Source organism: Salvelinus fontinalis, chromosome 2 (assembly GCF_029448725.1).
Source record: "Salvelinus fontinalis isolate EN_2023a chromosome 2, ASM2944872v1, whole genome shotgun sequence".
NCBI lineage: Eukaryota > Metazoa > Chordata > Actinopteri > Salmoniformes > Salmonidae > Salvelinus > Salvelinus fontinalis.
The window spans coordinates 46,222,350-46,341,990 of record NC_074666.1 but is presented as its reverse complement, the minus strand read 5'-3'; the positions used below and the strand labels follow the sequence as shown (position 1 = coordinate 46,341,990).

The window sequence follows — 119,641 nt, the reverse complement described above, 5'->3', positions numbered from 1 at the left end:
GCCCTGCAAGTGTATACTCGTCAGACGTGTCCAGTTAATTTGAGGGCTGAGGGGATAGGGTGTATTTTAAGTGTTTGGACCGCAACTCTATTTCAATGAGACCACACATGCTAAGCACGCTTATACTCTCACGCCCAAATAGGAGAGGTAGGCTACTGAAGTTGAAGCAGCGAATTGTGTGTATAAATGTGAAAAATGTGCTTTTAATACAATAGGGAGGAAACCAACTATTTTCATTCCACAGTTGTCTGTCTGACCGCCCGCTCCAACATGCAGCATGAAAAATGCAGACCGCCGTAATGATGTCTGTTGGTCCCTCAGGCATCTCTATTCTAGTGCAGTCAGTACACAACACTATGCTCATCATGTCTTAGCAGGGTGATGGTGACAGGGGTCCCAGCAGGATCAGACAGCCAGGGAAGACCAGTCTACGGAGCTAAGGTGAATTTTGCAGTATATTAACAATATCAGTGAATGGTACAAAGTTCCATCTTGAACTTGATGGGTAGAACTACAGTAGCTACAGGACAGCAGCTGAAGCTATAGTCTGGGATCTGAGAGTAATGGTCAATTCAATTATTGAACCATTGAGTAAATTCTTGGATAATATAATACACCAAGATAATTCTTTGTCATGCCTCATTTTAGAAGGATCAGATGGTGACAGGGGTCTCAGCAGGGTCAGGCAGCCAGGGAAGACCAGCCTGTGATGGAGGTGAGATTAATTTTTGCAGATACAACACTATATTCCCTCTGTGCAGTGAAACACTGGACAAGCCAGATGTTATTTTAAGGCAGTCTGACAAACCTCCAATGTTGATTTCCAAAATTTGGTTGATAGAGGCTTTTCCAGATGACACAAAACATGTCAAACAAAAATGTGAGGAAGACCTGGTAGAAGCTATTGATGATGATGAATGGATACAGATATATTTGAATGCCCAGTCATGTTCATATCATCTCAGACATAAAGTACTGCAGTTTAAGACCATCAGTAGAATGTACTATTTGCCAGTGAAACTGAATATCATGCACTCAGAAATGTAATCCCTCTGCTGGCGGTGTAAAACACAAAAGGGATATATTTGCATATGTTATTGTCTTGTGAAGGCTGGCCGAATTCTAGCAAAGAGTATGTTCTTTTATCTCAGTATGTCTAAGGATTCTCCCTTCTCCTGTTTTTGTTTGCTTGGAAAATGTTGATACTGGAGACTTATCTGAAGAAACTGTATAACCAAGCATTTATAGCGGCTAAGTAATGCATGCCATTAATTGGAAGGTTGGTTATCCTCTCACAATGTCACGTTATATATCACTAGAATTGATGTATTACCAGATTAAGGGTATACTGGGAAACTTTCATAAGGTCTGGATGCCTAATTTGAATAAAGTACGACTAAAGGAGTCTATTGAAAACATGCCCAGGGGAGATACCTATTTAGTGCAGGACCTTGAGAATATCTTGTCCACTGGATAGGGCTGAGTGACTGAATGGTCCTGTGTGTGTGTAATATCAGACTGGCTCTGTATCATTGATCATCAGTCCCTCCCCCCCAGACAAGGGGTATACATTACAAGAAGTAGGCCATTTGTAGTGAGCAGGTAGAATGTTTGTGAAGTATACCCATAGCAATAAAAAGGCACATTTTAACTTACTGTATTGGCTGATGTCACTACATGAAGTTCATGATGATCTGCTCAGATGCCATACTGTGCCCTTCTCCTGCTGTAACATTCAGGACACATTTTTTACATTTTACATTTTAGTCATTTAGCAGACGCTCTTATCCAGAGCGACTTACAGTAGAGTGCATACATTTTATTACATTTTACATACCGAGACGAGGATATCCCTACCGGCCTAACCCGGACGACGCTATGCCAATTGTGCGTCGCCCCACGGACCTCCCGGTTGCGGCCGGCTGCGACAGAGCCTGGGCGCGAACCCAGAGACTCTGGTGGCGCAGCTAGCACTGCGATGCAATGCCCTAGACCACTGCGCCACCCGGGAGTTTTTACACACACACCAACTGCTACTCTCTGTTATTATCTATGCATAGCCACTTTAATAACTCTACCTACATTTACGTATTACCTCGACTGTCCGGTACACCCTGTATATAGTCTCGCTACTGTTATTTTACTGCTGCTCTTTAACTACTTGTTACTTTTATTATTCATGTTTTTTTAACTGCATTGTTGGTTATGGGCTTGTAAGTAAGCATTTCACTGTAAGGTCTACACCTGTTGTATTTGGCGCATGTGGCTAATAAAATTTGATATATAGCTTCCCTGGATATTGTTGCATGTGTAAGCAATAGCAAAGTTAGCGTTGCAAAGTGCCAGATAGTAAATATCTGTCACTTTTAACTAAGTAATAATGAACAGCAGTTACTAAGCACAGCCAGAAGGTCTAGCTAAATTAGCTACAGAAAGCAATGGAGAAATCTCACCTTCTTCAGCAGGTAGCTCTGGCCGGGCAGCTTCATCTTGTAGCATGTTGAGAGGCTAACTTACTTCCACTTGCTACTACTAGTTAGCATGACTATAGCCAGTGGTCATGTAGGGCTAGCTAGCCAGCCTGTTAGCTAGTCAGTAGCCAGCCAGTGCTAGCTAGCCAGCTACTGCAAACCAACTCTGTGCAGATGTAGAGATTGTTCTATTGGCAAGCTAACTTCATGAGAAGTTCTGCATCTTAGCTAACATGAGCATTTTTATCTTCCTGTCACACAATAAATCATTTGTGCTGTAAACATCCCCCCAAACAAACAAAACGAAAACGAAAATAGGAATAAAGTGTTATTTGTTTTCTGTTATTCCATGTCCATTTTTTGACCCAATAAAGGATAAAAGCCATTTTCCGATTTTCGTTTTTCAAATTCAGAAACGAAACGTTTTCGTTTTTTTCACGTCGTCTTTTGAATCAATTAACCAATGAATGGAAGATACACAGACCAAACCAGCCTGCCACAATTCTGGTTGTCTGGTTGTTACCACAGCCATAAAGTCACAAACCATGACTATTTCTACAATTTATCTTTTTAAAAAGTTTTATACCTAACCTTAAACAAAAAATCGAATTGTTTTAATGAATATTTTATGATCAAATCAAATAAAATGTTATGGTCACATACGTGTTTAGCAGATGCTATTGCGGGTGTAGCGAAATGCTTGTGCTTCTAGTTCCGACAGTGCAGCAATATCTAACAGTTTCACAACAAATACCTAATACACAAATCTAAGTAAAGGAATGTAATTAAGAATATATAAATACATGGACGAGCAATGTGATAGCGACAGACTAAGATACAGTAGATAATATAGAATACAGTATACATATGTAAACATTAAAGTGACATTAATTGACTAGTGTTCCATTTAAAGTGGCCAATGATTTTAAGTCTGTATGTTGGCAGCAGCCTCTCTGTGCTAGTGATAGCTATTTAGCAGTCTGATGACCTTGAGATAGAAGCTGTTTTTCAGTCTCTCAGTCCCAGCTTTGATGCCCCTGTACTGACCTCGCCTTCTAGATGAAAGCGGGGTGAACAGGCAGTGGCTCGGGTGGTTGTCCTTGATGATCTTTTTGTCTTTCCTGTGACATCGGGTGTTGTAGGTGTCCTGGAGGGCAGGTAGTTTGCCCCCGGTGATGCATTGTGCCGAACGCACCACCCTCTGGAGAGCCCTGCGGTTGTGGGCGGTGCAGTTGCCGTACCAGGCGGTGATACAGCCCGACAGGATGCTCTCAATTGCGCATCTATAAAAGTTTGAGGGTTTTAAGAGACAAGCCAAATTTCTTCAGCCTCCTGAGGTTGAAAAGGCACTATTGCGCCTTCTTCCCCACACTGTCTGTGTGAATGGACCATTTCAGTTTGTACGCTGATGGAACTTAACTTGCCACCTTCTCCACTGCTGTCCCGTTGATGTGGATAGCGGGGTGCTCCCTCTGTTGTTTCCTGAAGTCCACGATCATCTCCTTTGTTTTGTTTACGTTGAGTGAAAGTTTATAGCCAATGTTGACTTCGTGTCTGTGGCATCTAATGGAAACCCACGATTATTTTGTGAAATGTTGATTAAAACAGAACAAAGTGATGTGATTTCAGCAAATTTTATTCCATATTTATTTTAACAAAACAAAATTTTAATGAATGAAATAATTTAGATTTGCTGCAGATGCTACATCAGAATGGGCCGTTTGTTTCTACCGTATCTCTGAAGATACTGAAAATAAATCAGGAACATAATGACAAAAAACTACTTCATGGTTGTGTCAAAGTATTTCACAACCACATGTACTTTTTCAATATAACAGGGTAAACTTCAAAATAAGTTTGACATTCAAATCTCAAGGAGATCAACGAGAACACAGCAACGTGGCTGACAGATTCCTGATTTCCTATGATAAACAATTTATACGTTTCCGTATGTTTTAATCCTTAATGTAAAATTTCTGCACAGCTATCCATCTCAAAGCTCTGTAAACTATTAATATTTAAATGATACAATTAAAAGGCATACTTCAAATAAAATCAATCATACCTCCCAACGTAAACAAATATATATTTTTTGGCGACATAAATCAAATGCATTTCTCAAGGAGAACAATACTCATACCGATATAGATGGAGCAAAAAAAATTAAGTAGACAAACAATGCAGCAACCACGAGAGAGACCAAGCAGCAATACTGAAAAGGGCTTTAACAGAATATCAAAAAAGTGCTTCAGTATTTCAGTCAGTTCACATTTCCTGTAGGTAATTAGGAACTATGGTGATTCTCCTCCGGGAACTTTAAGGCACGTCTGACTCATGGTCTGACCCAGGGATGCACCGCGCAACTGCAAATCACCTTGCGATGCTTTCCATCTTGAACTGCGACCCAGTCTGCATTCCTGACTGAAAAAACTATTCTCACCAGCAACCATTATTGGCTAGTTTACGCCTAGATTAGTATTGATGACAACATAGTTAGATCCTTGTTTTTACAACAAAAAGTAGCACAAAATAAGTCTACATTTACTCATACATACACTACAGACTGCCCCTGGCAATCTTGAAATGTCCCAAGATTTAACACAAGGAAGTTGTACAAATACACTTAGAAGAGTAGTAGATTTACGTGTCAGGGGCAGTTTTGTTCTAGTTTCACAGTGTGACCCAGATTTTGCCCTCAATGGGGCTATTCCTATCTTAAAACAATTACACCCCCCCAAAATTGCCACTTTTCCCTTGTTTATGAAATGTTGGAAACACTTTTTAAAGAAGTATTTCAGGTACAGGAGTGAAACCCGCCTCTACCGTGTTGTCAATTTCCCTGAAATGTGCGGAGACAACAATAACACAATAACACAATCTACCAAGAACCAAACAGAGATCTGCCTTGGACTTTAGCTGTGTTTTTTTTAAAACATTGTGAGAGATGTACAATCCTCTCACAAAATTAGCAACACTTTGTTGTATAGTAATCCAATGGCGATATCTTGCTCGGAAAACAAGCCAAGACCCCCCCATTGCTCAATTCCCAGTTATGAAGGCGAGGGAGCTAGCCAGAGAGAGAAAAAGAGAAAGAGCAAGAAAACACAGTGTTAAAATACAGCACAGAGAAAAAGAGGTATAGACCAAGGAAAAAGATGGGTAACAGAGAAAAATAATAAAGAGAACTAGAAAATGGGATGTGGGATTGGAATTTGGAAACGGTGTAAATTGCACAATTATTTGGGTTCTCCGCACCGCACAACGTTTCAGCCCTACTGGCTCTGGACTGTGTGGAGGGAGACAAACCAAATGTTGGGCCACCTCATGGAGCCTCTCCGGTGGGGAGTGGGGATACCCCCTGGTTGGTTCAGGGGCCTTGGACCTTGTTGTCTCTCCCTGGAGGAGGGGGAGGGGGGGGGGGGGGGCTCAGTCGGTCAGGGACCTGGATCCACCAGGTCTGATCTGGTTGTGGGTGGCAGCCACGGCGGCGTCGTTACACCAGTGTGATCTCCACTTCCTCCCTCTTCTTCACCTGGCCACGAGGCTGCTGTGGCTTGGGGGGCGGCGGAGCAGCGCGGACCTGTCCATAACATACAAACAAGCTAGGTTATTCCTTTGAGCTCCAAGTGGAACCTCAACGAGTCTTTTCAAACCGGACAAGGGTCAGTATCCATACAGTGTGTGTGGTGACTTACAGGTCGAATGGTGCCCCCCGCACCACCATCTGTTGGGTACCTGGGGGGCTGGGTGGAGTTCTGGGCAGGACCTGAAGGTGAGGGGGGCACACAGAGTCATCATCACCACATCTTGGCATCAAAATCACTACAGGGTAGTGACATTGTGCCTTAATGAACACAACCCAGATGTGTCAAATCTCAGAATGAGGACTCTTAAAATCCATGCTGTTGTTTATTACTTGTCCATGTCCCTACTTTTTACATGGTCTATTTTGTGTGCATTTATTATGATAAATAACATAGCCTGGTCCCAGATCTGGTTGTTCCATCTTACCAACTTCTATGTTTGTTGTCATGCCATGGACTATAATACAGCACAAAACAGATCTGGGACCAGGCAATGAATGATATGCATTGCGATAACATTTGAAGTGCAAAATAATAAATAGTCAGCCTTTGAGGAGTGGTTCTTACTTTGCAAGTGGCCTTTGAGTGGTGCGGGCGGTGGCCTATGGTGGCTGTTGATGGAGGGGGGGCGGGGTGTGGGGGAAGCGCTGGCACTGGAGGGGCTGGACTGGGGCGAGGGCAGAGTGGGGGTCAGGAGAGGGCTGCTCTGACAAGGGCTGCTGTGGAACGGGCCCAGAGGGAAGGGACTCTGTGGAGAGTACTCGGAAAGAGGAACGGGGCACGCCTGGAAGACAGAGCACACCACAGAATTAAATAAAACAGTAAAATATTGATTACTGTTATACAATATCTTTATGACGTATACTGTATGGATGAGAATGTGAGCCGTGAGAACCTTTTTCCCCCCCATTCATTCATTCATGGATTCATGAGTGTAAACAGCATAGAGATAGTTAGAGGACACATTGCATCTGTCCCATTATGGCGTCAAACAAACTGAAAGGATGTAGTGTGTTGTTTGAACAGCTATAAAGCAACGGTTGGCTCCTGATAAGGAAGGATCACATAATTCCATCCAGGTTAACCCATAGGAAGTCCCACCCAGTTGACTAGTTCAACAAAATGGTGAAAATCCTCAGTGGTGCTGCCCATGCTAAAATGGGATTTTGGGCACTAGTCCACTATCCATCTGTATGGTAAACAACTCCTATGGTGATTGCATACATGTGTGTACCTGCGGATTGCTGCTGGCTTCTCCTGAGACGTCGCCATTCTCGCTGTCTCCACCGGCACCACCCACTGCCAGAAGGTCCTCCACAAGCACAGCAGGGAAGACACCCACGGTGCCATTGAACTCGCCCTCCCAGAAACCGTCATCCTCGTAGGTCTCGCGGCTCAGCACACGGATGATGGCGCCCTCAGGAAACGAGAGCTCCTCACCTGTCTGGCCCGCATAGTCGTACAGGGCCTTGGCGAAGCACACTGAGGGTGGCAGAGGGGGAGAGAGCGGAGGTGAAAATGGGAGGTGGAATAGGGAAGGAGATAGAGGGGAAAGAGAGAGTAAGAGAGCAAGGAAGAGATCAAAATGAAGAGAACATTTAAAAAAAGAAATGGTCACAACATCTCAAAGACATTGTTTATTCAATGTGGGGCGAATCCTAACTTTTACTTAAATCCAATTTCCTTTCATCTCCCACTGACATCAATGCATGACTAAGTGAAAATCGGACTTAAGAGAATGTTGAGTCATGCTGCTCCAAACGTTTCGGCCAAATTCACTAATCTCTCACCACCGCTGGAGTCTCCGTTGACGATAGGTGTGCCCGGCGTGTGCAGCTCTGACTCGTCTAGCTCGGGCTCGGTAGAGTTACTGGAGGAGTGGGAGCGAGCGTCCAGGGCAGCCAGAGACTGGAGCATGCTCATTAGGCTGTTGGACGAGGGCAGCTGCAGGTACTTCTCCGGGACGTAGCCCACCTGGCCCGTCTGGTTCCTGGCCTAGAGACAATGTTGGAACACAAACACACACACGGTTATCGTCAATGATAGTAGGGCACACCGTAGCAACATGTTTTGTAATGGAAAACAGAACAAAGTTCTTATTGAACAAGTTGAAGTAGTACCTCCCTATTTCACTCGGTTTCAAAAAGTTCTCTCCCCACTGGACACAACCCCTGGTGTGTACAGTAGGCGTATGATATGACTTCAGAGTACCTCTTGCTTTATTCTAGTCAAAACACAAACTGTGAGGTAGTGCCACTCTAGAAAAGCGCTCTGTACCTTGACCCAGTCCTCCATGTCCCCATCATCGATAACCTCCAGCACCTCCTGTTCCTCGATGGTCAGCTCGTCTGGCTGAGACGCCTGGGAGAGAAGGGAGAGGAAAGAGGTACATTCCGTTAATATATTATAGGTTGGAGCTGCGTGCTGCTCACAGGACCTATATGGTATGAGGCGCGGTACCATACTGCACCGCATCCAAGGCGCTGAGTTAATTGCCAGCTTAAAGATGATAATAGGAAAGCACTCTGTGTGTGTGTGTGTGTGTGTACCTTGTATGAGTAGAGCACTTTGCAGGTGAGAGGGTAGTTCCTGAGGGTACTGGAGGGGCTGGAGCTGCTGTCGTCCAACACCTCTCCACTATCTTCATCCTCCTCCCTCTCTAGGTCACCTGTACCCTAAAAACACACACACAGCATGTTGTAGAGGATCCCTTTGAGCAAGGGAAGCCGCAGAATCGATACTTTCGATCACCTAGTGCAGGAGTGTCAAACTCATTCCATGGAGGCCCTAGTGTCTGCTGGTTTTAAGTTTCTCCTTTCAATTACGACTTAGACAACCAAGAGAGGGGAGTCCCTTGCTAATTAATGACCTTAATTCATCAATCAAGTAATTAATGACCTTAATTCATGGTTTCACAAGGCTAGTCAATCTCAAAACACAAACGCAGCACAGGCTAAGCTAGCACCTTAAGGTTGAGAAATAGTGTCTTAAAGATGCACCTCAGCTCCCTTATGGGATTTAACTGAGACCGGCAAATTCCAGTAGGCAGGTATAAAGGGGACAAAATGACAAATTGAGATGCATTTGTGTGTATGAAATTTTGTCTCGTATTTGATTATATGTGTGTTTTGTGACTCACGGAGAGTGAAAGATCATGGGCATTTAGGTTGGCCCACCGCTCGTTCTCCAGCTCCTCCATCACCTGGTTCATGGCGCTCTTCAGCCACGTCTCCACAGTGATGCCTGCCTCTCTCAGTAGAGCCAGACGAGCATCCGCCTTCAGCTTCACGGTCTGGAGTTAGTGACATATTATGAATTTCATGCTTATTTTGTCATATTATGAATTTCATGCTTATTCCCTCCTAATTCCAGGAATCTACGAACTGGGATTTCTGAAAAACCTGGGATTTTGCAACCCTAGTAATGGCTCATGCTATAATAAAAAGCTCCATTAGAACTATGTTGGATGTATTCTGCCTTATCCACCAACAGGGGGCATCAGAAGCAAGAGAGACTAAGGTGAGACAACCTGCTGGCCCACTACTGATAAACAAACCTCAGTAAGGGATCACACACACACACACGTGAGCACTGGTGGAATCGTAACCATGGTCTCCTGCTCAGGAAACCAACATCTCCTTCTTGGGCCAAGACTGACAGATTTTAAGCCGCAGGCAGGCCTACCTCATTGCTCCCGAGTGGCGCAGCGGTCTAAGGCACTGCATCTCAGTGCTAGAGGCGTCACTAGACACCCTGGTTCAAATCCAGGCTATATCACGGCCTGCCGTGATTGGGAGTCCCGTAGGGCGGCACACAATTGGCCCAGCGTTGCCCGGTGTAGGCCGTCATTGTAAATAAGAATTTGTTCTTAACGGACTTGCCTAGTTAAATAAAGGTTAATTAAAAAAACACAACAATCCTACTAAACTTCACTACAGACACACAAGTTTACCTCTGCTCTCCGCAGGTTCTCCCTGGCCTCCTCCATCTTGAGCTCTAGCTCGCTGCGGTTCTGCTCCGACAGCCCCTGTTGGGTCCCATAGTCCTCCAGGGTCTGAAAGGTCACAGGTAACATGTAGAGAACAAAGCAATCTTAATGGCTGCGTCTGAAATGGCGCCCTATTCCCTGCATAGTGCACTTTGTACAGTAGTGAATAGGGTTACATTTCAGACACAACCTATGACAAATCTTTTAAAAAACTACACACCACCACACAATGAAAAGGAGGAACCAAATGACAATCAAAAGCAGGAAATGCTAAAACAATAGGGCCATGAAAATGAGAAACACTGAAATAATCAAGCAATAAATGGTAGACAACATTACAGTGAATAGAAGAAATTGTAAAACTCTCACAGATAAAACATGACTCATTTAATATCATTTCAAGTAATGGGGTTGTTAAAGGGCCATGTTACATCCTGGTTTACTGGAAAACACTTGTCAGAGTTTATCCAAGAACTGCCTACATCCGTTATCTTATCACCAAGTTTTAACAACAAACCATCAGGCCAGTAGGGCGATGGTCGAACGTTTCCTAAACGTTATCACTTCCCTTCCCTCTGACACAGTGCAAGCATCATAAAACTGATTAATTATTAGTATTTTATATTGGGTTAATGATATCTCCGTGTTGAGTCAGTTGGAAGTGTACTGAGGATGAACAAATCTGAGCCCGTATTCATAAAGTCTATGAGTCCATGTAATCTTATCTAAAAGGCAGAACACTTTTCCTAGATCAGCACTCCTACTCTGAGACACTTTGTGAAAATAGACTATCCCTCGCTCTCACTTAAAAAAAAAAAAAATCTATCCCTTTCTCTTTTCCTCACTCTCTCTCACCCTCTGACTGTGGATGATGCTCTTGTGTTCTCGTGCCACTCGGGTCGCCCACTTCCGTGCCTCCTTATCCAGACTGTGCTCCTCCACTGTGCCACTCTCCTTCTGCAACTGCCCCACCTAGTGACCAGGGATGATGTATAGGGGAGGGAGAGAGTTTAATAATAATTGATCATATTCAGCTAAACATATTCAGCGTCCGTATATCTGTCCGTGCATCTATTAAAATAAGTCAAAAAGACATATATAATATATGGTACATATAAAACAGACATATTAAGACATAAAACAGACACATTCACCTAAATATTTAATGGTTGGATATTAGAGCTGATATTCGTTTGAGGTGAATGTTGGCAAATATTATGAAATTAGATTTTTGAGAAATGAACTCAAGGCGGCGTAGTAAAAACATTATTCCACTATTGAGGCAGACGGCGAAACAGTGTGTGTTTGTGTCGAAAGGAAAACAACCTAGAGGAAAACACTTCCTCTATGGATGACCTCACAAGAGGAACACAGCCAATCCACGCATCCCAATGGGATGAGAGGCAATGTCTCTAAATCAGGGATGTAATCAGTACAACATGTGAAATGTCTGATATTTGCTCGGGGGTAGGTTGATTCCAATAATATAGGATTAGAAGGCGATCAGAAAAACATACATTTCAGATTAAAATGGAATAATCTTGTGCTTATTTCTCTCCACAACTCATCTACAAGGCCTGAAGTCTCGGTCCAGGCCTATCTGATGTGTAATGTGATATGTTCTGAACATTGCAAAATATAAACGAATAGAGCTGACACGGTTCTCTAGTCTACATGACCGACAATCATATTTGTTCTACACAATAGACTTATATCAGAACGTTCTGTAACACTAAGTGTTCATTATCCACCAAACAGAAGAAAACGTACTGAAACGGGGAGGGACGTCCCTGGACTTGTCTAATAATCAAACGCTCATTCTTGTTTCCTAATACAAAATGATTTTAAACATTTTCCATTGCACTCTGTAATGAACAGAGATCACTGGCCATCTGATGGACACACGCAACAGGACCACAAAGTTTGGTCTCACCTCTCCTCAGGAGGTGTATAGGTCAACTCCTATGACTGATGATGACCCCTGGAATGATTCATGCGCACACAGCTGACCTCTAATCTCTGAGCCCTGACAAAATAATAAACACAGTCCAAATGGCTAAATGTATAATTATGAGTGCATTCAGCGAGAGAAAGGGAGAGAGCTCTTCGGTCACGATAATATGCGCTTTTATCTATTCTAAAACACAGACACCCCTACCATTTGTATTTCAAATATTTGCACATTGTTAAAACACTGTACACAGCTGATAAAATTATAAATGCCTTTATCTTTCAGAAAACTTTGTGGATGCAATATTTAAATCAAATTTTATTGGTCACATACAAATAGTTAGCAGATGTTAATGCGAGTGTAGCAAAATGCTTGTGCTTCTAGTTCTGACAGTGCAGTAATATCTAACAATTCCCCAACAACTACCTAATACACACAAATCTAAAGGGGTGAATGAGAATATGTACATATAAATATCTGGATGAGCGATGGCCGAGTGGCATAGGCAAGGTGCAGTAGATGGTATAAAATACAGTATATACATATGAGTAATGTAAGATATGTAAAAAAAATTAAAGTGGCATTGTTTAAAGTGACTAGTGATCCATTTATTAAAGTGACCAGTGATTGGGTCTCAGTGTAGGCAGCAACCTCTCTGAGTTAGGGATTGCTGTTAACTGTTTGAATTACATGTCAATAAAACCCATTTCAATTACATGTCAGTAAAGCCCCTTTGAATTGAGAAAGCGATACCGTGCGAGAAAGAGCCAGAGCAAAAAAGAACAGAGAAAGCGCGTGAGGGAGCCAGCGAGGGAGCGAGCGAGAGCCAGCGAGGGAGCGAGCGAGAGCCAGCGAGGGAGAGAGCGAGAGCCAGCGAGGGAGAGAGCGAGAGCCAGCGAGGGAGAGAAAGAGAGCCAGCGAGGGAGAGAAAGAGAGCCAGCGAGGGAGAGAAAGAGAGCCAGCGAGGGAGAGAGCGAGAGAGAGCGAGAGCCAGCGAGGGAGAGAGCGAGAGCCAGCGAGGGAGAGAGCGAGAGCCAGCGAGGGAGAGAGCGAGAGAGAGCGAGAGCCAGCGAGGGAGAGAGCGAGAGCCAGCGAGGGAGAGAGCGAGAGAGAGCGAGAGCCAGCGAGGGAGAGAGCGAGAGCCAGCGAGGGAGAGAGCGAGAGAGAGCGAGAGAGAGCGAGAGCCAGCGAGAGCCAGCGAGGGAGAGAGCGAGAGCCAGCGAGGGAGAGAGCGAGAGCCAGCGAGGGAGAGAGCGAGAGCCAGCGAGGGAGAGAGCGAGAGCCAGCGAGGGAGAGAGCGAGAGCCAGCGAGGGAGAGAGCGAGAGAGAGCGAGAGCCAGCGAGGGAGAGAGCGAGAGCCAGCGAGGGAGAGAGTGAGAGAGAGCGAGAGCCAGCGAGGGAGAGAGCGAGAGAGAGCGAGAGCCAGCGAGGGAGAGAGCGAGAGCCAGCGAGGGAGAGAGCGAGAGAGAGCGAGAGCCAGCGAGAGCCAGCGAGGGAGAAAGCGAGAGCCAGCGAGGGAGAAAGCGAGAGCCAGCGAGAGAGAGCGAGAGCCAGCGAGGGAGAAAGCGAGAGCCAGCGAGAGAGAGAGCGAGAGAGAGCGAGAGCCAGCGAGGGAGAAAGCGAGAGCCAGCGAGGGAGAGAGCGAGAGAGAGCGAGAGCCAGCGAGGGAGAGAGCGAGAGAGAGCGAGAGCCAGCGAGGGAGAGAGAGAGCGAGAGCCAGCGAGGGAGAGAGCGAGAGAGAGCGAGAGCCAGCGAGGGAGAGAGCGAGAGAGAGCGAGAGCCAGCGAGGGAGAGAGCGAGAGAGAGCGAGAGCCAGCGAGGGAGAGAGCGAGAGAGAGCGAGAGCCAGCGAGGGAGAGAGCGAGAGAGAGCGAGAGCCAGCGAGGGAGAGAGCGAGAGAGAGCGAGAGCCAGCGAGGGAGAGAGCGAGAGAGAGCGAGAGCCAGCGAGGGAGAGAGCGAGAGAGAGCGAGAGCCAGCGAGGGAGAGAGCGAGAGAGAGCGAGAGCCAGCGAGGGAGAGAGCGAGAGAGAGCGAGAGCCAGCGAGGGAGAGAGCGAGAGAGAGCGAGAGCCAGCGAGGGAGAGAGCGAGAGAGAGCGAGAGCCAGCGAGGGAGAGAGCGAGAGAGAGCGAGAGCCAGCGAGGGAGAGAGCGAGAGAGAGCGAGAGCCAGCGAGGGAGAGAGCGAGAGAGAGCGAGAGCCAGCGAGGGAGAGAGCGAGAGAGAGCGAGAGCCAGCGAGGGAGAGAGCGAGAGAGAGCGAGAGCCAGCGAGGGAGAGAGCGAGAGAGAGCGAGAGCCAGCGAGGGAGAGAGCGAGAGAGACCGAGAGCCAGCGAGGGAGAGAGCGAGAGCCAGCGAGGGAGAGAGCGAGAGAGAGCGAGAGCCAGCGAGGGAGAGAGCGAGAGAGAGCGAGAGCCAGCGAGGGAGAGAGCGAGAGAGAGCGAGAGCCAGCGAGGGAGAGAGCGAGAGAGAGCGAGAGCCAGCGAGGGAGAGAGCGAGAGAGAGCGAGAGCCAGCGAGGGAGAGAGCGAGAGAGAGCGAGAGCCAGCGAGGGAGAGAGCGAGAGAGAGCGAGAGCCAGCGAGGGAGAGAGCGAGAGAGAGCGAGAGCCAGCGAGGGAGAGAGCGAGAGAGAGCGAGAGCCAGCGAGGGAGAGAGCGAGAGAGAGCGAGAGCCAGCGAGGGAGAGAGCGAGAGAGAGCGAGAGCCAGCGAGGGAGAGAGCGAGAGAGAGCGAGAGCCAGCGAGGGAGAGAGCGAGAGAGAGCGAGAGCCAGCGAGGGAGAGAGCGAGAGCCAGCGAGGGAGCGAGCGAGAGAGACCGAGAGCCAGCGAGGTAGAGAGCGAGAGCCAGCGAGGGAGAAAGCGAGAGCCAGCGAGGGAGAAAGCGAGAGAGAGCGAGGGAGAGAGCGAGAGAGAGCGAGAGCCAGCGAGGGAGAGAGCGAGAGCCAGCGAGGGAGAGAGCGAGAGCCAGCGAGGGGGAAAGCGAGAGCCAGCGAGGGAGAGAGCGAGAGAGAAAGCGAGAGCCAGCGAGGGAGAGAGCGAGAGAAAGCGAGAGCCAGCGAGGGAGAGAGCGAGAGAGAGCGAGAGCCAGCGAGGGAGAGAGCGAGAGAGAGCGAGAGCCAGCGAGGGAGAGAGCGAGAGCCAGCGAGGGAGCGAGCGAGAGAGACCGAGAGCCAGCGAGGGAGAAAGCGAGAGCCAGCGAGGGAGAGAGCGAGAGAGAGCGAGAGAGAGCGAGAGCCAGCGAGGGAGAGAGCGAGAGCCAGCGAGGGAGAAAGCGAGAGCCAGCGAGGGAGAAAGCGAGAGCCAGCGAGGGAGAAAGCGAGAGCCAGCGAGGGAGAAAGCGAGAGCCAGCAAGGGAGAGAGCGAGAGAGAGCGAGAGAGAGCGAGAGAGAGCGAGGGAGAGAGCGAGAGCCAGCGAGGGAGAAAGCGAGAGCCAGCGAGGGAGAGAGCGAGAGCCAGCGAGAGAGAGCGAGAGCCAGCGAGGGAGAGAGCGAGAGCCAGCGAGGGAGAGAGCGAGAGCCAGCGAGGGAGAGAGCGAGAGCCAGCGAGGGAGAGAGCGAGAGCCAGCGAGGGAGAGAGCGAGAGCCAGCGAGGGAGAGAGCGAGAGCCAGCGAGGGAGAGAGCGAGAGCCAGCGAGGGAGAGAGCGAGAGCCAGCGAGGGAGAGAGCGAGAGCCAGCGAGGGAGAGAGCGAGAGCCAGCGAGGGAGAGAGCGAGAGCCAGCGAGGGAGAGAGCGAGAGCCAGCGAGGGAGAGAGCGAGAGCCAGCGAGGGAGAGAGCGAGAGCCAGCGAGGGAGAGAGCGAGAGCCAGCGAGGGAGAGAGCGAGAGCCAGCGAGGGAGAGAGCGAGAGCCAGCGAGGGAGAGAGCGAGAGCCAGCGAGGGAGAGAGCGAGAGCCAGCGAGGGAGAGAGCGAGAGCCAGCGAGGGAGAGAGCGAGAGCCAGCGAGGGAGAGAGCGAGAGCCAGCGAGGGAGAGAGCGAGAGCCAGCGAGGGAGAGAGCGAGAGCCAGCGAGGGAGAAAGCGAGAGCCAGCAAGAGAGAGCAAGCGCTATTCAATGTGGACCATGCCTAAGGCCAATAAATCAATAAAGGAAAGCCACACTGAGTTACTTTTAGAGGCCGAGGCAGTCAGTGGTGGAAGGGTGGAGGTGGGGGGCTGGAGTGAGTCTCCCTCACAATGCCCCTTTTTCACAGACGGCCTGCCTCTTTCAGTGCTGTTATTTTCCGGATACCTCTGTCACATTGTGCAGGGAGGGGAAAGGGGGGTAGGTTTGAGGGAGGTGGAGGGTGCAACTGCATCACTAAATGTTTTCTTTAGGAACAGGCCACCGCTTGTTTCACTACCAACGGAAAACAACGAGGGTCTTGGAAACAAACACCCTCTGCAGGCAGCAGAAGGTGCGGACAAGTGCACTGGCGGGCAGACGAACTGACTGGCAGGCTGGGTCAGTTGAGAACATGTTCCTCTGGGGCTCGCATGCACACCATATACATACACACCATAAACCATACAAACAAACCTGCGTGCAACACAAACACACTCACCAAAACACACACATCGCATGTAATGGACGTCACTGTCATTTAACAGCTTTGCTTCCTCCCTCACAGGTCCACTACTGGGGTTGATTTTACAAATCACAATCCTGTCTCGCAATGCCTTAGCCAGCTACGCCAAAGAAAAGCTAGCAATTCAATGGCATGGGTAGAGGCATTTCAAGTTGAGGAGTGAGCCTACAAATTCAACTTGGTTACACATACGCACAAGCATGTACGGTAGAGCAGGTTAGCTAGCCTAGCGGTGAAGAAGGACCAGTGGTTCTACAAGAGGGTAGCTTTAGCATAGCTAGTGTGTGGTGTAGCACTAGCCACCACGTTCCATGAGAGAAGTAGCATTAGCGTAGTACTACTACCCACCGTGTCAGTGTTGATGGGCTGGAAGAGGATGGCTGGGGTACTGTGGAACACTTGGTTCTGCTGTACAAACTGCTGCTGGTGGAAGTCCTGACTCATCTGAAGAGAACACACGAACATACGCAGATGCACACACACATGCAGACACGCACACACACGCAGACACGCACACATAGCCATTTAGTTAACCTCATAATACAGCACAATAGAAGCAACTGATAATCTGAAAGAGGCATAAAAGGATTAGAATAGATAAAAGTCATTATCATGACAGAAGAGGCCTTAAACTCCTTTGAGAGTTTATTATGTCATTGGCGAGCGACCACACTGTTCTTATTTAAGCCAGGGCCATCGAAGGACCACTGACGGTCAGAGCAGAGCGCAGCATGACCCACAGTCACAGGGGAGCATTCATAGTCACCTCAAGGGTCATAGGAAGATTACCAGAGAGAGGTCAAAACTATATACCCACACACACAGCCTGCTGTGGCGTCACAGTGAAAGAGGAACCATATGAGTCAGCCGGTAGAAATCTGACCCCTCTGTGGGATTTGGCACCTACAGCTTACTGCCTCCCTGCATATACACAGTACCAGTCAATTGAATCATGCAGTAACCAGAAAAAGTGTTCTTCAAAGTAGCCCCCCTTTGCCTTGATGACAGCTCTGCACACTCTTGGCATTCTCTCAACCAGCTTCACGAGGTAGTCACCTAGAATGCATTTCAATTAACAGGTGTGCCTTGTTAAAAGTTAATTTGTGAAATTTCTTTCCTTCTTAATGCGTTTGAGCCAATCAGTTGTGTTGTGACAAGGTAGGGGTGGTATACAGAGGATAGCCCTATTTGGTAAAAGACCAAGTCCAAATTATGGCAAGAACAGCTCAAATAAGCAAAGAGAAACAACAGTCCATCTTTAAGACATGAAGGTTTGTCAATCCGGAACTTTTCAAGAACTTTGAACGTTTCTTCAAGTGCAGTCGTAAAAAACATCAAGCTCTATGATGAAACTGGCTCTCATGAGGACCACCACAGGAAAGGACGACCCAGAGTCACCTCTGTTGCAGAGGATAAGTTCCTTAGAGTTACCAGCCTCAGAAATTGCAGCCCAAATAAATGCTTCACAGAGTTCAAGTAACAGACATCAACATCAACTGTTCAGAGAGACTGTGTGGATCAGGTCTTCATGATCAAATTGCTGCAAAGAAACCACTACTAAAGGACACCAATAAGAAGAAGAGACTTGCTTGGGCCAAGAAACACAAGCAATGGACATTGGACCGGTGGAAATCTGTCCTTTGGTCTGATGAGTCCAAATTTGAGATTTTTGGTTCCAACCGCCATGTCTTTGTGAGACGCAGAGTAGGTTGAACGGATGATCTCTGCATGTGTAGTTCCCACCATGAAGCATTGAGGAAGAAGTGTGATGGTGTGGGGGTGCTTTTCTGGTGACACTGTCTGTGATTTATTTAGAATTCAAGGCACACTTAACCAGCATGGCTACCACAGCGATACACTATCCCATCTGGTTTGCGCTTAGTCCCACTATCATTTGTTTTTCAACAGGACAATGACCCAACACACCAACAAGCTGTGTAAGGGCTATTTGATCACCCAACTTCAACCCAATTGAGATGGGTTGGGATGAGTTGGACCGCAGAGTGAAGGAAAAGCAGCCAACAAGTGCTCAGCATATGGTGGAAACTCCTTCAAGACTATTGGAAAAACATTCCAGGTGAAGCTGGTTGAGAGAATGCCAAGTGTGCAGAGCTGTCATCAAGGCAAAGGTTGGCTACTTTGAGGAATCTAAAATATATTTTGATTTGTTTAACACTTTTTTAGTTACTACATGATTCCATATGTGTTATTTCATTGTTTTGATGTCTTCACTAATATTCTTCAAGGTAGAAAATACTAATAATAAAGAAAAACCCTTGAATAGGTGTCCAAACTTTTGACTGGTACTTGTACGTTCATGCTGGGTTGAGCGGAAACTATCTGTAAACTACAGTCATGTTACAGAAACACAAGATGACCCCAAGAGCCCCGGACTAAGATCGCTGAGGGGTAACTGAATAGCTAGGAAGACAACAGCGTATTGGGATAAGTAATTAGTAATGTCTAAATCTTTAAAGCTAGAATCCATAGTTGCTACACACATTTTTGGACTTAAATGATATTATACCCATAGATTTTAAGAATATAATTTATAAATGCCTATAAATGAGCTTTGTTCAATGGTCATACCCCATCAGAACCCAAAATATAAGCTTGCTTTACTCCAATGTTTGGAAACAACGTAAACAAACACTTGTATAGCCTCAAAACATGGTTAAAACTATACATTTGATATCATGGAGGGTCAGTCTTTGCATGCATAACTCTCCAGCCCCATCCCTTAGCTTTTTAGCAAAACAGGGGTGGGGAGGTACTTTGTTATTGTTTAAATGAACAATTCTAGCTTTAAAAGAAAAATATGGACCTGAACAATGGTATACATGCTAACTTGACCATCTGGGTTTTGAACCTGGGTCTCCTGCACACTCTGAGCTAAAGCCTAGGCATTAGCTCAGGGGAGTTAACGCAATCCTTCAGCTTTCAGGCAAGGTTCTGGACGAACCACCTGTTACACCGACTTCCCAGCATTCTCTGCATAGAAACTCTCTCCCAAAGTAAAAAAAAAAACTCCAATAAAAGCCTGGTTTGTGCTGTATAGCCAATATCATTAGACCATAGGAGTTGGTGTAACGGATGTGAAATGGCTATCTAGTTAGCGGGTACGCGCTAGTAGCACTTCAATCAGTTACGTCACTTGCTCTGAGACATTAAGTAGGGTTGCCCCTTGCTCTGCAAGGGCCGCGGCCTTTGTGGAGCGATGGGTAACGATGCTTCGTGGGCGACCGTTGTTGATGTGTGCAGAAGGTCCCAGGTTCGCGCCCGTGTCGGGGCGACGACGTAAAGTTCTACTGTTACATTGGCAAGACAGCACAAACAGATCTTGGTTCAGGCTAGTTCAATGAAGGATAATACCTGCGGCCATTAGTATCAAGCATCTCAGAATTCCCCGTTCAAGTTCCATTTCCTATACATTTTTCATCTAAAAGGCAAAACTGATTCTGGATCAGCGCTCCTTCGAGACACTTGACACATACGGCCACTGGGCTAGTTTGCGTGCGCTCACCCCGTTGGAGCTCTCCAGGAGGATGTTGAAAGTGTTGTGAACAGCCTGGTAGGACTCAAGCTCCATCTGGCACAGAGAGACCAGGTAGTCCTTCACCTGCTCATAGATGCTCCCATCCAGGACCTGAGGAGCGCAGTAAAGAGGGAAAGAACTTAACTTGTAATTTATCAGTAATGCAGCAATAACCCTCCATCTCACTCACTCGCACACTGGTGGTGGCGTTCCAGGTAGCCTGTTTTTGCAGTCATGCTAACTATGACACAACAATCACATGAGATATGAGGCAACTGCAATTTTCTTTTACCTGAAATGCCCACATACTTTGTGTGTGCCAACGCCTCACCTTAATGCAGTCGATCAGGTCAGTGTCGTAGTAGCGCTGCTGGTGAGCGTTAGCCGCAGCTAGCGTGAGGAGATAGTCGTTCCTTGCATGGGTGGCTTTGGAGTTACACTCACTCCTCTTGGCTTTCAGCTGAAAACATGCACATCAGTAACTTAGTTTGATAGTTGTACTTTTTTTCCTTTCCATTCCCATATGCACTTGAGTTTGTAGTCATGGCCAATTGGCCATACATAAAATTGATTAATTTAATTCTCTCACCTTTACACTTGCCCTCTGCAGACTGGACCTGGATTGGAAGAGACTCAGTTTGGACCTGGACAGAACAGAAGGAGAGATGGAACATGTGAACAGTCACACAAGACCAATGATTCCCTATAGTCTTTTACATTGTCACTCCTGTACATTCGTGAGGATTGGATAGGTAGCATTATGGCAATAGCTCCACCTTTCCCTCAGATTTGTTACCCATCTGATCCTCTCAAATCTCCACAAGGCCGTAGGGGTAGGATTTTTTAGTTTGTGTGTGTGCATGCACTTACTTGGCGTCCTGTTCGGCCTTGTCCCTGACGGCCTGGGCCATGGTCTCTGTTTCCTGGTACTTCTTCCTGGTCTTAGCCAGCTCCTTCACCGAGTCCTGCAGCTCCGCCTGCACCAGCATCAGCTGGTCAATACACTGAACAAATAACCAGAGGGCATACAGTCAGCTGGTCAGTACACTGGAGAATAGTGCTGAGCGATTAACCAACTTTTCTGGGGGTTTTCTGTTATTAAATTTATTGACTGATGTCGGTTCAATTACTTGAATTCCATTTAGACAGACGGATCAGAGAGGAAGAGGCAAAGCGAGAGGTTTCACTTTTGCCAAAATAAGTCAAAAATAAGCCCAAAGCGAAGTCTATTGGCTTAGTTTGGACCTAAGCTTGTCGCCTGCATTCCCGCCTTTGGGACAACAACTCCCATTGTTAGGGCGTAAACGGGAGCATCTCGTCATTATATACAGATCTTTGGACAGATACACTTTTACGCCTGCTACATTAGGTTAGATACACAGACTGCATAGACCGCATGAGAGAGTAATGTACACAACAACGACAAGAGGGACAGAGACAGTTCGTGAAAGTATGCCTTATCAACTTTGAAGAACTAGTAAAATGATTGTCAGACAGCTCTGCAGCATAATATGCAGTTTGGCAAAATATGAAGATAGTAAAGTATGGGGAGCACATAGCGTTGTATGGCCTGGCTGCCTGCTACTGCCTGAGCAGAGATGATTACTTTAAGGAATGAAAAATAATAAAGCCATCAAATAAAAACTAAGTAGCTGAAATATTGCATAGTAATTTCCTATTTTTCTATTGATGTCTACCCAACGTGGACCTGACAGAGATAATGAAACATTATCAATGTTCACTATTTTTGGCTTTGGAATTTCCATTAAAAGCTCTAAAATCATTGTAACGTCATTATCTCATAATGCATTCCATGTAAAAATAAAAAAAGTCGCAACCAAAAACCGTGATAATTTGTTAAATAATTGAACCGAAACCTAACAGACCTAGAAAAGCACTAATAGCTCAGCACTACTGGAGAAACAACCAGAGGACATACAGTCAGCTGGTCAATAAACATAGTCAGCTGGCACAGTATGGCTCATGTGGTGAAACATGTCAAATATCCTGACTCATTGCTAATACAGTTACCCGAGCCATGGCTCACTTCCTTCCCTCAGACAGTACAGGACTATCAGGGCGATGACTGGCCAATAGCTTCTACCCCCAGACCACGAATAGCCACTAGGCAGCTACCTGCTCCCCCCCACCCTGCAATTACATCTGCGTACCTGTACATGTGACTAATAAACTCAATCTAATAACATACCTGGACAAGCATGCTTGTTCCACTGGTAGCCATGCTAAGATGTTTGTACTAAGAATAAATATGATATTCCTATTATTTGTTCACCCTATCAGACAGGGTAAACAAGAGGGTGCTAGTTGATGGTAACCAGCGGAATGTGGATAGAGATAAATAGAGAGCAAGTGTTGGCCAAAGCCTGACATCCAGTGATCATATGGACAGGGTGGCCATGTGGCCAACTCTTAGCTGATATTGAAGCAAAGCGTCCAGGCTTGGGCATGTTCAGTAGGGCGAAAACGTTTCAAAATGGACTAAAACAGGGAGTTAAGGTTTTGCTACAGTGTGCCAAACTGAACATGACCCAGTATATGAAAAGAGCGTACCAAGAAAAACGTTGTTTGCTGAAGTGCGAAAGCCCACCTGAACTATGACCCAGTATATATTAATACAGTGTCTTGCAAAAGTATTCAGACCCCCTTGGATGTCTTCACTTTTGTTACAAAGTGGGATTAAAATGGATTTACTTGTCTTTTTTTGTTGTCAATTTACACACAATACTCGAATGTCAGTGGAAGAATTATTATTTATTTAAGATAAATTCATAACTATAATAATCGTTGCATAAGTATTCCACCCCTTTGTTTAGGCAAGCCTACATTTGTTTAGAAGACAAATTTGGCATAACAAGTTACATGGACTCACTTTTTTTATGACTGACACATTCTCTGTCCCCCATACATATAACATCTGTAAGGTCCCTCCAGTCAAGTATTGAATTTCAAGCATAGATTCAACTACAAACATCAGGGAGCTTTTCGAAAGCCTCAAAGGGCAGTGATTGGTAAATTGATAACAATAACAAAATCAGACATTGAATTTCTCTTTAAGCATGGTCAAGTTAATAATTATGTTGTGGAGTATGTATTAAACCACAAAGACACAGGGATCTTACCACGAGGCCATTGGGGATTTTAAAACAGCTACAGAGTTCAATGGCTGTGATGGGAGAAAACGGAGGATGGATCAACAACATTGTAGTCGACTCCACTCTTAATGCCAGAGTGAAAATCTATGGCAAGACTTAAATTGCCGTCTAGTCATGATCCCCAATATGTTGACAGAGCCTGAAGAATGGTTAAAAGAATAATGGGCAAATATTGCACAATGCAGGTGTACAAAGCTCTTATACACTTACCCAAGAAGACACGGCTGTAGTCAATGCCAAAAAGTGTTTCTAACATGTATTGACCCAGGGAGCTGAATACTTATGCAACAACTATGTTTTAGAGTTATTACATTGTTATTATTTTTCCTTCCACTTTGGCATTAGAATATTTTGGGTAGATTGTAGACAAAAAAGTACAATTCAATTAATTTTAATCCCACTTTGTAACACAATAAATCCAAGGGGTCTGAATACTTTTGCACAGCACTGTATATAACAGTGCATTCGGAAAGTATTCATACCCCTTGACTTTGGGGCGGCAGGTAGCCTAGTGGTTAGAGTGTTGGGCCAATAACCGAAAGGTTGGTAGATCGAATCCCTGAGCTGACAAGGTAAAAATCTGTCGTTCTGCCCCTGAACAGTTAACCCATTGTTCCTAGGCCGTCATTGTAAATAAGAATTTGTTCTTAACTGACTTGCCTAGTTAAATAAAATATGTCCACATTTTGTTAGATTCATCAAGGATCTCTGTACTTTGCTCCGTTCATCTTCCCCTCGATCCTGACTGGTCTCCCAGTCCCTGCTGCTGAAAAACATCCCCCATCGCAATGCTGACACCACGCTTCACCGTAGGGATGGTGTCAGGTTTCCTCCAGACATGACGCTTGGCATTCAGGTCAAAGAGTTCAATCTTGTTTTCATCAGACCAGAGAATCTTGTTTCTCATGGTCAGAGTCCTTTAGGTGCCTTATCAAATCAACTCAAAATGTATTGGTCACATACACGTGTTTAGCAGATGTTATTGCGGGTGTAGCGAAATTTTTGTGATTCTAGCTCAGACAGTGAAGTAATATCAGTTTCACAACAAAACAACAAAAATACACATAAATCTAAGTAGGGTTGCAAAGGGTCAGAAACTTCCCGGGAAATTTCCTGGAAGTCCTGGAATTTTGCTTAAATTTATAAAAAAAAGTTAGCTTATAACAGTGAACCTTTTTTGTGGGATACACAAGGCAATTTTAGGTATTGTGGCATATTTTGGTTAAACTATCCCCAATTCAACGGAATTGCAACCCTCTGCATGCACAGTGCATTCTTCATCACATGTGCAGCGCACTATTCCATCACATGTCCAGCTGACTGTCAAGATCTTGCACACAAATGAGATGCTATTGAGCCCAAACTAAACACTTTGAGCCGAGGACTACTTGCTTTCTGGTAAGTTTTGATTACAATACTGAGTGGGGTGAATATAAACTCAGCAAAAAAAGAAACGTCCCTTTTTCAAGACCCTGTCTTTCAAAGATAATTCGTAAAAATCCATATAACTTCACAGATTTTCATTGTAAAGGGTTTAAACACTGTTTCCCATGCTTGTTCAATGAACCATGAACAATTAATGAACATGCACCTGTGGAACGGTCGTTAAGACACTAACAGCTTACAGATGGTACACAATTAAGGTCACAGTTATGAAAACTTAGGACACTTAAGAGGCCTTTCTACTGACTCTGAAAAACACCAAAAGAAAGATGCCCAGGGTCCCTGCTCATCTGCGTGAACGTGCCTTAGGCATAGTACAAGGAGGCATGAGGACTGCAGATGTGGCCATGGCAATAAATTGCAATGTCCGTACTGTGAGACGCCTAAGACAGTGAAACAGGGAGACAGGATGGACAGGTGATCGTCCTCGCAGTGGCAGACCACGTGTAACAACACCTGCAAAGGATCGGTACATCTGAACATCACACCTGCGGGACAGGTACAGGATGGCAACAACAACTGCCAGAGTTACACCAGGAACGCACAATCCCTCCATCAGTGCTCAGACTGTCCGCAATAGGCTGAGAGAGGCTGGTTTGAGGGCTTGTAGGCCTGTTGTAATGCAGGTCCTCACCAGACATCACCGGCAACAACGTCGTCTATGGGCACAAACCCACCGTCGCGGGACCAGACAGGACTGGCAAAAAGTGCTCTTCACTGACGAGTCGCGGTTTTCTCTCACCAGGGGTGATGGTCGGATTCGCGTTTATCATCGATGGAATGAGTGCTACAACTGAGGCCTGTACTCTGGAGCGGGATCGATTTGGAGGTGGAGGGTCCGTCGTGGTCTGGGGCGGTGTGTCTACAGCATCATCGGACTGAGCTTGTTGTCATTGCAGGCAATCTCAATGCTGTGCGTTACAAGGAAGACATCCTCCTCCCTCATGTGGTACCCTTCCTGCAGGCTCATCCTGACATGACCCTCCAGCATGACAGTGCCACCAGCCACACTGCTCGTTCTCTGCGTGATTTCCTGCAAGACAGGAATGTCGGTGTTCTGCCATGGCCAGCGAAGAGCCCACATGTCAATCCCATTGAGCACATCGGGGACCTGTTGGATCGGAGGGTGAGGCCTGGGGCCAATCCCCCAGAAATGTCCGGGAACTTGCAGGTGCCTTGGTGGAAGAGTGGGGTAACATCTCACAGCAAGAACTGGCAAATCTGTTGCAGTCCATGAGGAGGAGATGCACTGCAGTACTTAATGCAGCTGGTGGCCACACCAGACACTGACTGTTTGTCACGTTCCTGACCTGTTTTCTGTTGTTTTTGTATGTGTTTAGTTGGTCAGGGCGTGAGTTGGGGTGGGCATTCTATGTTATGTGTTTCTATGTTGGGTTAAATGTGTTGCCTGATATGGTTCTCAATTAGAGGGAGGTGTTTGACGTTTCCTCTGATTGAGAACCATATTAAGGTAGGCTGTTCTCACTGTTTGTTTGTGGGTGATGTTTCCTGTCGCTGTGTCTGTGTTAGTTGCACCACACGGTACTGTCTCGTCTCGTTCGTTCTTTTCCTGTTCATGCGTTCTTCGTGTTTATGTAGTTCTCATGTTCAGGTCTGTTTAACGTCGTTTGTTGTTTTGTAATCTATTCAAGTGTTTTTCGTGTTTTGTCTTGTTATTAAATTCATTATGTCTACATACCTCGCTGCGTGTTGGTCTGATCCATGCTCCTCCTCGCCTGAGGAGGAGAACGAATATGACGACCGTTACACTGTTACTTTTTATTTTGACCCCCCCCTTTGTTCAGGGACACATTATTCCATTTCTGTCAGTCACATGTCTTTGGAACTTGTTCAGTTAATGTCTCAGTTGTTGAATCTTATGTTCATACAAATATTTACACATGTTAAGTTTGCTGAAAATAAATGCAGTTGACAGTGAGAGGGCGTTTCTTTTTATATGAGTTTATTTTATATGGCACACACATGGTTGTGTTAACTAGTAAATTGTAGCCTACAACAAAGTGTTTTTAAATCATTTTTAACTTGTTAACATTTTCTGCTAGTTAGTTTTTGCTACCATGTCGGTTTTAGCTTGCTTGAGCCTGCTGATTGAGGAGTGTTAATTCACCTGTTTCCAAACATTTATCTTACGAAGGAGTTGCTTAATCTAACTGTTTAACTATTTATCTGTACATGGAATTGTATGTTTCTTTTTACTCATTTTTTTCTAATCTGAAAATGGAGACATTTCACTGCAGTTAATGTAGAAAAAGCTGTGTACATTCGCAAATACTGGGCCAAGTCATATGTGAAAAATGCAACAAAGATGCAAAATCATCTGGCCAAGTGCCTAAAGTTCCCTCAGCGCTCACAACAAGCAACTTCTGACAAAAGTCCATTTTACTTTAATTCGAGGTGATAATACTGAATCAAACATCGATAGCAACAGCTCATGGTCCTCCTGGAATCAGAAGTTGTTTTTTTACTCAATGGAGGAACGTAGTCAGAGAAATGCTGATGAATGTCTTGCTCGAGCTGTGTATGCAACTGGTTCTCCTCTGATGCTCACAGGCAATGTGTATTGGAAGAGATTTCTGAGTATTGTTCGCCCAGCATACACCCCTCCAACCAGACATGCTTTATCTACTCATTTGCTGGATACAGAGTTCAGAGTTCAAGTGAAGGTCAAGCAAATCATAGAGAAAGCAGACTGTATTGCAATCATCTCTGATGGGTGGTCAAATGTTTGTGGACAAGGAATAATTAACTACATCATCTCCACCCCTCAACCAGTATTCTACAAGAGCACAGACACAAGGGACAACAGACACACCGGTCTCTACATTGCATATGAGCTGAAGGCAGTCAATGACCTTGGACCACAGAAGGTATTTGCACTGGTGACAGACAATGCTGCGAACATGAAGCCTGCTTGGTCTAAAGTGGAGGAGTCCTACCCTCACATCACACCCATTGGCTGTGCTGCTCATGCATTGAATATGCTCCTCAAGGACATCATGGCACTGAAAACAATTGATACACTCTACAAGAGAGCCAAGGAAATTGTTAGTTATGTGAAGGGTCATCACGTTATAGCAGCAATCTACCTCACCAAGCAAAGTGAGAAGAATAAGAGCACCACATTGAAGCTGCCCAGCAACAGCCGTTGGGGTGGTGTTGTCATCATGTTTGACTGTCTCCTGGGAGGGAAGGAGTCTCTCCAGGAAATGGCCATATCACAGTCTGCCGATATGGACAGCCCCATCAAGAGGATCCTCCTGGATGATGTATTTTGAGAGAAAGTGGTAAGCAGCCTGAAACTCCCGAAACCTATAGTAGTAGCCATTGCATGGATTGAGAGAGACAATGCCATCCTGTCTGCTTGCAGATGTCAGAGAAGAAATCCGTACTGCCCTGCCCACTTCACTGTTGCTCCAAGCAGAGGAAACTGCAGTTCTGAAATACATCAAAAAGCATGAAGACTTCTGCCTGAAGCCCATACACGCCGCAACTTACATGTTGGACCCCAAGTATGCTGGCAAGTGCATCCTGTCTGGTGCAGAGATCAACAAGGCCTATGGTGTCATCACAACTGTGTCTCGCCACTATGGTCTGGATGAGGGCAAGGTTCTGGGCAGTCTGGCGAACTGGTCCTTGTTTGGGAACACACACCAAAGCATGCAACAGGCTGACCAAAACAAGGGTTGAAATATTGGTGGTCATCCGGACAAATTTGAGGCTTTTTGAGCACGACAACGAGCCATCCTCAACAAGGTTGGAAAGTGACAGTGAAGATGAGGCCTCAGAGTCTGATGTTCAAGAGGTGGACATTGAGAAGGTCCAGGGAGAAGACATGGAAGCCTGAGAGGTCGACAACCAAAGCTTTAGTTTCTAGACTATCATTTTACAGATGTATGTTGAAAATGTTGTTGGGAGATGCGATGGATCATTGGGGATCATTCAATATTCCCTTTCTTTTGTTGTTCAGTGAAATAGTTGAAATGGTTGAAAAGATTGAAATGGTATTAAAATTAATTCCCATGGAAAGTTTCCACCTCTGAATATTCCCCAAAATGTGCATTCCTAAATCTAAGTAAGGAATGAATTAAGAATATATATACATATATGTCAGAGCGGCATTGGACTAAGATACGGTGGCATAGTATAGAATACAGTTTATACATATTGTAATGCAAGATACGGAGATATTATTAAAGTGGCTAGTGTTTCATTCCTTAAAGTGGCCAGTGATTCCTAATCTATGTCTACAGGCCGCAGACTCTGATGTGCTAGTGATGGCTGTTTAGCAGTCTGATGGCCTTGAGATAGAAGCTGTTTTTCAGTCTCTCGGTCCTAGCTTTGATACACCTGTACTGACCTCACCTTCTGGATGATAGCGGGGTGAACAGGCAGTGGCTCGGGTGGTTGATGTCCTTGATGATCTTTTTGGCCTTCGTGTCCAGGAGGGCGAGAAGTTTGCCCCCGGTAAAGCGTTGGGCAGATCGCACCACCCTCTGGAGAGCGGTTGTGGTTGCGGTTGTGGGGGGCGCAGTTGCCGTACCAGGCGGTGATACAGCCCGACAGGATGCTCTCAATTGTGCATCTGTAAAAGTTTGTGAGGGTTTTAGGTGTTAAGCCAAATTTCTTTAGCCTCCTGAGGCCTTTCGGCAAACTCCAAGCGGGCTGTCATGTGCCTTTTACTGAAGAGTGGCTTCCGTCTGGCCACTCTACCATAAAGGCCTGATCGGTGGAGTGCTGCAGAGATGGTTGTCCTTCTGGAAGTTTCTCCCATCTCCACAGAGGAACTCTGGAGCTCTGTCAGAGTGACTGTGGGTTCTTGGTCACCTCCCTGACCAAGGCCATTCTCCCGATTGTTCAGTTTGGCCAGGCAGCCATCTCTAGGAAGAGTCTTAGTGGTTCGAAACTTCTTCCATTTAAGAATGATGGAGGCCACTACGGACAATTCCTTTGACCTCATGGCTTGGTTTTTGCTGTGACATGCACCGGCAACTGTGGGACCTTATATAGACAAGTGTGTGCCTATCTAAATCATGTTCAATCAAATGATTTTAACACAGATGGACTCCAATCAAGTTGTAGAAACATCTCAAGGATGATCAATGGAAACAAGATGCACATGAGCTCAATTTTGAATCTCAAGGGAGTTTTTCCTAGCTACCGTGCTTCTACATCTGCATTGCTTGCTGTTTTAGGCTGGGTTTCTGTACAGCACTTTGTGACATCTGCTGATGTAAAAAGGGCTTTATAAATACATGTGATCATAGCAAAGGGTCTGAATACTTATGTAAATAAGGTATCTGTTTATTTGTAATACATATTCAATAATGTAGAAAACCAGTTTTCGCTTGTCATTATGGGGTTTTGTTTGTAGATTGATGAGGAAAATGTTTGATTTAATCCATTTTAGAATAAGGCTTTAAAAAAAAAAGTTAAAGGGGTTTAATACTTTCCAAAATGCAATGTATACACTGGTTTGTATCCAAAGAACAGCAGACTTCTCCTTAGAAAGCACATATCCTGAACTGGTTCAGTCATTTCAACTCACCAGCTGTATAAATGGAGACATGCGTCAAATAATCTAAACCATGTGAGAGAGCAAGAGGGCGAGCGAGATTGAGGATAGAGACGGGGTGGGGGGAGTCTAAACTATGGAAAGCTCAGCAGTTTTGTGGTGATTTGCCTTCCATACCTTCCTGAGTTGCTGCTCCTTCTGCAGCCTGGCAGTCTTGGCAGGGTCTGACACTTGGTTCCTGTAGTTCTCACAGGCCGTGATCCTGGTTTGGCTCACTTGCACTATGCCCTCCAGGTATGCCTTCCACAACATGTACATGTTCCTGTGACAACAGACACACAATAGTCAGTGTGAATACTGGTAATATCCCTGATATTTTTTTATGTTCTTGGTTGTGACGACACAATACAAGAACTGTTGGTTTAACCAGTTAATCTTTTGAACAAGAACCTTTATTTAAAAGGCAATGACAATTCGGCCATGAGAGAACCTGTAATAAATACAGTACAAAATATCAAAGAGTCTAGAAAAAAATGGCAAATAATAATATGTAGCTTTCAATAATACACACTGATACTGGTAGTACTATTACGGAAGAACGAGAGAGACATTGCTGACGCTGCTGAGACAATAATGGTTCACTCATTGGCTAGAGGTCTTACCCGTGGTCTGTTGGCTCCTCTGATAGGCTGTCTGGCCATTCCCTCTTCAGGTACTGATTGGCCAGCTTGTGTAGAGCCTGGGAGGGAGGAAGAGGATCGATGACCTTTAATCTCTGAACTCCAGACCCACTTACTGATCTTACAGTTGAAGTTGGAAGTTTACATACACCTTAACAAAATACATTTAAACTCAGTTTTCACAATTCCTGACATTTAATCCTTGTAAAAATTCCCTGTTTTAGGTCAGTTAGGATCACCACTATATTTTAAGAATGTGAAATGTCAGAATAATAGTAGAGAGAATGATTTATTATTTCAGCTTTTATTTCTTTCATCACATTCCCAGTGGGTCAGAAGTTTACATACACTCAATTAGTATTTGGTAGCATTGCCTTTAAATTGTTTGCCTTCAGCATTGCCTTTAAACCTTTGTTGTCCTTAAGCCATTTTGCCACAACTTTGGAAGTATGCTTGGGGTCATTGTCCATTTGGAAGACCCATTTGCGACCAAGCTTTAACTTCCTGACTGATGTCTTGAGATGCTGCTTCAATATATCCACATCATTTTCCTCCCTGATGATGCCATCTATTTTGTGAAGTGCACCAGTCTCTCCTGCAGCAAAGCACCCCCACAACATGATGCTGCCACCCCCGTGCTTCACGGTTGGGATGTTGTTCTTCGGCTTGCAAGCCTCCCCCTTTTTCCTCAAACATAACAATGGTCATTATTGCCAAACAGTTCAATTTTTGTTTCATCAGACATTTCTCCAAAAAGTACGATCTATGTCCCCATGTGCAGTTGAAAACCGTAGTCTGGCTTTTTTATGGCGATTGTGGAGCAGTGGCTTCTTCCTTGCTGAGCGGCCTTTCAGTTTATGTCGATAAAGGACTCGTTTTACTGTGGATATAGATACTTTTGTACCTATTTCCTCCAGCATATTCACAAGGTCCTTTGCTGTTGTTCTGGAATTGAGTTGCACTTTTCGCACAAAAGTACATTCATCTCTAGGAGACAGAACGCGTCTCCTTCCTGAGCGGTATGACGGCTGCGTGGTCCCATGGTGTTTATACTTGCGTACTATTGTGCGCACTATTGTTTGTACAGATAAACGTGGTACCTTAAGGCATTTGGAAATTGCTGAAATCTGATGTCTTGGCTGATTTCATTTTTTTCCCCCATGATGTCAAGCAAAGAGGCACTGAGTTTGAATGTAGGCCTTGAAATATATCCACAGGTACACCTCCAATTAGGCTAATTGACATAATTTGAGTTATCAGAAGATTCTAAAGCCATGACATTTTCTGGAATTTTCCAACCTGTTTAAAGGCACAGTCAACTTAGTGTATGTAAACTTCTGACCCACTGGAATTGTGATACAGTGAATTATAAGTGAAATAATCTGTGTGAAACAATTGTTGGAAAAATGACTTGTATCATATGCACAAAGTAGATGTCCTAACTGACTTGCCAAAACTATAGTTTGTTAACAAGAAATTTGTGGAGTGGTTGAAAAACAAGTTTTAATGACTCCAACCTAAGTATGTAAACTTCCGACTTCAACTGTACTTACTGAAACGCTCGTTTTTCGCTTTCCATCACAAAACGTTTTGCTACGGTATGTCCTAATGAACACGACACTAAACCGTAATCTGTGTGTAGAGCCCTACGGGCCCTGGTCAAAGTAGTGCAGCACAATATAGGGAAGAGGTTGCCAATTCAGAAGCAGCCATGGACTCATTCACCTGTACTATGTAGAGCTTGCTGGTTTTCTGTTCTACCTGATAATTAATTGCACACACACACACCTCTTGTCCCAGTTTGAAATCAGTCCCTGATTAGAGATGAACAATGAAAGAATGCAGTGCAACTGGCTTCGAGGTCCAGAGTTGAGTTAAACCAGAGCAGCACCCCCGGAAATACCGCGGACCGGCAGTAAGGTTGAGCTTTGAGGAACTGAAATAGCGTTGCAGAGTAAACAAAGAACATACATGTTTACATTTATTTGTTTTTGAACTTTAGCATGCGATAGTGAGGGGGGGGGGGGGGGGGGACCCCGCAACAGTTGACAATATATTGTATAGTTTTGACAATATCGCAATATTATTTTCACACTAGTTGGCTGTACCTGCACCAATCTCCAGTATTTTTCCTTCATAGCTTGTTCTTCATCTTTTTAAATAGGGAGCCAATTTGTTTCTAGCACTTTTATTTCCACGACTGATCAAAACTCATTTTCTCATGGCTCTCTCTTGTCCCTCTGCAACAGACATATGGTCAGCAATATGTTTGGAACATCAAATCACAGTATCGAATCGTGAGAGAGAATCGCAATACATATCGTAGGTGGTGTAACAGTGTTGCTTCAGTCTCTCTCCTCGCCCCTACCTGGGCTCGAACCAGGGACCCTCTCCACACAACAATTGACACCCATGGTTACCTATCGCTCCACAAAAGCCACAGCCCTTGCAGAGCAAGGGAAACAACTACTTCAAGGTCTCAGAGCAAGTGATGTCACCGATTGAAACGCTATTAGCGCGCAGCGCGCTAACTAGCTAGCCATTTCACACCGGTTACATCGGCACCTAAGTATCATGATAATATCGTATCGTAAGGTCTCTCAGAAATTCCCAGCCCTAGTATGCGAGGGAGCATTTGTTTGCAAAAACGTGCACACGCACGCACGGCTATACAGAGCACATTCTCAGCTGAACAGAAAGACAGGTGATCTAAATTGGGACTTAAAGTTCATGCAGGGCGGTCAGATCCATCTAGCCAACTCCTATGGTCATTGCCATACCAGAACTATTTGAGTTGGCTATACAGCGCCAACAGATGGGACCAGGCTAAAGTCAATCCACAAGGGACACACTTTAGGCCCAGTCTCTAAACCCTTTGGTCTCTCTGGGTTCTGGTGTCAAAGCCCCAAACGGCAGAATCCACCACCACAAACCCAGCCATTGTGGGAGTCACAGAGAGTGCAGCCAGCAGGGTGTGAGGGAAGAGGGGAAGGCAGGATGGGGTAAGAACAAGGGACAGAGTGTCATTTCATCACTTACTGTGATTTGAATATCAAATCGGGTCATGGCAGCATGCAGGTGTTAAGAGATGAAAAAGAGAGGGTTAGTGAAGAAGAGCCAGAAGGAGGAGGGGTAGGCTAGAGGAAAAGAAGAGTTTCAGAGTCCACTGTGACCCACTTTGATTTAACAGTCTAACTCTAGTCTCTAATTTGGCGCCAAAAAACAGAGGATGCCATTTAACCTGCACAGGCCCAATAAAGCCATCTGCTGCTTTTACCAAGGTCCTGTTCATTAGGGCAAACGGTTTGAAACATTTTGCAATGGAAAATTAATTAGTATTCTGTTTGTCTCTCTTCTTCCATTTGATGCCTAATGCACACGACCTAATAGTTCAGAGACCAAAGCAGAAAGCCGAGTGAGAAGAATACTGTTGTATTATCACAACTGTCTGTCATTGAAACATATTGGGAAAGTCGTATTGATTGCATGTACCGCCAATCCTCATTGCTGAACAACTATACAGTGTGTGCTCTTGGTGTAAGGCGAAGGTGCCCTTAGACGCTGATTGAGTCCGTTTTTCATTTTCCCAACTAATGGTCAAAGGGACAATCCGCCGTTCAAACAATAAAGTAGTCACACCCCACCACTGATTTGGTAAACAGCTGATGGTGCCACTCAAATTCATGGGCAGAGCTATGGATGCAAGGACTGACTATCTGTGAGATCAAATTTAGAGTTTTAACCATGTTATGAGCCTATATAGATATTTTTTTTTACAATTACAATGTTTACAAACATTGGAGTAAACACAAGCGCATGAGGCATTTCAAAGTTGGTGTAGCGGACCACAAATGCACCCTGGCGATGTCACGATCGTGTGGAGGATTGACGGACCAAAACGCAGCATTTGGAAAATAAGACATCTTCTTTTATTTTAGAAGAAGGCAAAACGAAAAACAAAACACTTACAAACTAACCAAAACAATAAACGACCGTGAAGCTAATAAAACGTAGTGCACACACAGGCTACAAACGTATAACATAGACAATTACCCACATCAAACGAAAGCCTATGGCTACCCTAAATATGGCTCCCAATCAGAGACAACAGAAATCAGCTGTCTCTAATTGGGAACCCATTCAGGCAACCATAGACTCTCCTAGACAACTACACCAACATAGACACAGCTAGACACATACACTCAACACAAACCCATACACTACACCCAACACCCCCTTTACCATATAACCACCCAAAACCGATAAAACACAAACATTCCCCATGTCACACCCTGACCTAACTAAAATAATAAAGAAAACAAAGAATACTAAGGCCAGGGCGTGACATAACCCCCCCCCCCCTTAAGGTGCGAACTCCGGGCGCACCAGCACACAGTCTAGGGGAGGGTCTGGGTGGGCTTCCTTCCACGGTGGCGGCTCCGGCACTGGTCGTGGTCCCCACCCCACCACATTCACTAACCGCCTCCTTAGCTTCCTCCAAATGACCCCCCTCCACATTAACCCCACTGCATTAAGGGGCAGCTCCGGACTGAGGGACGGCAGCTCCGGACTGAGGGACGGCAGCTCCGGACTGAGGGACGGCAGCTCCGGACTGAGGGACGGCAGCTCCGGACTGAGGGACGGCAGCTCCGGACTGAGGGACGGCAGCTCCGGACTGAGGGACGGCAGCTCCGGACTGAGGGACGGCAGCTCCGGACTGAGGGACGGCAGCTCCGGACTGAGGGACGGCAGCTCCGGACTGAGGGACGGCAGCTCCGGACTGAGGGACGGCAGCTCCGGACTGAGGGACGGATCTGGCTGCTCATGGCTGGCTGACGGATCTGGCTGCTCATGGCTGGCTGACGGATCTGGCTGCTCATGGCTGGCTGACGGATCTGGCTGCTCATGGCTGGCTGACGGATCTGGCTGCTCATGGCTGGCTGACGGATCTGGCTGCTCATGGCTGGCTGACGGATCTGGCTGCTCATGGCTGGCTGACGGATCTGGCTGCTCATGGCTGGCTGACGGATCTGGCTGCTCATGGCTGGCTGACGGATCTGGCTGCTCATGGCTGGCTGACGGATCTGGCTGCTCATGGCTGGCTGACGGATCTGGCTGCTCATGGCTGGCTGACGGATCTGGCTGCTCATGGCTGGCTGACGGATCTGGCTGCTCATGGCTGGCTGACGGATCTGGCTGCTCATGGCTGGCTGACGGATCTGGCTGCTCATGGCTGGCTGACGGATCTGGCTGCTCATGGCTGGCTGACGGATCTGGCTGCTCATGGCTGGCTGACGGATCTGGCTGCTCATGGCTGGCTGACGGATCTGGCTGCTCATGGCTGGCTGACGGATCTGGCTGCTCATGGCTGGCTGACGGATCTGGCTGCTCATGGCTGGCTGACGGATCTGGCTGCTCATGGCTGGCTGACGGATCTGGCTGCTCATGGCTGGCTGACGGATCTGGCTGCTCATGGCTGGCTGACGGATCTGGCTGCTCATGGCTGGCTGACGGATCTGGCTGCTCATGGCTGGCCGACGGATCTGGCTGCTCATGGCTGGCCGACGGATCTGGCTGCTCATGGCTGGCCGACGGATCTGGCTGCTCATGGCTGGCCGACGGATCTGGCTGCTCATGGCTGGCCGACGGATCTGGCTGCTCATGGCTGGCCGACGGATCTGGCTGCTCATGGCTGGCCGACGGATCTGGCTGCTCATGGCTGGCCGACGGCTCTGGCAGATCCTGTCTGGTTGGCGGCTCTGGCAGATCCTGTCTGGTTGGCGGCTCTGGCAGATCTTGTCTGGTTGGCGGCTCTGGAAGATCCTGTCTGGTTGGCGGCTCTGGCAGATCCTGTCTGGTTGGCGGCTCTGGCAGATCCTGTCTGACGAACGGCTCTGACGGCTCGGGACAGACGGGCGGCTCTAATGGCTCGAGGTAGACGGATGGCTCAGATGGCGCTGGGTAGACGGATGGCTCAGATGGCGCTGGGTAGACGGATGGCTCAGATGGCGCTGGGTAGACGGATGGCTCAGATGGCGCTGGGTAGACGGATGGCTCAGATGGCGCTTGGCAGACGGGCAGTTCAGGCATCGCTGTGCAGACGGCAGACTCTTGCCGGCTGAGGCGCACTGTAGGCCTGGTGCGTGGTGCCGGAACTGGTGGTACCGGGCTGTGGACACGCATCTCAGGGCTAGTGCGGGGAGCAGCAACAGGACGCACAGGACTCTGGGGACACACAGGAGGCTTGGTGCGTGGTTTAGGCACTGGTGGTAAAGGGCTGGAGACACGCACCATAGGGCTAGTGCGTGGAGGAGGCACTGGTGGTACTGGGTAGGGGCGGGGAGGTGGCGCCGGAAATACCGGACCGTGCATGCGTACTGGCTCCCTTGAGCACTGAGCCTGCCCAACCTTACCTGGTTGTATGCTCCCCGTCGCCTGACCAGTGCGGGGAGGTGGAAAAACCCGCACCGGGCTATGTAGGCGAACCGGGGACACCATGCGTAAGGCTGGTGCCATGTACGCCGGCCGGAGGAGACGCACTGGTGACCAGATGCGTTGGGCCGGCTTCATGACATACGGCTCAACGCTCAATCTAGCCCGGCCGATACGTGGAGCTGGAATGTACCGAACCGGGCTATGCACGCGTACAGGAGACACCGTGCGCTCTACTGCGTATCACGGTGTCTGTCCGTACTCTCGCTCTCCACGGTAAGTACAGGGAGTAGGCGCAGGTATCCTACCTGACTTCGCCACACTCCCTTTAAGGCCCCCCCCAAGAATTTTTTGGGTTGTACTCACGGGCTTCCAGCCTTGTTTCCGTGCTGCCTCCTCATATCGCCTCCTCTCGGCTTTACCTGCCTCCAGCTCTTCACGAGGAAGGCGATATTCTCCCGGTTGTGCCCAAGGCCCCTTACCATCCAGTATCTCCTCCCATGTCCAAGAATCCTGTGTAGGTGGGTCCTGTTGCCGCTTTACATGCCGCTTGGTCCTGTATTGGTGGGTAATTCTGTCACGATCGTGTGGAGGATTGACGGACCAAAACGCAGCATTTGGAAAATAAGCCATCTCTTTTATTTTAGAAGAAGGCAAAACGAAAACAAAACACTCTTACAAAACTAACAAAACAAACAAACGACCGTGAAGCTAATAAAACGTAGTGCACACAGGCTACAAACGTATAACATAGACAATTACCCACATCAAACGAAAGCCTATGGCTACCCTAAATATGGCTCCCAATCAGAGACAACAGAAATCAGCTGTCTCTAATTGGGAACCCATTCAGGCAACCATAGACTCTCCTAGACAACTACACCAACATAGACACAGCTAGGCACATACACTCAACACAAACCCATACACTACACCCAACACCCCCTTTACCATATAACCACCCAAAACCGATAAAACACAAACATTCCCCATGTCACACCCTGACCTAACTAAAATAATAAAGAAAACAAAGAATACTAAGGCCAGGGCGTGACAGGCGACGAGGGTTCGAGACCCATCTTGGCCACCCTCTGTCTATGCCCTCATCTCTACATTTCCTGCTGTACTTTGAAATATATCATATTAATCCTTCAAAATGTTTTACAAAATAATCAAATGGATATTAATATAAAAGTAAAAACAATTACGTAGCAATCACAGAGTGCCACTTTAAGGTTAGGATTGGGTGAAGGGAAGCTGATCCTAGGGGAAACGTCTCACCACCAGAGATTTTTATACATCTAACCCAAGATATACCACAGCCTGTCATTTCCAATGGGAGCAAATTAATGATAGCGCAGGCAAGCAGATCCAAGCACGTGCTAGCGGGATGCTATTGGCGCGTTCTAGCATGTATTGGCATATTTCTGTTACGGAACGCCTACTCTGATGTGTGCGTATGCAATAACTAAATTCGCCCTCGCGCGCCTAAACAACTAAAAAAAAATGTAATACTTTGACAAAGGGTAAAGTCTACAAAACTTAGTGCACTCGGTTCTTAAGAGATTTTAGTTTTAGGAAAAAACTGAATTGAGATGAAATGTTTTGGTAATGACAGAAATCCATCTCGCACCATCTTCTCCCACTGGGCTTCCTTTCATCACCATATGTGGTGGCGAGTGGAAATGCCAACCGGATGCCCCCGAGCAAGGCAGTTAACCCACTGTTCCCCATGCGCCGAAGACTTGGATGTCGATGAAGGCAGCCCCCCGCACCTCTGATTCAGAGGGGTTGGGTTAAATGCTAAAGACACATTTCAATTGAATGCATTCACTTGTACAACTGACTAGGTATCCCCCTTTCCCTGTATACATCCAGGTTAAACATCTGCCTCATTGCTCTATCTGTGCCAGTGTGTGTGCTCTTTAGGGAAATCAAAATGGCTACAATCAAATGACCTATTATGAAAAAAAAGAAGCCACTAACGCGTTCTAGGTAGACAGGGGGTGTTCGTCAGCTGCCATACCCCATTTGTGTCAAAGTACGATGAGTTGTGCATTCTTTTATGGGTCTTTGGGCACCAATGTTGTACTGGACTGTCAGTTGACTAACTGTAGCAGTCTGAAGCTCTGCACAATTCACATCAGCCTCCTTTGTCCTCTTTCATCAATGAACTGTTTTTGACCACTGGCCTGCTGTTGGCTGGATGTCCTTTGGGTGGTGGACCATTCTTGATACATATGGGAAACTGTTGAGGGTGAAAGACCCAGCAGCGTTGCAGTTCTTGACGCTAGTCTTGGGCGGTATACCGTATACCGAGGTATAAGGGAAATAGCCACGGGATGGTTTTTCAATACCGCCAAAACTATTTATTTTAAGTTTTTGAATACTTGTAGTTACTTTTTTAAGTAAATACCTGCAGTCAACTTGTGCAATACATTACGATATAAAAAAGATTGCGTTCATTTCCCACATCATTTTTCATTATGAAACTTACTGGTAGCCCCCATTCGCGTGGTGTTTTCTCACTCACTGTTGTGCAGCATGCTCCAGGTGATCTAATTACTTATAACTATTATGTTAACTGTCTAAAATGTACTAAATGTTCTGCAGTTCTGCATTTTGTTTGCTAATTTAGTAGCTAGTTAGCTATCTAGCTAAGTGGTTAGCTGCTTCCAAAACCAAGCTTCACTTGTTAGCCTAATAAGACTGCTAAACAGGCCTACCACCATTGCGTCGTCGGCAAACTTGATGGTGTTGGAGTCGTGCAAAGCCACACAGTCGTGGGTGAACAGGGAGTGCAGAAAGAGACTAAGCACGCACCCCCGAGGGGTCCCCGTGCTGAGGGTCAGCGTGGCGGATGTGTTGCCTCCATCCACCACCTGGGGGCATCCCGTCAGGAAGTCCAGGATCCAGTTGCAGAGGGAGATGTTCAGTACCAGGGTCCTTAGCTTAATGATGAGTTGAGGGCACTATTATGTTGAACACTGAGCTGTAGTCAATGAACAGCATTCTCACATAGATGTTCCTTTTGTCCAAGCTGGAAAAGGCAGTGTTGAATGCAATAGAGATTGCATCATCTGTGGATCTGTTGGGGCAGTATGCAAAATGGACTGGGTCCAGGGTGTCTGGGATGATGGTGTTGATGTGAGCCATTCAAAGCATTTCATGGCTACAGATGTTAGTGCTACGGGGCGACAGTCATTTCGACAGGCTACCTTGGTGTTCTTGGGCACAGGGACTATGGTGATCTTATTGAAACATGTAGGTATTAGACTGTTGGGAGTGTCTGTGGCTGCGCTGCACTTTACAAAGCGGTTTCATAACTGTAATGCTATCTGACAGTTTCTCTGAACTCACCGTGTGCGACCTGAAGCAGGGTCATATTCACTAAGCAACAAAGGGAAGAAAACATTAGCGCACATTGTTGCGAAACATTTTGCAATGAAAAATTTGTTTAGAAAACTTTAAGTAGGTCCCTCCCAGTTCTGTTCTGTTTGCTATCATTTGGTTCCTAGTAAGTACACACACACAGTGACAGGATACCAACAGCAGGGCTGCGTGATGACCTTTAACCTCTACTGGGATGCCACCACATTGCTGTGATGTCCTGAGTGTCTTGGTAAGAGAGGGAGACATATACAGAGAGACAGAGCGAAGACAGCTAATCTCTGCAAGAGTAGCCTAAGTATATATTCTTTCAATAAGTTTTGTTGGTATAGTCTGGCTAAGTCAATTCTAGTTAAGTGCTGCCCTTCTACATAGTAGCCTGTTTAATCATTGATTTGAACTACTGAATGCTATGTACTGCGAAGTGTTGGGAACATTGACTGGTTTCAGATCAATTTGTGATAGCTTTCTGATAATTGGCAGATGAGTGTTAGAGGGGGTATTTTTCTTCACCTCTGCTAGACAATCATCAATTAGTTATAGTACTTCAGTTGCCCCTATTTCTTCAGCGGTGGCGTTGTCATGCGGTGGCGTTGTCACCCAAAACAAAGACGTTCTGCAGAGTTATTCGAGGAAGGAAAGAGCCAAAGGCTTCACGGCACTCTCTCACTTCAGTGTCTTACCTAGTTATTTTTAGATTCTCATTTTTCTCTTTTGGAACTTTGTCAAGTATGTATGTGATTTCTATCCCTGTTCGCTCCTCTCAGTATGTTTTACAGACGCTCCCCACCCAGTGGATGCAACCCTTCTAATCTAGTGTACCCTGTGAGCAATACCCATAATTTCTAGACGATGGCTCACCATTCATCGTACTGGGCAATGTCAACCTCCTGGCGCCTGACTTCGACTCATTTCTTTCCACCTCTATTTCCTCTCCTTGCCTTTTTGAACTCACCCTGACCTCCCAGTCGCCTCCCACTCATAATGCAGGGAATATGCTTGACCTCATCTTTACTAGGGGCTGTTCGCTGACTGATCTCACGGCAACCCCCATCCAGGTCTCTGATCCCTACTTTGTTTTTGTTTTTCTCTCCCCCAACCTTACCGACTCGCCCCTACCCAGATGGTCATCTGTCGTCGCAAACTTCGCTCTCTCTCTCCTCCTACCACCCCTCTTCTATCCCATAATCTCTTCCTTCCGCTAAATCGTTCTCCCACCTGTCTCCTGACTCTGCCTCTTCGACCCTCCCTTTCCGCCTCTGACTCCCACTGTCCCCTTTCCTCCAAGGCAGCTCAACCCTCCCCTCCTGCTCTGTGGCTGAGTGACTCACTGAGTCGTGAAAGAACAGGGCAGCAGGCAGTTGAATGACAAATTGGGAAAACAAAACTCCACAAGGACCTAGCATCCCTCCTCTCTACCTTCTCTTCTGTATTCACTTCTAAAGGCTCTTCCTATCACTAAATTCCAAGCCTCTGCTTCCAATCCCCATAAAATCTTTTACACCTTTTCCCTCATTAATTCTCCACCACTTCCCCCCCTCTACAGACGGCTTTGTCAACTACTTTGAAAAAAAGGTTGACAACATCCGCTCCTCATTCACTCAGCCTACTGAGTCCAATGGTCCTACTCACACAGAACTACCCTACACCTTGACCTCTTTCTCCCTTCTCTCTCCAGATGAAATCCTACAACTAGTGATGTCCAGCCACCCGACAACCTGCCCACTGGACCCCATCCCGCTTCCCTTGTCCATACTATATCTGGAGATCTACTCCCATTTCTCACCAACTCATCCCTGACCACTGGCTGTGTTCCCTCTGACTTCAAGATTGCCAGTCGCTCCCCATTACAAGAAACCAACACTCGACCCATCTCATGTAAAAAACTACAGACCAGTTTCCCTTTCTTCTTTACTTTCCAAAACATTTGAGCGTGCCGTCTCTGACCTACTCTCTCGTTATCTCGCTCAGAACGATCTTCTAGATCATAACCAGTCAGGCTTCAATACGGGTCACTCAATGGAGACTGTTCAGCCAAAGTAGACTCTCTCTCCTCTGTTCTCATCGTTCTGGATCTATCCACTGCCATCGACAGTGTGAACCATCTCTCTACCCTCTCAGGGCTGGGCGTCTCAGCCTCTGCATACTCCTGGATTGCATCCTGACTGGCAAGACGCTCCTACCAGGTGGCACGGAGAGAATCTGTGTCTGTACCACATGCCCTCACTACTGGTGTCCCCCACGGCTCGGTACTAGGCCCTCTTTTCTCTATACACCACGTCACTCGGCTCCGTCTTATCCACTCATGGTCTCTCCTATCATTGCTATGCGGATGACACTTAACTACTTTTCTCATTCCCCCCTTCTGACACTTAGGTGGTGACCCGCATCTCTGCATGCTTAGCAGATATCTCAGTTTGGATGTCAAGCTCAACCTCGGCAAGACGGAGCTGCTCTATTACCTCTCCATCACGGTCAACAATTCCACTGAGTCCCCCTCCCAGAGTGCAAAGAACCTTGCCGTGATCCTGAACAACACACTGTCGTTCTTTAAAAACATAAAAGCAGCAATTCATTCCAGCAGATTGATGTTCTACAATATCAGTAGAGTACAACTTTTCCTCACACATAAAGCTGCGCAGGTTCTATTCCAGGCACTTGCCATATGGGCTCCCCGCTTGTGCCATCAAACCCCTGCTACTTATTCAGAATGCCGCAGCCTGTCTGGTGTTCAACCTTCCCAAGTACTCCCATGCTCCTCCGTATACTCCACTGGCTCCAGCTGAAGCTCGCATTGACTACAAGACCATGGTGCTTGCATAAAGAACAGCAAGGGGAACTGCTCCTCCCTACCTTCAGGCTATTCTCAAACCCTACATCCAAACCCGAGTACTCCGTTCTACCACCTCTGGTCTCTTTGCCGTCCCACTCCTATGGGAGGTCAGCTCCCACTCAGCCCAGTCAAAGCTCTTCTGTCCTGGCACCCCAAAGATGGAACCAGCTTCCTCCTGATGCTAGGACAGCAGAATCCCTGCCCATCTTCCGAAAACATCTGAAATTCTACCTCTTCAAAGAGTATCTTAAATAACACATCTCTTAATGTGTGTGCATCTATAGCAGCTCACGGGATTGGCTTTAGGGCAGATAGAGACAGGCGGCACAACACAGCTACTAGCACAACAACGCTATTCATGAATAAATCATGTGGTGATGGGAATTGTTCAGTATCCTTCTTCAGCAGGCTCACAGCAGGCTTCTTGTGTGGCACCGTGAATCTTTATCCGACTAGATAGTGTTGGTTGGAGAGTGGGTGTGAGTAAGTGTCTTGGAGGCACTCTGTCTTGGAGGTGACTCTTGATATATAGAAGACTGTGGTACATATGAATGGCATGTGAGCAGGGTATGAATAAAATCCTCAAAATACACCCCTCCACCCCCCCCACAAAAGTGGCTGGGTAGTGCCTGGTTGGGGTTACTCCCAAGTCAGGACCCTCTTTTAAATCACAGTAAGGACATTCCACACGGGGATGCAACGCAAGAATAGACCAAAGCAGGAGCATAGGGGTATTTTGAATCAGTACATTTATATTCACAGGAAGCTGTGGCCAAAACAACTCCACAACGAGGAAGTGGGCCACACGAAAATGCCACAACTGAGACAGAAGACTTTAGAGCTGACACACATCGCATCGAATGAGGATCTAGTGGTCGTCTGATTTAGGGACCACCTGCTGTAGCGTATGACTATCAAAACTTTCACGCGATTCTACATGTAAAGTAGGTGCGCACTCGGATCGCAAATTACGTTCAGGAGGTACTAAGTACGCTCGGCCAGCAAATGTGTCTGAGCCCTTAGAGTGGTCCTCTCAGATAGAGGAGTAATCCATCAGACCACAACTGAGCCCTGATCCTCCCAACGACGCCAACCTTAACTATACCCAAACCTCATATGGTGGCGCAGTTGGTGTCTTTGTGTGTCATTATTGGGAGATTCTTTTTTTGGCGACACAAATGAGAAGACGACAGCAATGCCACAATATAATGTCATCCATATGCAGAAATGAACACGGATCCAGAGTGTTAGAGAGAGCAAACTAAGGATGGATAGAGAGAGAGAGAGAGAGAGAGAGAGAGAGAACACTCACCTGGGCATAGTCCCTCTCTACAGCGGCTTTCTTCTGACTGAATGTCCTATAAGGAACAAAGGTAGAACAGAATGATATACACCATATAATAATTAACTGGGAAAAGAGACTGAATGGACACTACAAAACTATATAAGTTAAGCAAAGCATGGTACATTTAGATTCAAAAGCCAATGACATGCTAGGCATCATAACTACATGACCAAGAGTACGGGGACATCTACTCGTTGAACATCTCATTTAAAAATCATGAGCATTAATATGGAGTTGGTTCCCCTTTGCTGCTATAACAGCCTCCACTCTTCTGGGAAGGCTTTCCAATAGATGTTGGAACATTGCTGCGGGGACTTGCTTCCATTCAGCCACAAGAGCATTAGTGAGGTTGAGCACTGATGTTGGGCGATTAGGTCTGGCTCTCAGTCGGTTTTCCAATTAATCCCAAAGGTGTTAGATGGCGTAGAGGTCAGGGCTCTGTGCAGGCCAGTCAAGTTCTTCCACACTGAACTTGACAAACCATTTCTGTACGGACCTCGCTTTGTGCACAGGGGCAGTGTCATGCTGAAACAGGAAAGGGCCTTCCCCAAACTGTTGCCACAAAGTGGGCTTCCGAGTGGCGCAGCGGTCTAAGGTACTGCAGCGCAGTGCTAGAGGTGTCATTACAGACACTCTGGTTCGAATCCAGGCTGTATCACCACCGGCCATGATTGGGAGTCCAATAGGGCGGCGCACAATTGGTCCAGCGTCGTCCGGGTTTGGCCGGTGTAGGCTGTCATTGTAAATAAGAATTTGTTCTTTGTAACTGACTTGCCTAGTTAAATAAAAAATAAAGCACAGAATTGTCTAGAATGTTATTGGCTGCTCTAGCGTTAATGGAACTAAGTGGCCTAACCATAAAAAACAGCCATCCGCCAAACTTTATGGTTGGCACTATGCATTGGGGCAGGTAGCGTACTCCTGGCATCCGCCAAACCCAGATTCGTCTGTCGGTCTGCCAGATGGTGAAGCTGCCAGAAAATGCGTTTCCACTGCTTCAGAGTCCAATGGAGTCCAATGGCGGCAAGCTTGATACTACTCCATTACACATCGTGATCTTAGGCTTGTGTGCGGCTGCTTGGCCATGGAAAGCCATTTCATGAAGCTCCTGCCGAACAGTTCTTGTGCTGATGTTGCTTCAAGAGGCAGTTTGGAACTCGGTAATAAGTGTTGCAAACGAGGACAGATGATTTTTACACGCTTCAGCCCTTGGTGGTCCCGTTCTGTGAGATTGAGTGGCCTACCACTTCGCGGCTGAGCTGTTGTTGCTCCTAGGTGTTTCCACTTCACAATAACAGCACTTACAGTTGACAGGGGCATCTCTACCAGGTCAGTAATTTTACGAATTGACTTGTTGGAAAGGTGGCATCCTATGACGGTGCCAAGTCGAAGGTGATTGCATGGCTGTGTGCTCAATTTTATACACCTGTCAGCAGTGGGTGGCTGAAATAGCCAAATCCACTCATTTGAAGGGGTGTCCACATACTTTTGTATATACAGTGGGGCAAAAAAGTATTTAGTCCACCAATTGTGCAAGTTCTCCCACTTAAGAAGATGAGAGAGGCCTGTAATTTTCATCATAGGTACACTTCAACTATGACAGACAAAATTAGATTTTTTTTTCTCAGAAAATCACATTGTAGGATTTTTTATGAATTTATTTGCAAATTATTGTGGAAAATAAGTATTTGGTCAATAACAAAAGTTTATCTCAATACTTTGTTATATACCCTTTGTTGGCAATGACAGAGGTCAAACGTTTTCTGTAAGTCTTCACGAGGTTTTCACACACTGTTGCTGGTATTTTGGCCCATTCCTCCACGCAGATCTCCTCTAGAGCAGTGATGTTTTGGGGCTGTTGCTGGGCAACACGGACTTTCAACTCCCTCCAAAGATTTTCTATGGGGTTGAGATCTGGAGACTGGCTAGGCCACTCCAGGACCTTGAAATATTTCTTACGAAGCCACTCCTTCGTTGCCCGGGCAGTGTGTTTGGGATCATTGTCATGCTGAAAGACCCAGCCACGTTTCATCTTCAATGCCCTTGCCGATGGAAGGAGGTTTTCACTCAAAATCTCACGATACATGGCCCCATTCATCCTTTCCTTTACACGGATCAGTCGCCCTGGTCCCTTTGCAGAAATACAGCCCCAAAGCATGTTTCCACCCCCATGCTTCACAGTAGGTATGGTGTTCTTTGGATGCCACTCAGCATTCTTTGTCCTCCAAACACGACGAGTTGAGTTTTTACCAAAAAGTTCTATTTTGGTTTCATCTGACCATATGACATTCTCCCAATCTTCTTCTGGATCATCCAAATGCTCTCTAGCAAACTTCAGACGGGCCTGGACATGTCCTGGCTTAAGCAGGGGGACACGTCTGGCACAGCAGGATTTGAGTCCCTGGCGGCGTAGTGTGTTACTGATGGTAGGCTTTGTTACTTTGGTCCCAGCTCTCTGCAGGTCATTCACTAGGTCCCCCCGTGTGGTTCTGGGATTTTTGCTCACCGTTCTTGTGATCATTTTGACCTCACAGGGTGAGATCTTGCGTGGAGCCCCAGATCGAGGGAGATTATCAGTTGTCTTGTATGTCTTCCATTTCCTAATAATTGCTCCCACAGTTGATTTCTTCAAACCAAGCTGCTTACCTATTGCAGATTCAGTCTTCCCAGCCTGGTGCAGGTCTACAATTTTGTTTCTGGTGTCCTTTGACAGCTCTTTGGTCTTGGCCATAGTGGAGTTTGGAGTGTGATTGTTTGAGGTTGTGGACAGGTGTCTTTTATACTGATAACAAGTTCAAACAGGTGCCATTAATACAGGTAACGAGTCGAGGACAGAGGAGCCTCTTAAAGAAGAAGTTACAGGTCTGTGAGAGACAGAAATCTTGCTTGTTTGTAGGTGACCAAATACTTATTTTCCACCATAATTTGCAAATAAATCCATAAAAAATCCTACAATGTGATTTTCTGGATTTATTTTTCTCATTTTGTCTGTCATAGTTGAAGTGTACCTATGATGAAAATTACAGGCCTCTCTCATCTTTTTAAGTGGGAGAACATGCACAATTGGTGGCTGACTAAATACTTTTTTGCCCCACTGTATAGTGTATCAATCCGATATCTAATGAATGTGATGGCTTGTTAAATAAATGATACATTGTTACAAATCGTTTGATTGATCCAAATAGTAGAGTGGTGCATATAACTATGCAGTGTAGATGTGCTGTAATATTTTTACTCCATTCTATTTCACTGCTTATCGAGGTCATATTCGTTAGGGCATGCAACGGAAAACACTTATAACAGAAAACAAAGATTCAAATGCATTATTGGTTAAAATAGTCCCTCCCTGTTTCAGTCTGTTTTCTTCCGTTTGATGTCTAATGAATAATCCCCAGGGTCCCAGTTGTGTTATTATTTGGAGTCTTTCCAGGAGTGAGCAGAGTATGGCACAGCTTGTTCTCTCTCACATGTAAACAGTTGGAGAACCACAACTGTGGCCTATGTCCTTCCCTCCACTCTCACAACAAAAATAATCCTAATTCTTTCTGTAACTGTACTTATTTGTCCTCACGTTCCCGGGCCACTAGTCCCTCCTTTCTCCCGGTCTCTCTCCCTATTCCAGGCTTTGTTCTATGCAACTGTATCCAGGACTTCCTGACAGGCAAACCCCAGGTGGTGAGGGTAGACAACAACACCTCTGCCACATTGACCTGCAACACGGGGGGCCCCCAGGGGTGTGTGCTCAGCCCCCTCTTGTACACCCACAACTGTGTGGCCATGCACGACTCCAACACCATCATTAAGTTTGCCAACAACATGACAGTGGTGGGCCTGATCGCCGACTGGAGCCTACAGGGAGGTGGTTAGAGCCCTGGTAGAGTGGTGCCAGGAAAAGCCTCTCCCTCAACGTCAACAAAACCAAGGTGATCATGGACTTCAGGAAACAGCAGATGCAGTGGACGGGGCTGCAGTGGAGAGGGTCAAAAGCATCAAGTTCCTCAGCGTGCACACCACAGAGAACCTAAAATGGTCCAATCACACCACCACTGTTACAGTGTCTCTTCAACCTTAGGTGACTGAAGAAATTCTGCATGGGCCCTCGGGTCATCAAGAAGTTCTATAGCTGCACAACTGAGAGCCTCTTGACCAGCTGGATCACCGCCTGCTACAGCAACAGTACTTCCCTCATCTGGAAGGCTCTACAAAAGGTGGGGCATCACTGGGGGCTTCCTGCAAGCTCCCTACCCTCCAGCCTCCTTGATTTGAGAACGAGAGCCTCTGAGGTCTAGGGCCACAGTCAGACACCGCGGCTCTTGAGTCTTCTTTTCTAGCACACGTTCACTGGGCATTTTATAGTAATTACAGAGTGTGTTAATATTTGTCTGAGTGCTCCAGTATACAGCAAGGCCAAACTGACACAACAGATCCAGCTTCCTCTATGATGATGTGCATGTCCTCTTGGCCTGTTTTCCTTTCCCTCTGCATGGGTCATGTTCATTGGAGAACACCGATTTAAAATTCTGTGCAATGGAAAACAAAAATTAATTTCTTATTGGAGTCCAGGTAGTCCCTCCCTGTTTCAGTCTGTTTGGTACCTATTGAACACATCCATGCCTCCCTATACTATATCACTGCTTGTCCCTATCATTCTCCCTGTGCCATGTTTTTTATTTTATTCTGGTAATTTTCTCGATAATACCATTTGCAGGACTCCAAGATTTCCTGATTATTCCATCCTGATTCCAGGAATCTTTGGGAAGGATGCAACTCTAATTTTAACACTGAAAGGTATTTTTATCCAACTTCGATTTTCCTCCTAGAGTGACTGGCTGAACATTTCGGGCTTGTTCGATCTCTAGGTATTTTTCTTCTCTCTTTGTTATACTCTCTTTCCCCCCCAACAAACTACTTATGGCAGCCAGAACATCTGGAGTGGAGGCCCTCCTTGCTTTTCACTTCCAGCTGTTTAGTGTGGGCGGTGCCACCTCAACTAAGCCAAAGAAAAGAAAGCGAAACCCAAGACTACCGTTACATTCCAAATAAACCCTTAGCCTCCCTGCCAGGGTACTTCATGTCATAGACATGTACAAAGATCAGATTGGTATTACCAATATGGTAATAGTGGCTAAACCCCCCCACCCCCCTCCATGTAGATTTGTCTTTGATTATATCTATCCAAGCCTTTCACAACTACGCAAGTGCCTAGGTAGTAGGGGTTGATTTGGAACTGGGGATAGAGACGCAGCCTCAATTGCCATCCACCGGCTCCCTCCACCATCCCCTTACTTCAGGTCCTCTAGTAGGTCACACTCTGTCTGGTGTTTGATGTGTAGTCTGCTCATCTGCTCAGCATGAGTGTGCTTTAGCTCCTGGGTAACCTTGACCTGAGGGAGAAAAAAAATGTCAGAAGAAATGGACTAGACAACCAAAAACCAAAAACCAACCATCTCTCATATACGGAGAAGAATACCATAAACTCCTAAAAAGTGCACTGAATGTCATATAATCACAAACACATCATTTTTAACAGTCTCTCTATACCTGCACTGTAGCAAAAACAATTGCAACAGAAAACTTAGCACACATTTTTTTAAATTAAGCTGCTTGTTGGAATGCCAAGAGTGTGCAAAGCTGTCATCAAGGCAAAGGGTGCCTACTTTGAAGAACCTCAATATAAAATATATTTTGATTTGTTTAACACTTTTTTTGGTTACTACATGATTCCATGTGTTATTTCTAGAGGTCGACCAATTAAATCGGCATGGCCGATTAATTAGGGCCGATTTCAAGTTTTCATAACAATCGGTAATCGTCATTTCTGGATGCCGTTTGTGGCATATCACATTGCATTCCACGAGGAAACAGCGTGGCAGCCTGACCACCTATTACGTGAGTGCAGCAAGGAGCCAAGATAAGTTGCTAGCTAGCATTAAACTTATCTTATAAAAAACTATCTTCACATAAATCACTGGTTAACCTAGTAATATCATCAACTACGTGTAGTTAACTAGCTTGTCCTGCGTTGCATATAATCAATGTGGTGCCTGTTAATTTATCATCGAATCACAGCCTACTTCGTCAAACGGGTGATGATTTAACAAGCGCATTCGCAAAAAAAGCACTGTCGTTGCACCAATGTACCTAACCATAAACATCAATGCCTTTCTTAAAATCAATACACAAGTATATATTTTTAAACCTGCATATTGGTTCAAATAAATTCATATTAGCAGGCAATATCAACAAGGGAAATTGTGTCACTTGTCTTGCGTTCATTGCACGCAGAGTCAGGGTATATACAACAGTTTGGGCCGCCTGGCTCGTTGCGAACTAATTTGCCAGAATTTTACATAATTATGACATAACTTGGAAGGTTGTGCAATGTAACAGCAATATTTAGACTTATTGTTGCCACCCGTTTGATAAAATACGGAACGGTTCCATATTTCACTGAAAGAGTAAACGTTTTGTTTTCGAAATGATAGTTTACGGATTTTACCATATTAATGACCAAAGGCTCGTATTTCTGTGTTTATTATATTATAATTAAGTCTGGGATTTGATATATGAGTTTGACTGAGCGGTGGTAGGCAGCAGCAGGCTAGAAAGCATTCATTCAAACTTTACTGCGTTTGCCAGCCGCTCTTAGCAATGCTTGATCACAGTGCTGTTTATGACTTCAAGCCTATCAACTCCTGAGATTAGGCTGGCAATACTAAAGTGCATATTAGAACATCCAATAGTCAAAGTTATATGATATGAAATACAAAATGGTAGAGAGAGAAATAGTCGACGCATCATAATTCCTATAATAACTGCAACCTAATATTTATTTAATGGGAATATTGAACCACCAGCTTTCATATGTTCTGAGCAAGGAACTTAAATGTTAGCTTTTTTACAGGGCACATATTGCACTTTTACTTTCTTCTCCAACACTTTTTGCATTTTTTAAACCAAATTGAACATGTTTCATTATTTATTTGAGACTAAATTGATTTTATTTATGTATTATATTAAGTTAAATAAAAGTGTTCATTGTTCATTCAGTATTGTTGTAATTGTCATTATTTCAAATATATATATAACACCCGGCTGATTAATCGGTATCATCTTTTTTTGGTCCTCCAGAAATCAGTTGACCTCTAGTTATTTCATAGTTTTGATGTCATCACTATTATTCTACAATGTAGAAAAAAGTAAAAATAAATAAAAACACTTGAATGAGAAGGTGTCCAAACATTTGACTTGTACTGTATGTGTGTACACACACACACACACACACACACGTTCAGTTTGGGGTCACTTAGAAATGGTTTTAAAGAAAAGCACATTTTTTGTCCATTAAAATAACATAAAATTGATCAGAAATACATTGTTAATGTTGTAAATGACTATTGTAGCTGGAAACGAAAGATTTTTTATGGAATATCTACATAGGCATTCAGAGGCCCATTATCAGCAACCATTACTCTTGTGTTCCAATGGCACGTTGTGTTAGCTAATCCAAGTTTCATTTTAAGAAGCTAATTGATCATTAGAAACCCCTTTTGCAATTATGTTAGCATAGCTGAAAACTGTTGTTCTGATTAAAGAAGCAATAAAATTGGCCTTCTTTAGACTAGTTGAGTATCTGGAGCATCAGCATTTGTGGGTTCGATTACAGGCTCAAAATGGCCAGAAACAAAGACCTTTCTTCTGAAACGCATCAGTCTATTCTTGTTCTGAGAAATGAAGACTATTCCATGCGAGAAATTGCCAAGAAACTGAAGATCTCATAAAAGTACTACTCCCTTCACAGAACAGTGCAAATTGGCCCTAACCAGAATAGAAAAAGGAGTGGGAGGCCCCAGTGCACAACGGAGCAAGAGGACGATTACATTAGAGAGCCTAGTTTGAGAAACAGACGCCTCACAAGTCCTCAACTGGCAGCTTCATTAAATAGTACCCGCAAAACACCAGTCTTAACGTCAACAGTGAAGAGGTGACTCCGGGATGCTGACTGTTCTTTCGGCTACCGCATGGCAAACAGTACCGGAGCTCCCAGTCTAGGTTCAAAAGGCTCCTTAACAGCTTCTACCCCCAAGCCATATAAGACTGCTGAACAGTTAATCAAATGGCTACCCAGACTATTTGCATTGATCCCCCCTTTTTTACACTACTGCTACTCGCTGTTTATTATCTATGCATAGTCACTTTAACCCTACCTACATGTACATATTACCTCAACTAACCTGTACCCCACATTGACTCGGTACCGGTACCGCTGTATATAGCCTCATTATTGTGTTACTATTTTTTAAACTTTATTTTATTGTGTAAATATTTTATTAACTCTTAACTGCATTATTGGTTAAGGGTTTGTAAGATTTTCACAGTATCTGTTGTAATCGGTGACAAAATTTGATTTGGCAGATGCCAGGAGAACTCTACCTGCCCCAATGCATAGTGCCAACAGTATAGTTTGGTGGAGGAGGAATAATGGTCTGGGGCTGTTTTTCATGGTTCGGGCTAGGCCCCTTAGATCCAGTTAAGGGAAATCTTAATGCTACAGCATACAATCACATTCTAGACCAGTAGTCGCCAACCGGTCGATCCCTATCGACTGGTCGATCTTCAAGGCATTCCTAGTCTATCACCAAATATTTCTGTAGAATTTATTCAACACTATTACAAAATGCGCTTCTGAGTAGCCAAGTATCGATAGCCCTGCGTTTTATTATTATTAACAGCTCATCGTGTCGATTTTAATATTAAGGAATATTTAACTTTCTCTGGTCATAGGAACAACATGAATTTGTGCATGAAGCAGACGCGGTGCGACTTGAGTTTCACCATCAGGTGGAAGACGGTGTCCCCTCTCTCTGGTCAGTCTCACTGGAGGAAAGGAAGGAGAGAGCAGGGACTGTGAGAGGCGGTTGGGAAAAATCGTTTTCAATGATCACCCAACTCGGAATTCCAAGTCGGAAACTCTGGGCATCTTTCTAGAGCTCCGACTTTCCGACCTGAAGATCACTGACGTCGTGATTTGACCTCGTTGACCATCAGATGCAGGTACCATCAGTCAAGTAAAATAAAAAAGCTAATGATTTCAATTCATGCTCCACAGTGCCTCACAAACGCTAAACCAACATAATTTCTACAAATCTATGTGTGACGTTAATGTAAAAAAATATATATAAAAAATTTATCTGAGCAGTACATCTCAGCTTGCTTTTTGACTGCGAAAGTGACCTTGACGCAGAAAATGCTGGTGACCACTGTTCTAGACGATTCTGGGCTTCCAACTTTGTGGCAACAGTTTGTGGAAGGCCATTTCCTGTTTCAGCATGACAATGCCCTCGTACACAAAGCGAGGTCCATACAGAAATGGTTTGTCGAGTGGTGTGGAAGAACTTGACTGGCCTGCACAGAGCCCTGACCTCAACCCCATTTAACACCTTTGGGATGAATTGGCACACCGACTGAGAGCCAGTCCTAATTGCCCAACATCACCCTATTTGACATAGATATGATGTGTGTATGTATTGATATGTAGGCTGTGTGTGGCATTTTTAAATGTATGTAGTTCTGTCCTTATCTATTAATGTTATGTATTATGTCATGTTCTGTGTGGACCCCAGGAAGAGTAGGTGCGAATTTCACAACAGCTAATTGGGATCCTAATAAAATACGAAATACCAGTGCTCAACCTCACTAATGCTCGTGGCTGAATGAAAGCAAGTCCCCGCAGCAATGTCCCAACATCTAGTGGAAAGCCTTCCCAGAAGAGTGGAGGCTGTCATAGCAGCAAAGGGGGAACCAACTCCATATTAATGCCCATGATTTAGAAATTAGATGTTCGACGAGCAGGTGTCCATATACTTTTGGTCATGTGGTGTATATTAAATTCAGATTGTCCTACTTCCCACAGCTTTGACCTTATGTTATTTTTAGTGCTATATTGAATACTGCAGTGTTGGGTTTGGAGCATGCAAGAAAGGCATTTCAATGTACTTGTGCGCGTGACATTAAAAACTCGAAACTAATGTTCAGTCCGGACACTATTCAATGATCTCACACCAGCATTAGTTATCTGACTAACACAGCCGATCATTAGGGGAAAATATACTGAGGCTGAAATAAGGCTACATTCAGGCAACTACAAAAACAGGTCAAGTGGTTGATCTAATAGGCCACGGTGTGTTTCTATTTCAGGAAATGAATCATCTGTAGCGCTACCACTGACATCTGAATGGCTTTGGACTATTCCTCAGCAATTAGTATGCTAAAGCTCCCCTGTTTGAGAGAAATGTAATCCATAAACAATCATGAACATAACAAATGTCAAATGTACTGTAACAGTGATAATTCATACTTCACAAAAATAAACACAACATGCAATCATTTCTAAGATTTTACTGAGTTACAGTTCATAAGGAAATCAGTCAATTGAAATAAATGAAGTAGGCCCTGATTTATGGATTTCACATGACTGGACAAGGGCACAGGCCCACCCACTTGTAAGTCAGGCCCACCCAATCAGAATGTTCTTCCCCTCAAACAAGCTTTATTACAGACGTAAATACTCCTCGGGGCCCCCTCAGACAATCTCACAGGTGAAGAAGGCAGATGTGGAGATCCTTGGCTGGCGTGGTGACATGGAGTCTGCGGTGGTGAGGCCAGTTGGACATAAAGAAAAATAATCTAAAATGGATGTTGGAAGCGGCTTATGGTAGAGAAATAAACATTCAATTATCTGGCAACAGCTCTGGTGGACATTCCTGCAGTCAGCATGCCAATTCCGCGCTCCCTCAACTTGAGACATCTGTGGCATTGTGTTGTGACAAAACTGCACATTTTAGAGTGGCCTTTTAATGTTCCAAGCACAAGATGCACCTGTGTAATAATCATGCTGTTTAAATCAGCTTCTTGATATGCCACACATGTCAAGTAGATTAAATTCTAACAGGGATGTAAACAAATGTGTGCAAAAAAATTAGAGAAATTTGCTTTTTGTGAATATGGAACATTTCTGGGATATTTAATTTCAGCTCATGAAACCAACACTTGTTGCATTCATATTTTTGTCCAGTATAAAATCCAGTTGTTATTTCATTAACAACAACTCTTGATTCTAAAGAATTTGATATAGTTGAACCTCGACTATAGGAATTCTAACAGAAGTACAATTTCTTATCCAAACAGCAACAGACTTCTCTGTGTAATGTTTTTGGAACATGATATAACAGGATTCCCATGTTTGTTGCTGTTTTAGTTACCTTTAATCTTTAGAGGTCTACATTCAGCCATCCAGCACCGCGTTCGCTTGTAACAACTCTCCACTAAGACTGTTACAATGTATGTATATATATTTTTATATAGTTTAAGCCACGCAAAGGCTACAATTTGGAACCGTGAGAACATTCGTTTTTTTATTGAATTGAGTACCATTTTACCCAGGACATTTCTTAGGCTACTTTGGAACATTCAAAAAATATTAAAGTTTAGAATATCTAAAACAACTCATTAACCAAAAGGTCGTGTTTGCGTTTGATACGAACTGACGTTATAACACGTTGTGCCGACCTGGTGGTTGCATATCTTAAAATTGGACTACAACAAAGCGTGCATCTTTCAACAATTAGGCTACATAAGCAACATTCGTCGAAACATTCGCAGAGAAAAGTAAAACCGGGCCAACTCACCTTTCTTGGCGGAGGCTGCATGTTAGAATTTTTACATGGATTCCCCCCCCTAACAAATATTGACGTCAATCCGCAAAAAAAACTTTCGATTGTATGTAAATTACAGAATGATAACCACGCACTGGGTGAATTTAGTCTGGTTCAGGCGGCCATGACGACCCAACTCAACACACCGATGAAGTCCTGTTGAAAATCGACTGCCTCTGGGAACATAAAAGCGAAGTTTGCGATTCAGCGGGGTTTCCGGTGGAGGAGAAACGGGGGATGGCGGCACGCTGAGGAAGTGCACGGGACTTTTCGTGGGGATTGCATTGCTCATTGTTGGGAATTTGTGATGTAGACTCACCGTGGCCATGTCCGCTGCATAAACATGGGGATTTGTTGGAGATTAGGTGAATCATATCTGACCCTGCACATCTGTACGTTTAGGTCTATGGCCCTCAGAAAAACACCTATTTTATAATTTCCCCTCAATTATCTCAGATGAATATAGAGATTTATTCCTACAGATAAGTGACATGTCAAGGCAAAAGTATACAGATTCAACATGGTTGAGTAAAACAATTTCCAGGTTGTTTTGTACAGGCCTACTATTATGATTATAGGCTATCAGCAGATAGCGGTGCACTGAGTCTGATGTGCTTATAAGAGATTCATGGGAGAATGCAATTGCATTGCATTTGTGAACAGGGACAGACTTGGACCAGAAATAAGCCCCAGCATTTCCTCAAGGCTCCCACACCGGCTCATTCAATAACGTTTCTCCACTGATGCATAGCGGTTGTTAGAAATATGATGTGTAGTGTACATCTTATCCCTTGAACGTTTGCTTTCTTTGCAGTTAAAACAATCATTTACAAATCAAGAGAGGCCACAATGTTACTTTATGAATTGGCGCAGGACACAAACAAGTAAAAGCTGGGCTTTTTGGGAAATATTTTAATAGTTATTGAATGTTCTACATCATACAGTAAGTATTATACAATTACAAACTTGCCTTGTCATCAGGACCACTATCCGATCCTCATTAGAACGACATAAAAACAAAAACAGATTTACACTTCATATACACAAGTCTGATGTGGGTCTTTGCTTCAAGAACGTCCCAACCGCATGTTATAAAACGTTCTGCCAGCATTGCTGCAACGTAGTGACAGAACATAGCAAAGACTCTGGGGGCCATTAGTTGGGAAGTAGTTTTAATCTCAAGGTGCTGACTCTTATAAAGTCGGTCCTAAAAATAGATACTTTTTTGGGAAGACGAGTATACTTCCCTCTCTCGAAATTAGTGTTCAAATCAAAAGTTTGACAAGGCCGAAGTTCATCGTGACCAAATGAAACAGAAAAGGCATAGGGATTGTTACTCTTTCATGTTCAACATTGGTGGAGCTGCTTGCTTCTCGACCTCCAGGCACTGAGACACCCAGGGCAGCTCCCAGCTCTTAAAATTCCAGACTGAGTTTGCTACGTTGCAGGGATGTTACACATAACATGAAGTGAACAGCGGTGAAACATACTGTAGCAAAATTAGTTTTGATCCAAGTTTACAACTCTCATGCCTCAATCCACAATCTCTGGACCCATACCCTTTTTCAATAAACATGAATTGTAGTGTAAGGACTTGACTCCAGGCTAGCTTTCAGTCTACAGTATGCCCAGTTAGCACATTTGGTTCCCTAGATGTTCAGGGAACGTCTGTTTATGGTGTCAGTTTGGTTCTGGGAACATTTCTCTTGTGTTTCAATGCCATGGGTCTTTGAGGGGAAAGGCCAGCGAGTGGGGACTGTATGCCAGTCGTTTCTGACCGGGTTGCCAGATTGTGCCCCTCCCCACATCTGCTCCACTCATCCTACAGACTTGTGTTCTGAAATGCCCCCTGAAGACCTAAGAGACAACCCACATCAGCTCAACCATAATGATCTTCTATTTTAAGAATAATAAACATCAATCAATCAACAAAACCTTAAATAACACTTATGGTAAAAAGCTCTTAAATTACATACCAGAAATGAAAAGTATATCATTCTTTTAATCCCTTTTTTAAAACACAGAGGTTATACTCGTAGTACACGTGGTTATTTTGGAGGTTTTGAACCTCCAGATATTTAGCACTCAGCATAGCATTCACATACATTTGGGCCTGTGCAACTAGTCATATGCCTTGTTCAGTTCTTGCATCACATTACATGTTCTAGTGAATAGCACTGCAAAACAATATCTGTCAATGGTCTCAAAAAAAAGCTGTCTGGTTGTTTGTGTTTCTTTGCTCTAATGCTCCCCAAAAATGTAGCACAATAAATGTACATTTGAGACTTATTTTCAATGTTCTTGTTCTATTTGGCTCTGTGATATGCTACTGACAGGGGAAAGTGGAGGTTGGGCAACGTTAGCTCTACAGTCTGACCAGTGGAATTTTGGGAGGAAACTCACACAGGACTGCATACATGCTTCACACGCACAGACACAAACACGCACGCACACACTACACGGGAGGTGAGGGGCTGATACCACACTGCCCACTGATACCTTTCCTCACACAGTCAACACACACATCTATACCCCGTTCACTAGTGAATGATACTCTATAAATTGTAATATTTTGGGTGCAGGATACCTTTGTGTTCTTTTTTTTTTACTGGCGAGGTAACACGGTATCAAATAAAATAGCATTTGAATTGTACGTAGTGGTTAACTAATTGTAACAGATTGAAAGAAGCAGTAGCAATTATTCACAACAGATATCTTAAATGTACAGTTGTTTATTGAGACCAAAGAGTACGCTATCAAATCCACTGAACTAAATGAACTCTTAAGAAATCGTAAGATGTCTCTTAAAAGATGAGCTAAGTACCTGTTATTTAGCATAGATTATTACTTTTAGATGTTTGTGCAATACATTTTTTACACACTCACATGATAACTGATATGTGGTCATGACACCGTAACCTAGTGCTGAACCATAATAACAGAGTACGGAACTCCTCCTCAAAACCTTCAGAACTCGACCCAAGCTGAACCCTGTTTCCTTGCCAACTCCATTTATAAATTCCAAATGGATCCCTAGCCCCTACACCCTAGCCACTCCTGTGGATCTAGGCGGACTGGGTCAATATACCGTACGTGTTACAGTAAAAGCTTCATCTTGCCTTCTGATTGGCTAGGTAGAAATGTCAGCCATATTGCTTTCACCTATCCCAATCCTCTCAGGTCTGCAGTTGTAGGGACTAGGGAGGGAGTTGAGGCAAGTAGTGTTGGGGTTAATTTCACTAATTAAATTCCCTCTCCCTGTAAATTCCAATAAATACAATTCAAATTCCAGGTCAGTCTTTGAATCCAGAGATAATTCAATAGTATACCCAAAAATTACAAATTGAAATGATTCAACACAAATCCTGCAGTCCATTTTTTATACTAAGTGCATTAGTTCCATCAACTAATAAATATTAAATTACAATTCCATAATACCCCCCCCCCAAAAAAAAATAATTCAAATTGAATTCAACAAATTCTCCATTTCATAGTGAATTCAAGAATTTAATTGGAATTTTAAATTAAATTGGAATTGAGCCCAACCCTGGGGGCTAAGGTTCGATTTGGAAGTCAACACATGTCCCACACGGACCTCTCCCAACCCAGTGCCCCAGTCGTAGTGTTTTTGCCCCCCAGACTAAAGGGACATGAAACCTTTCAACAACAAAAAATCCCAATTTCAACACAAATTTTTCCCTCATACGCATGATTCCCTTCACGATCCTAACTTCCTTCCATGGTGTCTGCCCTGGAAACAATGACGTCCTGGGCCTGTTCTATTAGCTACTCTGAAGGGAGGGAGGGAGGGCAGAGGAGGGAGGGCCTAGCAAGGTAGCAGGTTGACCAACATGCAAACAAAATGTTTCCTTTCACTAATTGTGTGAAACCTAGGTCCAAAATAAAGTGTTTTTCCACCTGCCATTGTTTAAAAGCGTTCACCAGACTGGTGAACTAGTTCCAATTGCATGGACTACTCAGAAACATACACATAGAGACCAGATGACAATTCTCTGGAACACATTTCTCTTGGGACACATCTGTGTTGAGGTCAGTCAGGTTTCTAAAACCTATTCCTTATATAGTCCACTACTTTTGACCAGAGCCCTATATATAGGTAAGGAATAGGGGGCCCTGCACCCCTCACTTCTGCCCTCTCCTGGTCACCTGAGGAACTGATGACACTGATCAGGAGCTAAATCTCTATTAAACATGTAAACATGACATCACATGGGATCTTTATTGCGAATAACACTTATCTCTAGCCTGTGAGATTGATGGGAGGCATGCAGCACAGGGCTATGGGTATTGATGCTTGACCACTAAACATTTTAGATTATTTTCTTCCTTTTTCCGCTCACTACTCCCCTTGTACTCCTTTCTCCCTCTTTCAAGTCTGCTGTTCTTAAGTGTCGGCCAGCTATTGACTTTAAAATCCCTTTTGAATCAGCTATCCCTGGTCCTACTGACAATTTGCCTCACCCCTCAAACTCCATGCACCTTCATTGATACTAGACTAGAACTGGATTCAGTTCACAACATAGCCTGCAAGGTACGAGGGAGACCCTATCCAGTCATCTATCCATCGCATTCTATACCATCTACACTTTTATAATGTGTGCAATGTCCTATACATCTGTAAATGTATATCTGTGAGCAAGTGTGTCAGTGCGCACCTTACGCATGCCAACTGAAATACCTAAATGCGAGTGTGTTTGCATGTTCGGCAAGCTTTTATGTGTACTAAAGAACTACAAACGCGCACAGGCGCTCGCTGACACATCAGTATACCTATATATAATATAGTCATGTATAGATATTTCAATTTCTTACTCTACTCTAGTAGACTTACAAGCTAACTATGTCCACTGAACTTACTGAAAATATCCTCTACATGGTGTGTAACTATTATTGTACTTACGGTATTAGTCTTTCTCCTTGTGCAGGGTTTCCCAAAGTCGGTCCCGGGGTCCCCTCTGGGTGCACATTTTGGTTTTTGCCCTAGCACTACACAGCTGATTCAAATAATCAAAGCTTGATGATGAGTTGGTTATTTGAATCAGCTGCGTAGTGCTAGGGCAAAAAACAAAATGTGCACCCAACTTGACTGATGTAGTGGGTAAAATATTAAAGAAGCCAAGTTAATGCACTGTTGCTACAAGCTGGAAGACGACCCTTATTATATTATGCTGGAAGATGATTGTGTGTGAACGTAAACCGAAATGGGAAGGCAAATCAAAAAGGGTGAAAGGAAATTGAGGCGTGACACTTGTACGGTGTTTTCCCCCCCAAGAATGACTGGAAAATAAACGACCGGTACTCGCCTGAAAAAGTATGATTTTTTTTCAACATTAGAATTTGGCAGCATACAGAGACGTGTACATTCTCACGGCTGAAGGGACTGGCTTTGCGTCAGAACCAGTGTTCAGAACACAAAAATACACACAAACATAAAAAAAAGAAGCACAAATGTACTATAAATGTACCATACTGCTGGTCAGTGTGTGTCTGGATTATAAGAGAGTCAAAAGAAACTAATCCCCAAAAAACTGAGGCTGATCAAAAATAATAAAAACATGAAAAAGCAGCTTTTCCAAATCACAAAAGAATGCATAAAGTGATCCTTGCACTTTAGTTTTTTGTTCTTGCAGACAGACTTGGTGCTTGTATGCCAGGCCTCCTGCACCAATGTAAGACTTGAGTTGTTGTGAGTGATATTGACTCCCGATCTGAGGGGAAAGAGGTACAGAGAGAGACGGAGAGAGGAAGAGTAGTGGAGGGATGGAGAAGAAAAATTTCACATGAACAATGTATTATATACAGTGCATTCAGAAAGTATTCAGACCCCTTCACTTTATCCACATTTTGTTACGTTACAGCCTTATTCTAAAATTTATAAAATAGTATTTTTTTTCTCAATCTACACACAATACCCCATAATGACAAAGCAAAAACCAGATTGTTGAAATTTTTGCTAATTTATTACAAATAAAAAACTGAAATATAACATTTACATAAGTATTCAGACCCTTTAAATACTTTGTTGAAGCACCTTTGGCAGCGATTACTGCCTTGATTCTTCTTCGTTATGACGCTACAAGCTTGGCACACCTGTATTTTGGGAGTTTATCCCATTCTTTTATGCAGATCCTCTCAAGCTCTGTCAGGTTGAATGGGGAGCGTAGCTGCAGAGCTATTTTCAGGTCTCTCCAGAGCGGTTTGATCGGGTTTAAGTCATGTCCTGTCCCAGTCTGAGGTCCATGCTTCACCATAGGGATGGTGCCAGGTTTCCTCCAGATGTAATGCTTGGCATTCTGGCCAAAGAGTTCAATCTTGGCTTCATCAGACCAGAGAATCTTGTTCCTCATGGTCTGAGAGTCTTTAGGTACCTTTTGGCAAACTCCAAGTGGGCTGACATGTGCCTATTACTGAAGAGTGGCTTCCGTCTTGCCACTCTACCATAAAGGCCTGATCGGTGGAGTGCTGCAGAAATGGTTGTCATTCTGGAAGGTTCTCCCATCTCCACAGAGGAACTGTCCAATCAATTGAATTTACCACAGGTGGACTCCAATCAAGTTGTAGAAACATCTCAAGGATGATCCATGGAAACAGGATGTACCTGAGCTCAACTTCGAGTCTCATAGCAAAGGGTCTGAATACTTTTGTAAATAAGGTATTTCTGTTCTTTAGTTTTTATTTATTTGCAAACATTTCTAACCTGTTTTTGCTTTGTTATTATAGGGTATTGTGTGTAGATTGCTGATGATTTTTTATTTATTTAATACATTTTAGAATAAGGCTGTAACAAACAAAATGTGGGAAAAGTATATACAGTGCATTCGGAAAGTATTCAGACCCCTTCCCTTTTCCCACACTTTTTTACGTTACAGTCTTATTCTAAAAAGTATTAATTATTTTTTGTTCATCATCCATCTACACAAAATATCCCATAATGACAAAGCAAAAACTGTTTTTTAGAAATGTTTGCAAAAAAATAAAGTACAGAAATACCTTATTTACAGTATTTGGACCCTTTGATTTGAGACTCGAAATTGAGCTCAGGTGCATCCTGTTTCCATTGATCATCCTTGAGATGTTTCTACAACTTGATTGGAGTCCACCTGTGGTAAATTTAATTGATTGGACATGATTTGGAAAGGCACACACCTGTCCATATAAGGTCCCACAGTTGACAGTGCATGTCAGAGCAAAAACCAAGCCATGAGGTTGAAGGAACCATTTCTGCAGCACTCCACCAATCAGGCCTTTATGGTAGAGTAGCCAGACGGAAGCCACTCCTCAGTAAAAGGCACATGACAGCCCACTTGGAGTTTGCCTAAAGGCACCTAAAGACTCTCAGACCATGAGAAACAATATTCTCTGGTCTGATGAAACAGAGATTGAACTCTTTGGCCTGAATGGCAAGCATCACATCTGGAGGAAACCTAACACAATCTTTACGGTGATTGCGAAGGTTGACTTTCCAACAGGAAAACAACTTTAAGCACATAGCCAAGACAACGCAGGAGTGGCTTCGGGACAAGTCTCTGAATGTCCTTGAGTGGCCCAGCCAGAGCCCAGACTTGAACCCGATCGAACATCTCTGGAGAGACCTGAAAATAGCTATGCAGTGACTCTCCCCATCCAACCTAACAGAGCTTGAGAGGATCTGCAGAGAAGAACAGGTGTGCCAAGCTTGTAACGTCATACCCAAGAAGACTCGAGGCTGTAATCACTGCCAAAGGTGCTTCAACAAAGTACTGAGAAAAGGGTCTGAATAGTTATGTAAATGTGATATATATGTATATTTTTTTTTTTAAATCTGTTTTTGCTTTGTCATTATGAGGTATTGTGTGTAGATTGATGAGGGGGAAAAAAAACTTTTTCATAAATTCTAGAACAAAGCTGTAACGTAACAAAATGTGAAAAAAGTCAAGGGGCTTTAATACTTTCCGAATGCAATGTGTATATATACCACACACACACACATCTATCTATACACACAGTATATGTAATTTACAAAGAAAATATCACATTTGTCTTTTCAAATCATTTTCCAAAAGCAAATGTAACAATAACTCAAAATTAGAGTTCTCATAATAAAACAATTATACAAAATCTAAGCACTTACGCATCAAAGCATTGACCCTTAACTCTCCTAACCATAGACTGGGATAACATTGGGTTATGGGAACAGTAACTTACATGAGTGGGGTCCAGTGGGGTCTACCAGTGAGGAGGCACATAGCTATACCCAGGCGTCCCCTGGGGCCGGTACGTTGGCAGGGTGACCGGATGCCCACCGATGTGCTGAGTGGCATGCTGAGGCGTGGTCAGCAGAGTACCTGGGCAGAGAGGGTCAATCAGACATACAGAGGTCACCATGGTAACACGGGCAGATAGTTGTCATCATTAAGGAAACACGCTGGTTGCCGAATATTGTTATAAATTTGTTATAAACACAGAGCCTTCACTCCAAACAGAAACGTGACTGCAAATAATAGTGAGAAGAATTTTTTTGAGTTGTTTATAGAGTTGAAAATTCAAGTACCTTTCCCAAAATTCCCAGGTTTTCCAGAAATCTTGGTTGTAGGATTTCCTAGTTATTACCTCCTGATTCCACAAATATTCCAATTGGGATTTCTGGAAAATCTGGGAATTTTGCAACCCTAGTAGTTGAGTGTTGACTTCTTACCAGCAGACATGGCCATGGTTGTGCCGGCTACCATGCCCATGGCCATATGGCCGTTGGAGCGGGGTTGTTGGACGGGGGCAGGGTAGAGGGCAGAGGGGATGCTGTTGGGCTGCACCACTGTTGTGTGGTGGATAACGTGAGGCTGAGCCGCATACATCGGCTGTGTGTAGTACGCACCCTGAGAGAAAGAGAAGAGAAGATAGAAGTGGTTTTTAGAATATTGCCTTGACAATATTCAATATTGAAGAATGTATGTCATGCCAATAAAGCATCTTGAACTGATCTGAGGTAGGGAGAGAGGGAGCGAGGGGAGAGAGAGAAGGAAAGGGAGGGAGATAATACAATAAAGGGTTGAAAGAGGGCAAGCGAGAGGGTGGGCAGAGAGAGAGGATAGGGAGGAAGAGAAAGAAGTGAGAGAAAAGGAACAAAAGGAGAATTGGCCTTTCTTACTTTTATAGCACAGATCATTTTACTCAGCAAGCTAGCTGTCTACTAAAAATCCCAAAACAAGTACAGGGAGCTAATCAATCACGTCTTATAGAGGCAGGTAGGCGATATTAACAGACAAACAACCCCAGTGAGTAGAGCCCATTACAGGTCCTTACCTGAGCGTAGAGGTTCTGTTGGGGATAGGCACTTCTGATTGGGTACATGGCCGTCTGGTAGGGGTTAGGGGATGGGGAGTAGGGAGGGGGCGCCCCATTGGACTGGCCAGGGGGCACCTTGTAGGGTGTCCCAGCAGTGTATCCTAGATGTGAGAGAAAGCAGAGGGGTGGGGGGGGGGGGGGGTCGAAGAATATGGAGAAAAAAGTATGAATAAGAGAGAGATCAGGAGGGGAAAGGGAAAGATTCAGAAAGAGAAAGTGAGGGGCAGAAAGAGAGAGGGGGACAAAAGATGGGGTGAAAGACCTAGTTTCACTTTTCAGATCATTTGTCATTCTCTTGAGATTCAGTGTCTCATTGAAGGAGCAGAACAGTGAGGGCACACTTCTCACTGACTAAATAACATGAAAACATTCTGCCTGCTCCAAAGCACTGGTTGGGCAACTTTTTTTGTTTTGTGATTACGTACTGTTTTGTGATATACGATGGTAATGCCCTCTATTGGCCAACATAATCATATATATTAATTTTAAATAAATGAAATCTGTTAAGAAAAAAACATTGGCCTATAGTGCGAAAACGCATGCTACAACTGTACAAATCATGACAAGAGATAATGTTTTTGAAACACTGGACAGAGACTATTATAAGTGCCTTTCTGGTGGAGCTTCAGCATGAAACAAGTTTGTGTGCGTCTGTCTGCATGTAACGATGTGCGCTGAGAGTCGGGAAGCAAGTTCAGGGAGTGAGTGATTTAATCAATAAACAAAATGTAATATTAAACACGAACAACGCACAGACATGAAACAATAATGCCTGGGGAAGGCACCAAAGGTAGTGGCATATATAGGGCAGGTAATCAAGGAGGTGATGGAGTCCAGGTGAGTCTGATGACGCGCAGGTGCGCGTAATGACGGTGACAGGTGTGCACCATAACGAGCAGCCTGGTGACCTAGAGGCCGGGGAGGGAGCACACGTGACACTGCATCTGTGTGGCACGCACATGATGGAGCAAAGTGACAGTCAACTGATGAGGAACGGGCTGTTTTGCTTTAGTGAGTTAAGTTATGGGCTGGATAGAACCAAAGTCTACTGTCTTCAGAACTGGATAATAATGACTATTTGCCTCATCCTCCTCTCTTAGAATTGTTTGTTCAATCTCTTGATCTCTCATAAATCTGTGATTGAGAATAGCCTATGTGTCACATATTCTCCCTCTCCGGCCTCTAGTTCATTAGGCTGCTGATTACCCCTCACACCTGTCACCATCGTCTTGCGCACCAGCACCTCATGACACTCACCTGGACTCCATCACCTCCTTGATTATCTTCCCTATATATGTCACTCCCCTTGGTTCTTTCCTCAGGTGTTATTGACTCGGTTTCATGGCGGTGCGTTGTTTGTGTTTCATGGTTTGTTTATTAATTAAAACACTCACTCCCTGAACTCTCAGTGCATTCCTTATACTATGCCTAGGCCTGTAGACGGGTTGGTTGTTTAGCAACAAAACCAATGAGTGTACAACTATGGGGCAAAACAGACAGGGTTGGCTTAGATTGACAACATGTAAACTATATTTTGTCTCCAACGTTTATTTAAAACAAAGTTGCACAATGAGCACCTGTTTCTCAAATATGTCGTTACAGTTGTTGGATATCTAACTAGCTAATTTTAGCCATATTAGCATAAACGTGACAACAGTAAAAACACCTCAAAACAATTCATGCTCTTAAGAACAAGATAAAACTAACTGAAACGAGCCACTCTAAATTCCCCACATGGCAGTTTGTCATTGTTGCTAGCTATCTGCTAGCTACACACGGCCTTCTGCCACATTGAAGCTTGCACATAGTTTCCATGATGTTCTCAGCTAACCTGTCTATAGACTGACTTAAAAAAAAATATATATATATTTTTTAAGTGGCAACTTTAGGACATGGAACTCCATTAGATTCATTCATTGCTTGATCTGGAGAAAGCCATGGATGCATAAAACGCTGAAGTGTAGTGTAGCCTTGCCCAAATTCATATAAATAGCCTATCGGATGGAGAGAGAAGGGAATTTAGGCCTATCCTACGTTTATTAAAAGAGCTAGACACAAGATAGTTTAAGATGTTAGTTAAGGTATTTTCTGCATATGCATTGTTCTTTCGCAGGCCAAACCAACCACCTGTAACTTATTTTGTACATTGTTGCTGCTACCGTCTCTTATGACCGAAAAGAGCTTCTGGACATCAGAACAGCGATTTACACTGACCTCGAATTGGACGAATAATTTTTCTTTAATGAGTCGGACGGGAAGGATATACTTCAAACACCAAAAAAGACCCTCATCCCCGTCATTCGCTGGAGAAAAACTGAGATTTCGTGGAAAGAGATTGTGGTGCCTTGTGAGGATCAGGCGACGAGTGGCTAAGCTGCCTTTGCATTCAGTACTGTTAGCTAACGTTCCATCGCTGGAAAATAAATGGGACGAACTGAAAGCATGTATATCCTACCAGCGGGACATTAAAAACCGTAATATCTTATGTTTCACAGAGTCGTGGCTGAAAGACAACATCAATAACATACAGCTGGCTGGTTATACACTATCGGCAGGATAGAACAGCAGCCTCTGGTAAGACACGGGGCGGGGGCCTGTGCATATTTGTAAACAACAGCTTGTGTACGATATCTAAGGAAGTCTCAAGGTTTTGCTCATCTGAGGTAGAGTATCTCATGATAAGCTGTAGACCACACTATCTACCTAGAGAGTTTATCTGTATTTTTCGTAGCGGTCTACATACCACCACAGACCGATGCTGGCACTAAAACCGCACTCAATGAGCAGTATACCACCATAAGCAAACAGGAAAATGCTCATCCAGAGGCGGCGCTCCTAGAAGCCGGTGACTTTAATGCAGGGAAACTTAAATCAGTTTTACCTAATTTCTATCAGAATGTTAAATGTGCAACAATTGCAGGAAAAAAACTCTAGATCACCTTTACTCCACACACACAGAGACGCGTACAAAGCTCTCCCTCACCCTAATACAGACTACAAAGGGAAGCACAGCCGAGAGCTGGCCAGTGACACGAGCCTACCAGACGAGCTAAAGAACTTCAATACAGGACTAAGATTGAATCGTACTATACTGGCTCCGTCACTCGTCGGATGTTGCAGGGCTTGCAAACTATTACAGACTACGAAGGGAAGCAAAAGCTGCAAGCTGTCCAGTGATACGAGCGTACCAGACGAGCTAATTTACTTCTATGCTCGCTGTTCCGGACGACTGTGTGATCACGCTCTCCGTAGCCGATGTGAGAAGGGCCTTGGTCAGGGACGTGACCAAGAACTCAATGGTCACTCTGACAGAGCTCTAGAGTTCCTCTGTGGAGATGTGAGAAACTTCCAGAAGGACAACCATCTCTGCAGCACTCCACCAATCAGGCCTTTATGGTAGAGTGGCCAGACGGAAACCACTCCTCAGTAACAGGCACATGACAGCCCTCTTGGAGTTTGCCAAAAGGCACCTAAACGACTCTCAGACCATGAGAAACAAGACTCTCTGGTCTGATGAAACCAAGATTGAACTCTTTGGCCTGAATGCCAAGCGTCAAGTCTGGAGGAAACCTGGCACCATCCCTACAGTGACGCATGGTGGTGGCAGCATCATGCTGTGGGGATGTTTTTCAGCGGCAGAGACTGGGAGACTAGTCAGGATTGAGGGAAAGATAAACGGAGCAAAGTACAGAGAGATCCCTGATGAAAACCTGCTTGAGAGCACTCAGGAAATCAGACTGGGGTGAAGGTTCACCTTCCAACAGGACAACAACCCTAAGCACACAGTCAAGACAATGCAAGAGTGGCTTCGGGACAAGTCTCTGAATGTCCTTGAGTGGCCCAGCCAGAGCCCGGACTTGAACCCAAACTAACATCTCTGGAGAAACCTGAAAATAGCTGTGCAGCAACACTCCCCATCCACTCTGATAGAACTTGAGAGGATCTGCAGAGAAGAATGGTAGAACCTGCCCAAATACAATTGTGCCAAGTGTCATACACAAGAAGACTCCAGGCTTAAATCACAGCCAAAGGTGCTTCAACAAAGTACTGAGTAAATGGCCAAAATATTTATGTAAATGTGAAAAATATAATTATAAATACATTTGCACAGATTTTTATGAAAAACTGTTTTTGGTTTGTCATTATGGGATATTGTGTGTAGATCGATGGGGGGGGCGGGGGGGGGGGGGGGGGGGGGGGCATTTTATGAGTTTTAGTTAAGAGTTAAGGGTTTGTTGTTGGCATGTCATGCCGAAGGATATTAACCTTGCCAATGAAAAAGATATTTAGAGTAGTTGGCAATATCAGTGAGTTTTGTGATGAATGAGCCATCTGATTCAATGAATGATGAAGCCGAGTTTGTACTTTTGGCCAAAATGTAATTTAAGGTGCTCCGAAGCTTTTTAACTATCATTCTTCTTACCATGTATCTTTGTTTCATAGTAGTTTCTTCTTCTTTTTGTTTAGTCCCATGATTTCTCAGCCAATCGGCTGTGCAGCTAGTCTTATTTGCCATTCCTTTTCCCTCATCTCTCTCAACCATACAACGTTTCAATTCCTTATCAATCCACAGGGTTTTAACAGTTTTTACAGTAATTGCCTTAATAGGCGCATGCTTATTAGTAACTAGAATAAGGAATTTCGTAAATGTGTCAAGTGCAGCGTCTGGTTGCTCCTCATTACACACCACAGATCTTCCACATAGGAATCACTACAACACTTATTATATGACCTCTTATATACTATATTAGGCCCAGCCTTTGAAACTTTGGTTTTCCTAGATATGGCTACTATATTATGATCACTAAATCCAATGGATTTGGATACTGCTTTAGAGCAGATTTATGCAGCATTAGTAAAGATGTGATCAATACATGTGGATGATTTTATTCCTGTTCTGTTTGTAACTACCATGGTAGGTTACTGATAGATAACCTGAACCAGGTTGCAGGCACTGGTTACAGTTTGAAGCTTTTTCTTGAGTGAGCAGCCAGTCAATATTTAGGTCACCCAGAAAATATACCTCTGTTGATATCACATACATTATCAAGCCTTTCACACATATTATCCAGATACTGACTGTTAACACTTGGTGGTCTGTAGCAGCTTCCCACCAGAACGGGCTTTAGGTCAGGCAGGTGAACCTGTAGCCAATTACTTCAACAGCATTTGACATGGGATCCTCTCTAAGCTTTACAGGGTTGAGATCTGGTGACTGAGCCATGGTATATGGCTTACATATTTGTCATGCTCATCAAACCATTCAGTGACCACCCGTGACCTGCGGATGGGGGCGTCGTCAACCCTTGGGGGCATAGCCATGGTAGACAAAATAATGGCATGCCCAGCATTTTAATACATGACCCTAAGCATGATGGGATGTTAATTGCTTAATTAACTCAGGAACCACACCTGTGTCAAAGCACCTGCTTTCAATATACTTTAGAATCCCTCATTTACTCAAGCGTTTCCATTATTAAGTCAGTTACCTTTGGCAAAAATATATAAAATAAATCATTATACAATATACATATAAATTAATTAGTCCATTTGTAGTGAAAGCTTATCTAGGCCTAACTTGGGAGTTACAAGGTGACTACTCATCTTCTACCAGTAACCCCTTTCAATGATTCAAAATTATGAGGGCTCAAGACATGTAAATGATGTCAACCATGCATATAAGTGTATGAGGTTATCTAGTCCCTGGACCATGGAGTTGGTCATGCAGAACTACACTACCCATGAACACTTTCTGCTGAGTTTCTACCACAGAGGTAGATATAGGACTCTAGTGCCCAAAAGCCTGTTTTAGCATGGGCAGAGCCACTGAGTACTTTCACCATGTTGAAGTAATCAACCGGCTGGGACTTACTATGGGTTAAGGAAGGATCACATAATTCCATCCAGGTCCTCCTGAGGCATCAGCCAATGAATTATACTCCAAAACTACAGGTGGCAGTAAATTGCCAACCTTGGCTTTATACTTGTTCAAACAACACACTCTAGATGGCACTGTGCACCCTTTCAGTTTGTTTGCCAACTCATAGAAGTAAAATTTAAAAAATGGCTACTTCAAAATGGAGATGGTCTCAATGGCGCGCTGCCCGTGCTGTCACAGACGCCATAATGGGACAGATATAATGATGCATTGTCTATCTATGTCTATTGTTTCCATAGACTTGAAGCAGAACCGGCGGTATGAATGCCCAAAGAGAGGCCATGGGCTTGAGCAGGTAAGTGTTTTTCATCATGAACCTTGTTCAGAAAACAGCTCTGCAGAGTGGTCACTAGCTGGCAAAGCCACAAAATCTGATTTTAAACCTAACCTGAATCACACTGCTAAACCTAATGCGTTCATAAATTTTTAACATTATATCAAATTTTGACTTTGCAGCTGGCCATTCCAAAGTCACACCAGAATGATGTAAAGTGTTCCTCAATGGTCCAGTCTCAGTCCTGACTGGGTTTGTTCGACATTGCAGCAGACGTGATGCAATTTTGGTCAATTTTGGTCAATTTTGGTCAATTGTGACTGACTGATCTACAAATAACAATTAGCAGTTATTGTGACGCAAGGTAATTTGTATATTTATCAGTCAGCAGTCAACTGCAATGGTGAACAATTCCCATGTTAGACAACTTAGCGATGACTAACTACACATAGAATGTTAACCAAGACAAATAATCAAAACACCCACAGGCACGCGCATACACAACTGTCTGTTCTGGTGGGTGATAAGAGGACACTGATCATTACATTCATGTTAGGACACCACCAAATCACTTCCATGACGGAAACACACATTACCTATCCAACTGAAACATAGTTTCCCTATATGAGAAGAATGTTTGCTGCAGCAGCCAGCATGAGTGTTATATGATACAGCACAGCACAAAACCAAGCATGATGCCAGCACACAGCCCCTCCCCCCAAGATGTCACTTGCCCCTGTGATTTCACTCACTACCTCACATCTTTCTACGGCCTGTCCTACTCCAAAACCTTTCCTAACCCATTTTCCCCCAACAGCTCAAAAACCCAGCCCAGCTTTGAATGTACCCCAGCCATGCCAGCGTGTGCAACATGTGTGTACATACATCTGTGTGTGTGTGTGTGTGTGTGTGTGTGTGTGTGTGTGTGTGTGTGTGTGTGTGTGTGTGTGTGTGTGTGTGTGTGTGTGTGTGTGTGTGTGTGTGTGTGTGTGTGTGTGTGTGTGTGTGTGTGTGTGTGTGTGGTGTGAGAGAGTGTGTGCGTACAAACGTGTGTGTATGTCTGTGTGCATACATACAGTATCTGTGTTTGTGTGTGAGTGTGTAGAGTACATAGGGTCATATTTACTGAAAGATGCGGCTGAGGCCTGGTACTGGCGGCCCTCTGAGCCCGCGTCCATGGCCAGGTCATAGGAGCCCTCTAGGGCCCCTGCAGCACCGGAGGCCTGGGGCCAGCCCTGCTTCACCAGCAGCACTGTCCCAGACACAGATACAGAGAGATTACACACACACACACACACACACACACACACACACACACACACACACACACACACACACACACACACACACACACACACACACACACAGAGAGACACAGAAGACAGACATGGATAGATAGTAATAGAACACACACCGCATGCAAATGCACTCACACAAGCACTCACATAGAGAATACACACAGAGTATACAGTACACACATACAGTCACTAGAGAAAGTCTACACACCCCTTGCAGTCTTCACATTTTTAAATGCAACAAATTATAATTTTCCTACCAATCTATAGAACCTACTTCACATTTTCAAAGTGAAAGAAAAAATATTAAATATTTTCTGGTATTGTAGTGGCAGCATCATGTTATGGGTATGCTTGTCATTGGAAGGGACTGGGGAGTTTGTTAGGATCAAAATAAATATGAAAGTAGTAAACCCCAGATAAAAAGTTAGAGGAAACTCTGCCTCAGTCTTCTGGATACCTAACCCTGGGATTTTTCAGCGGGAAAATTACAAATGTTTATGCCAAAGTCACACCAGAATGATGTCAAGTGTTCCTCAATGGTCCAGTCTCAGTCCTGACTTTAATCCGCTTGAAAATCAGAGACAATTTGAATATTGCTGTGAATCAATGACTCCCAACAAAAGGTACTGAGCTTGAGCAATTTTTTTATATATATTTTTTTAAATATAAATTTATCCCATTTTCTCCCCAATTTTCGTGGTATCCAATCGCTAGTAATTACTATCTTGTCTCATCGCTACAACTCCCGTACGGGCTCGGGAGAGACGAAGGTCGAAAGCCATGCGTCCTCCGAAGCACAACCCAACCAAGCCGCACTGCTTCTTAACACAGCGCGCCTCCAACCCGGAAGCCAGCCGCACCAATGTGTCGGAGGAAACACCGTGTACCTGGCCCCCTTGGTTAGCGCGCACTGCGCCCGGCCCGCCACGGGAGTCGCTGGAGCGCGATGAGACAAGGATATCCCTACCGGCCAAACCCTCCCTAACCCGGACGACGCTATGCCAATTGTGCGTCGCCCCACGGACCTCCCGGTCGCGGCCGGCTGCGACAGAGCCTGGGCACGAACCCAGAGACTCTAGTGGCGCAGTTAGCACTGCGACCCAGTGCCCTAGACCACTGCGCCACCCGGGAGGCAGCTTGAGCAATTTTGACAAAAACAATGGATATATGTTGACCTAAGAGTTTTGCAAACGTTTGTTGAATCGTATTCAAAATTATTCACAGCTGTAATGGCTGCCAAAGGTGCTTCCACCAAGTATTAACTCTGGGGTGTGAAGACATACGCAATCAAGACATATTTGTTTTTTATTTTGTATTAATTAGGAAAATGTTGTATAATTTATACTTAACTTTGAAATGTGGAGTACCTTGGTAGGAAAACATTTTTAGATTACATTTTAAGGCAGCAAAATGTGAAGACTGTAGACTTTCACTGGGCACTTTATATACACACACACACACACACACACACACACACACACACACACACACACACACACACACACACACACACACACACACACACACACACACACACACAGAGTACATAAATAGAGGACATACAAAGTGTGCACACACACTAACACACACAGAGAGTACACACACAAATAGTACACATATACAGTAGAATACATAACATTTCACACAATCAACACACACACACTCATCTATTGCCGAACTTGGGCTTAGTTTTGGACGTATTTTCTTGTGTTTCATGCCTAGTAAACATGACCCAGCCCAGTAAAAGCAGTGCTGCACTGCACTGTCGACGACGACATGGCACAGCTGTCACAGCTCTCACTGACCTATTTCACTACACTCTTTGAAGGCCATCAAACCCACTGCAGCTCCAGGAGAAATGCAGTAAAACCACTCGACACATAACAAATATGGATCACCACCAACCACTACACAAACTACTAGCTACCGCAGCTAGGGTCAATTCCATTTCAGTTCAGTCAATTCAGGAAGTAAACGGAAATTCCAGCTACATTTTTTTCTCATAGAGAAGCATGGATGAAATTCGAATTGAAATGTACTTACCGAATTTAAAAGGAATTGACCGCAACCCTTGAATCTACCCGACCCTTCCCTCTCCATGCACAGGGGTTGAGAGATGCATTACATTTGAACGATATTCATGTGTAATAGCCAGCACAAGAAGGTGATAGAGACCTGCTTCTAGCCATCTCAACGATAAATAGTATTACAGTATTTACGATAATAAAAAAAACAATTCAACCCCAGGTTATTTCAGTTTCACTAAGTGACAAACATCTCAAGCCATCATCTAACAACAAAGGGCAAACTTAACCAACAACCATACTAAGACCTACATCTGAAAATCGTTTATCCAAATAAAACACAAAATAAATGAGGAATTATCTCATTAACAATGTTTTTTGTGGCCATGGCCAACATGTACTCTCTAAGACTTAACACGCAGCGCGCACACACACACTTCTGGAATCTGAGCAGAACTTTCTAGAGCACTGTGTGGATGCAATACGAACAAAGCCTCTTTAGCAGCTCTACATAAGCGTACTCAAGGCATTGTGAAGGCCCTGGGGTGAAGTTTCCCGTAGGTACAGGTCTAGGATCAGCATCCCCTCACCCAATTCTAATCTTAACCATTAGTGGGGAAAATGCCAAACTCATCCAAGATCAGTGTCTAGGGGCAAATTCACAGTTTCCTTCCACGTTCTGAGAAGGTGCCAAGATTAGACACATGACAATGTCTAGATCCCAGTCCATGAATACTGTGAATATGTGGATTGAGACGTTCTGGCGTGCTGCGGGAGTGCTGTGAGTGATGCACTCAAGAACTGTGCGTGCAGGTGTTCTTACCTTTGAATAGCATGCACCAGCAATTTGATTCATGTAGTGTGTGTTCTATTACATGTGTGTATATTCTTACCTGCGGGGATAGAGTGGATTTCTAGTTTGATAAAACTGTGTGTGTGCAGGCTTGTCTGTGCTTAGGTGCATGTCTGTGCTTATGTGCTTGTCTGTGCTTAGGTGCATGTCTGTGCTTAGGTGCATGTCTGTGCTTATGTGCTTGTCTGTGCTTATGTGCATGTCTGTGTGTGCTTGCAAGCCTGTCTGTGTGTGCTTGCAAGCATGGCTGTGTGTGCTTGCAAGCATGCCTGTGTGTGCTTGCAAGCATGCCTGTGTGTGCTTGCAAGCATGTCTGTGTGTGCTTGCAAGCATGTCTGTGTGTGCTTGCAAGCATGTCTGTGTGTGCTTGCAAGCATGTCTGTGTGTGCTTGCGCGGATGTGTGTTTCCGCGCATGTGTGTTTTTACCTTGGGGATAGCCTGGGCTGCCAGTCTGGTAGAGGTTGGGTGTGTAGGTAGGAGCCTGAGGATAACCTGCAGGATAGCCTGAGGACAGAGAACAGAAGCTTTTTAGAACATCATCCACTGAGTGAGTGAGAGAGTGTGTGTGTGTAGCACGCGTGTGAGTGTGCATATGTACGTGAATGCACATTAGTATACAAGTGAATGTGTGTGTTGTGAGATGGAAGGACAAAGGGAGGAGAGCAAAGAGACAGTGTTCCAGGGTGCCTGTGTGGAGGTGAAAAATCACAGTGTATTACTCTATGGAGCCTCCACCTCCCCACATCCCTGTCACAGTGATTTACAGCCCTAAACCACCCTCCTGCACCTGATTCATAAAACATATGGATTGGGCAATGTAGTGGATGCAACCCATCCACGTACAAAGCTCCCAAGTGGTTCAGCGGTCTAAGGCACTGCATCTCGGCGCTAGAGGCATCACTACAGACCCTGGTTCGATCCCGGCTGTATCACAACCGACCGTGATCAGGAGTTCCATAGGGCGGCGCACAATTGGCCCAGGGTCGTCAGGGTTAGGGGAAGGTTTGGCCGGAGTAGGTCTTCATTGTAAAATAAGAATTTGTTCTTAACTGACTTGCCTAGTTATATAAAGGTTAACTTAAAAATGTATAAATACATTCAGAAAGTATTCAGACCTGTTAGGTTCTAATTCATATTCTAAAAACCCTTTCCCTTGACTTTTTCCACATTTTGTTACATTACAGCCTTATTCCAAAATTGATTAAATTGTTGTTTTTAATCGCAATCAATCTACACACAATACCCCATAATAACAAAGCATACATTTTTGCAAATGTATTAAAAAAACAAGTGAAATATCACATTTACATAAGTATTCAGACCCTTTTACTCAGTACTTCGTTGAAGTCCCTTTGACAGCGATTACAGTAAAAAATACTTCTTGGGTATGACGCTACAAGATTTTTCATCAAGGATCTCTGTATTTTGCTCCGTTCATCTTTCCCTCGATTCTGACTGATCTCCCAGTCCCTGCCACTGAAAAACATCCTCACAGCATGATGCTGCCACCACCATGCTTCACCTTAGGGATGGTGCCAGGTTTCCTCCAGACGTGACGTTTGGCATTCAGGCCAAAGAGTTTAATCGTGGTTTCATCAGACCAGAGAATCTTGTATCTCATGGTCTGAGAGTCCTTTAGGTGCCTCTTGGCAAACTCCAAGAGGGCTATCGTGTGCCTTTTACTGAGAAGTGGCTTCTGTCTGGCCACTCTACCATAAAGGCCTGATTGGTGGTGCTGCAGAGATGGTTGTCCTTCTGGAAGGTTCTAAACGTCTTCCATTTAAGAATGTTGGAGGCCACTGTGTTCTTGGGGACCTTCAATGCTGGGGATGAGCATGCGCATCTTCAATATGTACCCATTGTTCCTCTTTAGTGCATTTAACTATATGTTGCAAGTAAAAGCCTTGTGTAGCGAGTTGAAACCACCCTAAGACTTAGGAAGATGTAAAACTTTCCTTTTTATTCTCAGAATTTTATTCGCACATATAAAAGTCTTACGACCAAGGATACTTTTTAAAATAATGTCTTCAGTGGGTTAATTGGTAGCACCGAGGAACAAAAAATGTAAACAAATTATTCTACATGTAAGATTTATGGGAAGATTATTCCATTTTAATTAGATCTGCTTTCATATTGTTGAGTAATGGAATAAAGTTATCTTTATATATGTGTTGATTGTTGTCACTTACTAAGCATCCTAAGTATTTAATATTTTTGTGTGGTCAACTTAAAGGATTGCTGTAGATCGTGAGTTATTATTTTTCTTACTGCCATTATTTCTTAATTTTTTCCCCCATGTTAATTTTATAACTTGAGTTTTTTTTGTATTCTGAAAATATTTTTTGCAAAGGGGGCATTGAGTTTTCAGTATTGGTCAGGTATATCAGGTGATGCAAATAAGTTTAGTTTATATTCATGTTTACCAATACTGATACCTGTTACGTTTGGGCCCTGTCTAATTATTTCTGCAACTGGTTAAATTTCCAGTACAAACAGGAGGTGGGAGGGGGGACATCCCTGTCTTGTGCACCTTTCTAAAGCAGTATAATAAAATAATGTATTATTTGTGTATATTTTTGCTTTAGGATATTTATACAATATTTATTAATTTAGCTGGAAGTTGAAAACTTAAACGTTTTGAATAGAAAAGGCCATTCAAGACGATGTAAAGACTATATCCATTTTTTTTGCGTATTGTACGTCTTAAGGATCAGACCCGTTTTTTCAATTTTTGCCTAAAATGACATACACAAATCTAACTGCCTGTAGCTCAGGACCTGAAGCAAGGATATGCATATTCTTGATACCATTTGAAAGGAAACACGTAAGTTTGTGGAAATGTGAAATGAATGTAGGAGAATATAACACATTAGATCTGGTAAAAGATAATACAAACAAAAAAAACATGCGTTTTCTATAATTTTTTTGTTCCATCATCTTTGAAATGCAAGAGAAAGGCCATAATATAATGTAGGAGTCTAGAGACAATTTTGATTTTGGCCAAGAGATGGCAGCGGTGTGTGTGCAAAGTTTCAGATTGATCCAATGAAGTATTGCAATACTGCACAATATTTTCTATCAAGTCTGCCTAAAATTGGTAAATTTATACATTTTCAAGTACATAACTATAGAGAACATACCAACATGATATGGTAATAAAAAATTTAAGTTTACACACTCACAGAAATGTCATGCATGATGGATCATTAGCTTATACACTAACTTTCACACATCTAGATGGCCGGGAGGGGTGGGTGTGGAGCTAGAGACAGCAGGGCTTCAAACTGTATAACCCAGTTCCTACATTTGAATATAAAAACTGATTTTATCAAACAAAACTATGCTACATTTTATCTCTGGGACCCTCAGGATGACAAATCAGAGCAAGATTACTGAATGTAAGTACATTATTTACCTTCAGAGGTGAATGTATCAAACCAGTTGCCGTGATAAAAGTGTTTTGTTGTTGTGCACTCTCCACAAACAGCATGGTATTTTTTCACTGTAATAGCTACTGTAAATTGGACAGTGCAGTTAGATTAACAATAATTTAAGCTTACTGCCCATATAAGACATGTCTATGTTCTGGAAAGTTTGCTGTTAGTTTCAATGTCATTCTAGTCACATTAGCACACGTTAGCAACAACCATCCCGGGATAGAGACACCGATCCTACGGAATCCTTACAGTGGAAATGGGGTCATATTGCACTTCCTAATGCTTCCACTAGATGCCAACAGTCTTTAGAACCTTGTTTGAGGCTTCTACTGTGAGGTGGGGGCGGATGAGAGGGGAATGAGTCAGAGGTCTGCCAGAGAGTCACGAGATGACCAGACGCGTTCACGTGAGAGAGTTAGCTTGCCTTCCATTGCATTTCTGAAGACAAAGGAATTCTCTGGTTGGAACATTATTGAAGATTTATGTTAAAAACATAAATTGTCAAACTTGGCTCTGACCTAACAATCGTTTGGTGTGCTTTCGTCGTAAGGCCTTTTTGAAAATCGGACTCTGTGGCTGGATTTACAACAAGTGTATCTTTAAAAATGGTGTAAAATACTTGTATGTTTGAGGAATTTTAATTATGGGATTTCTGTTGTTTTGAATTTGACGCCCTGCAGTTTCACTGGCTGTTGACGAGGTGAGACGCTACCGTCCCACATACCCTAGAGAGGTTTAAGGAGGTTTAAACTGAAACATGTTCTTGCATTTGTTTGTACAGTAAGTGTCTATTTTTAATAAACCCTGTTTGATTAATATGTATCAAGTCTGGTAATATTTTTGCCATTCTATAGCTTATAAGCTTTGTTATTATTTGATTGTCACAATTTATTAAACTTATGGGTCTATAATCAGCAAGGGAGACTCCAGATTTTCCTGGTTTTAATATAACTGAAAGAACTGTTTGATACATGCAACTAGGGAGTACTGAATTAAGTGACGTGTGTTGTCATGTGTAAATAAGGTGGCTACTTTGTCACAAAATGTTGAATAGATTTCTATGAGAAAGCCATCCATTCCTGGTGCTTTTGTACAGGTAAATGTTTTAACAGTATCTAATATTTCTTCCTGGGTGACCTCTGTTTTTAATGATTATTTTTTGTCTGCTGATAGTTACTTCAGAGTTGTTGAGTCTAAGAAGGCTAAAGGATCCATCCAACTGTTGTTTAATTCTGCTTTATATAAATGTTCATAGAAACTTTTAAAATTGTCATTCATCTCATTGTTGTTTATAATTACCTCTTTTGTATCTCTACAACCCACGCCTCGTCACACCCACTTTCTCCCGCCCGCCCGCCCGCCCGCCCGCCCACACACATCCACATTCACTCTCTCTCACTCTCCCATTCATATGCACAGACACATACCCACACATACACCCACTCACACCCTCTCGCCTACACACACACACACATCCATAGAACAATTGACTTACATGCTATATTTACTATTTTATATTGTCATTTTAGTGCCCATGTATCTGATTCGCATCAGCTAAGTCTATTGTTACTTCCTAGAGAAAAACAGCTACTTGGGGACAATAGAGTCTAAATTGTATTGGGGAGGGGGAAGGAATGTTGTCTCAACTTACAATAAGCTGGTCTTGGGCATCACTGTATGTAGCCTAGTGTGCTTATCTGTTTTTTCCTGCTTCTGCCTCTCCTCAGTGCACTGGGCTCTCTTTCCACTGGAAAGGTTTCCTGCAACCTGTTCAGGGCTTCATCGATGCTTGTGAACTCCATTCTGTGTTCCATTCCATACCCACAGTACTGCCGGGAATCGGAGTTGAGACTTGATTCCTTTTTCCTCCAGTGACTGTTCAATAGAAATGAATTGCTGGAGTATTTTACTCAGTCTAGCAGAAAGGTCCTGGACAAATCAAATGGACTGGCCCTGGACCTTGATGTTCTTTCCCTCCTGTGTCCTAAGAATGTTTAATTATTTAGGGTTCTTCTGCTTCACGCCGATCCGATGACATCGCTCCAGACCATCCGGTGACATAATCCATGCCAAGATCTTCTGATATAAGCTCGATCACCTTGCTGGAAAGGTCCTCTTTATCCTCATCCTCCGGTAAGGTCAATATTCTCATATTATTTTGTCTCTATCCGCTTTCTAGCTGATCCAGTTGATCTTCTAAAGTTTGCACCTTTGTTTCCAGAAGGCCAATTTAATTGTCTTGTTCGTCCACTCACCCACCCTGTATATGCATATCTGACTCGATAGACTACTTTCCTTTCGAGCAAATCTACTTTTTTAATAACAGATTTAGAGAGGATTTTAGATATGTTTTTCTGGATATAATTCAGCTGGCAGCTGCTCTCATTTGCATCTCAAAGTTGTTCTTTGACTTTTCCTCTAAGGGAAGCCATGGCGTGCTCGGTTCGAATCTCAGTGTCACTTTACTCACAGATTGGTTCGCTGTTGTGAATACAGTGCCTTGCAAAAGTATTCATCCCCATTTGGTGTTTTTCCAATTTTGTTGCATTACAACCTGTAATTTAAATGGATTTATATTTGGATTTCATGTAATGGACATACACAAAATATTGGTGTAGTGAAATGAAAAAAATGACTTGTTTCAAAAAGATTCTAGAAAATAAAAAACTGAAAAGTGGTGCGTGCATATGTATTCACCCCCTTTGCCATGAAGCCCCTAAAAAAAGATCTGGTGCAACCAATTACCTTCAGAAGTCACATAATTTGTTAAATAAAGTCCACCTGTGTGCAATCTAAGTGTCACTTGATCTCAGTATATAAACACCTACTCTGAGCAAGGAGCTCTCCAAACAGGTCAAGGACAAAGTTGTGGAGAAGTACAGATCAGGGTTGAGCTATAAAACAATATCAGAAACTTTGAACATCCCACGGAGCACTATAAAATCCATTATTAAAAAATGGAAAGAATATGGCACCTCAACAAACTTGCCAAGAGAAAGCCGCCCACCAAAACTCACAGACCAGACAAGGAGGACATTAATCAGAGAGGCAACAAAGAGACCAAAGATAACCCTGAAGGAGCTGCAAAGCTCCACAGCGGAGATTGGAGTATCTGTCCATAGGACCACTTTGTGCCGTACATTCCATAGAGCTGGGCTTTACGGAAGTGGCCAGAAAAAAGCCATTGCTTGAAGAAAAAAATAAGCAAACCCGTTTGGTGTTTGCCAAAAGGCGGGTGGGAGATTCCCCAAACATATCGAAGAAGGTACTCTGGTCAGATGAGACTAAAATTGAGCTTTTTGTCAATCAAGGGAAACGCTATGTCTGTCGCAAACCCAACACCCCGAAAACACCATCCCCACAGTGAAGCATGGTGGTGGCAGCATCATGCTGTGGGGATGTTTTCATTGGCAGGGACTGGGAAACTGGTTAGAATTGAAGGAATGATGGATGGCACTAAATACAGGAAAATACTTGAGGGAAACCTGTTTCAGTCTTCCAGAGATTTGAGACTGGGACGGAAGTTCACCTTCCATCAGGATAATGACCTTAAGCATACTGCTAAAGCAACACTTGAGTGGTTTAAGGGGAAACATTTAAATGTCTTGGAATGGCCTAGTCAAAGCCTAGACCTCAATCCAATTGAGAATCTGTGGTATGACTTAAAGATTGCTGTACACAAGCGGAACCCATCCAGCTGGAGCAGTTTTGCCTTGAAGAATGGGCAAAAATCTCAGTGGCTAGATGTGCCAACCTGATAGAGAAATACCCCAAGAGACTTCCAGCTGTAATTGCTGCAAAAGGTGTCTCTACAAAGTATTGACTTGGGGGGGGGGGGTGAATAGTTATGCACACTCAAGTTGTCAGTTTGTCTTATTTCTTGTTTGTTTCACAATAAAAACATATTTTGCATCTTCAAAGTGGCATGTTGTGTAAATGAAATGATATAACCCCCCCCCAAAAATCAATTTTAATTCCAGGTTGTAAGGCAACAAAATAGGAAAAATGCCAAGGGGTTGAATACTTTCGCAAGCCACTAACTGACCGCTCACTCTCTCCTGGTTACTTGGATATATATTAATCTATCGGTTTCTTCATATAACCACAATCTAGTCGGTACAAAACGGAGCTACTCTCTCCCAATACGTCCTATCGAATTGAGGCTGTTCTGAGGGCAAAAGAGGGTGCAACTTAATATTAAGAAGGTGTTTCTTAATGTTTTGTACACTGTGAATAGTGCACTATATACTACGCTAGTAATCTAGGCATAGAAGTGTCTGTCTGCATCCCAAATGGCACCCTATGCCCTATATTGTCCATTCCTTTTTACCAGGGCCCATATGGCTTTGGTCAAAGCTAGTGCACTATATAGGGCATAGAGTGTCATTTGGGATACAGAAAAAGACACTGCAAAGCCTAGATTATAGTATAGTCAAAAAGCAATCAGATGCAAACTAAACTAAAAAGCACACATTTCCCTGTAAATGGAAAATATGGGGTATGGATGATATAGAAGAGGAACATAAAGACAAATATTTACTTGATGGTAGGCGGCCTATAAGGAAAATAAAGGTGTATGGAAGAAAAGGGACAATATTTATTCAGGTTAGGCAGACCTATATATTATAAATGTATGCCTTCTCTATGCTATAATGACAGGTGCCATTGATATGACTATGAATTGTACTGATCGCATAGCAATCACACTAAAACAAAGTAGCCTATTATTGGAAATAACAAAGAATGCAGGAGCAGCCTGTGTGTGTGTGTGTGTGTGTGTGTGTGTCTCAATCCTGAGGCTACACACCACCTACGCAACCTGATCCGACAGCCCACACGCACGCACACACAGTCAGAGCTTCAGTATTTACACACACACACACACACACACACACTAATTAGCCCTCGTATTTATGGAACAGTGTGACTGTGGACTAATTGTGAGCAAAAGAGAATCAGACAATTAGAGCAAGAGAGCGAGAGCGGTAGAGAGAGAGCGGTAGAGAGAAACACTGAAAGGGAGGGAGGAACTGAGGGAGGAATGGAATAGAGGGAGGGATCCCTACGGTCAGCAGTATCTGAGAACGACAACTGCACTCCATTGGTCTGCTGTCCCCTGCGGTGTGTGTGTACATGTGTGTCTGTGTATGTGTGTGAGCTCCTGCATATGTACCTCCTGCCACCCTCCACACAGCTTCCATAACACAAGGCTACAGCAGCCACTGCAAGCGTCTGTCCTTTCTCTTAACTCTCTGATCAGCTGTAACTTAAGGACGAGAAGCAATGCATTGTGGGTAGGAAGAAGCAACTAGAAGAAAAAAAACATTGAGAGCTGAGGGCACCTTAAAAATAATCTCTCGCTTATGAAAGCCAGTGATGTGGTAACAGCCTGGCCTATGAATCACAAGCCAAGTAACCAGCCCTGCCCTCCTGAGCCAGGTGGAGGAAAACACCACCAGAGAAATCACATTTCTATTTCCACACTAATTTTCCTGCCTCCATTTTTTCACCTTTCTTTGGACATACCGTGTGAATTATTATTTTGTTGCACAGACAGCTCATTCGATGCACAGACTCATCCGGTGGTGGATGCACTACTTCTACATGCATATGGATCATACATCCTAATACAGTATGTGACAGAGGCGGTGACACTGACATTTGGCTTTCGGTGATAAAACAGCCCATTATGCCAACCAGCCAGGAATCACCAATGGACTCATGTACATGATGATGACCATTAGAGGAGCTTCCTAATCATTACCATTCTACCACTCTTACTACAAGGGTTTGTTTGGTAAACAGATCACAATATACCACTATTACACCATTTCCGTACATCGTTTTTCACCATCAAAAATCTATTGAAGGCACCCAATCGTTTTATGACCCACATTAGACTGCTTAATGAGGAAAAGGGGAGTAGGAACTAAGAAACTGCAAAGTTTGTATCAGTGGGGACATCTTCAATGCTGCACTGTCCTTGTAAAACGAAAAACAATTCATCTCCATTATAAACCCAGTCATGGGGATGACAGGAGAGAAAATGGACAGCAACTGAAATGAATTAAAGCGCAAAAGAGAATCAGTCATTTCAGTTTTTTCAGAAAGAGAGCAGGATATGGAGTGGAGTCCGAAATTATTGACACCCTTGATAAAGATGAGCAAAAATTACTGAATAAAATAATTCAATTACTGAGCTATACTTTATGCTAAAAAAAAATATATCATACAATACTAATACTCAGCGAAAGAGATTTTTTTTTAGAAAATAACTTTTTTTTTCAAAAAGGGAGAGGTCAAAATGATTGACATCCCTGCTTTTAATACCTGTTTTTAATACATGCACAAGTACAGTGAAATGTCTTTCTTGCAAGCTCTTTCCCAGCAATGCCGTAATCAATATCAGTAGTACTATAATTTAAAAAAAAAGTTAAGTAGAACAAAAACACACGAGAAATAGAAATAAGAAAAACACGAGAAAATAAGTAAGCTATATACAAAGTCAGTTCCAGGGTCAGTGCCAATACCATGTTTACAATGTGCAGGGGTGGTAGAGTGGTAGAGGTATATACAGTGCCTTCAGAAAGTATTCACACTCCTTGACTTTTTCCAAATTTTGTTGTGTTACAAAGTGGGATTAAAATGAATTACACAAAATACACTAATGTCCAAAAAATTCAAACATTTGTAGAAACATGTAGAATAATACACTAATATGTCTTAGTATTCAACCCCCTGAGTCAATACAAGTTAGAATCACCTTTGGCAGCGATTACAGCTGTGAGTCTTTCTGAGTACGTCTCTAATAGCTTTCCACACCTGGCTTGTGCAACATTTGCTCATTATTCTTTTCAAAATTCTTCAAACTCTGTCACATTGGTTGTTGATCATTGCTAGACAACCATTTTCAGGTCTTGCCATAGATTTTCTATCAGATTTAAGTCAAAACTAACTTTGACACTCAGGAACTCCAGTGTAGATTTGGCCTTGTGTTTTAGGTTATTGTCCTGCTGAAAGGTGAATTCATCTTCCAGTGTCTGGTGGAAAGCAGACTGAACAAGGTTTTCCCCTAGGATTTTGCCTGTGCTTAGCTCCATTCTGTTTATTTTCTGTCCTGAAAAACTCCCCAGTCCTTAACGATTACAAGAATACAATATGGAGAGTGGTACTCAGTAATGTGTTCATGTTGGATTTGCCCCAAAACATAACATTTTGTATTACGGACAAAAAAGTGAATGACTTTGCCACATTTTTTGCAGATTACTTTAGTGCCTTGTTGCAAATAGGATGCATGTTTTGGAATATTTTTTATTCTGTACAGGCTTCCCTCTTTTCACTCTGTCAATTAGGTTATTATTGTGGAGTAACTACAATGTTGTTGCTCCATCCTCAGTTCTCCTATTACAACCATTAAAATCTGCAACTATTTTAAAGTCACCATTGGCCTCATGGTAAAATCCCTGAGCGGTTTCCTTCCTCTCCGGCAACTGAGTTAGGAAGGATGCCTGTATCTTTGTAGTGACTGGGTGTATTGATACACCATCCAAAGTCTGTTCCAACCATCCAAAAACCATTCCAATAAATAACTTCACTATGCTCAAAGGGATATTCAATGTCTGCTTTTCCCCCACCCATCTACCAATAGGTGCACTTCTTTGCGAGGAATTGGAAAAACTCCCTGGTCTTTGTGGTTGAATCTGTTTGAAATTCACTGCTCGACTGAGGGACCTTACAGATAATTGTATGTGTGGGGTACAGAGATGGGATAGTCATTCAAAAATTGTGTTAAACACTATTATTGCACACAGAGTGAGTCCATACAACTTATTATGTGACTTGATAAGCACATTTCTACTCCTGAACTTATTTAGGCATGCAATAACATAGGGGTTGACTCAAGACAGTTCAGCTTTCATTTGTAAACATTTTTAAAAACATAATTCCACTTTGACATTATGGGGTATTGTGTGTAGGCCAGTGATAAAAATTAATTCCATTTTAAATTCAGGCTGTAACGCAACAAAATGTGCCACAACAATACTTGAAAATCAAAGACCAGTGGTGGGTTTGGCGTCGAAATGACAATGCATAAGCAGAAAATAACCATATACCTACTGTAAAATATGGTGGTGGATCTTTGATTTTTAAATATTGTGGTGGCAACACCATGTTATGGGTATGCTTGTCACCGGGAGGGACTGGGGAGTTTGTCAGGATCAAAAATATGAAAGGCGCTAAGCCCAGGTAAAATGTTGGGGGGAAAACCTGTCATAGTCTTCTGAAAACCTAACCATGGGATACAGTTTTATTATTCAGTGGGACAATTATACACGCTTTCCAAGAGGTATTGAGTGCTCCTTAATGGTCCAGTCTCAGCCCTGACTTAAACCCTCCTTGAAAATCAGAGACAAGGTTTGAACATTGTTGTCCGTCAATGATCCCCAAACAAATTTACTGAGGATCTATTTTGCCATAAGTGTTGTGCAAGATTAGTAGCATCTTATTCAAAATTATTCACATCTGTAATGGCTGTCAAAGGGGCTTGGAGACATGCAATCAATACTGGTCTATTTTTTTGTTATTGTTATTATTTGCAAGATTTTCTACAATTTGCCTTTCACTTTGAAAATGTGGAGTAGGTTGTGTAGATCTGAAGGGAAAAAATCGAAATGTATTCCCTATTTAGATGTCATTTTAAGGCAGCTAAATGTGAAGACTATGCAAAGGGTATGTAGACTTTCATTGAGCGACTGTGTCTAGACAGTGAGTTTAATCCCTGACAAAGCATTATTGTTTTTATAGATGCAACGGAAAGCCAATGTGTTCCATTGAGCCCATTTCAGCCACTACTGGAGTGTGTTTGAAAGGTCATTACAAACGTTTCCGCTGGCGTTACATTAACGGTAAAAAAACAACAACGAATGGCACAAGCAAGAGTGGGAAAGTGTCAAATGAAAGCAATCAATCCAGCGAGATTTAAGTGACAAGTGGATTTTGCACCCATTAAACACAAGAAATAGGTGGGCGGGGCATGCGCATTCCTACACACATGCATACACACAGTATTGGTATGGCATTGATGCTGTTATTGCTGATGTTGTTTTGGCACTCACCTGCGTATGCTATGTTCTTAGGGTTGCCATACGGTGTCCCGGGCTGGACAGGACTGTACACAGGATTCATGTTGGAAGACAGTCTACCCTTACTGCAAGGAGAACAGACAGAGAGAGAGAGAGACCGAGAGACAGAGCGAGATATAAACATATGGTGAGAAGAAAGTCATGGCATTCAATAATTATTCATTGAGAATATGCATAAACTCAGAGGTCTCCATCTTGGAAGTGTTCCATAGCCAGCTTAAAGACATCTGACATCTGAAAAACTAAAAAGGTACTCCACAAAAACTACCGTTAAACTCACAATATTGTAGCAGGTCTGATTTTGAAAGTTGTTTTTTTCGATGTTCGTGAGAAGGCAGCAATTTATTTCCGCAGGATAAAAGTAAATCAGGTAGAAAATGTGAAAGCATACAATACAATTGTTGCTAAATTAAAATGAGTAAAATACAAATATTTCGGTATTCTGAGTATTATGGTATTTCTGACTGTATTGAACATCTTCAACAGTCACATAAGAAGACACAAGCACAAACGTGACTGACATACTAGGACATTCTTCAACCTGAGCTCATTTGTTTGCAACACTTTTCTCCACCTCTTTCTCAACCTGTTTCCACCAACCATCTCTTTCACACGCATGCAAGAACTGAACCACACGCACACACATACTCTCTGTCTCTCTTGACAGACATTCATATTTAGCTCGTTCAAGATTTCCAAGAAGGTTCGCGAGGCTACTCGTTCTCTCTCTCACACAAGTTTGCAGACAACACAACAGTTGCAGGCTTGATCACCAACAATGACGAGAGCCTATAGGGAGGAGGTGTGTGGTGTCAGTAAAAAACCTATCGCTCAACATCAACAAAGGAGATGATCGTGGACTTCAGGAAACACCAGAGGGAGCACCCCCTATCCACATTGACGGGACAGTAGTGGAGAAGGTGGAAAGTTTTAAGTTCCTCGGCATACACATCACGGACAAACTGAAATAGTCCACCCACACAGACAGCGTGGTGAAGAAGGCGCAACAGCGCCTCTTCATCCTCAGGAGGTTGAAGAAATTTGGCTTATCATCTAAATCCCACAAACTTTTAGAGATGCAAAATCGAGAGCATCCACTCGAGCTGTATCACCGCCTGGTACGGCAACTGCAGCACCCTCAAGGAGGTCATTTTGCAGGGCTCTGGCAGTGCACCTCCTTGCACAAAGGCGGAGGTAGCGGTCCTGCTGCTGGGTTGTTGCCCTCCTACGGCCTCCTCCACGTCTCCTGATGTACTGGCCTGTCTCCTGGTAGCGCCTCCATGCTCTGGACACTACACTGACAGAAACAACAAACCTTTTTGCCACAGCTCGCATTGATGTGCCATCCTGGATGAACTGCACTACCTGAGCCACTTGTGTGGTTTGTAGACTCCGTCTCATGCTACCACTAGAGTGAAAGCACCGCCAGCATTCAAAAGAGACCAAAACATCAGCCAGGAAGCATAGGAACTGAGAAGTGGTCTGTGGTCACCACCTGCAGAACCATTCCTTTTTTGGGGGTGTCTTACTAATTGCCTATAATTTCCACCTTTTATCTATTCCATTTGCACAACAGCATGTGAAATGTATTGTCAATCAGTGTTGCTTCCTAAGTGGACAGTTTGATTTCACAGAAGTGTGATTGACTTGGAGTTACATTGTGTTGTTTAAGTGTTCCCTTTATTTTTTTGAGCAGTGTATATGGTAGTTGTAGTGAATTTGTTAGATTACTTGTTAGATATTACTGACCTGTCGAAACTAGAAGCACCAACATTTCGCTACACTCGCATTAACATCTGCTAACCATGTGTATGTGACAAAAAACATTTGATTTGACACACACACACTTCTCTCTTCGTTCTAGGAGGCAGTTAGCCTAGCGGTTAAGACCATTAGGCCAGTAACCGAAAGGAAGGTTTCTGGTTTGAATCCCTGAGCTGACTAAGTGAAAAATCTGTCGATGTACCCTTGAGCAAGAGTGTCTGGTTATTGACAAAAATGTATAATGTCCTGTTTGTAACCGAAGCAGCCAGGAGCCTATCCCCAGTCTAGAGGGCATCCCAGGAACAAAGGGACCTCCCTCACATTAGAGAGCTCTCTCCCAGTGTGTGTGTATGGAATTGAATCAAAGTTGTAAACAGTACAGTGAAATGCTTACTTACAGGCTTTTCCTCAACAACGCAATAATACTAAGTCAGATTTTTAAAAATACACAAGAATATGTGTGCACACTTGATGAGTGAGAGACAATGCCTTCCTCAAGGGATCCATGTGACCTTTCACATGGACCCTGTCACCCTTCCACTCACAGAATGGTTGTATTCATTAGTAGCAAAACGTTCAGATACGTAAAATGAAAACAAGTGTTTCTTATTGGAATAGTTCAGGTAGTCCCTTCCGGTTTTGGCCCATTTGCTTCCTTTTCGTTCTTATTGAATATGAACCAAAACTGGCATCATACGTAGATTGTGTTCACTGGGGTATTTAAGGTTTTATCGTAACGTTTTGCAACAGACAACAAAAATGAGGTAGGCCCGTGTTTCCATTTTGCCTAATGAACAATAACACAACCCTGGTTTCCTCATCAGCTGTGTGACCATTTTTTTGAAAAGTCAAAACACAGCTCAGACACCTATGCATACCCCACAAGACATGCCACTAGAGTAGAGGTCGACCGATTAATCGGCATGGCCGATTAATTAGGGCCGATTTCAAGTTTACATAACAATCGTAATCGGCATTTTTGGACGCCGATTACATTGCACTCCACGAGGACACTGCGTGGCAGGCTGACCACCTATTACGCGAGTGCAGCAAGGAGCCAAGGTAAGTTGTTAGCTAGAATGAATCTTATCTGATAAAAAACAATCAATCTTAACATAATCACTAGTTAACTACACATGGTTGATGATATTGCTAGTTTAACTAGCTTGACCTGTGTTGCAAATAATCAATGTGGTGCCTGTTAATTTATCATCGAATCACAGCCTACTTCGCAAAACAGGGGATTTAACAAGCGCATTTGCGAGAAAAAATAAATAAAAATCGCTGTTGCACCAATGTACCTAACCATAAACATCAATGCCTTTCTTAAAATCAATACACAACTATATGTTTTAAACCTGCATATTTAGTTAAAAGAAATTCATGTTAGCAGGCAATATTAACTAGGGAAATTGTGTCACTTCTCTTGTGTTCTGTGCATGCAGAGTCTGAGTGTATGCAGCAGTATGGGCCTCCTGGCTCGTTGCGAACTGTGTGAAGATCATTTCTTCCTAACAAAGACCGTAATTAACTTGCCAGAATTTTACATAATTATGACATAACATTGAAGGTTGTGCAATGTAACAGCAATATTTGGATTTATGGATGCCACCCGTTCGATAAAATACGTAACGGTTCCGTATTTCACTGAAAGAATAAACGTTTTGTTTTTGAAATTATTTTCTGGATTTGACCATATTAATGACCAAATGCTCGTATTTCTGTGTGTTTGTATTATAATTAAGTCTATGATTTGATATTTGATAGAGCAGTCTGACTGAGCGGTGGTAGGCAGCAGCACGCTCGTAAGCATTCATTCAAACAGCACTTTCCTGCGTTTGCCAGCAGCTCCTCGCAATACTTGAAGCACAGCACTGTTTATGACTTCAAGCCTATCAACTCCCGAGATTAGGCTGGCAATACTATAGTGCCTATAAAAACATCCAATTGTCAAAGGTATATGAAACAAAAATGGTATAGAGAGAAATAGTCCTATAATTCCTATAATATTTACAACCTAAAACGTCTTAACTGGGAATATTGAAGACTCATGTTAAAAGGAACCACCAGCTTTCATATATTCTCATGTTCTGAGCAAGGAACTTAAACGTTAGCTTTTTTACATGGGACATATTGCTCTTTTACTTTCTTCTCCAACACTGTTTTTGCATTATTTAAAACAAATTGAACATGTTTCATTATTTATTTGAAACTAAAGATTTTTATTTATGTATTATATTAAGATAAAATAAGTGTTAATTCAGTAGTTGTAATTGTCATTATTACACATATACATATAATAAATATTTTCACTAATTAACTAATTAATGTTTTCACTAATTAACTTAAATTCAAAGTTCCACAACCTTACCTGGGACAGTCACACCACTGCAGTGGGATTATTTCAGATACTCTTTAAAGGGTAGGTTTTCAGATGGGCAGGGGAAGATGGGCAGGGACTCTGCTGTCCTAGCATCAGGAGGAAGCTGTTTCCACCATTGGGGTGCCAGGACAGAGAAGAGCTTTGACTGGGCTGAGCGGGATCTGCCCTCCCGTAGAGGTGGGACGGCCAAGAGACCTGAGGTGGCAGAACGGAGTACTCGGGTTTGGAGTGTAGAGTTTGAGCATAGCCTGAAGGTAGGGAGGGGTAGTTCCTCTTGTTGATTCGTAGGCAAGAACCATGGTCTTATAGTGGATGTGAGCTTCAACTGGAGGCCAGTGGAGTGTGCGGAGGAACAAGGTGACGTGGGAGAACATGGGAAGGCTGAACACCAGGCGTGCTGCGGCGTTCAGGATAAGTTTCAGGGGTTTGATGGCACAAGCAAGGAGCCAAGCCAACAGCCAGTTGCAGTAGGCCAGACTGGAGATGACAAGTGTCTGGATTAAGACCTGCACCGCTTACTGTGTGAGGTAGGGTCGTACTCTACGGATGTTGTAGAGCATGAACCTGCAGGAGCGAGTCACTGCTTTGATGTTTGCAGAGAATGACAGGGTGTTGCCCGACGTCACGGTTCATTGCACTGTGGAGTTGTCAACCGTGATGGAGAGCATTTCCCTGGTGCCAATTAAATTACTAGTTTTGCAAAAGGGTGTAAAGATATGCATTCCAGATACAAAGGCAAGGAGATGGGCAAATGTATTAATGCATTTTGATCATTGTTGTTCTGCTGTTGATACTTTTGACCTCAGTTCCAAAAAATGCTTATATGTAATTGAGAAAAATGTAATAGCCAAGAAACCGCTGCAGAGACAGAGAGAGATAGCGCTAAAAGAAAAGACGAGCAAAAGGAATGGACAGATAACAGAGGAGTGAAGAGATGAATGGGTTGTGTGTGTGCGTGCGTGCGTGCGTGCGTGCGTGCGTGCGTGCGTGCGTGTGTGCGTGCATGCGCTGGGGGAGTTTAAGAGTAATAAAGAAATCAATAAGACAAACGATATATAATAAAAAAGAAAGTCAAATACAAAAAGATGACTGACAAACAGAATAAAAAGACATGATCACATGATGGCCAGACAGTGGAGCTGGAAAGGTGGAGGAAGAGAGGTGACAGACAGATGAGATAATGGGATGTTGAAAAAGACAGATTAGATGAGATGGAATGCTGGATTGATGCATGGACAAGGTGAGGAGAAAAGGTTGATGAACTGAAGGAGGGGTATATTAAAGAGCGAATATTTACAACTGGTTAGGGAAAGTCCAGGACAGCAAACAAACAGGTGATAAACCAGACATATACACTCAGGTCCAAAATTATTGGCACCCTTGACAAAGATTAACAAAGAATGTACAATACAGTTGAAGTCGGAGGTTTACATACACCTTAGCCAAATACATTTAAATTCAGTTTCATATTTTCCTTACATTTAATCCTAGTTAAAATTCCCTGTCTTAGGTCAGTTAGGATCACCACTTTATTTTAGGAATGTGAAAAATAATAGAATAATAGTAGAGAATGATTTGTTTCAGCTTTTATTTCTTTCATCACATTCCCAGTGGGTCAGAAGTTTACATACACTCAACTAGTATTTGGTCAAATTTACTTTAAATTGTTTAACTTGGGTCAAACGTTTTGGGTAGCCTTCCCACAAGCTTCCCACAATAAGTTGGGTGAATTTCGGGCCATTACCCCTGACAAAGCTGGTGTAACTGAGTCAGGTTTGTAGGCGTCCTTGCTCGCACACGTTTTTTCAGTTCTGCCTACAAATTTTCAATAGGATTGAGGTCAGGGCTTTGTGATGGCCAATACAATACCTTGACTTTGTTGTCCTTAAGTCACAACTTTGGAAGTATGCTTGGAGTCATTGTCCATTTGGAAGACCCATTTGCGACCAAGCTTGAACTTCCTGACTGATGTCTTGAGATGTTGCTTCAATATATCCATATCATTTTCCTCCCTCATGATGCCATCTATTTTGTGAAATGCACCAATCCCTCCTGCAGCAAAGCACCCCCACATTACATTACATTACATTTAAGTCATTTAGCAGACGCTCTTATCCAGAGCGACTTACAAATTGGTGCATTCACCTTATGATATCCCCACAACATGATGCTGCCACCCCCGTGCTTCACGGTTGGGATGGTGTTCTTCGGCTTGCAAGCCTCCCCCTTTGTCCTCCAAACATAACAATGGTCATTATGGCCAAACAGTTCTATTTTTGTTTCATGAGACATTTCTCCAAAAAGTACAATCTATGTCCCCATGTGCAGTTGCAAACCATAGTCTGGCTTTTTTATGGCGATTTTGGAGCAGTGGCGTCTTCCTTGCTGAGCGGCCTTTCAGGTTATGTCGATATAGGACTTGTTTACTGTGGATATAGATACTTTTGTACCGGTTTCCTCCAGCATCTTAACAATGTCCTTTGCTATAGTTCTGGGATTGATTTGCACTTTTCGCACCACAGTACGTTCATCTCTAAGAAACAGAACGCGCCTCCTTCCTAAGCGGTATGACGGCTGCATGGTCTCATGGTGTCAACTTAGTGTATGTAAACTTCTGACCCACTGGAATTATGATACAGTGAATTATATGTGAAATAATCTGTCTGTAAACAATTGTTGGAAAAATTACTTGTGTCATGCACAAAGTAGATGTCCTAACCAACTTGCCAAAACTATAGTTTGTTAACAAGAAATTTGTGGAGTGGTTGAAAAACGAGTTTTAATGACTCCAACCTAAGTGTATGTAAACTTCCGACTTCAACTGTATATATATTACATATACTGACCTATATTGTATGCTCAAAAAAATTGAGAAATATTTTGAACTAAATACAATTGTTCAGAGAAATTTTCGCAAGACACCTTGCGAGGATAATGACACTGAGCCTTTTTCTCAAATGTTTTATGAGCGTGGACACACAGAGTGATCTTAGACCATTGGTTCATAAAGAATCAGTCCAGATCCTTGAAATCCTTCCTCTGCGCTAATGGCCTGCCCTCTTCAATTTTCAATAGTTGACTTTAAGAATGGCCTCAGGACCAGTGGAAGGAAAATAGCACCAGAACACGAAAGATCCATGACCAAATTATACAGAAGGTATGGGGTTCTTTTCTGCATATGCATCTTTCTTTTGACACAAAACCCACCACTGATGTGCGTGGCCAAAGAGCTCTATTTCCATGTCATCTGACCATAGAACCAGTTCCAATCAAAGTGCCAAGGCCGTTTAGCAAATTCCAGGCATTTACATTTGTTGGATGACATGTACAGTCGTGGCCAAAAGTTTTGAGAATGACACAAATATTAATTTCCACAAAGTTTGCTGCTTCAGTGTCTTTAGATATTTTTGTCAGATCTTACTATGGAATACTGAAGTATAATTACAAGCATTTCATAAGTGTCAAATGCTTTTATTGACAATTACATGATGATTCAAAGAATCAATATTTGCAGTGTTAACCTTTCTTTTTCAAGACGTCTGCAATCCGCCCTGGCATGCTGTCAATTAACTTCTGGGCCACATCCTGACTGATGGCAGCCCATTCTTGCATAATCAATGCTTGGAGTTTTGTCAGAACTTGTGGGGTTTTGTTTGTCCACACACCTCTTGAGGATTGACCACAAGTTCTCAATGGGATTAAGGTCTGGGGAGTTTCCTGGCCATGGGCCCAAAATATGTTTTTTTCCCCCAAGCCACTTAGTTATCACTTTTGCCTTATGGCAAGGGGCTCCATCATGCTGGAAAAGGCATTGTTCGTCACCAAACTGTTCCTGGATGGTTGGGAGAAGTTGCTCTCGGAGGATGTATTGGTACCATTCTTTATTCATGGCTGTGTTCTTAGGCAAAATTGTGAGTGAGCCCACTCCCTTGGCTGAACAGCAACCCCACACATGAATGGTCTCAGGATGCTTTACTGTTGGCATGACACGACACAGGACTGATGGTAGCGCTCACCTTGTCTTCTCCGGACAAGCTTTTTTCCGGATGCCCCAAACATTCTGAAAGGGGATTCATCAGAGAAAATGACTTTACCCCAGTCCTCAGCAGTCCAATCCCTGTACCTTTTGCAGAATATCAGTCTGTCCCTGATGTTTTTCCTCTTTGCTGCCCTTCTTGACACCAGGCCATCCACCAAAAGTCTTTGCCTCACTGTGCGTGCAGATGCACTCACACCTGCCTGCTGCCATTCCTGAGCAAGCTCTGTACTGGTGGTGCCCCGATCCCGCAGCTGAATCAACTTTAGGAGACGGTCTTGGCGCTTGCTGGACTTTCTTGGGTACGCTGAAGCCTTCTTCACAACAATTGAACCGCTCTCCTTGAAGTTCCGATAAATGGTTGATTTAGGTGCAATCTTACTGGCAGCAATATCCTTGCCTGTGAAGCCCTTTTTGTGCAAAGGAATGATGACGGCACATGTTTCCTTGCAGGTAACCATGTTTGACAGAGGAAGAACAATGATTCCAAGCACCACCCCCTTTTGAAGCTTCCAGTCTGTTATTCGAACTCAATCTGCATGACAGAGTGATCTCCAACCTTGTCCTCGTCAACACTCACACCTGTGTTAACGAGAGAATCACTGACATGATGTCTGCTGGTCCTTTTGTGGCAGGGCTGAAATGCAGTGGAAATGTTTTTGGGGGATTCAGTTAATTTGCATGGCAAAGAGGGACTTTAAAATTAATTGCAAATCATCTGATCACTCTTCATAACATTCTGGAGTATATGAAAATTGCCATCATACAAGCTGAGGCAGCAGACTTTGTGCAAATGTATGTGTGTCATTCTCAACTTTTGGCCACGACTGTAAATAGAGATCTTTAGCCACGCACATCAGTGGTTGGTTTGGCATTGAAAGAAAGATACATGCAACCTACAAAGTTAATACAATATACAGGGAATTCGGAAAGTATTCAGACCCCTTGACTTTTCCCACATTTTGTTACATTACAGTCTTATTCTAAAATGTATGAAATAAAAAAAATCCTCATCTATACACAATACCAAAGCGAAAACAGGTTTAGAAATTTTTGCAAATGTATTACAATAAAAAAACAGAAATACCTTATTTACATAAGTATTCAGACCCTTTGCTATAATACACAAAATTGAGCTCAGTTGCATCCTGTTTCCATTGATCATCCTTGAGATGTTTCTACAACTTGATTGGATTCCACCTGTGGTAAATTCAATTGATTAGTCATGATTTGGAAATGTACACACCTGTCTATATAAGGTCCCGCAGTTCACAGTGCATGTCAGAACAAAAACTAAGCCATGATGTTGAAGGAATTGTACGTAGAGCTCCGAGAGAGGATTGTGTCGAGGCACAGATCTGGGGAAGGGTACCAAAAAATGTCTGCAGCATTGACGGTCCCCAAGAACACAGTGGCCTCCATCATTCTTAAATGGAAGAAGTTTGGAACCACCAAGACTCTTCCTAGAGCTGGCCGAACGGCCAAACTGAGCAATCGGGGGAGAAACCTATGGTCACTCTCACAGAGCTCCAGAGTTCCTCTGTGGAGATGGGAAAACCTTCCAGAAGGACAACCATCTCTGCAGCCTTCCACTAGTCAGGCATTTATGGTAGAGTGTCCACACGGAAGCCACTCCTCAGTAAAAGGCGCATGAAAGCCTGCTTGGAGTTTGCCAAAAGGCACCTAAAGACTCTCAGACCATGAGAAACAAAGGCCTGAATACCAAGTGTCACGTCTAGAAGAAACCTGGCACCATCCCTACGGTGAAGCATGGGGGTGGCAGCATCATGCTGTGAGGATGTTTTCAACGGCAGGGACGGGGAGACTAGTCAGGATTGAGGGAAAGATGAACAGAGCAAAGTACAGAGAGTTCCTTGATGAAAACCTGCTCCAGAGCACTCAGGAAATCAGACTGAGCGAAGGTTCACCTTCCAACAGGACAACAACCCTAAGCACACAGCCAAGACAATGCAGGAGTGGATGCGGGACAAGTCTCTGAATGTCCTTGAGTGGCCCAGAGAGCACGGACTTGAACCCGATTTAACATTTCTGGAGAGACTTGAAAATAGCTGTGAAGCGACGCTCCCCATCCAACCTGACAGACCTTGAGAGGATCTGCAGAGAAGGGGAGAAACTCCACAAATACAGGTGTTTGTAGCGTCATACCTAAGAAAACTCAAGGCTGTAATCGCTGCAAAAGGTGCTTCAACAAAGTACTGAGTAAAGGGTCTGAATACTTATGTAAATGTTATATTTCAGTTAAAAAATGTGTATACATTTGCAAAAATGTCTAAAAACCTGGTTTTGCTTTCTCATTATGGGGTTTTGTGTGTAGATTGATGAGAGAGAAAAAACAATTTAATCAAATTTAGAATAAGGCTGTAAGGTAACAAAACGTTGAACAAGTCAAGGGGTCTGAATACTTTCCGAATGCACTGTAGCTCTGAATTTGTATAATTTATTTTATACAGTCTTATTTGTTCATCTTTATCAAGGGTGCCAATCATTTTGGACCTGACTGTATACTATATTGGTCATATACTACACATATATGGGCCATACATTACATTTACAATATATCACAAATATATTGGCCATATACAACAAATATACTGTATTTGCCATATTCTACAAATATATTGGTTATATGTTGCACATATACAGTGTACTACACATATAAATAATGCATATTATATAATGTACATATATTACCTAGCTTGAAACATACAATGATTCCCAGGTACAGCACTGCAGGGCTTCCAAGCTGCTACCCACTCACTGCAGTAAGGCCGGCACCTACCTCAGCCTTCCCAAAATAAACTGGTGGGATCTTGCTGAGAAAAACAGGCTGCTCTGCTACACACAAAAAGCATCAAGACTGTGGGCTCAGAGGATTCATATGACAGCAGAGTGCCAGCGAATGACTGTCCAAATATACACACACACACACAAAATAGCACGGAGACGCTTGAAATCCCTTGTATGTTTTTTCATACATAACTCGTGTATGCTTTGTCCAAGCATAACACAAGGCCTATACTCTGTCACTGAGTATCAGTTAGAGAGATATAGAGGAGGGATCATATACTTATGTTTTCACTCAAAACACATGTATGTAGGGTGTCCAGTCAAAAATGCATATATTGACCAATGGGTCTGAAGCAAAGTTTTTGTATATATATACAGTATCAGTCAAAAGTTTGGACAGACCCACTCATTCCAGGGTTTTACTTTATTTTTACATTGTAGAATAATAGTGAATATATCAAAACTATGAAATAACACATATGGAATCATGTAGTTACCAAAAAAGTGTCAAACAAATTATTCAAGTAGCCTTCCTTTGCCTTGATGACAGCGTTGCACATTCTTGGCATTCTCTCAACCAGCTTCATGAGGAAGTCACCTGGAATGCATTTCAATTAACAGGTGTGCCTTGTTAAAAGTTTATTTGTGGAATTTCTTTCCTTCTTAATGCGTTTTAGCCAATCAGTTGTGTTGTGAAAAGGTAGGGTTGGTATACAGAAGATAGCCCTATTTGGTAAAAGAAGTCCATATTATGGCAAGAAAACCTCAAATAAGCAAAGAGAAATGACAGTCCATCGTTACTTTAAGACATGAAGGTCAGTCAATTCAAGAACTTTGAAAATGTCTTCAAGTGCAGATGCAAAAACTCTCATGAGGACCACCACAGGAAAGGAAGACCCAGAGTTACCTCTGCTGCAGAGGATAAGTTCATTAGCGTTAACTGCACTTCAGATTGCAGCCCAAATAAATGCTTCAGAGTTCAAGTAACAGACACATCTCAACATCAACTGTTCAGAAGAGACTGCGTGAATCAGGCCTTCATGGTCAAATTGCTGCAAAGAAACCACTCCTAAAGGACACCAATAAGAAGAAGAGACTTGTTTGGGCCAAGAAACATAAGCAATGGACATTAGATCATTGGAAATCTGTCCTTTGGTCTGACGAGTCCAAATTTTAGATTTTTGGTTCCGACCGCTGTGTCTTTGTGAGACACAGAGTAGGTAAACGGATGATCTCCACATGTGTGGTTTCCATCGTGAAGCATGGAGGAGAAGGTGTGATGATGTGGGGGTGCTTTGCTGGTGGCACTGTCAGTGATTTATTTCGAATTCAAGGCACACTTAACCAGCATGGCTACCACAGCATTCTGCAGCGATACGCCATCCCATCTGGTTTACGCTTAGTGGGACTATCATTTGTTTTCAACAGGACAATGACCCAACACACCTCCAGGCTGTGTAAGGTCTATTTGACCAAGAAGGAGGGTGATGGAGTGCTGCATCAGCTGGCCTAACCTCCACAATCACCCGACCTCAACTCAATAGAGATGGTTTGGGATGAGTTGGATCGCAGAGCTAAGGAAATGCAGCCAACAAGTGCTCAGCATATGTGGGAAGTCCTTAAAGACTGTTGGAAAAGCATTCCAGTTGAAGATGGTTTAGAGAATGCCAAGAGTGTGCAAAGCTGTCATCAAGGCAAAGGGTGGCTACTTTGAAGAATCTAAAATATATTTTGATTTGTTTAACACTTTTGGTTACTACATGATTCCATATGTGTTCATTCATAGTGTTGAAGTCTTCACTATTATTTTGCAATGTAGAAAATAGTAAAAATAAAGAAAACCCCTTGAATTAGTAGGTGTGTCTAAACTTGTGACTGGAACTGCACATAAAACTGTGCATAGAGGTTGGGAAATAAAATAATGTCATAGGAAAAAATGTAAGGACATGTCAGGACATCCATCCTCCACCCAAGCCTGTGACAGAGTAAATGCAGAAAGAAAATGACAATATATTCAGTTAATTCGGTACCAACTCATTTTTGCATATACTGCAGAAGGAAAAAAAGGTGAAATTATATAACACCATTACATGCTGACCAGACCCGGACACGTCGCTTGCACTAGCATTGCAAAATAAATGTACACATACATGTCATTAAATCATTGCACCCATACTGCTCGCGAGCATCTGCGTAGCTAGGCGCTAAAATAGAGCTTGGTTCTATTTGTGATACTCGACGTGCTGAAAGTCCTGCCTCTCCAATCTCGTCATTGGTTTTTAGAAGCATATAACCATGTACCATCTCCTCATTGATTTTTAGGAGCATATACCCACGTGGGTGATTGAAAGATGAACTGAGGTCCACACTCCAGTCGGTTGTGGTAATGCACCTTAAAGTTGGTTGCGAACCGCCATATAAAGTCCAAAGAAGAAGAAGCCTGAAGGAGGAGAGATAACTAGAAACTAACTCAGTTGACCATTTTATCTGTGGATTAATTGTCGGAGTAGAAGACCTTGTGCATTTCAGGTAAAATAACAACCCAATGTTTATATCCCAGGACAAATTAGCTAGCAACAGCAAGCTAGCAAGTTAATTACCATAAATATTTAATGCTTTTCGACCTGTCCCCAAATTAATATCATTTGTTCATTGTTTGTTTTAATATTTCAACCTGTTTGTCCTGATCGCGTCTGGTGTGGGTGGACAAAATCAACTTGCAGACGCACACGCGCTGTCTGGTCAGCATGTTACACTGTAATATATACATACTGTAAGGACTTACAATGTGGTCATCCATTTTGCTAATTTTGTTTTCATCACTTTCAGACATTCATTTGGTGACATGTTTAGAGGTCAGCAAGGTCAAAGTTCATGAACCTCAACCTCACACCTGTAGCCTATTCAGTGAGGTTAAAAGTTTCAGAACGTTGCAGATAGAAATGTAATGGATAGAGCCGGCACGATTCCCTATTCTACACAATCTATTTCTAGCTCAACGTTCTGTAACGTATTTCCGTTCCTGAACAGACTCTGGGCCATTTCATCACATTGGTAGTGGAGGATGGGGGGGGGGGGGGGGGGGGTTAAAGCATCGAAGTTGTTCTACACTGACCTCTTCAGGTTCTGAGCACTTTCGGGTTGGTACAAGAAACTGAATTGGTCGGTGGGGTGCCCGCCGGCCATTCTCAGGGCAATGCTAGTGTAGGAGCGGAGGAGGAAATGGCAATGCAAATCTGTGAAAATGAACAAAAGAACCATGATTATAACAGAAGCAGAGAAACTGGGAGAAAGGTAGCAGTGAGAGGGTATGACTGCAGCATAAGCAGAGAGATGGAAGGAGAAAGAGAGACATTGAGGGGGGAAGGAGAGAGAGGGGAGACCGAAGAGATAAAGAGAGAGAGGTGGAGAAAGAGCGAGGGAGATAGGTCATGATAATTGAACAGAAGAAGCCAAGGTAGGTCACCTCTAAAGTAGAAGCACAGAGCACACATATAGCAGCATGACAGATGTGCAAATGCAAAAAAAACTGTGGGTGGAAGGAAACCAAACAGAGCAAAGCTATGAAATTGAATTTAATGATCCATGACACTTGAAAGCCATGCCACCAGAGTGTAGCAGTGTACCAATAGTTTATTTAAGCAATAAGACCCGAGGAGGTGTGGTATAAGGCCAATATACCATGACTAAGGGCTGTTTTTACACACGACACAACGCAGAGTGCCTGGACAGTCCTTAGCCGTGGTATTAAGACCATATACCACAAACACCCAAAGTGCCTTATTGCTATTATAAACTGGTTACCAACATAATTAGAGCAGTAAAAATAAATGTTTACCCATGGTATATGGTCTGATTTACCACAGCTGTCAGCCAATCAGTATTCAGGGCTCGAACCACCCAGTTTATAATACTGTGTATGCCATACATCTACGTAGATCTGATCCCATCCATGATAATACCTTGATATTTAGCACAGCCAGGTTAGAAGGTCAATGTGATGATTTGCACACTTTTAATAGCCTACCTTCATAAGAACCTCCCAGAATTCCACATTCCTCACCCTATCACCCAGCACCATCTATTGCCTTTTATCTTCTCATTTTAGTAGCACACACCACTGAGAGCAACACTTTAATAGATGTAGAGGAGAGACGACTGGAGTGTAGAACACTATTGCACACCAAGCTCTGGAACTTTGTAGGAGCTTTGGGGGAGCGATGTAGCGTAGCCGTGCATGATTGGAATGCGTTGCAGCCAGGACTACTCCACTCCTGATTGCGGTGGGCTGTCTGTCGCCAGGCCCCATGTATCAAACACAAGAGTGCCTCCAAGAAGGAGATAATTAATTCTTAACTTCTCTCCCCTGACGGCAAACAAGTGTTTACCAGCCATGGGAAGCACGACACAGAGGCTGTTCTAGTTTCCTCAGACGCTGACACTTGGATCAAGGTAAACAAAATGGCAGAGCAAGAGGGAGAGAGTGACTTATGATCGAGTCAAAGCAAACAATGTTTTCCGAGCTCACTCCATCGTTTCTTTTTGTTGAGGTCCAGTGCTGAATCCTCAACTAAAAGTGATGAGAAATTAGTAGAATTGTAAAGTAGAGATTTGTCTCTTGACATTCCAGGCTGTACCTATGGAGACAAGGCTATGACTCTACAGGTTAAGAGCCGATAGGCATCCTAGGTAGGGCTGTTGTGGTGAGCGTATTACCGCCACACCGGCGGTCACAAGTCATGAAGGCTGTCAAATTCCACATGACCATTTAGTCACGGTAATTAGGCTTCTCCAAGCTCTAATGCTGCTGCTGGTCATTAGTAGGCTACCAAACATGCTAACTGCCTGGTACTGAGCACTCCATTGTCCCTCGAATCACTCTGACGTCAATGCAAATGTTATCGAAAATCTAATCAAACACTCCATGAGAGCCCATGAGCTCATGTTGCGTAACATTTCTATAGGCTATGCAATTGCGGAAGAACAGAGTGATGCCCACTAAAAAATTATGAGGATTCCATCAGCTTTCTATAGGCTAGGCCTACTATATTTATTTCCAAACTTTCCTAATATTAAGCACATTGCTTATAATTATTTACAACAGGAGTGAAGCCTACCTGACTGGCATGAAAATAACTCACGGGGAAGAGCATCCTCCATTCGCTATTTAAGTGCATAGATGACATGTATTTTTTTCCGCTGTCATTGTTTCAATACAGGTACATGATAATGGTCCATTCTAAATCAAAACAAATGTAAAGACAAGATTAAATCAAGAATAGTCTGATGGGTGACAATTCTAGCCGATCACTTTTATATACATTTTATATTGTCACTTGTGAATGATGCCCAGCATAAGAAAAAAATCAGCGTCGTACACCTCTTGTAGCATTATCAAGCCCAACTAAAGTGGCCAAAAACGTATTCAAATTAAGCACATTAATCCACTTTACAAGGGGTGTAGAGCCTAACTGGCATATATAAGCAGCGTGTGAGTTTCAAGTTTGGGGAAGATCATTTTCACCATAAAAATGCACCTTTATTATAAAAGCGTTGCATCAGCCGTATTGCATAAAAACGTTTTTTTGATGCTAGTGGTTGTATTAATTTGGGGTCTATCGCATCTCACAACTGTCCCAGACTATGTTTGGAATATTTATTTCTTGCACAGAATAGGTTGACTTTTGTACTCTGGGGGATAGTAGATTGACATAGGATAGTGCTTTTGCTGTTCGCCAGGTCTACTCATCTTGTTGGCTGACAAAGTAAATGAACATTTCTACCAATATCTTCAATATGCACCTTGGAATTGGATAAGAACACGCACTGTTGCGTCCCTGATATCTCTGACTTGTAGCCTGTGAAAAAAAAACAATCATGTGACTAAGAGCCATGTGAGTGAGAGGCTTTGTATTGTGCAGCACACTCAGGGAGAAGGGCACACTGCAGCACTCCGGGCCGCAAAAGGCATGGGTTTTTTAGGGTGCGTTACGGCCACAAAGGGGATGCCGCTTTAAAAAACTCGAGGCATTATCAAGTGCTTGTCAAATTGTGAATGAAAGACTGATGAAGCGTGTACAGCCTGCACAAAAAAAAACAAAGCAGAGCTCATGCCTTTCATGCGACTTTTTCAAATCATCATTAGTTTTATCATGCAGCCTTACAATGTATTAAAAAACAAAACATATAGCCCAATGTTTGTAGAACAAGTAAAGTTACATGAATAACTCTAAATTAAGCATATAGGAGTACCTATTTCTTTGTTAACTGCTCAACACAGATAGCCGCATATGCGCACTCCCTCAAATCGTTTGGAGAAAATATTTATATTTTATTCAGCTTTGTTCAATTGTATCCTTCATACTATAAAACAATATAAAATATGCCATGGAATTATAAACAAATCTCGTCTGATAAATTAACTAGTGTAGCCAACACCCATTTGGCATAGCCACATCAGGACCTAACATAAGGACAACTCTATGCTAGGGCTGGGCGATATGATGATATATGTAACCGATGTGAAATGGCTAGCTAGGAATCGGTAGTGCGCGCTAGCAGCCTTTCAGTCGGTGACGTCACTTGCTCTGAGACTTGAAGTAGTGGTTCCCCTTGCTCTGCAAGGGCCGCAGCCTTTGTGGAGCGATGGGTAACGACGCTTCATGGGTGACTGTTGTTGATGTGTGCAGAGGGTCCCTGGTTCGCGCGAGGGATGGTCTAAAGTTATACTGTTACATATATATCGTGTGACGATAGAGCATAATATGAAATGATAGAAAAACGTCTATCGTTTATTTCGTTGTGTCTCAAATCACTCTACGGCAATATTTTTTGTCAATTGGACGACGTTTTGCATGTGCCGTGTGGAAGGAAATTTGCAACAGAAACAAACATGGAAGAGTGAACATGACACAGAGCACGAAGACACGGAGCTCGTACCTAAAAGAGGGGCAACTTTGGTTGCATGGACGTGGAATGGGTATGAAAAGTCTGACACGGACCAGAAAACCGCCCACTGCAAAATATGCCGCAGGCCGGTCCCGACAACAGGCTCAAACACCACTAACCTCTTTTACCACCTACGCAAGAATCATGTGAAACAGTACGGAGAGAGTCTATGGAGGAGACCCAAACAAGTACAGTCGAGTGCTTAAAACAAACCCCCGACTCAGACGTTGCAAGAGTGCTTTGTCCGCTGCACACCACATGGTATAGAATCACGAAGATGGAAGGCTGCCGTTACAACTTACATCTGCAAAGAAATGGCCCCAATTTACAAGGTTGAGAAATGGGGGTTTTGTGAGTTGGTCATAACAACCGACCCAAGGTACCAAGTGTAAATTGATATGTGACACATATTATTGCCAAAATAGCATGCAAAACAGGCAAGCCCCCCCCCCCCCCCCCCCCCCCCCAATTTTTTTTACAAATATTTTAGGGCTATATTTTAAGTGTTTTCTATTTACCCATTTTAGATATTCATATTTTGTTACATGCTTAATTGACCATTTGCACAGGTTCTAAATGAAATAAATAATCAAACATGAGTAAGTACCTTTTTATTTGTTGAGAAGAATTCAAAATGTGAGAAATAGGCCTTTACATGTTGTAATTTTATATAAACTATTTATTCATTGAATTTACAGAAAATGTGCTATATCGTGATATGTATCGTTAACGGGATATGAAATTACCTATAACGGGATATGAGAGTTTGGCCATATCACCCAGCCCTAATCTATGCTATTATTTTCTTCTGAAATATAAATTTTCTTCATATCATGCTTCTTTAAAGCTGTCTAAAATATATAATGGATATATTGTTAAGGTGTAGGCTACATTAAAAGTACAGTTGAAGTCGGAAGTTTAGATACATTTCAACTCAGTTTCACAATTCTTGACATTTAATCCTAGTAAAAGTTCCCTGTTTTAGGTCAGTTAGGAACCCCACTTTATTTTAAGAATGTGAAATGTCAGAATAATAGTAGAGAGAATGATTTATTTCAGATTTTATTTCTTTTATCACATTCCCAGTGGGTCAGAAGTTTACATACACGCGATTAGTATTTGGTAGCATTGCCATTAAATTTTCCATTGCCATTAAATATGATTGGCATCATTGTCCATTTGGAAGACCCATTTGCGACCAAGCTTTAACTTCCTGACTGATGTCTTGAGATGTTGCTTCAATATATCCACATAATTTTCCTCCCTCATGATGCCATCGATTTTGTGAAGTGGACCAGCCCCTCCTGCAGCAAAGCACCCCCACAACATGATGCTGCCACCCCCGTGCTTCACGGTTGGGATGGTATTCTTCAGCTTGCAAGCATCCCCCTTTTTCCTCCAAACATAACAATGGTCATTAAGGCCAAACAGTTCTATTTTTGTTTTATCAGACCAGAGGATATTTCTCCAAAAAGTACAATCTTTGTCCACATGTGCAGTTGCAAACCGTAGTCTGGCTTTGTTATGGTGGTTTTGGAGCAGTGGCTTCTCCCTTGCTGAGCAGCCTTTCAAGTTATGTCGATATAGGACTCGTTTTACTGTGGATATAGATACTTTTGTACCCGTTTCCTCCAGCATCTTCACAAGGTCCTTTGCTGTTGTTCTTGGAATCATTTGCACTTTTCGCACCAAAGTACGTTCATCTCTAGGAAACAGAAAGCGTCTCCTTCCTGAGCGGTATGACAGCTGCTTGGTCCCAAGGTGTTTATACTTGCGTACTATTGTTTGTACAGATGAACGTGGTACCTTCAGGCTTTTGGAAATTGCTCCCAAGAATGAACCAGACTTGTGGAAGTCTACAAAAGAAATTCTGAGGTCTGGGCTGATTTCTTTTGATTTTCCCATGATGTCAAGCAAAGAGGCACTGAGTTTGAAGGTAGGCCTTGAAATACATCCACAGGTACACCTCCAAATGACTCAAATGATGTCAATTAGCATATCAGAAGCTTCTAAAGCCATGACATAATTTTCTGGAATTTTCCAAGCTGTTTAAAGGCAAAGTCAACTTAGTGTATGTAACCCACTGGAACTGTGATACAGTGAATTATAAGTGAAATAATCTGTCTGTAAACAATTGTAGGAAAAATGACTTGTGTCATGCACAAAATAGATGTCCTAACCGACTTGCCAAAACTATAGTTTGTTAACAAGAAATTTGTGGAGTGGTAGAAAAACTAGTTTTAATGACTCCAACCTAAGTGTATGTGAACTTCCGACTTCAACTGTATTTATTAGACTTTTTAAAATGGCTCGGAGGCTGTGTGTGGAAGCAAGGAGATGCTAAATGTGTTCATGTTAATTAAATGGTAAATTACCATGAGACCGAGCGTTATTTGCTTGACAATCACCAGCCGGCAAAATTTTGTGACCGCCACAGCCCTAATCCTATGGGCATGTTACAGAGTCATTGTAGACACCGACCACACACCCTTTGGCAGCCTCCTCGACAGGGTTCAGAGGTATAACATTCCAAAAGAACAACTCCGACATTCCATCATTCCACAGGAGGAGGCCTACGGAAACAGCAGCGGAGAATTGTGTACACGCATTCCAGCAGATCTCCCCCGTAGACAATAACCCTGTGTCTGTCAGCTGCTCAGCTCTGCATCAAAACACAGCACACAAATGAAGGGAGGGGCACAAATTAACATGTGGAGGTTAGAGGAAGACAGGAAAGGAGTGAACCCATGACGTCAGCGGTAGAGAGAGGGGCGAGAATTTTGTGCCTCCTTTACTACAGCAAAACAGAGCAGTTACAGGAACTGCAGGGCTGTGGAGAGAGATGGCATCACGATGCACCCGAAATGGCACCCTTTTTCCTATATAGTGCACTAGTTTTAACTAGAGCCCGCATAGAACCCGCCAAGAAATCGCAATTTCTCTCTCTCCTCAATTTTGAGAATAGAAACCATCTCAAGATGGCGAAAATGGAGAAAATGATTCCTCAGCCAGTCAGCAGTCAGCCAAGAGACTTCTCTATTCACTGTGAGCCTCATAACTTCGAGGTGTGTGTGTGTTTATGCACACTGAGTATACCAAACATTAGGAAAATCTTGCCAATACTGAGTTGCACCCCCCCATCGGGGCATGGACTCAACCCACAGGGATGCTGGCCCATGTTGACTCCAATGCTTCCCACAGTTGTGTCAAGTTGGCTGGATGTCCTTTGAGTGGTGGATTATTCTTGATACACACGGGAAATGGTTGACCGTGAAAAATCAAGCAGCATTGTAGTTCTTGACACAAACCAGCGCGCCTGGCACCTACTACCATACCCCGTTCAAATGTACTTAAATGCTTATGTCTTACCCACTCACCTTCTGAATGGCACACATACACAATCCACATCGCAAGGCTTAAAAATCCTTCTTTAACTTGTCTCCTCCCCTTCATCTACACTGATTGGAGTGGATTTAACATGTGACATCAATAAGGGATCAGTGTCAGCAGTTGATGTTACTCTTCAATAACAGAGACCCGAAAGCAAATCAGGGGGAGAAACATAGGAAATATTCTTACAATAGCTTTCACCTGGATTCACCTGGTCAATCTATGTAATAGAAAGAGCAGGTGTTTTTAATGTTTTGTATAGTCAGTGTGTGTGAGTGTGTGCACTTTGCGTGTATTAGAGAGAGAAAGCACGTGTGTGTGTGTGTGTGTTGCAAATGCCATGTGTTTGGGTTGTGCCCGTTCGACAGTATGCGTGTGTGTGGAGACTTGTTTCAGCGGCCCGGGGCTACCTAAGGTGAGAGAGAGTTCAGATTCCCTCTGACACATCTGTCCCCGAGGACTGAGCAACGAGCCAATTGGCTTCCTACTGCCGGGTCCATTCCTCCTACTGACCTGACCCCTCCCCTTCACTCCGCGATTAAATTTCCCCTAAGTACAGATTAATGATCAGCTCCCCTTCTTCCAATCTTAACTATTAGTGGATAAAACTTCATAGCAACTTTACAGCACTGCGCCTTTCACTACAAACAGCCTAGCCAACAACACATTAATTACAGTATACTATGTACGTATCCAGACAAAGGACTTGCAGAAACAACAGTTTTAACATGACATGGTGGAACAGAGTAGGCCTTACTCATTTTTACATTTGACATTTTAGTCATTTAGCATATGCTCTTATACATTTTCATACTTTTTTGTATTGGTCCCCCATGGGAATCGAACCCACAACCCTTGCATGCTCTACCAACTGAGCTACACTAGACATTAAACGATTAGTCATTAAACGATGAGAAATGGTATATCATTAACGAAGAAATCAGCCATTTAGACACATTAACACGGGAACAAGTGCCTTTCCACAGATATTGGAGCATCTCCACATCTCTGTGGTGTGTTCTGTCTCACTGCCCTCTGGAGCCCGGCAGATCACACAGCAGCACCCAAACTCACAGACGGTGGAGCAACAGATTCGCCCCACGCGACACAATACTAAGCTACAGTCCACAGTGTTCACCTGGAACATGTTCTGCAGGCCACAACGAAGTGGAACTGGACCTTTCAGGTAGAAATATGTTATGTAGAACAAACATGCCTCTGACAGGTAGAATAGGGATTCATGTCATTTCTATCTAACATGTCCCACAATGTTCGCCTATTGAACATGGCCCTGCTGTTCTGAAAGATGTCTTCAGGTTCATGACCGTGTGGGGCATCATATTTGATGTGACTTTCAGTCATGTGGTGAGGACAGCATAAGCCTTTTTACACCAAACTACCAGACTACAACTCCCACAATGCCCTGCATTGCCAATGTGTCTGTTCACAGTGTCCAGTGCTAACCCAATGCAGTCATCTCTGAGTTGTCATTACATTTTTACAAGTCCTCTCTGTAGATTTGCTTTATGGTAGATGTGAAACAAACCACACAAAAAAAAGCGGATTGTGACATTGAGACATTAAGCTAGACTAGTCTCGGTGCCTCTGCCCTAGGCCTTGCTGCATGACTCAGTGAGCTTTGGAGATCCCCATCAGCCTCAGGTAAACCAACTATAAAGACACATGCACAGCGTGGAGAGATAAAGTGGGATATAAATAAAACATTTGAAGAAAAAACAGCAAAGAAACAAATCCTCAACATCCCTGGGGTGTCTTCAAAGACAGAGACAGGGGAATTGTTCAGTTGGTCATAGCCGCGGGCATGTTGGTGCATCACTCTCTCTCGTTCTCCTCTATTGCTCTGCTCAGTCATTATTTTCTCTCGCTCCCTCCCTTGTGTTGTCGGTAAAGGCAGGGAGAGCCCAAGGGGTGATTGTGAAGCACATCCATGGTTTGATAAAGCCAGGGAGTGTAGTGGGTTATATCGCTGCAGATACAGTACTTGGCAATTGAAAACAACATTGAAAGTAGTTGATTTACCCCCAAATCTCCATCTAGCCCTTCCTGTCAGCTACATCGGTTAACTGTAGTATCTGCAAGTATAAGTAACTGCAAGTGTAGCTACCAGTGCACAGTGAAAGGGATAGATTTCAAATACAGATGCTTGCATTTTTTTACACTAAATCTAAGGCAAAAGAGACAAGTCTATATGGATTCGGAGGTTTCATCAATCAACATCAACAATATAAAGATGACACTCATGCCAGTCCATCCTATCCTTCCAGAACAATAATGGGGTGTTACCAACCCAACACAAGGTGTGCATCCAAAATGGCACCCTATTCCCCTAGCCCTAACATCCCCTTAAGGCTCCCCATAGGGCTCTAGTCAAATGTAGTGCACTATGTAGGGATAGGGTGCCATTTCAGATGCACAAAGGTGGCAAGCCTACACAGGCCTAAATCATGGTTTTAAAGTCCTAAAGCAATGTGCATTGTCAATAAACCAACATATTTGGTTTTGTTAACAATTGTTCGTCCTCTCTAAAGCAGCAGCAAATGACATCTACATTTTTCAAAATGTCAAATTGTTTGGACATGCAACAGGCTATTGGCTAGTGATCTGTTCCTTCAAAATGAAAATCACAACTACAATATTTGTGGTATTATTCTTATTCTCGTTATATTGTAGTGTTATTACAGTATCATTTGTATTATTCATTCTTATATTATGAATATTCGGCTTTTTATTATTATCACTGAGCAGTTTAGATTTGACCATAGGCCTATCGTACTAGCCTACTTTACAAAAGCATAATCACCACCGCAAATAGAGAAAAGTAATAACAAAACATTTCCCCGGCAGTTATTGCACGCATAGGTCTACAATGAATCAACGAACGTCAGCTCGTGTCCTATATCAAACTGAAAGATTGACTTGGATTCAGCTGATGTGAGAAAGTGAAATAAATAGTTTCCCCTATCTGTCCTCTCTATCATGTGGACGCTGTCCTGAAATAATTACAGCGCTCTGAAATGTACTTGGTTTTTTTTATGTCACACATTCAACGTCCCGACACCATTTTGAGCAGCACGAACCTTTACCAACAGCCGAAATGCTGCTGCTGCATGAGTAGGAAAAATGTATAGCCGGGACAAGAGGTCGGCAGCAATTCCTTTGCACTCACTCTCAGTCCCTGTCATGTTTTACAATGCATCCTTTAGATCCAAAGCCGTTGCTACCGCGATAAGGCTACATTGTTGCACACATCAAACCGCAATGCTACACACAAACACTATTGTCTTGTTTTCTTTGCCCTTGGATCTATGGCGTGCAACGTGTAGCCTAGTCTATTCATCTGTAATATTTTCAACCATGCATGACCATTACATATTTTACATATGCATAGCAAATCTATATATTTACATTCTCAGGACACATCTGTCTAAAATATTAGATTACGTTTTAATATCAAACTCACCAAATGTCAAAGGGAATTTGTTATCGTGGAGCACCTTTCCTTTAATTCTATGCTGAGTTCGGTGTTGTCACTGTTTTCCCTTGATCAGTGCTGGCAGTTTTCTCCAAGGTTTACTTCGGTGGGTTCTCTAAGCAGCGTTTTGGTAACGTCGACATCCACACAAAGTGGGGGGAAGGGAATATTGAGAGCGCAAAGGAGAGGTATCAGAGTGGCAGTAAAACCACCGAGTTTCTAAACCCAGAGGCGCAACATCGCGATACTTCCGGGAACGCTTGCGAAGCAGACCAAGCAGACCCGGCCGGTGTTTGGGGTTTGTGAAGTAATTTAGAGAAGTTATTTTCAAACTGACTGTTTGACATTCACCTATAAGAAAAAGTTCCTTCCATTGTGTTTGCAAGGTTTTACCCAAGACAGTACAATATGAAGACAGAAACTGATTTTCCAATAGATAACGCTTGTAGGCGATGTTCTGGCGACGTTGGCTAGCTAAGATCTTGCGCATAAACAGTCATCCGCTCTAACGGTCGTCTCGCGCTGAACTGCGCATATGCAGACAGTCAAATCAAGGCTCTCCTTCAATATAAAGTCGTTTTTGACGAAAGCTTGTCAGTTTGAAAATAACTTCTCTAAATTACTTCACAAACCCCAAACACCGGCCGGGTCTGCTTGGTCTTGGTCAGAGACCAATTCGTAAGTCTTGCTACCAGAGGAGGCTGGTGGGAGGAGATATAGGAGGACGGGCTCATTGTAATGGCTGGAATGGAATAAATGTAAGGGTATCATCAAACATATGGAAACAACATGTTTGACTCCGTTCCATTTATTACATTCCATTTAATTATCAGGTAGAACTGAAAACCAGCAGGCTTCGGACCTCGTAGGCTAAGAGTTGAATACCTTTGCACTATAGAATGAGCATGACAATAGCAGGGAGGTTTTCCGATAAGAAATATTGGAGATTTGTCCCAGATGACTTTGCAAAACATACTTGGCATACCTGCCTTTTGAGCTCTGTTGTGTTTTCACCATTGCCATGGCAATCATGAGTGATGGACATAATAGCTCTATAATATGTTTTGTATGTGAATAACAAACAGTGGGAATCCCATTTTTTTTGATAGTGTGACTGAGTTTTATAGAATCAGACAAACATGGCAAGTCAACAGAAAACCAAATTCTAACCTGTTTTTTTATATCTTTATTTAACTAGGCAAGTCAGTTAGGAAAAAAATCTTAATTTCAATGACAGCCTAGGAACAGTGGGTTAACTGCCTTGCTCAGGGACAGAACGACAGAATTTTATCTTGTGAGCTCAGGGATTTGATCTTGCAACCTTTTGGTTACCAGTCCAACGCTCTAGCCACTAGGCTACCCTGCCGCCCCATTTATTCAACCAACCACATCCCAAATTCTGCTAGTACTTGCTTATTTCAACTAAAAAACAGATAAAGCATCACCTCACGACACAACGCCTCTCCCCTATTTGACCTAGATAGTTTGTGTGTATGTATTGATATGTAGGCTGTGTGTGCCTTTAAAAAACACATTTGAGAGCCTCCCGGGTGGCGCAGTGGTCTAGGGCACTGCATCGCAGTGCTAACTGTGCCACCAGAGTCTCTGGGTTCGCGCCCAGGCTCTGTCGCAGCCGGCCGCGACCGGGAGGTCCGTGGGGCGACGCACAATTGGCATAGCGTCGTCCGGGGTAGGGAGGGTTTGGCCGGTAGGGATATCCTTGTCTCATTGCGCTCCAGCGACTCCTGTGGCGGGCCGGGCGCTGGCTTCCGGGTTGGAGGCACGCTGTGTTAAGAAGCAGTACGGCTGGTTGGGTTGTGCTTCGGAGGACGCATGGCTTTCGACCTTCGTCTCTCCCGAGCCCGTACGGGAGTTGTAGCGATGAGACAAGGTAGTAATTACTAGCGATTGGATACCACGAAAATTGGGGAGAAAATGGGATAAAATTTATTTTAAAAAAAGAAAAGAAAAAAAAACACATTTGATGTAGTTCTGTCCTTGAGCTGTTCTTGTCTGTTAATGTTCTGTATTATGTCATGTTTTGTGTGGACCCCAGGAAGAGTAGCTGCTGCTTTTGCAACAGCTAATGGGGATCCTAATAAAATACCCCAAAATAACAAACTTAACAAAAACACAAAAGCCTCAGCCCCAGAAAGCTACCAGGAGGTTAATTAAAGGGACAGAATTTAGGGCCAAGGTTTACAGTGGCAACTGAAGATAAACACACCAGACAAAGAATCTATTAAGTTAACTTGACTGGTTTGGTGTAAGGGTTTGATGTGAGGTGAGCTAGCAGTAGGTACAGTTGAAGTCAGAAGTTTACATACACTTAGGTTGTAGTCATTAAAACTCGTTTAACAAACACTACACAAATTTCTTGTGAACAAACTATAGTTTTGGCAAGTCGGTTAGGACATCTACTTTGTGCATGACACAAGTCATTTTTCCAACAATTGTTTACAGACAGATAATTTCACATACAATTCACTGTATCACAATTCCAACGGGTCAGAAGTTTACATACACTAAGTTGACTGTGCCTTTAAACAGATTGGAAAATTCCAGAAAATTATGTCGTGGCTTTAGAAGCTTCTGATAGGCTAATTGACATCATTTGAGTCAAGTGGAGGTGTACCTGTGGATGTATTTCAAGGCCTACCTTCAAACTCAGTGCCTCTTTGCTTGACATCATTGGAAAATCAAAAGAAATCAGCCAAGACCTCAGAAAACAATTGTAGACCTCCACAAGTCTGGTTCATTCTTGGGTGCTATTTCCAAATGCCTGAAGGTACCACGTTCATCTGTACAAACAATAGTACGCAAGTATAAACACCATGGGACCACGCAGCCGTCATACCGCTCAGGAAGGAGGCGCGTTATATTTCCTAGAGATGAACGTACTTTGATGCGAAAAGTGCAAATCAATCAAAGGACAACAGCAAAGGACCTTGTGAAGATGCTGGAGGAAACAGGTACAAAAGGATCTATATCCACAGTAAAACGAGCCCTATATCGACATAACCTGAAAGGCCGCTCAGCAAGGGAGAAGCCACTGCTCCACAACCGCCATAACAAAGCCAGACTACGGTTTGCAACTGCACATGGGGACAAAGATTGTACTTTTTGGAGAAATGTCCTCTGGTCTCATGAAACAAAAATAGAACTGTTTGGCCATAATGACCATTGTTATGTTTTGAGCAAAAAGGGGGATGCTTGCAAGCCGAAGAACACCATCCCAACCGTGAAGCACGGGGGTGGCAGAATCATGTTGAGGGTGTGCTTTGCTGCAGGAGGGGCTGGTGCATTTCACAAAATAGATGGCATCATGAGGTAGGAAAATGATGTGGATATATTGAAGCAACATCTCAAGACATCAGTCAGGAAGTTAAAGCTTGGTCGCAAATGGGTCTTCCAAATGGACAATGACCACAAGCATACTTCCAAAGTTGTGGCAAAATGGCTTAAGGACAACAAAGTCAAGGTATTGGAGTGGCCATCATAAAGCACTGACCTCAATCCTATAGAAAATGTCTTGGCAAAACTGAAAAAGCGTGTGCGAGCAAGGAGGCCTACAAACCTGACTCAGTTACACCAGCTCTGTCAGGAGGAATGGGCCAAAATTCACCCAACTTATTGTGGGAAGCTTGTGGAAGGCTACCCAAAATGTTTGACCCAGGTTAAACAATTGAATGGCAATGCTACCAAATACTAATTGAGTGTATGTAAACTTCTGACCCAATGGAAATGTGATGAATGAAATAAAAACTGAAATTAATCATTATCTCTACTATTATTCTGACATTTCACATTCTTAAAATAAAGTGGTGATCCTAACTGATCTAAGGCAGGGAATTTTAACTGGGATTAAATGTCAGGAATTGTGAAAAAATGAGTTGAAATGTATTTGGCTAAGGTGTATGTAAACTTCCGACTTCAACTGAATGTTAATTTGCAGAGAGCACAGTCTTCTGAAATCTAATGACATTTGCAGACCCTGCAGTCTAATTCTGCTTTTATCACCACAAGTAATGTGATAGGCCTGTGCAGTTTACAGAATGACTTGACTTGAGCACTCTTTCCTAGAAGCCATAGAATTGCTTGCTGTCATAATAATGTCATAACAGGTGACAGCTGATGTGGTATAATGTCAAATAGTTATTTTACAAGTTGGCTGGTGTTTTACCAAGCAAATTAGCTGAACCACACATTGGTTTGTGTCATCATGATTGTTGAGATAATTGTCAAGACACTAGCTGTCATGAATGTTATTGTCACGTTCCTGACCTGTTTTCTGTTGTTTTGTATGTGTGTGATGGTCAGGGCGTGAGTTTTGGGTGGGCAGTCTATGTTTTCTGTTTCTATGTTGGTTTTGGGTTGCCTAGTATGGCTCTTAATTAGAGGCAGGTGTTTTGCGTTTTCCTCTAATTGAGAGTCATATTAAGGTAGGGTGTTCTCACTGTTTGTTTGTGGGTGATTGTCTTCCGTGTCAGTGTATGTGCGCACCATACGGGACTGTTTCATTGTCGTTAGGTATTTGTAGTCTGTTCCTGTTCGTGCGTTCTTCACGTTGTATGTAAGTTTGTGTCCAGGTCTGTTTACTTCGTTTTGTTGTTTTGTAAAGTATCAAGTGTTCTTCGTGTGTTTAGTTTCGTCTTGTTTTTTAAAATTCATTATGTATTCACAACCCGCTGCATTTTGGTCTTTCGATCCTTCTCTCCTCTCCTCGTTTGAGGAGGAGGATTACGACACCCATTACAGTTATTGACATATGACATGCTTTATGTAGCCCCTTTGGACAGAGGGCTTTCCAAACAGCTGGAAGTCAGCGTTATTTCAGGCAGGCCAGGGGATTGGGTTAAAGAAGGCCTGTTATCTTAACAGGACAGGAAGTTGATGGGCTGTGTCTAAAAACACTTGCACTCTAAACATAGGGCTACTGTCACCAACATCTAGTACCATTGACCTCTGATTGAGTAATAGTCCCAGTATCCTACAATATCCTACAGAACACACTAGTAGAGAAATGCATTTGGTGGGCTATGAGGAATGTTGAGGGACTGTCATGTTATGTAATTTAATTTCATGGAACTCAGTGGGTCACTGCTGACTTTGCTGACCCTGATCTTCAATACAATAGTGTGTGGTACTGATAGGGGTAGGAATAGGACCATCTAGTGGCCACAGAGTGTACAGAGATAATAAATAGAGTCCGGTTCAAGGTCAAACCCTGAGACAGGGGCTTCAGTTTGGTTTGGCAGGGTATGCTGACATACCCTAGCTCAAGACCAAAAAATGTAAACGTAGGCTACAAAAATGTAGACTAAAATCATTACAATCTCGATTAAATCGCTCGGAGAGAAGCTGTCAGTCTGCGCCCCTTTCTCTCACTTTAAGAAAGCAGAGCTCAGAGACAGTGCCAGACAGTTTGCTTTGCTGGTCAGGCGTGTATTGCTTTGAATTTGACGCAGATGCTAAGCTACAGGACTGTTTTGCTAGCACAGACTGGAATATGTTCCGGGATTCTTCCGATGGCATTGAGGAGTAAGAGCAGGGGTGTTAACCCCGGTGTTCTGGCTAAATTCCCGATCTGGCCCTCAAACCATCATGGTCACCTAATAATCCCCAGTTTACAATTGGCTCATTCATCCCCCTCCTCTCCCCTGTAACTATTCCCCAGGTCGTTGCTGCAAATGAGAATGTGTTCTCAGTCAACTTACCTGGTAAAATAACGGTAAAATAAATAAATAAATAAATAAACATCAGTCACTGGCTTCATCAATAAGTGTCACGACTTCCACTGAAGTCGGCTCCTTTCCTTGTTCGGGCGGCATTCGGCGATCGACGTCACCGGCTTTCTAGCAATCGCCGCTCCATTTTTCA

At 43.5% G+C, this 119,641-nt stretch overlaps 2 protein-coding genes across 4 annotated transcripts; both read right to left on the bottom strand.

Annotated features, from left to right (window-relative positions):
- Positions 1-4,089: 4,089 nt before the first annotated feature.
- LOC129819768 (F-BAR and double SH3 domains protein 2-like) lies at positions 4,090-56,863 on the bottom strand. The gene is made up of 20 exons (XM_055876340.1): positions 56,603-56,863; positions 50,202-50,299; positions 44,883-44,928; positions 30,898-30,974; positions 30,413-30,557; positions 20,957-21,090; positions 20,676-20,730; positions 20,418-20,546; positions 20,075-20,197; positions 16,900-16,995; positions 10,899-11,015; positions 10,008-10,109; positions 9,195-9,347; positions 8,605-8,730; positions 8,333-8,416; positions 7,846-8,050; positions 7,290-7,537; positions 6,623-6,839; positions 6,167-6,237; positions 4,090-6,051 (listed from the first exon to the last, which is right to left on the bottom strand). The coding sequence occupies exons 1-20, from the start codon at positions 56,621-56,623 to the stop codon at positions 5,965-5,967; spliced, it is 2,334 nt and encodes a 777-aa protein (XP_055732315.1). The 5' UTR covers positions 56,624-56,863; the 3' UTR covers positions 4,090-5,964.
- A 651-nt stretch (positions 56,864-57,514) lies between these two features.
- On the bottom strand, positions 57,515-114,019 carry LOC129819810 (protein FAM168A-like). 3 transcript variants are annotated; one of them, XM_055876418.1, is made up of 9 exons: positions 113,750-114,019; positions 103,046-103,166; positions 88,913-89,004; positions 76,786-76,863; positions 73,310-73,435; positions 65,930-66,072; positions 65,325-65,502; positions 64,835-64,974; positions 57,515-62,358 (listed from the first exon to the last, which is right to left on the bottom strand). In XM_055876418.1, exons 2-8 carry the CDS (start codon positions 103,114-103,116, stop codon positions 64,856-64,858), a joined length of 807 nt encoding a protein of 268 aa, XP_055732393.1. In that variant the 5' UTR covers positions 103,117-103,166; positions 113,750-114,019; the 3' UTR covers positions 57,515-62,358; positions 64,835-64,855. The 3 variants fall into 3 exon arrangements, with proteins under 3 accessions (XP_055732393.1, XP_055732410.1, XP_055732400.1); XM_055876435.1 differs by lacking the exon at positions 73,310-73,435; XM_055876425.1 differs by lacking the exon at positions 103,046-103,166 and having other exon boundaries at positions 113,750-114,009.
- Positions 114,020-119,641: the final 5,622 nt, after the last annotated feature.

Coding starts and splice junctions, on each gene's coding strand:
- LOC129819810 (XM_055876418.1), bottom strand. CDS start 103,116: ATGGCCGGCGGGCACCCCACCGACCAATTCAGTTTCTTGTACCAACCC. Junction 89,005..103,045: donor AGTGCTCAGAACCTGAAGAG/GTCAGTGTAGAA, acceptor TTCTCCTTGCAG/TAAGGGTAGACTGTCTTCCA. Junction 66,073..73,309: donor GGCCTCAGCCGCATCTTTCA/GTAAATATGACC, acceptor TCTCACATCTAG/GATACACTGCTGGGACACCC.
- LOC129819768 (XM_055876340.1), bottom strand. CDS start 56,623: ATGCAGCCTCCGCCAAGAAAG. Junction 8,731..9,194: donor CCCATGATCTTTCACTCTCC/GTGAGTCACAAA, acceptor GTGTGTTTTTAG/GGTACAGGTGACCTAGAGAG. Junction 6,238..6,622: donor ACTCAAAGGCCACTTGCAAA/GTAAGAACCACT, acceptor CCTCACCTTCAG/GTCCTGCCCAGAACTCCACC.